The 144,179-nt window shown below is 40.8% G+C and overlaps 1 protein-coding gene and 2 long non-coding RNA genes across 3 annotated transcripts; all 3 read right to left on the reverse strand.

Annotated features, from left to right (window-relative positions):
• Positions 1-12,147: 12,147 nt before the first annotated feature.
• proza (protein Z, vitamin K-dependent plasma glycoprotein a) lies at positions 12,148-72,693 on the reverse strand. Its single transcript, XM_051717449.1, has 10 exons — positions 72,565-72,693; positions 72,091-72,190; positions 33,397-33,566; positions 33,220-33,244; positions 33,022-33,135; positions 30,977-31,105; positions 30,220-30,335; positions 26,454-26,568; positions 26,036-26,361; positions 12,148-14,585 (listed from the first exon to the last, which is right to left on the reverse strand). Exons 2-10 carry the CDS (start codon positions 72,164-72,166, stop codon positions 14,379-14,381), a joined length of 1,278 nt encoding a protein of 425 aa, XP_051573409.1. The 5' UTR covers positions 72,167-72,190; positions 72,565-72,693; the 3' UTR covers positions 12,148-14,378.
• A 1,867-nt stretch (positions 72,694-74,560) lies between these two features.
• LOC127452193 (uncharacterized) lies at positions 74,561-78,008 on the reverse strand. The gene is made up of 3 exons (XR_007899213.1): positions 77,143-78,008; positions 76,909-77,030; positions 74,561-75,136 (listed from the first exon to the last, which is right to left on the reverse strand). It is a non-coding gene; the product is annotated as an uncharacterized LOC127452193 (long non-coding RNA).
• A 57,446-nt stretch (positions 78,009-135,454) lies between these two features.
• LOC127452189 (uncharacterized) lies at positions 135,455-141,676 on the reverse strand. The gene is made up of 3 exons (XR_007899209.1): positions 141,188-141,676; positions 137,786-138,780; positions 135,455-137,007 (listed from the first exon to the last, which is right to left on the reverse strand). It is a non-coding gene; the product is annotated as an uncharacterized LOC127452189 (long non-coding RNA).
• Positions 141,677-144,179: the final 2,503 nt, after the last annotated feature.

Below are 144,179 nucleotides of genomic sequence, written 5' to 3' on the forward strand. Positions count from 1 at the left end.
GAGTCGATTGTAGATGTTTTGGTTGAGCGTGGATTGTCTGTAAGGGCTGTTTTCTTGCCAGATTTACCATTGTCTAACGTAGCCAAAACAAGTGATGCTATCTAATGTACCCCCATTTATTTTTAACGATTCTTTAGAGTGCTTACTCGGTCGCTACGGCAAATTGGTGGGACCGATAAAAATGATTCCTCTTGGACTAAAAAACCCGGATCTGAAACATATTATGTCTTTCAGGCGCCAAACACACATGGTTTTGAACACAGGTTGTCAGTTCTTAAATGTTTCTGCGAAGATGACTTTACAAGGCAAGGATTACACAATATTCATTAGAACAGACTCAATGAAATGTTTCAATTGTGGCAGATATGGACATATAAAACAGGGATGTCCATTGATTATTGAGGCTGAGAGTGTAGTTGAGAATGAGGTTGAACCTGCTAATGTACAGCAAGTAACCCCAGCTCCAGAAAACCATAGTCTGGGAGAGAACAGCAATGGAAAAAATAATGAACAAATTGAAATGTTGACTCTGTCTGATGATAGAGAACATCAGATTGAAGTTGAATCAGCAAGCAATGTGAGTGCAAATGAAAATTCTGTGGACACAGATGCACTTTTGAATGATGGAGTAGAAGTTTGCAGTGACTCTGCAATAGTTGCTGCTGACAAAAGTGAATTGAATGATTCTGGCGAACAGATTAAGTCTGTGGGGGAGACACAAATGTTGGTTGAGAATTTGTCACAGGATATTATAGACCCACTGTTAGAACAAGAACAAGGTGAATCTCAGTTGATTGATTATGATTCTAATAGTGTTACATCAGATGAAACAGATGTGACTGAATTTAATTCTCAAGGAAATTCTGAAGAGAAAACCTCCAGTTTTAAACTGAAGTCTCATTATTCTGTTCAGCAGATTAATAATTTTCTTGATGCTACATTTAATCACCGAAGACCTAAATTAGAGACCTTTTTTCCTGATTTACAACTTTTTGTTGAATCTGTTTCTATGGCTATGAGAAAAGCTACACTTGAGGAACTTGACCAGCCCAAACGTTACAGACTTAATATCTTTACATTTTTTTTTTATATAATAATTTAAGAGCGGGCGAGAGACGTTTCACCTCCATGGAAGTGCCTGATATTAATACTGGTTAATGCTACAAGGTTTGACCTTTGAACTTTTACATCACTTGAGTGCTTAAGAAAAGACTGAAAATCTGTCCCCTTGTATGGTGTTCGGGTCTGTGGGACAGATTTTCAGTCAAGAAAATTTATCAAAAGAAAAATGATACGATTAATAATTTTTTCAAACTCAGACTCATTGGCCTTGGCTCATTTTCTGTGAAGAACATATATCAGAACACATTTTCAATGACCACACACTGTACACCCCCCCACACATTTATATTACATACAGGATGGGCTAATAAAAGTATGTAAGTTGTAGGTCCTGAGTACATTCACTCTGTACTCCTCCTGTCTGGACCTGCTGTTAGTGTGTGTGTGTGTGTGTGTGTGTGTGTGTGTGTGATAGAGTGTGAGTGTAAGTGTGAGTTTTGTGTTTCTGCCCCTGCCGTTCCCACACAAGGTTGCAACATTGTTGCAAAATTCAAGCACCAACACCGTCTGCTCTCACATTCCCGCACATTTTACCCTCTGTTTTGCGGGAACCAATCTAAATTTTCTCATACTCAATCCCAGCTGCAAATTGGGGGCGGGACACAATAAATATAGCTTTGCCAGTGTGGTTCCTTATCACAACTGATCAAGATGGCCAAAAGATTTGCTGCTCAGAGGGCCTTGCAATTGATTTTGTAAGAGAGAGAATCTTTTGATGATGTAGAGGAAGAGGTTTCAGAATGTGAGGATCACATTTCTGAAAATTCAGAGTCTGACAGTGACTTTGAAGAAGAAGATGAGATTGAGCATCAGCTAGTTCCAAAACGAAGACAAGCCACAGAACCAGCCTGTCAGCAGCCAGCCCCAAGATCAGCCCATCAGCAGCCAGCTCCAGGACCAGCCCATCAGCAGCCAGCCCCGGGACAAGCCCGTCAGCAGCCAGCTCCAGGACCAGAACAAGCCCGTCAGCAGCTCGCAAGTGAAGAAATATGGATGTCAAAAAATGGTGAAATTGAATGGTCTTCTTGCCCAAGAAATGAGCCACCCCGCATGGCTGCCAATGTGATAAGGATGCAACCAGGGCCAACACGGATGGCAGTTACTCATGTGCAGGACATCAAGTCTTCTTTTGAGCTTTTCATCCCAGATTCCATCCAGAAAAGTATCCTGGATTGCACTCATTTAGAAGGAATGCGTGTTTTTGGAGAGAGGTGGAAGGAGATGGACCAAACCCATTTACATGCCTACTTTGGGGTTCTTATCCTTGCTGGAGTTTTCAGGTCCAAAGGGGAATCCAGAGAATCCCTGTGGGATGCAGAAACTGGCAGAGAACATTTCCATGCAATAATGTCTCTGGAAAACTTCCACATAATTTCCAGGATTATCTGCTTTGATTACTGAGACGACAAACCAGCTCGTTGGCAGAGAGGCAAGCTAGCTGCCATCAGGACAGTGTGGGACAAGTGGGTGCACCGCCTACCCCTATTTTAGAACCCTGGGCCTAATGTCACCACTGATGAGCAGCTGATGCCATTTAGGGGCCACTGCCCCTTTAGGCAGTATATACCATCTAAACCTGCAAAATATGGTATAAAGATATGGGCTGCCTGTGATGCCACTTCCTCATATGCTTGGAACTTACAAGTCTACACAGGGAAACCTGATGGAGGAGCCCCTGAGAAAAATCAAGGAATGAGAGTTGTCCTGGACATGACTCAGGGACTCAGTGGACACAACATCACATGCGACAATTTTTTTACCTCACACAAGCGGAGACAGGAGCTCCTAAAGAGGAAGCTGACCATGGTGGGAACGATACGGAAAAACAAGTCTGAGCTCCCACCCCAACTGCTGACTACAAAGAACAAACCTGTCAAGTCTTCCAAGTTTGTGTACACGGCTGACACGTCCTTGGTATCCTATGTGCCAAAGAAAGACAAGAATGTGGTACTCATGAGTACACTGCACAGGGATGGGAGAATCTGTGGCCAGGAGCATCAAAAACCAGAGATCATCATGGATTATAATGCCACAAAAGGAGGGGTGGACAACATGGACAAGCTGGTGACTGCCTACAGCTGCAAAAGGAGGACCCTACGCTGGCCACTGGTGATATTCTTTGACATATTGGACATCTCAATGTACAACGCCTTTGTCATCTGGATGGCACTGAACCCAGAGTAGAACAGAGGGAAGCTCCAGAGGAGACACCTCTTTCTCGAGGAACTGGGAAAGGCACTGTTGAGACCTCAAATCCAGATAATACAACATGTTCCAAGAACCCCAGCCTCTGCAGCCATCATGAGGAGGATTCAGGAGGAGAATGCTGGTGCCCCATCCACCCTACGTACAGAACCACCATCTGCAGAGCCTGAAGTAAGTGTGTGATGCTGTTGCAGTATATGCCTGACACTCATGCCTTGCGAGAGAGAGAGGTGTTAGTAAAATTCCTGATCTTTTCATTATTCTAGGTTGCAGCCAGCAGCAACAAAAAGAAGCGCTGCGAAGTGTGTGGACCCAAGATGGACAGAAAAACACAATATACAGGTGCATATCAATAAATTAGAATGTCGTGGAAAAGTTCATTTATTTCAGTAATTCAACTCAAATTGTGAAACTCGTGTATTAAATAAATTCAATGCACACAGACTGAAGTAGTTTAAGTCTTTGGTTCTTTTAATTGTGATGATTTTGGCTCACATTTAACAAAAACCCACCAATTCACTATCTCAAAAAATTAGAATATGGTGACATGCCAATCAGCTAATCAACTCCAAACACCTGCAAAGGTTTCCTGAGCCTTCAAAATGGTCTCTCAGTTTGGTTCACTAGGCTACACAATCATGGGGAAGACTGCTGATCTGACAGTTGTCCAGAAGACAATAATTGACACCCTTCACAAGGAGGGTAAGCCACAAACATTCATTGCCAAAGAAGCTGGCTGTTCACAGAGTGCTGTATCCAAGCATGTTAACAGAAAGTTGAGTGGAAGGAAAAAGTGTGGAAGAAAAAGATGCACAACCAACCGAGAGAACCGCAGCCTTATGAGGATTGTCAAGCAAAATCGATTCAAGAATTTGAGTGAACTTCACAAGGAATGGACTGAGGCTGGGGTCAAGGCATCAAAAGCCACCACACACAGACGTGTCAAGGAATTTGGCTACAGTTGTCGTATTCCTCTTGTTAAGCCACTCCTGAACCACAGACAACGTCAGAGGCGTCTTACCTGGGCTAAGGAGAAGAAGAACTGGACTGTTGCCCAGTGGTCCAAAGTCCTTTTTTCAGATGAGAGCAAGTTTTGTATTTCATTTGGAAACCAAGGTCCTAGAGTCTGGAGGAAGGGTGGAGAAGCTCATAGCCCAAGTTGCTTGAAGTCCAGTGTTAAGTTTCCACAGTCTGTGATGATTTGGGGTGCAATGTCATCTGCTGGTGTTGGTCCATTGTGTTTTTTGAAAACCAAAGTCACTGCACCCGTTTACCAAGAAATTTTGGAGCACTTCATGCTTCCTTCTGCTGACCAGCTTTTTAAAGATGCTGATTTCATTTTCCAGCAGGATTTGGCACCTGCCCACACTGCCAAAAGCACCAAAAGTTGGTTAAATGACCATGGTGTTGGTGTGCTTGACTGGCCAGCAAACTCACCAGACCAGAACCAAGGTGATTGTCAAGAGGAAAATGAGAAACAAGAGACCAAAAAATGCAGATGAGCTGAAGGCCACTGTCAAAGAAACCTGGGCTTCCATACCACCTCAGCAGTGCCACAAACTGATCACCTCCATGCCATGCCAAATTGAGGCAGTAATTAAAGCAAAAGGAGCCCCTACCAAGTATTGAGTACATATACAGTAAATGAACATACTTTCCAGAAGGCCAACAATTCACTAAAAATGTTTTTTTTTATTGGTCTTATGATGTATTCTAATTTTTTGAGATAGTGAATTGGTGGGTTTTTGTTAAATGTGAGCCAAAATCATCACAATTAAAAGAACCAAAGACTTAAACTACTTCAGTCTGTGTGCATTGAATTTATTTAATACACAAGTTTCACAATTTGAGTTGAATTACTGAAATAAATGAACTTTTCCACGACATTCTAATTTATTGAGATGCACCTGTACATGCATCAAGTGCAAGAAGTACATATGCAACACACCCACAGTAAAACTCTGCCCCTCATGTGTTGTATAGGCTGGTATGAAAAGGCAATGTGTTCAATGGGGCTGATGTGTCGTCTAGACTGACATGTTTACTGTATGTGTTCAGCTTGTGTTGTGTAAACTGACCTGAATGGGTTAAATTTCTAATGAAGTTCAAATAAATAAAAATCAATAGTTATGAAAAACCTTGCTTCATTTGTAAATTTGTTGCATTTTTTCCACTCATATCTTGATTATAATTGATTTTCTCTTTTTTATTACATTTGATTAAAAAACAAACAAAAAACAAGTAGCACTTAATTCATGAATGTGATCTAACAAAGGTAAAGGGCAAATATTAACCATATATGCTGTTTATATTGCTTGTAATTGGGATGAAGTAAACATCTGTTCGGTATTTTAACATAAAATTGTTTGATTGTGTTGAATTAAAAACTCAAAAATGCAGTGGGTCCACCAGACCCACGAACACTGGCTGAATAACAAAAATATGAACACCACACAAGGGATAAGAAACATTAATTTAGTTATGATTCTCCATGCATTTATTTATTTTATTTTTTTGCCCCCTTTATTTACTATATAGCATTTTTAAACATCGGAACCTTTAATATGAATGGTTGCCGGGGCACAGCAAAGAGAGCTGCTTTATTTGATTATTTAGTCTTAAAAAAGCAGATATAATCTTGTTTCAAGAAACCCATACAGATTTACAAAATCAAGCACACTGGGTTGGAGATTGGAAGGGCAATGACTTTTGAGTCATGGAACAAATTTAAGTGCAGGTGTTGCCATGCTCTTTTCATCACGTATTGGTAACCAACCAGTAATGCTAGAAATTATGCCTGGTAGAATTTTACGTGTCGATATTACTCTTGGTGAAATTGATTTCACTTTATTTAATGTTTATGCACCAAGTGTTGGTCAGGAGCGTGTACTTTTCTTTGGAAAACTTTCTGATGCTCTGTTACAGTGTCCTCAAGATAATGTTGCTGTAATGGGGGGTGATTTTAATTGTACAATAAATCCAGCATTAGACAGAAATCACGATGAACCCCATCCATTATCTGCTGGAACTTTTAAAAACATGATTAATCGCCATGACTTCATTGATTTATGGAGGCAGGCATTTCCTGGGGTCAGACAATATACTTGGTTAAAAAAGAAATTCAAATAACTTGTCTGGAGCCAGACTGGATCGCTTCTATGTTAGAAAAAGACATAGAGAGAGATTTTTTAATAGCTGCGTTTCCCCTTCCTTTTTGTCTGATCACCATTATTTTTCAATGTCTGTCTCTGTTGTATCTCCTAAAATCTATAAATCACATGGGCATTTTAATAATAGATTTTACAACATCATAACTTTCTTCAATCTTTCAATCTTTTCTGGAAATCTTGGAGAGAAGACAGAAATAGATTTCAATCACTAAGTCAGTGGTGGGACATTGGCAAAGTCCATATAAAGATCTTTTGCCAACAATATACTGCGCAAAGTATCAGAAGCCTAAAAGAAAAAATGAAGTCTCTTGAACGAAGCATCCTTGAACAAAGCGTCAGTAATATTCATGATGACTCAACTGCTATTGATCACATCACAGAGAATAAGCTTCTTTTGAAAAACCTGTTGGAGGAACGAGGAAAATTTGCCTTTTTAAGAACTAAATTTTCCCAACTAAATGAAATGGACCTTCCCACCACATACTTTTTTGGTCTTGAAAAAAAGCCAAGGGAACAGAAACAATTTCATAAATTGAAACTTCCAAATGGGCGAGTGACAACTGATCAACAAGAGATTCAATCTTGTGCCATTTCTTTCTATAAGGATTTGTTTTGTTCTGACCAGTGTGATGATTCAACAACAGACCGATTTCTACAGGATTTGCCGAACATTTCAGAGGACGAACAGATAAAGCTTTACAATCCTTTAACTTTCTCTGAGGTTTCACAGGCTGTTCAGGAGTTGACTCGGGAAGTCACCTGGGTTGGATGGACTCTCAGTGGAATTTTACAGATCCTTTTGGAATCTAATTGGCCAAGATTTGTATGATGTCCTTTTAGGATGCATTAATGATGGAACTCTGCCTCTGAGTTGCCGGAGAGCATTGTTAACATTGATCCCCAAAAAAGGAGACCTTGGATGCCTAAAAAACTGGCGACCAGTTTCACTTTTATGTGTCGATTTTAAAATCTTGTCGAAATCATTGACTAACAGACTTAAACTACATATGGCAACCACAATTCATGTGGATCAAACATTCTGCATCCCTAAACGGACAATATTTGATAATTTATTCTTGGTGAGAGACATCGTTACAATTGCAAAAAGAAATAATTTGGACATGGTTTGCTTTCCTTGGACCAGGAAAAAGCTTTTGACAGAGTAGACCACCACTACATGTTTAAGACTCTGGAAGCTTTTGGATTCAGTCCATATTTTGTGTTATATATTAAGCTGCTGTACAGTGATATTTATAGTATGCTTAAGATTAATTGGTCATTGACTAGATCATTTTCGGTGACTAGAGGCATAAGGCAAGGTTGTCCTCTATCTGGTCTTCTCTATGCAAGGTCGATAGAACCTTTTTTTAATCATATTGAGGAAACAGTTATGTGGTGTTTCTCTTCCTGGTTCTCCTAAAATAGCCCCCATTAAACTTACTGCATATAAAGATGATGTAACAATAGTTATAAATAATTCTGAGGATGTTAACAGATTAATTTCTTGTTTAAATAACTTCCAAAAAGCATCATCTGCATGCATTAATTGGGAAAAATGTACATCTTTATTGCTGGGTGACTGGCAAATTTTTTAACCTCCTAAATTGTCTAAACAGTGAACGTGGGGTAGGGATGGATTCAAAATGCTTGGAGTTTATTTTGGGAATGATCAATATGAAAAGAAGAACTGGGAAGGATTAGTTGATTGTGTAAATGGTAGACTTCAGAGGTGGAGATGGCTACTTTCACAACTTTCTTTTAGAGGAAGATATTTAGTCATTAATAACTTAACCGCCTCAATGTTGTGGCACAAGTTTACTGTTTTAGACCCTCCTAAAGATTTGCTTAAAAGTGTTCAAAAAGCATTGGTTAATTTTTTTTCTGGAATGGCTGTCATTGTCTTCCTCCAGGGGTCCTTTACCTTCCTGTGGCAGAGGGAGGTCAAGGGCTCATAAATCTGGAGTCAAAGATCTTGGCAATGAGGTTGCAAACATTGCAGAAACTATTGTATAGCTCAAATGATGTATCCTAGGTGGTGTTTGGGAGATCTATACTTAAAGATATTGGGGGAATAGGTATTGATAATCAATTGTTTTTAATGCAGAGATCTTTTGTTAAAAAGTTTTCTGATTTGTCTTTTAGTTTTTACGTGTCAGTGCTTAAATCATGGGATTTGTTTGAAGTATCAAGAACAGTTGATGAACATTATGGTGTGGAAGAACCTCTTTTTTTTAATCCTCTTATTGAGCTTCCATCAAATATATCACATTCTTTAATTAATAGATTTTTAAATGCTGGTATTACTAAAATTATTGATTTGATTGATATAAATAGAGGTCAGTGGAGAACTACACAGTCACTTGCTGATCAGATTTGCTTGAATTCTGTCAGAATTATAGAAGGACAGGATTTTTAATCATGTTTTGAAGAATGGTGTTGTACTGCTGAATTTTCCTCAGTTAAAGGTTGTGGAATTGATGAAGACATTGGTTGTACTTCCTTATTAAAGGGTTATGGAAAATTGGTTTTTGATGATATAGGGAAAAAAATATTGTATCACATGTGTTAAAATTTTTACATATGGATCAATTGAAAGGAAAAAAATATACTAAATGGAGATCTCAACTTTCTATATCTGAAGATATTTTTCCATCTTGGAGACTTCTGTACAAACCTCCCATTTCTAAAAGATGTGGAGATATTCAGTGGAGATTGATCCATTGTATTTTAGCCACAAACCAGTTTGTTGCAAAGGTGAATGAAAATGTTACATCAAATTGTCCATTTTGTGATGCATTTGATACTGTTTTCCACATGTTTTGTGATTGCCCTAGACTTGATCCTATTTTTGTACTGTTAAGAAAAATAACAAAATTAGGTTTTCTGTATACTAATAGCTTATTTATATTGGACTGTTGTTATAGGAAATCTTTACAAGAACAATGTGTACTTGCTAATTTTGTATAGGTCAAGCTAAATTAGCAATCCTGAAATCTCATCAGGCAAAAAATACAGGAAAAGATATTTGTATGTGTAGAGCTGAGGAGGGCGGGGCCGGGCTGGAATGAGACACACCCGGTCCCTAATCAGCCTGATGGGGCGCGCGAGGGATAAAGGCGGCCGGGGAAGACAGTTCGAGAGAGAGAGAGAGAATTACAGACAGCTGTACTGTGTGTTTAGTTGTGTGTCTTTGGTTGGGTGTTTGGTTGGGTCTTTGGTTAATAAATTATTATTTAAGTTGTCAAGCCGGTTCTCGCCTCCTCCTTTCCACTAAACCCCCTTACACTGGTGCCGAAACCCGGGAGGAGGAGGGATTCCTGCTGCAGGGGCCTCGACACTGCCGTCCACCCAGGGGAGCGCCGCTGCCGTCCGACGGGGGACGGAGTAGCCCGACTACCCAGACGCGGGGAACGGCCGCCGTCCGCGAGGCGAGTGGGGACGGGACTCCCCGACCGCCTGGAGCGAGGGAGCCGCTGCCGGGGGCGGAGGAGTGCCCTGCCGTCCCCCGGGAACGCGGAGGGGTCGAGAGAAGACCGCCGTCCGCGGGGGGAGGAGGGAAGCGACTCCCCGACCGCCTGGAGTGGTAGGGCCGCTGCCAGGGGCGGAGGAGAGTCCCCACGGGACGCCGGGAACGCGGAGGGGCGTTCTGTCCGCTGGGGGTCGGAGGTCTGACTCCGGTCCGCCCGGGGAGGAGCGGCTGCAGTCCGCCTGAGAGGGTGGAGTAGTGATCGAGGACCACGCGACGGCGCATCAGAGAACCGGTGAGTTTCTTTTTCTCTCTCTCTCCTCTCTCTCTCTCTCTGCCGCTCCGTGTTGGCCTTTCCCTCGCCATTTTGTGTTGTTTTTTCCCCTCCTGTCTCCTCCCAGGTCGAGGAAGGCGGGGAGGACCCGCCGGCAGTCGGGGCATAAGGCACGCCCCCCCACCCGGAGAGGAAGGGTGGGGGGGGATGTACGTCATGCCGGGGGCTCCCCGGCCTGAGGCAACGCCGGGAGGAGTGTAGAGCTGAGGAGGGCGGGGCCGGGCTGGAATGCGACACACCCGGTCCCTAATCAGCCTGATGGGGCGCGCGAGGGATAAAGGCGGCCGGGGACGACAGTTCGAGAGAGAGAGAGAGAATTACAGCACAGCTGTCTGTAATTCTCTCTCTCTCTCTCAAACTGTCGTCCCCGGCCGCCTTTATCCCTCGCGCGCCCCATCAGGCTGATTAGGGACCGGGTGTGTCTCATTCCAGCCCGGCCCCGCCCTCCTCAGCTCTACAGTATGGTAGCTTTATTTAAATCTTTAGTGGAATCACAAGTGGTTATAGAATACACATATTACAAGCACATTGATAATGTTCTTTTCTTTAAATGGAGATGGTGTGTTAAGGAAGCGCTGGTTACCGTGAACGAGTATGGAGGGTTGGTTTTTAATTGGTAATGTAACTTATTTGAGTGTTTGAATTGTGTAGAATAAAGATTTTGTAAAAGTCAAAAAGTCTCTCTCTCTCTTCCAGCTCCTCTTTATCCCTCTCCCAGCTGATTAGTGTAATTCAGCTCCAGGCATCCATCCTCACAGCCCGGCCACTCCCTCCTCCTCATCACATACACTATATATATATATATATAATTGAATCTCTTATTACACTGTTGTACTTACTACACCAACGCTGACCCTAACCTATGTGCAAATGTCAATCTTGTGAGTTTTGCAGAACAACATGTATACAGTGTAAGCAACAAATTCTTTGTATCAAACTCTTTCATTTTAATGTATGACCTATTACAACTAACGAAGCAAAAATTTACACTACACACCTTTTCAATAACAAAATAATCTTTTTAAAAACTGTATTAGATGAGATGGATTAATCAAAATATATTCTGAAAAGGATATGCAACAGTTATGGCCAATTGTCTGATAAAATTATGTCAAACTCACCTTTGAGACATTATGTCATTCATCTAAGCTGCTTCACCCGTTTTAAAATGGCAGAGAATCATTGCCATTTAAACCTCTTTGGATTTTTAGTTACCTCTCAGATATGAATGAGAATGATGGAAGTGTAAAGTGGGTTATACGAAACCCTGACCGTCTCTTTATGACCTTACAAAAGGAGTAGGGTGATTTTTTTAGGGACCAGCAAAGTTTCCTTGGAGCACATCAGGACAACATAGCAAGAACTCACTGGAGCGCTTCTTTAGACAACACCATAGTAACTGTAATTTGATTAATTATTTGGAATTCAATATAAAATAAATATTATATTCTCATCCTTTTTGCGAACACTCCAAAAAGTCTTCAGTTTAAACAAACATGGTTTAAAAAACATAGGCCTTGTCCAGCTTCACTTTTTTTTTTTCCTCTCAAACCTCGTTTTTCCGGAGAAAAATCCATGCTAACTTTAAAATATCAGAATCAGCTTTATTGCCAGGAATGCTTACACATACAAGGAATTTGTCGTCTTTAGTGATGTTACAAAATAAAAATTTTACGTGTAGGATTAATTTACTGCCGAGTAGCACTGTACTATAAGCACATGAAAAGTGATAGTAGCCTACACTGCTCACAATCATTTCATACACAGTCATTTATCTCAGTTGCCTACAACAGTGTACACAGCATAGAATTTCACATCATGACAGGAGACAACACAGACATGGGACCAAGTTTCAGTAGACCCATCATATTTAATAGAGCAAACAGGATTTTATCAAGTGTTAGAAACGGAAACAGTGTACTGATTGTAAACCTATATTAGTATTCAGCCAAATATTAGTATTCAGTTTACATACACATAAATTTGAAGAAAATTACAATACTGTGTTTTATGTTTATGTATGAGTGTTAGCTCTTCGGCTGGCCATAATGTAGCATTATTATGTGCGGATGCAATTTGTAATACCAACAAACATCACCTTGAGGCATTACACCAATCCTACAATACAGAAACTGCTGTTAGAACAGGAAGATTGTTATGGAATTGTTTTCATTTTTTGTACTAATTACACTGTACTATTACTGTTGTTACTTCTGCAGGTAGCCTAATTTCAGATTTGGTTAAAGGCAACATGAAAACAAAATGGACCCTATTTAATTTCTTAATACACATTCCTGGTCTTATGCATTTCATTAGTACATTACTATTAATCTGGCTCCATCCAATCAATTTCCCATGGAGAAAATCAACATAACATATGTAAAATGGCATGCAAATTCCTTTTCATATTGACTTTAAGGGGGATTTCACACTGGCGCACTGTAAATACTGCTCGCACCCATCTTTCTCCTCAAAAAAGACAATTTGCAAGCATTATATATTGTCGCCTTCTCTTGGACAAGCATATCTGCTGAATTATGGCATGCGACACACAGGGGCTCAAGTGTCATTCAATCTGGTGTGTATAATGACACCAACTTAATAAAAAAACCAGGGCTGTCAAATGATTAAAATATTTAATCGTGATTAATCGCATTTCTTTTTTCTTCTTCTTTTTTTTTTTTTTGTAGTTAATCGTGATTAATCAAAATATCTTTATAAAAATGAGTGGACAAAATATGCTTCATCCAGATGTATTTTTCAGTCATCCACACAAAACATGGCACAAAACAAAATATGGTAGTTGTAAGTGTATTATGACAGGATTTATTTGCTTTTTTTATGGAGATTTGACAGATGTAAATGACAGTCTGCACTGTCATTTACAATTGACAACTCTGTGCAAAATACATCAAAAACTCCTTTTAGACCCCAGTCACAATTGTAACCAGTGGGATTAAATGGATTAATGACAGTGTAGATTACCTGCAGGGTTCCAGCAATGTCTCCAACTTCTACACTGACTAGTGCACTATCAAACAGAGACACTGTGACAGAACCTTGGAGACAGCAGCAGGGTTTCCATTAGCCGGTAATCAGCCGCTCCCTATACGCATATTACACAGTCTGCGTAGGGCACCAACTCCCTAGGGGGGCACCAAAAGCTCCACCGGCTCCCTAACTTGCACGTTATATGTTATTCAAGTACCCCGTAGCAGTCGCGGAACACAGACATCGCCTCGTGCTGCACTTTCACTTTGCGCTCGCACCGCGCCTCGCAGTGCAAGGCAAGTGTTCAAATGGCAGCTGTCTTGCCACTGCAATGATGTTACAATGTTAGGAGCTCTATTTGCGCTTTGCAGGCATGTTCTACTGCTGTGCTACATTGATAAAAATGCTTGCCACAGGTCTCAACATAATGTCTCCCACCATCTGTTTTCCCGATGGCAATGCATGTGAGCGCTGTTTGCGTGAATTGACTCGCTTCTCATGAATTACGGTTTATTCAAAGGGTCATATTACGCGTTAACAGCGTTAAAAAATGTGTGCCGTTAAATTAATTTTGCATTAACGTGTTATTAAAGCATTAACTTCGACAGCACAAAAAAACAAAACAAAAAAAAAACACAAATATAGCGACCTGGGTTGTATTCCTCATCATGTACATGTTTCTTATGATGCAAGTTGAGACGGAAAAGCACAGAATAAAGACAGAATAAAAAGGGTCTGAAATCAGACCAATGCAGCAGGGGGCATCGGAAACAATCGCACTCAGATTCACAGCAAATGTGTTCAGTATGAAAACCACCTAAGTCAGGCTGTTAATATGCCGAAGGAGAAGCTCAATCAAGACCTTCACCAAAACTCTGATCAGATCTTTTTCTAATATTGAAAATCTTGTTTCTATATTTTAGTATCAAATTTTTTTTTCTAATAATGTTTCTAATCTACACACAAAGCCATAAGACCTAAAATAACAACAACAAGAGCAATAACAACTAAAATAGAAGTGTTGAAGTATATGGTGTTACACTGGTAAAGAGTGAGCAGATACAATGAAAATTCAGTGTTTCCTCTTTCATCAGGGGTGCATAAAAGAGTTTAACCATGGCAAAAAGCGAGACACTTTCTGTAAGACGTAACCATTCTTGCAGTCCATTCCTGAAGGCTGGCTCACTATCCCAGTGAGGAAGAACACGTCTCTGTACAGGGTGAGCAAAGGGCTGCCAGCTCCAAACACACAGTCTGCTTTAGCTCGTGGCATAGTACAGGCCATTTTGTTGGTGACCTAGAGATAAAAGAAAAATACGTCAGCTATATACAATATATATACTTTAAATAATTGTGATCAGTTAATCATTATTACAGGGTTCCCACACTTTTTGACCAATCTGCAATCCCTCCAGGATTTTGCAATCTTGCAATCGCAAGAATTAATGTAAATTCATCCACTCTCAGGATTATTTGTGGTAGTTTGGCATTTTGAGTAGTTTCCACAATTGTTCTGCATAAACCGTGACCTGAGGTAATCTGATCACTTTCTCCTAGACGAGCGTTCGCGTAGAGTAAGGTGAACCGGCATCGTCCCTCAGAAAAAGAGCAACCTGAGAGCGAAGTGTCTTCTAGTCTCATGCGTTCACAGTAAACGCAATCTGACCCACCGAGTGTCACTTCTGCAATGGCTTGACCCAGGAAGAAAACATAGCACTCGTGCCTGTCAGACAGGGGAAATAAACCACTCACACGGGGGGAAACATTTGCGAAACGCCATCTTGAAAAAGATGTTGTTAAGCAAACAGCCCTTTTATGCTTGTGTACAGTAGACACACACACAAACACAATTAATACAACAGCATTTATGAATACAAAATAATTGAAAGGATGGTGTAGCAGTAAAAACAGGGAAACAGGGCTTGTCCGTCCACTGACACAGGAGGAAAGATTTATTCACATCGCTGTCGATGTGCAGACACAATGGTGAGCGTCGATGACTGTGTTTGTCGGAGCATCACAGGGAACAGACAAAAACGATCCACACGTTGTGGCGGTGCAGACTGACGATGAATCTTAATACAGTCAAAATCCAAACAGATGTGTACAAAGAACGCAGAGAGATCCGCCATTTATGCATGCGTGAAGGCGGGGCATAATGCGCTAACTGCCAATAAAATTGCCGTGATTTTAAAGAATTTCAAAGATCGGTTATCCTGTGGAGTTCCCCATAGCGTCATTACTGATGCAGCGGTGAGAGACTAACTTGAAAGGGAACCCACTATCGGTGATCTCTACTTAAGACCTCTGAGACTTCAATCAAGCAGTGCTGTTACTGACTGCTTGTTTACATGACAATGTGTAGTTAAAGATACACATGCGTTTTGATGTAATCAGTGAAATTTTATAAAATAATGTAGGGCTTTACTGGTTGTTTAGATAGTGTTACTATCAGAAATAATTAATAATTATTTCTGTAGTTATTAATTAATATTTAAATTAATCAATTGAATCTAACTCATTAAAACCTCATATGGGGCTCCAGTAAATGTAGTGTGCTACATTTAGGAGCAAGTTTGGTTATTAGCAATAATTAATAATTATCAAAGATAATTATTAATTATTAAAATCAATAGAACATTGATGAGAATCAATGTTAGCTTTTTAAAATCCTTTAAATCAACAATTATCAAAGATAATCGTTAATTGTTAACATCGATGAAACATTAATTAACATTAACACTAGCTTATTGATCATTCAATTTCAACAACCATCAAAGATAATTATAAATTATCAAAAATCAATAGAATATTAATAAGGATTAACATTGACGGGGCACCACCCTGAAAGCAGGGACTAATAACCAAATAGTAAAACATCCGAAGAATATCGATTTTCCGGAAAAAACAATGAATGAAGGTTTGAATCCGAGCACTGACATCCCGTCAGCATGACACAGACGTATGCAAAACAAACCAAAACACTTCTCTTTGTAATATAAACAAAGTTTATTTATGCAGTAATATCAATTAATAATTAATACAATGCAGTCAATAAACTTCCGACTTACAACTACAAACTAAACAGTGATATCATTAGACATGGAAATAAAATAATCCTATAACACATAGGGTGTGTGTGTGACAGTGTGTGTGTGTGTGTCAGTTTGGTTAGTACGAGAGAGAGAGAGAGAGAGAGAGAGAGAGAGAGAAGTGACAGCCCTAAAGCCGATTTCACGATAGTGGGAGAGAAAGCAGCTCTCAGTTTATCACTCAGAGACGTGGTTTTACGAGCGGGGCTCGTAAAAGTCCCACGTTCTTTGACTCTTTAATGGATGAACTCAGTTGCTGTCTCACCCGCGATAGTGAAATTGCACAACAATCCAATTTGGTTGGACCACAATACAGCAAAACAAATTCGTGATAATTAATACCCTGAGTATTAATAATGAGCGGACATGGCGGTCCGTAAACAGTACAAGCAAAAACCTTGAAACACAAGAATAACACACTATAATATTCTCTCTGCCCAGACGTAAACCTCTTACTTGAATCGCATGAGGACACAGGTAGAATGTGTTTTCCTCCGTCCTTTAACTCTGACCCGGTTCCTTGAGGCTCGGGTGATGACGGGAGGCCGTTTCCTCGCTCTGTCGGCGGGCGGTACGGCTGTTGATTCTCGGCGGGCTGGCGGAGAACTCAGAAATGTCGACTTGATTGAAGATGGAAGAGAAATCTTTATCTCTTCACTTCTGTAGGCAAACGGATGAAGATGCGAATTGCTCGGCGGTCTCCTTCGGAGTGTTGAACACAGAGTAATCTCAACTCGTCCAGCGAGATGGAGATTGCATGGCCACAGTTTCAAGTCGGACATTACTTCCTTGTGCCATGAGGTTGCACAGGAGAGCAGCGAAGAGCTGCGTCCACACGCTGCAAACAAAGTCGCTGGAAGCGAATCTCTGGAAGCATTTCAGAGGTATTTCAACTCCTGATGATGTCATGTTTGAGGGACGTTCTGTTGTGTGCCTCTCCAAAAGGAGATCCTTTAGTGAGCAAGGCTTCATGGATTTGTAGTCTGTTTTGGACTCCCTTTGTTTGATTTTGCCGCGATTTTTATCAGTAAGATTTACGACTTGGAAGGTGGGGGCTTGAGTTAGGTTTTTACGACTGTATTAGGCCTGCCTTTGTCTTCTATCTGAATACATGAGGCCCAACATTCCCCCCTTTGTTCTGAAGAGTTGGTTGTTGTCCAGCATCTTTAGAGCAACTGAAGGGCCGAACAGTTCTTGTCAGTTCACAGTAACCTGTGGGTTACGCCATCCATGTATTCCTGAAAGGAAAGAGAAATGGTTGCACAGTCCATACAGTTCATTATAATTCACAGAGGCTTTATCGTCTGGACAGAGATTGAGGCACATCTGGGCATAGAACTTCTAGCTAATTCTAAAACTACATTCATCACACATAAACATTTCAAGTTATTGGAAGGCACAGCATTAACCATAACACAATCCTTTGTTGTTCTTTGGTCATAACACAAAATCAAAGTAGAACCTGACATTGGTTACTAGGAACAAAATGTTAGAGGAAAGGAGGGTTAAAGGTTAAAAGGCTTATCCTTGGAAATGATGGGGTTAACCTGTGGGATGGGCTCAGACTGGTGTGTAAAACGCGGCTGTATGAGAAGCGAGTACAATCTGGCCTGTAGGTGTTGAATGTACCTGTACATGGCGTGTGCAATAATTGCGATGATGATCCAACCACTAAGGAGGAGCCAGAGGGCAACCAAACTGATAGGGTGTTCTCGGTAAGATGACGATCTGCTTATGTGACTAGGAAATATAGTGGTCAAACCAGTCGGTGTCATCAACAGTGAAGCTGTGACCTCTAAATGCGTCCATGATCTCAATTTCTGCGTAATTTTTGTCGACGTTGAGATGGAGGACAATATCGTCAATGTGCATGGTGGCTCTTTGGGGAACCATTAAGAACACCATTTGGTTTGGTAGCCTTAGTTTAGTGGCTGTATCATGGCAGTCGTATGACTTCGGTGGCTGGTGTTAACGAGCCAGCGATTGCCTGCTCGTTCTACCTTTGTCTCTGTTCCTTCATCTTTGATGGACATGCTACCATGACACTTGTTCAGGGAGGTAGTTAGTCAACTCTCTAACAAAGGGGTTGCGTTTTGACAAACACAATGAATGTACTTTGTCTTGGTACACGTTTAGGTTAGGGATAAGGTAGAGCGAGGGGTCCTCATCATGGTAGGCGAGTGTTGGTGGTGTTTTGAGGTGAATGTGTGCATTACCTCTCTGAAAACCAACATTAAATACAGACTTTAGTCTATATATATTCTGCCTATGATGGAAGATTGAGGATAAATCCTATTTTGAGGTTCTGAGGATTTACATGGATTGGAATTGCAATGCCAAAACTATATGCCATGTGTATCTGTGAAGGTTGCACAATGGAGATAGTAGCAGATCTAAGGATTTGTTCGACAAGGTCTAGGGAGACCAGGTAAGCTGGAATCCTTCCATCACTCAGACTGTTGACTGAGGAGCTAATTTCCCTGAGGTCCTGCATTAGATCTCTAACGATACACGCATAAGTTGTTTTCTCTGACAAAATCCCTAAAGTGTGCAAAGTGTTATTGATAAGAACAGATTGAAAATTTACAGTGACTATAGTACCCTGAAGGGTCTTACCCAAGCCCTGTAATTGTACTTATTGGAGTCGTCGTCTCTGCTGGATTTTTGGACGATGGCGACGTGTGCATCTGAAGCTGGCGAACTGTTTTCTGGACCAAGTGGTCTCGGTATGTCAACCTGAGCCCACATGTGTCCACGACAGCAGTCAATGAGCAGAGCCAATCAGTTCAGTAGGTCCTGGCCAACTAACAGTTGTTCCGTATTAATGGGACATATGTAAACAGGGTCTGTTAGCATCATCCCTTGAAAGGTGTCAATTCAGGCCCGTTTTGTGATAGATGACCTTTCTTGCGTGTAGCTTTTGATGCTTACGTTGTAGGTCTCTGTCTATAACGGTTTGCCAAGGGAGAGCTTTGCTCTTGCCACCTCTGCGAAGGTGTTGGAACCCATTAGACTATTTCGGAACCGGTGTCGAGTAGTGCGTGGGAGCGGAATGACCCATGTGTCAGGCGTTGCCTTATGGTACAGATCGCCCAAGAAGGTCAGAAAAGGAGGGTGTGGCATGTTAGGAGTGACTGTTTTGGGGAGCAACTTGGACACTGTTCCCCTTTTACCGACCTACAAAGTAAACTTTGGCGTTAACGGGAGGGGGTACATCGTCTAGTCATACTGACGGGGTTTCAGTGTCGTGTTCCTTTGAGGAGGTCGACGGACCTGGTGAACAACGGAGCACGTCAAGCTTAGTTACTAACTCAGTCAAGCATCTCCTTATATCCTCCATTACCTCTCTCAAATCTTGTTCTCTGAGGGGATTTGAAACCTTTTCTACCCACTCACTTTCTTGTTTGGGTTTTCGTTCGAACCGTGCATTTCTTTTCGGCCGGCGAACGTTTTGTAGTTTAAGCCTGCCGTGACCCTGGGGGTGTGCGGGGTGATTGGCGCCTTTGGGATCCTGTTCTAGCAATCACCTTAACGCGAGGCATTTTGCTGCCTTCAAGCGCTAGGTCTGCATATTCTGAGGCTTGGATCCCCAGGGCTCTGGCGTCGCCTTCGTGCCCTCAGGCAGGGCGCACGTGTGTCTCCCATGCCAGTTGCGCATACTTTCTGATTTCCTGCATGGTGGGGTTGCCCATTCTGCAGTGCATCATGACGTCATATCGCACGCACTCGTGGAGGTTGTGAAGGAAAAGAGACTTGAAAGCTCGTTCCTCCTCCAGGCCTGGTGCGTTACTTCCTTGGAAGTACGTGGTTCTCAGGCATCTATAATACTCACGCGGAGGCTCGTGCCTCTTCTGGGTGATGGCGAAAGCAGCTATGGTAGCGGAGGCTTCGTCGGTATACAGTGAATACTCCTCGCGTAGGGCTTTACACAGAGCTGAGTAGCGGTTTCGTGTACCAGTCGGTAGCGTTTTCATGAACGCATGGACACTCCTTACCATGGTCTTCCATATAAGCTTGAGTTTTTCATGCGACGAAGCGTAAGGCAAATCAATCAGGCAGTGCTCAATTTCCCTAAGATAATTGTCGATGTTTGAATCTCGATTACTTGGGTCAAAGTGTTCTATGTCCCCTGCGAGGGACTCGAGTTGTCGGATACGCAAGCGTTGGTGTCGGTATGACCACGGGTCGTCCGAGTCATCCGAAACATCATAGTCACCGGATCGCTATAGCGATGAGGACGACTTCCTCCCCTTCGTGGTGGGGAAGGAGTCCAGTCGACGTGTGGGGGTGGACCCCAGGTTGCGTACAGCTCCCTGGCTAATGGGATATTTGAGCTGCTTACACCACTCTGGGCTTGAAAATAATTGTCCCCCCTCCGTGGTGTGGAATCAGTCAGTTTGAAACGCACAGTGGCGTGACTGAAAACTGACTGAGGAGGGCAACTATAAGGAGGGGCACCTGCATCCAACCAGCAGGCCGCTGGAGGATTTTGAAAGGTGTCTTGGAGGACGAAGTCAGAGACTGTACCACTAGGGGCAGCTCAGCTCCTAGTGTGTGTCCCTGGGTTTCTCAGGGGCACATTTCTACACGTATCGCTAAAAAGGGGGCCCTCTTCTATGTCAGATGTCGTGCGGTGCGTTTCAGCTGCACTTACCTGATCTGACTCTACTTTTAGCTGAACAGCTTGAAGCTGCCTGCGCAGGGTTTCGTTTTCCTCCTGCATCCGGGCATTATCTTCCTGTGCCTGGACTTTCTCAGCTTGGGTGCACCTAACTTCTTGGTGCAGGCTGAGATTTTCCCTCTGCACCGCTTTGTAGCTGCTCCGCAGCTGGGCGAGCTGGGCCTGGTGCTCGGCGGTTTGCAGTTGGGTTTTGAGGTGATGAAGAAGGAACATTTGGCCCACAAGGTGCAGGATTTTGCGCATTGGCTTCCCGACCGGGTTGTTGACATAATCAACTAGTTCCTGCAATGCTTCATCACAACGACTAATATTGTAGCTGTTAAGGTTACCTCTCTCCTCTATGGAGAGACGAAGGACAGCAGCAACTACATCTTGCAGTGCTGGGTCGACTAACCTCTGTGGAGCTTCAGCTCCAGTCACGCTGGGCAATTGGCGACTCATTTTACTGGGGCCGTAAAAATTCTTGTGACAGTGGCTCTGATAGCTTGTTGTTTTACAGTTGATATAACACTGACACAAATGTACAGGTGAGAGGCTTCGACCTGTGGCTTACGGTCTACTGTTATGTAATGTGCAAATTTCACTGCGTTCTCTCTTTGGTGGATGTCAATGTAGTGACTTGGCACCTCTCTGTAACATTTAGATGAAAGTGTCAGGAGTTAAATAACAACAACAGCAGGTTTTAAGCAGACTATAGTAAATTTATCAACCCCTAATTCACTCTTAAGAGCACTTTCACACCACACTGGCTTATGTTTGGCAAGTTTTGAGAAGTAAATTGTCAAACAGAACCAAACTTTGAAGTAATGATTCAAATTATTACTTTGGATCCCTATGCATACACACTGTGACAGAACTGGCACGTAGGATGCCTCACACGGGGCACCAATTATTATGTAGAGATTTACTGGTTGTTTAGATCAGTGTTACTATCAGAAATAATTAATAATTATAATATTAATTAAATAATAATTAAAAAATAATAATTAATAATTATTTCTGTAGTTATTAATTAATATTTAAATTAATCAGTTGAATCTAACTCATTAAAACCTCATATGGGGCTCCAGTAAATGTAGTGTGCTACGTTTAGGAGCAAGTTTGGTTATTAGCAATAATTAATAATTATCAAAGTTAATTATTAATTATTAAAATCAATAGAACATGATGAGAATCAATGTTATCTTTTTTTAATCCTTTAAATCAACAAATATCAAAGATAATCACTAATCATTAACATCGATGAAACATTAATTAAAATTAACACTAGCTTATTGATCATTCAAATTCAACAACCATCAAAGATAATTATCAATTATCAAAAATCAATAGAATATTAATAAGGATTAACACTGACGGGGCACCACCCTGAAATCAGGGACTAATAACCAAATAGTAAAACAGTCTCAATATTAGATTGTTTTCTTAGGAAAATCGACATCCGAAGAATATCGATTTTCCGGAAAAAACAAAGAATGAAGGTTTGAATCCGAGCACTGACATCCCGTCAGTATGACACAGGCGTATGCAAAACAAACCAAAACACTTCTCTTTGTAATATAAACAAAGTTTATTTTACAAAGAGATTGATATTATTAATATCAATTAATAATTAATACAATGCAGTCAATAAACTTCCAACTTCCAACTACAAACTAAACAATGATAAAAAAAGCTAACATTGATTCTCATCAATGTTCTATTGATTTTAATATTTATAATTATAATTATAATTTTCTTTATCACACATTATACATTTGCACATATACAGTGAAATTCTTCTTTTTCACATATCCCAGCTAGGCTGGGGTCAGAGTGCAGGGTCAGCCATGATACGGCGCCCCTGGAGCAGATAGGGTCAAGGGCCTTGCTCAAGGGCCCAACAGTGGCATCTTGGCAGTGCTGGGGCTTGAACCCCTGACCTTCTGATCAGTAACCCAGAGCCTTAACCGCCGAGCTACCACTTAATAATTATCTTTGATAATTATTAATTATTGCTAATAACCAAACCCGCTCCTAAACGTACACTACATTTACTGGAGACCCATATGAGGTTTTAATGAGTTAGATTCAATTAATTAATTTAAATATTAATTAATAACTAAAGAAATAATTACCAATTATTTCTGATAGTAACACTGATCTAAACAACCAGTAAAGCCCTACATTATCAATGTAATGACCCCCCTGCTCTTACTTGAGCCTGCACTAAAGAAAACATGTCCACCCCATATCTTCCCAAATTTTTCAGCTTTCTGCTGGGAAAGGTGCATTTCTTGAAGAAACACTATATCACATTTCTTACGCTTAAGAAAAGAAATAACCTTCCTTCTTTTTATAGGGTGCCCCAACCCATTTACATTCCATGTGGAGAGAGATAATCCCCTCATATTAACATTTGACATTTGATATAATAGAAAAAATAAATTGTGTGTCAAAAACAAGATTATACAGACCACATTCCAACATTATTGCAACAATCAAACCCTGAACTCCCCGCCCGACCCAAACAAACATAAAAAAGAAAAATGTGCGCATTAACTCCGCGCACCAGAGCGCCAACTGGCGTCGATCCCTCTAAACTCAAAAGGTCCATGTACACCTACGAGAGTCCCCACGACAACTTGGCCATCGGATTGCTCAAGTCCGGTGCTTCTGCACAAATTTTGTATGGCAAAATTACATAACAGAAAATACTTTGTAAAACAGACCCCAGCCAATAGGCAGAATAAACACAAAGAATATATAGATTCATTCACAGAACTGACTCGAAGGTGTGTTCCTCCACAAAACAAATTCCAGCTGATATAAAGCCGCTCAGTTTCCTCAGACAGACAGACAAGTGCTCAGTGAGCCAGTTGTTATGAGTTCAGCAGATGACGTAATCATTCTAATGTCCCTTAAAAATATTCCACAAAAACAAACTCCAGTCAACAGGAGGCATAAGCACAAAGAACAAACAGATTCAACCACAACTGTCCCGAAGGAGTGTTATTCAACAAAACAAGCTCCAGCCGCTAGGCGGAACCAGCACAAAAATACAGAACAGGCGCCCCGGTTTCTCGAATGGTCAAGTGAATTGATCTGGGCCTGTCTCCCTCAACAGATCTGCGAGCCGGGACTCTGTGAGCTCGCTTGATTTCCAGTTTATGGCCTGTTATGTCGAGCAGACTTGGAAGCAGCTCATCCAGGAATTTCACCATATCTCTGCCCACTTCATGCTCAGGAATTCCAACAATTCGTATATTGTTCCTTTGATTCCTATTTTCGAGATCTTCCAATTTTTCCAAAATGGATTCCAAATCTGTTTTTGACGCGGGTGGATTAGTGGATAATTCCCTTTCCGATGACTCAAGATAATCGATCCATCTTTCAACTTCTGCCACTCTTGTGACCAACTCAGAGAATTTTTTTCCATCGCCGTAATCGATCAACGTATTACAGCGAGATCCTCCAAGTCAGCAACAACCTTCGTCAGCATCACCGAGATGTTGGACAGTTGACGCTGAATTTCTTCTCCCGACGTGCCATCCAAATTGAGTCCCCGGTCCGCAGGCCCGCCAGAGGTTTCAGCTAGAACGCATAAGTGTCTTTTTATGTCTCCAGAGTCTGAGGATTTTGACTTCTTTGCCATGTTTACCTCAAAAAGCAAATATGTAACAGGGTGTATCAAAGCTCACCGAATTAAACATGAAAATAATAAAAAACTAGCAAAGGGCGTAGAGCCAGTCGCTCACACGTCTGCTTCTCGCATGGCATCACGTGATCTCAACATGTGGGAATTATTAAATGCAATACCTGAAATCCTGCGCCAAATTTCAGACCCTGTTTACCTAATGTTAACTGGATTTAACCATTTTAGAGCTCCTTGGTTTTAACCAGCCTGAGAACTCATTATTTTCGAGTCATGTTGTTTGGTATTTGATTACTTCACCTCATAATCCACTTCAGCGCATCCTGTACAGCTCTAACAGCTCTGGTAACTGATTTTGTATGATAATATAGTTATTAACAGCCACTTAAAACACGTTTGCCATTTTAACTGTCTCTATTTACACCCCAACATTTAAGACCTCCGCAAATGTAATTGAAGACATCTTGTGTTTTATTTAGAATATTTAAGAATTTTTGTGGCCTTAAATATTAAAAAGTTAATTATTCTTCGGTTATATATATATATATATATATATATATATATATATATATATATATATATATATATATATATATATATAGAAGTATAATTTGGTTGTCGGCGTTGCTGATAATAATTATATTAAGAAAACACAATTGCAGGCTAATATGTCTTTTCACTTGATCTTAACACAGGATATTTTGCACTGCCTAGAATCTGTGACACTTCCTGTGTATTTATGTGGCCTAAAATGGGCAATATGAGTTCTATTAAATTTACTAATTACAGTTTCATGTTATGATTACTATACAACTCAAGAATATAAGAACAGTGTGTTCAAGTGAGTTGTGTTTGACTGTGTTAATATTCAAGTTTTTAATCCTAGAGGCTTTGCTTTACCTGTTGCACACTTTAAAAACAGGGTTTGATTTTAACTATAGTAAGGTAGCACAAAACACTTTAAAAGCAGACAGAAGAAAGGGCCAATAAAAGTAATTAGCTTTTTGGGTAACAGAATTATTTATTTTGCTTTTCTCTAAGGACCTTATTGTGTTTTGAATAGTGCAAAATGATTGACTGAGGTTTTGAAGAAGACAACTTTACAAAGTTTATAAACAACTTTTGTACTTAATTATACTCAGGAAAAATTCAGTTCAAAATTAACAAGTATTGGGATCCTTATCGTATCTTGGCCTCTGGATCGTGATGCATATCGGATCTTGACGTTGTTGGTGATACCCAGCCCTAATTCATACTGGTTTGGAATGACAAGGGGTTGAGTAAATGATTAATTTTCTTTTTCGGGTGAACTATTCCTTAACACTGACACATCCACTAACCTGACCAGAGTGACGTTGTGAGCAAACTGGCAGTTTCTCATAGGACAGATGGTTTAACATGAGGTTTCCTTGAAACTCTGTTGCACCTGCAACTTCCTTCCAGCCGGTGACCACACCCATGTAGTCGCCCGCCATGAGCACGCTGTCAGCAAAGTCCCTCTCAGGCAGGCACACAGGCACCACGCTCTTCTTGAGGACAATCCTGTCCTGCAGTTCCAGCACAGCCAGATCATTCTCAGGGTTTCCATCAGTGTAGAGCGGATGTATGTGTACCTGCTTAACATTAAGTATTTGCTCTCCTGCTTCAAAAGACGTCATCTTTTTACCTGCAGAGTTTCAAGAGTTTCAGTCATTATCATAACAGAAAATGGGTTTAATATGTGTAACACATTCGATTTCTAATCATAATAAGACTCACCCACAGCCACCTGAAAGTCACTTTGCTTCCTGACACACTGGGCTGTAGTAAGAACCATATTCTCTTTTAAGATGACAGCACTGCAGAAGCCATTTGATCCATGACGCAGCAATGCCTTTTGGAAACATTTGTTATTGAGGTTACACAAGGCCCAAAACATATGGTGTAACTCAATCAGCTCCCTAGTCCACTAGTCAGTGCACTTGCCATGGAATTTGCCATTTCTAGGTCTGTCCCACTGTCAAAATAGTTCCGGAGTACTGAAACATTTGCTCCCTAGAAATATACACTACCGGTCAAACGTTTTGAAACACTTTACTGAAATGTTTCTCATGATTTTAAAATCCTTTTGATCTGAAGGCGTATGCTTAAATGTTTGAAATTAGTTTTGCAGACAAAAATATAATTGTGCCACTCTATTAATTTATTTCATTACAAAACTAAAATGTAATAAAAAAATATATATTTGTTGAAATTGATGACTTGGACCAAATAGTAAAGAAAAGCAGCCAATAAGTGCCCAACATAGATGGAAACTCCTCCAATACTGTTTAAAAAGCATCCCAGGGTGATACCTCAAGAAGCTGGTTGAGAAAATGTCAAGAGTACATGTCAGCAAATTCTAGGCAAAGGGTGACTACTTTGAAGATGCTCAAATTTATTTTGGATTTTGTTTAGTCACAACATAATGCCCATAGTTCCATTTATGTTATTCCATAGTTTTGATGGCTTCACTATTATTCTAAAATGTGAAAAAAAAAACAAGAAAAAAAAAAACATATATATATATATATAACATAAAGAATGAGCAAGTGTTTCAAAATTTTTGACCAGTAGTGTATATACTGTATATTCACTTACCAGAAATGTCAGCATGCAATGCAGGTTCTGCCCCATTTGGCACCCTAGGCAACCAGCTGCAGTTTAAAGCACAAACTTGTTATCGAGCGTAACAGTGCCCAGCCACTTTTTTAGCTGTCTTGGTTCCGGAAGTATTTTCCCCATTCACTTCTACCATAGGGATTTCATAAAATCCCTCATAAAAGAGTTGTAAGCCATGAATCAAACCAACCAGCTAGCAAGATGAATCACATTACTAACTTTGATTTGAGCAGAGAAATATTTGAAAATCAGACAAAAAGACAAAGGTAAAAGACATGAAAATTAGTTGATTGTAAGTATAGAAACCATATTTTAATTTTATAGCAAAATATTCAGATATATACAAATAGTAGCTTGAGAGTGTAGGAAGACTGACTTGATTGCATCATATACAGCTCATTTGGCGCTGTATATGATTTTGTTTTTTATTTATGATTTTTGTTTTTTTATTTTATTTTTACTACCAGAACCCTATTGCAGCACTCTGTTGTGTTGCAGGTAATTAAGTCATCAGTGTCCTAATGTTTAACGGATCAACATCCTTACTAGTGGCCGAATTGTGTTGTTCTGAAATGTGCTAGACCACATTTGCTAACACAATAGGCCCTATTTCAAGAGTGCTACATCATAAATGCAGTGCTATGTGATACATCATACAGCATGTGCAAAGTCAGTGGGCATGGCCATGAAGTTTTGATTTTTTCGTGCAAGTGTGCGCTAAGTCTAGGCACAAGTGGGATGGTGAAATCACGCGCACAAAGTACTTATGAGCTAGGTTAAGTGCAATTAAATTGTGAAGTCTTCTCCGGTTATTGCACCATCTGCATCCTATTATATACTCCATTCCCTGTCAAGCAACGTCAATATAAATGAAGACAGCCTATACATAAAATTTGGTAGTGTAAATGGACTGTATACAATGCATTAGAAGAATTTGTGTCTTACACTCTTTTGTGCAATAACATCCTTGGTTTGAACTTTCTCCTGTATTGTCTGCCATCATTCCACTGCTATGGTGTTTAGCGGTGAAATACTACAGAGGACGTTTGTGCCTCGAGGAATCCCCTGCTCTGTGACTGTATTGTTTCACCTGCAGTCTTGGCGGTATTACAGGATGCTTGAAACATACTTTGCTGCTCTCCCATTGTTCATTATTTTGTAATGTATACTGTACATGTTATATGTTGCTGCAGATACTGAGTTTAGACTTTGCGCCAAGAATAGACGTGGTTCTTAGACATCTTAGGGCCATTGGTCTGAGAACCGCGTATATTCTTGGCACAAAGAAATAGAGGGCTATAACCTATTTCTCAGGAAAATAGCTAATTGTTGTGCTTTGTGCCACTTTATTAGCATACAATATACCCACAGTTTACATGCATACACCCTTGAAAATTGTGCTTAGAATCAGTGCTCTCAAGAAAACTGTATAAGACGCAGTGCACACTTGTTGAAAATAGAGCCCATGGATTTGAAGCATAGCCGCAAAGGGAGCAGTAGAGGGCACTGTCTTTTTCCACAGTTAGTTTTCTCTTTCAGCTCTACTGTAATGGAGGATTAACAGTTTAAAGAGAATCTTGCTGAGCAAGTTAGTTTAAATTAGTTAAGCTGTTCACATGTTTATAGCAACCTCAAGAATAACACATGCAGTTTAATGGCCTAGCCCTAGACATTTGAAGATAACTTAATCGCCCCCTTTAGTACTGAAGTTTATTAAAGGAATAGTTCACCCAAAAATGAAAATGCTCTCATTATTTACTCACCCTCATGCCATCCCAGATGTGTATGACTTTCTTTCTTTCTTCTGCAGAAAACAAATTTAAATTTTTATAGAGTATTTCAGCAAATTAATGGATGCCAACATTTTGATACTCCAAAAAGCACATAAAGGCACCATAAAAGTAATCCATAAGACTGCAGTGGTTAAACATGTCTCCAGAAGAGATATTCTAGGTGTGGGTGAGAAACAGATCAATTTTTCAGTCCATTTTTGCTAGAAATTCTTCTCCCTGCCCAGTAGGGGGCGTATGCATGAATAATGTGAATCACTAAAAACACAAGAGGAGGAATGTGAAAGTTAAAGTGGAGATTGACTGCAAAGGTAGGAGAATTTATAGTACAAATTAACTTAAATATTGATCTGTTTCTTACCCACACCTATCACATCGCTTCTGAAGACACTGATTTAACTACTGGAGTCATATGGATTACTTCTATGCTGACTTATGTGATATTTGGAGCTTAAAAATTATAAGCCCCATTCACTTGCACCGTATGGACCAAAAGTGCTGAGATATTCTTCTAGAGAAGAAAGTCATACACATCCAGGATGGCATGAGGGTGAGTAAATGATGAGAGAATTTACACCAAAATCTCATATTGAAAAAGGAATACTTCACCCAAAAATTCTGTCATCATTTACTCTTAGAAATAAGAGCATGAGAGAATCTAATTTATAATGGCTCGCACAGAAAGCAAGTTTTGGTGTCAACAACACATGTTCTAATGTGAACAAGCTTCTCTTATGCATTCATGAACACGCAAAGAAAAGCCATGGTGGAAGTCAAGACTTACACTGTAAAAACACTAACGATTCTCACCATAACCTGTCGTATCCTTTCAGAAGACTTGGAATGCGACACACAAGTCGCATGGACAACTTTTATGTCACTCATGGGTTCTTTTATATGCTTTAAAGTAAGTTACTGTAAACTGCCATTGTATTGACATCACCTGACAAGACATCATTTAAATTCCTCCTTTTATGTTCCACTGAAGAAAGAAAGCCATGTGGGTTTGGAAAAACATACAAGTAAATGATGTCAGAATTTAATTTTTTGGTAAACTCTTCCTTAAAAGCAAGCATGAGCTGTGGTGTAGTCACCTGCCAAGGACAGTCCTCTGAGCCACAGGTGAGCCCTTCATAGTCAGACTGTATGTTAGTTGTCTGCCGTCGGTCCCATTGGCTCAAACTGCTCACTTTCCCACATGGGAACACCACTAGAGCCAAGAGAGCAACAGACATTTATTCACAGATTATCTGACAAAGACTGTACCCAGGCTCCAAAATAAACAAACGAGAAGCTCCAAATGCAAGTAAAAATTGCCTTTGTCAAATAAATAAAATGCCAGTTAGCCAATAACTTTATACAGAACTGAAACATAATACATGGATTACATCGCAATGTAAGAACCATAATCTCACCCTCACTGATGTGACATGATCATTTAATTAAAAGAAATGCAAACCATATAATAAAGAAAACATTTGTTGCAACTCACTCATCTTCTAAAAACTTTTACCACAGTGGGAATTTTACCATCAGATGTTTCTATAGGATGCCCAAAGTTTTTTTTCTCCAGAAATCTATATAGCATATACTGTATGTGGTGTGTTCCTCACATTAAACTACCAAAACAAAAAAAAAGAGTGAATATTCAAAAAAGTATACAAATTAAAAACAGCTAAATAATGTATTATTTTTAATAAATGTTATGAACAAAAGATTTAAATGGCTGGGAAAATTTTTTTTTTTGGGTGGTACATTTTTTCAATTTGCATGACATTGTCAGGTGTGGCAAATAAGTGAACGTTGGACCCTGTACAGATACTTTGATTGTGGTACAGAAGGGACACTCACCGGCTGGCACACATTTCTCTCTCTGCTGTAGTTTCCAGCCGTGTGCACATGAGCACTCGTACGACTGATAGCCCGGCTTACAGAACTGACTGCAGCCTTTACTCTTATCAATGAAACACACCGTCTGATCTAGTGACAAAAACAAGAGTTATATGACTGTCAAATCAGTCAAAAAGAAACTTTAAATGAAAAGAAAAAAAAATGTGAGAGTGAAACATGCAGAAAGTAGATTCAGATTAAACAGCAGTGAAATTATTTGCCAGTTGTGCAGATCCATCAAAGCAGTTTATACACAACCAATCAAACTATAAATGTACAAGTACTAAAATTGTCATCTACAGTTTGTTATAATTAATTTTTTGTTGTTTGTGTAGGAAGAACTGAATGTTTAACTCTACATTCTATGATCACATGAATGAATAAAAGTAATCAAATACATTATGGTTGTTACGGATTAACGCAACTGAGAATGCTACACAATGCTACACAAAATTTAAAAAAGTATATAATATTGAAGACATTGTATTAGCTTACTGCAAATGCAGCTGAAGTAAATGCAGTAAATAGTAATCAAATGTACACAGGTAACAAAATATAAAACAGAACTTGGTAGGACACTAATTATCTCTGAAACAACAATGTTGCTCAGACACATATCTGAAATGTAGAGCCGAAACTTGTCACTTCATTGTACCACCACTGTAAATGAGATTTTATGAATGTGGCTCTTTCTATAAATAAGCTACAATTAGAAATTCTTAAATCAATAAAATCACAAATCACAATGTCTTTAGAGATAGGAACTTATGTTTGATAAACTATTATCTAAATGTGATCAAATTAAATTATCAAATAATATTTTCTTTAATTTATGGGAAATGTAAATTTATCAATAACTACAAACCATATTTGGTCCCAAACTATCTAGCCCCTACTGAGTGATAGCTTAATGTAGGCTTAATCTGCAACCCATTTTTAATGTTATAAAATGTTTCAAATTTGTTTAATTTTAATATTTTTATTGCTAGAAAACAACAAAATCACACAAATCAGAATTTTAAACATTATTCAGACATGTCCCATATTTTGGTAACATAGTTGCTTGCAAATAAAAAAAACAAAAAAAACAGCACATGTAATATTTTTTTTTTAGGTACGTCTTGCCATTGCTGTCGCTAGGCACGATCATGATTTCGGGCTTGATTACACTTCTTACTGCTTGATGCATGCCAAGAGTGTAAGATGGCGCTGTAGGAAATGTAATCGAGCTTGAAATCATGATCGCCAAGGACACTGCTGTCAAGATCTAAAGTAAAAATGAAGTTACATTTTGGTCAGTTCTCACACAAAACCAATTGGATTGCTTCAGAAGACATGGATTAAACCACTGGAGTCTGATGGATTGTGTATATGCTGACTTTATCTCCTTTTTGGAGCTTCAAAGGACCGATCACCATTCACTTGCATTGTATGGACCTACAGAGCTTAGATATTCTTTTAAAAACCTTAATTTGTTCTCTGCAGAAGAAAGTAAGTCACACACATCTTAGATGGCATGAGGGTGAGTAAATGATGAGAGAATTTTCATTTTTGGATATCCCTTTCAGAAGCGATATAATACTGAAAGTGTGGGTGACAAAAAGTCACAATATTTAAACAATATTTAAGTCCTTTTTACCATAAATCTCAACTTTCACTTTCAAAATGTGAAAGTGGAGATTTACAGTACGGTTAAAAAAAAGGACTTAAATATTGACCTGTTTCTCACCCACACTTATCATATCACTTCTGAAAATATGGATTTAAGCACTGGAGTCGTATGGATTATTTTATACTGCCTTTATGTGATTTTTTGGAGCTTAAAAAGGTCTGGTCACTATTCACTTGCAATGAAAGGACCTACAGAACTAAGATATTCTTCCTGAAAATCTTTGTTTGTGTTCAGCAGAAGAAAGAAAGTCATACATATCTGGGATGGCATGAAAGTGAGTAAATGATGAGAGAATTTTCATTTTCGGGTGAACTATCTCTTTAAGTTACATTACCTGTCTCACAGTGGGTTCCTGTGAAGCCGGATTTACAAATGCAGTCATATCCCCCCACACTATCTGAACACATGGCTCCATTTTTGCATGGCTGTTCAGCACACTGGTCACCATCTACATCATAAGAGATAATATATGGCATATGAATACATTTCCTCTCAATGTATGCTAGTTTTTTTCTGCAACTTCCCTACTTACCGATGTAGACAGACCAGAAGATATCCTTTAAAGAAACAAACACAATCCATGTTAAACAAATTTAAATCAATTTAAGAGCATAATTACAACTGCTATTGTGAAAGCACATTTTTACATTGCAAACTTTACATACATATTAGTTACAAAATGTTTAGATAGTGGATGGCTCAAACTCACGGTACGATAATTATCCTGGAAGACTTCTCTTGCTTCTTCATAGTCGCAAACCTCCTCTAAACACTCTCTCTCTAGGTTGGGAGGGAGTTTAGTCTCTTCATCGCCTAGGTTTCCTCTCTTCTGACGGGAAATGATGTTACTTGCTTCCCACTTTTCCAAGAAAACAGGTGCTGAAGTACATACATTTCGAATCATATAAAAAATTAGGACAGTTTTTATAACCTATAATATTTGTACTACAGTATATCTGCAGCCATATGCTGGTGTTTGAGATACTAGTGTGCCTTGCTGCATGGATAAATTGTGGGTGCATTAATTCTGTCGTTTTGGTTTTGCTGTCACTTTAAGAAACTCAGAGACCATGGGCCTCATTCATGGAACTTTCGTAAATATACGTGTAAATTCAGAGTAATTTGTGCATAAAATTGACCTTCTTGAAAACTTGCCACCGGATTCACAAACGCTTCGTACTCCCCAGATTTTTTAGTAAAACGTGTGTATGTTAGTGAATTCCAAACATTTGTAAATAGGGGATGTGTGCACATTCATTCACAATTATTATAATCCATGCCCATGAAAATACCATATAAGGAAGGCAACAGACTTGCTAGTAAATGCTGTTAAAATCTATGCAGAACAGTAATAAAATCATTTTTTATAAACTAAGTGCATTCACATCGTAAAATGTAGATTTAGCAAGCATAATAGCATCTCAAAGAAAGTGAGTTATCGCATGTTTTCGCTGTCATATGACACTCTTGTGAATCAAACAGTTCAAGAAGTCAATAAATTTTGACATGAGTGTAAAATATTTTCAGTTCATGCGGGATGTCCACCACCATTAACCTTCTCTCTCTTTTTTTTCTCCCCTTTTCTCCCCAATTTGGAATGCACAATTCCCAAGGTGCTCTAAGTCCTCTTGGTGGCATAGTGACTTGCCTCAATCCGGGTGGCGGAGGACAAATCTCAGTTGCCTCCACGTCTGAGACCATCAATCCACGCATCTTATCACGTGGCTTGTTGAGCGTGTTACCGTGGAGACATAGTGCGTGTGGAGGCTTCACACTATTCTCCACGGCATCCACGCACAACTCACCACGCACTCCACCGAGAGCAAGAACCACACATTATAGCGACCACGAGGTGGTTACCCCATGTGACTCTACCTTCCCTAGCAACTGGGCCAATTTGGTTGCTTAGGAGACCTGGCTGGAGTCACTCAGCAAGCCCTGGATTCAAACTTGCGACTCCAGGGGTGGTAGTCAGCGTCTTTACTCGCTGAGCTACCCAGGCCCCCGTCTTGTATTACTTTATGATTTAATCACTTTCGTCTTTGTTTCTTTAATACAAAGATATATATTACTGAACCTGCAGAGTGGCTTTCACAATGCATGTTACCCATGTGGAAATAAAGTTTACTAAACTCACAGCTCCTCTCATCCAGTGATGATCGGAGATTATTTGCAGCATTCTCACAGATGACATTATTCTTGCAAACAGTTTTCAGATTACTAAAACAGAGAAAAAAAAAAGAGTGAAAACTCTTTACATGCATGTGTTCCACATGACAATCTTGTGCTGCACGTATCTGAACAAACAGTGAATCAGACATGAGCACTGACGGCTTTTCTTTTGTCTGTTCTTAAAAATATAATAAAGTGTGTTTCTTCAAGCGTGTGTGTAGGGATGGGGGCATGGTCGTGTGTCTGTGTGAGAGGGAGAGCGGTAAGGCTTGTCACCTGGGCTGTCATTATCATTTAAACTTGTCTCTTGTTATAGTGATGGCAGAGGGAGACCTGAAAAGGCAGACAAAGAGCATCAGTGGGCAGAAAGAGAGGGACCAGAGAGAAACTCTTCCTGTGTGTGTACAACCCGATTGATTGACTCGTTTGTGTGTGATTATTTGGCCACTTATTGCCCTTTTTGTTTGAGTTTTGTGAACGCAGCTGAAGAGTAATAAAATACTCACGCTGACTGTTTACACTCCCTCCTGACTCCTCCATTCGCCCCGAGAATACTATCTCTGTGACACTGGTGCTGAAACCCGGTATTTGGAGGATAACATCGTCATGGACCCTTCACCATGCCTTTATGCCTGGAGCAGGAACAGTGTTTCTATCTCCTGCTCCAGGCCCAGGCAGAGGATCGGCAGGCGTTCTGGAGCCTGATCGCCAGAGAAGCTGCGACCCCGGAGCCCACAACCCCTGTTATCCTCATCAAGATGGGGACAAGCGATGATCCCGAGGCCTACCTCGCCTTATTTGAAAAGACGTCCGAGGTGTGGAAATGGCCACCCGACCAATGGGCAGCCCACCGGTTACCTTTGCTCTCCGGGGAAGCACAGCTAGCGGCCCAGCAACTTCTTGCCACTAGCCTCCTCAATTACGGAGACCAGAAGGCGGCGATCACGCAACAGGTTGGCCGTAGTAATGAGCAGAACCATCAGCACTTATGGACCCTGAAGTTTGAGAAGCCCGGCCACCCGTATCCTTTCGTGCAACAGCTCCGGGATGCCTGTCGAAGATGGCTGCTGGCTGAGGGAGTTTAGAAGGGGATACATATCAAGCTTTGGTGGATTCAGGTTGTACTCAAACCTCTATCCACCAATGCTTAGTGCAAGGCGGGGCATTGGGTACGAATAAACAGGTGAGTGTGCAGTGTGTGCACGGGGATATTCACAGGTATCCGGTGGTTACCATTGAGATACTATTTAGGGGGAAAAGCATAGAGTAGAGGCCATGGTTAATTCCCTAAATTATTAAGGGAAATATGTGTGGATGGGTCCTGTAAAATGTTGTCTCGCTGTGTTTGTGCGATTCTATGGCTGGGGAGGCAGTGCCAGGGTCGTCTACATCTGCTCCACATCAAGATGACACAAGAGGGGGAATTCCTGTCCTCAGAGGGTTCCTTGAGGGGGATTACCCTTTAGAGCAGTCAAGTGACAAGTCCCTCAAACACGCGTTTGACCAAGTGAGAGTCATCGATGGTCAACGGCTCCAGCCCGATGTCGCACTCACATATATCCCATATATTTCAATTATTAAAGATCAGCTGTATCGAGTGACATAGGACACTCAAACAAAAGAAAATACAACCCAATTATTAGTACCGAAGAGCCATCGGGAAACCCTCTTCCAGGCAGCTCACCATAATCCAATGGCTGGCCATCTAGGTCAATAAAAAACGCTTAACCAAATAATGGCCCTTTTTTTTTTTGGCCAGGCATTCACAGGGACGTTCGCAAGTGGTGTGCAGCGTGCTGTGAATGTCAGTGGGTGAATCCACCGGCCACCCCAAAAGCACCATTGCGCTCTCTACCGCTAATCGAGGTCCCCTTTGAAAGAACTGGTCATGTACCTCATCAGGCCATTAGAACGGACAGCAGGTTGGCATCACTTTGTATTAGTTCTGGTGGACTAAGCAACGCAATATCTGGAAGCAGTGCCCCTGCGCAATATATCAGCACGTAGTGTTGCAGAGGCACTCTTCAGAATAATCCCCCTCCACAGGGATTTCCACATTCGAGCTGCTGTATGGGCGTCAGCTGCACGGCATGCTCGATGTGATGCGGGAAGCTTGGGAGGAGGGACCTTAAAACAGTAAAAATAAAATTCAGTACGTTCTTGATCTTAGAGCAAAACTCCACACTTTGGTCAAATAACACAGGAGAATTTGCATCAAGCTCAGGAACATCAAAGTCCGGTGGTTCTGGTACCAAAGAGCAATGGGACAGTCCGGTTCAATGTAGATTATCACAAAGTGAATGCTGTGTCCTAATTTGTAGGACAGGGGCACTCGACTGTAGGACAGGGGCACTCGACTACGGGAATTCGCACCAGGAGATAAAGTGCTTGTATTGCTGCCCACCTCAAGCTCTAAATTACTCGCCAAGTAGCAAGGGCCCTTTGAGGTCACACGGCGAGTTGGAGATCTCAATTATGAGGTTAAGCGAACAGATGGGGGAGCACGTCAAATTTGCTACTTCAGCCTCCTAAAATCATGGAGGGAGGCGGTCCCTGTGGCCTTGGCGACGGTAGTTCCGGAAAGGGCGGAGCTCGGGCCGGAGGTGACTCGCAAACCAAATTCATTCACCCCGGTCCCGTGTGGAGACTCACAGACGTGGCCAAGTTGCAAGCAGAATTTGCGGACGTGTTCTCACCTCTCCCCGGTCGCACAAAACTCACAGAGCACCATACTGAGACCACCCCAGGGGTAGTGGTTTGTAGCCACCCCATCGCCTTCCTGAACACAAGAAAAGGGTTGTTCAGGAAGAATTAGAGGAAATGCTCGATATGGGCGTAATAGAAGAGTCACAGAGCGACTGAACCAGTCCGGTGGTTCTGGTACCAAAGAGCAATGGGACAGTCCGGTTCTATGTAGACTATCACAAAGTGAATGCTGTGTCCTAATTTGACGCATACCCAATGCCTCTGATTGACGAATTGCTCGATCATTTGGGCACGGCTCAATTTTATTCGACACTGGATTTAACAAAGGGTTATTGGCAGATCCATTTAACTCCAATCTCCCGATAAAAAACGTCTTTTTCCACACCGTTCGGCTTACACCAATTTGTGACTCTTCCGTTCGGTTTGTTCGGGGCCCCGGCCACGTTTCAGCGTCTCATGGACAAAATTCTCAGACCGTATACAGCATATGCCGCTGCGTATTTAGATGATATTATTATTTATATTAATGACTGGCGGCGGCACATGCAACATCTGAGAGCTGTCCTGAGGTCGCTGCGACGGGCGAGAGTCATGGCCAACCCAAAGAAGTGAGCAATTGGGCAGATGGAAGTTTGATATCGGGGGTTACACTTGGGTCATGGGCGGTGCATCCCCAGGTTAGCAAAACTGCAGCGATCATGGCCTGCCTGAGGCCCAAGACCAAAAAGGAGGTAAGACAGTTTCTGAGGATGGCTGGCTACTACGGGAGGTTTGTGCCTAGTTACTCTGACGTCACCAGCCTGTTGACTGATCTTACTAGAAAGGGGGCCCCCAGTCCGATCCAGTGGACGAAGTCGTACCAACAGGCTTTCCTAAAAGTCAAGTCCACACTTTGTGGGGGGCCACTTTTACATGCTCCTTACTTCTCTCTCCCCTTTATTTTGCAGACAGATGCATCCAACAGGGGGTTGGAGGCGGTGCTCTCGCAGTAGGTGGGAGGGGAGGAACTGTTCAGAAGTTGCAAGCGCTCCTTGAGGGAGACAAAGTACAGTACCATCGAGAAGGAGTTTCATGCGATCAAGTGGGCTGTCCTCACCCTCCGCTACTACCTGCTGGGGCAGGCCTTCACTCTCTGCTCAGATCACGTCCCACTCCAATGGCTCCACCACATGAAAGATACCGATGCGCGGTATGGGGGCGGGGGGTTGGCAGGCTGGATGTTGCCCCAGCCTTAGTCGGGCAGTGGGGGTATGTGGGGATGGGGATGGGGCTGGTCGTGTGTCTCTCTGCGGGAGAGGGAGAGTGGTAAGGCTCGTCACCTGGGCTGTCATAATCATTAACACCTGTCTCTTGTTATTGTGATGGCAGAGGGAGACCTGAAAAAGCAGACAAAGAGAATCAGTCGGCAGAAAGAGAGGGACCAGAGAGATACTCTTCCCGTGTGTGTACAACCCGATAGATTGACTCGTTTGTGTGTGATTATTTGGCCACTGAGTGTCCTTTTTGTTTGAGTTTTGTGAATGAAGCTGAAGAGTAATAAAATACTCACGCTGACTGTTTTCGCTGCCTCCTGACTCCTCCATTCACCCTGAGAATACTATCTCTGTGACAGTAAGTCTTTGTGACTAACAGCTTTTCACTCAGACGTATTACACGTTGCCCGCCTGTTACGGGAAGATGAGCGAAATTACCCACGCATGAAATACATTTGGATGAGGAGCTTGCAAACTGGATTCAGCCTCGTCGTATTTGGCGGGTGGTGGCTGCTAGTTTCACACCCTGGCCACTATTTAATACATTTTCTGACTTCCCAGATCCATAACTTTGCCATTTCCCGATATTGTTGATCATCGTTAATCAATTGAATTTCGTAATTGGCATCGGGTTCTTTGTAAGAGTCCTAACGCCCAGCCCTAGTGCATTTCCACAACCAACTGAAAACTACTAAACATTTATTCAATATATAAAAATGACCAAAGGTTCTCTTTCTGTCATCTTGGCAGAGGGAGTGATTTGAGGCTTTTAGGGAGGAGCAAAAGCACACCACAGTAAAGGAAAGGGGTGTGGTGTTTTTTTATAACACAAGACAAAACAAGAGCATCACTGCGAAACTGAATGTGGCACAATAATCGTTTTATCTCGATTATTTTGTTTTCATAATCGTTGGAAGCCAAAATCATAATTGAAATTAAAATTGTATTAATCGCACAGCCCTATTAGTAAATTCAAATTCTTATTCTGCTTTTGAAAGTAATCCAGAGCACGTAATTTTATAATTAGCTAGAAATCTAGTAACAGCTGCGCCGTTTGACTGACAGGTGCCGTATGTGTGTGTGCTGAACATGCGTGTGTGTTCCAAAAATTCGGAACACCTGAACGGTCAAATACATTTCAAAATTCCACCAAAATGCCCGTCTTGGTGAGGTATTCATGTAAACACAGAGAGTGATGTCAAAGTGAACGTAAACAGCGGAGAAAAAAAGTGGATTTGTATTAAAATGTCAGATTTGTAAGTATAAATGTAAGCTAACAGAACTGCTGCTGTAACTACAACCATACAAGAAAATGAGAAAACACTCACTGCTCTTGACTGGGTAACTTTAGTAGCTTTAAAAAGTATTAATGTGTTATAATCATATAGTACAGACCAGTAGTAGATTTATGTTGTTTTTTATTCTGAATGTTTACTTGATACTACTGTGAAAAACATTTAGAGCTGTTAAAAAAAAAACACAGAATTTTCTTAATTTGTTTTTATTTTGTTCTTTTTTTTTTATCTATTTCTATTCATTGCTGTTTTTTATTGTTAATTTATTACTGACTGTTTACTAGTCTTGAATAACATAACCTGAAACCATTCTTCCATAATTAACATATTAATTAGTGTTATCCTTTGTTGTGGTTTTGAAGCTGGTACTGAGAATCGTCAAATTTCTCTACTGACTACTGAAAGTTTGGTACTGTGATAATGTATAGCCTTTATTGTACATGGTAGATCATACTGCAATAACCGAGAAAAAGTAGATCTCATTCCATAGAAGTGTGAGCACCCCTCTGTAAATGATGGCGATGGAGGCTTTTCTTTATTACTACCATATGTAACATAAAATAATTACCATATGACAATACCCTCCTCTCCTACAAAGTGCAGTTTACATTTCTGTCGCAGAGAACCGAGTTGATTGCATAGGTATTAGGTTGGCCATCGGTTATAATTTTAGAAAAATATACAACATAAACTTTGACATGTTACTTAAGCATGTAATTTAAATGTCCTTTTTTCTCTCCGGACAAGTTACTTTTTTACTCAGACAAGTGAATGACCAATTTACTTGTCCGGCGGACAAGCACATGACAATGCTTAATGTCGAGCCCTGGCTCAAATGTATGCTCTAGTCGATTTTGTGTTTTGACCATTTGTGAACTGCGTTAAAATCCGTCTCGTTTAACATGCTTTGTTACCATGCATCCGTCTCGTTTACCATGACTTTTTTGCCATGTCATCACCATTTATGATTAAATTACTACTAGAGCACAAAATAGTTTATAAGTGCACAAAGTTCTTCATAGATCTAGCCTCTTAATTTTGCTCGCAAAATGCAACAGATTGATGCATTTAACTTTCAAATGTAAAAGTTTTCTTACGAGGGAGCATGCCCTGGAGCCCCCAGAGGGTACGAAGTCCACCCAACACAGTCTCACAAAATGCCAGGACCCCAGCAGAACATTGCCCAGGGCATCACACTGCCTCCGCTGACCTGCCTTCTTCCCATAATGCATCCAGCTGCCACCTCTTACCAGGTAAACGATGCATACGCACCAGGCCATCCACTTGATCTAAAAAAAACACGATTCATCAGACCAGGCCACCTTCTTTCATAGCTCCTCGGTCCAGTTCTGACACTCAAGTGCCCATTGTAGGCGCTTTCAGTGGTGGACAGGGGTCAGCATGGGCACTGCGATGCACTGTGTGTTCTGACACCTTTCTATCATGGCCAGCATTAAGTTTTTCAGCAATTTGTGCTACAGTAGGTCTTCTGTGAGATCGGACAAGACGGGCTAGCCTTCGCTCCCCACGCGCATCAATAAGCCTTGGGCACCCATGACCCTGTCGCCGCTTCACCTGTTGTCCTTCCTTGGACCACTATTGGTAGGTACTAACCACTGCATATCGCAACACCCCACAAGACTTGCCGTTTTGGGGATGCTCTGACCCAGTCATCTAGCCATCACAATTTGGCACTTGTAAAAGTCACTCAGATCCTTACGCTTGCCCATTTTTCCTGCTTCCAACACATGAAATTCAATAACTGACTTTTCACTTGCTGCCTAATATATCCCACCCCTTGACAGGTACCATTGTAACGAGATAATAAATGTTATTCACTTCACCTGTCAGTGGTTTTAATGTTGTGGCTGATCAGTGTATACATACATACATATACGTATATGCCGATCAGCCACAACATTAAAACCACTTGCCTAATATTGTGAAGGTTCCCCTCTTGCCACCAAAACAGCGCCAACCCATTCTTTTCACCACAACTGTACAGAGTGAGTATCTGAATTACCGTAGACTTTGTCAGTTCGAACAAGTCTGGCCATTCTCTATTGACCTCTCTCATCAACAAGGTGTTTCAACAATGTATATATAGTATATATAGAATGTACAGTAGGTTGTATTGTACTGTATTGACATTCAGGCTGTCGGTTGATAGTAAGTTGTTAAGAGAGAATATAATATAATAATAATATAATTTATGACAGTCCGGTGTGAGGTATAAGAGTAAGAGTAATAAAGTGCAGTGCTGATGTATTTGATCGTGGGAGATCAAGAGTTCAAAAGTCTGATTGCTTGGGGGAAGAAGCTGTCATGAAGTTGGCTGCTGCGGGTCCTGATGCTGCGATACCGCCTACCTGATGGTAGCAGTGAGAACAGCCCAAGGCTCGGGTGGCTGGAGTCTCTGATGATCCTCCGAGCTTCTTTCCCACACCGCCTGGTATATATGTCCTGGAGGGAGGGAAGCTCACCTCCGATGATATGTCTGGCAGTTTGCACCACCCTTTGCAGTGCTTTGCGGTTGTGGGCGGTGCTATTGCCATACCAGGTGGAGATGCAGCCAGTCAGGATGCTCTCTACAGTGCAGGTGTAGAACCGTGTGAGGATGTGGCGGTTCATTCCAAACTTCCTCAGCCATCTCAGGAAGAAGAGGCGCTGATGAGCCTTCTTCACAACGGCTTCAGTGTGGATGGACCATGTTAGTTCCTCAGTGATGTGGACACCCAGGAACTTGAAGCTGCTGACTCTCTCCACTGGTGCTCCATTGATGGTGATGGGACTGTGTTCTCTATCTCTTCTCCTGAAGTCCACCACAAGCTCCTTTGTCTTACTGACGTTGAGGGAGAGGTTGTGCTCCTGACACCAGTGTGTCAGAGTGTGCACCTCCTCTCTGTAGGCTGTTTCATCATTGTCGGTGATCAGACCTACCACCGTCATATCATCAGCAAACTTAATGATGGCATTGGAGCTGTGTGTTGCCACACAGTCATGTGTGTACAGGGAATATAGGAGTGGGGCTGAGAACACAGCCCTGTGGGGCTCCAGTGTTGAGGAGATGTTGCTGCCTATTCTAACCACCTGGCGTCTGCTTGACAGGAAGTCCAGGATCCAGCTGCACAGCGAGCTGTTTAAGCCCAGAGCCCGGAGTTTCTCATCAAGCTTGGAGGGCACTATGGTGTTGAATGCTGAGCTGTAGTCTACAAACAGCATTCTCACATAAGTGTTCTTTTTTCCAGGTGGGAGAGAGCAGTGTGTATTGTAGATGCAATGGCATTATCAGTGGAGCAGTTGTTGTGGTAAGCAAACTGCAATGGGTCAAGTGAGGGAGGCAGCACAGAACAGATGTAATCTCTGATTAGTCTCTCAAAGCATTTGCTGATGATGGGGATCAGAGCAACGGGATGCCAGTCATTTAAGTAAGTGATTTTGGATTGCTTTGGAACAGGCACAATGGTGGATGTTTTAAAGCATGTAGAGACTACAGACCAAGAGAGGGAAAGGTTGAAAATGTCCGTAAAAACACCAGCCAGTTGGTTTGCGCACGCTCTGATGACATGGCCCGGAATGTCATCTGGACCCACGGCGATGCGGATATTCACCCGTCGGAAGGATCGGGTTACATCCGCTACAGAGACGGAGAGTGAACTAACCTCTGTAAAGTCGGCCACGAAAGCTCTCTCCGCGAGGGCGGTGTTATTTCCCTCAAAACGAGCATAAAACGTATTTAGCTCATCCGGGAGAGAGGCAGCTGTGTTCACGGAGTTTTTATTCCCTTTAAAGTCCGTGGTGATGTTAATTCCCTGCCACATGCTTCTAGAGTTGGTGGTGTTAAACTGTCCTTCAATCTTGTTCCTGTACTGATGTTTTGCTGATCTGATTTGTTTTTCGGAGGGCGTAACTGGCTTGTTTATGCTCCTCCGCGTTCCCGGAATTAAAAGCGGAGGTCCGTGCATCAAGTGCCGCGCGAACATCGCTATTAATCCAAGGTTTCTGGTTCAGATAGATCCGTATTGTTCTGGTCGGAATGACATCCTCTACGCACTTTCTGATGAAACACGTTACACTATCAGCGTAAAGCTCGATGTCGTCATCAGAGGCGGACCGGAACATCTCCCAGTCCGCGTGATCAAAACAGTCTTGTAGCGTAGAGTCTGATTGGTCCGACCAGCACTGGACTGTTCTGAGGGTGGGTGCTTCCTGTTTAAGTTTCTGCCTGTAAGCGGAAAAAAGCAGAATGGAAGAGTGGTCCGATTTGCCAAATGGTGGGCGGGGGAGGGATTTGTAGCCGTCCTGGAAGGGAGAGTAGCAATGGTCCAAAACCCGGTCCCCTCGTGTGTTAAAACTAATATGTTGGTGGTATTTTGGTGCGACTGATTTGAAACTGGCTTTATTAAAGTCCCCGGTCACAATGAACGCGGCCTCAGGGTGCGCGGTTTCCTGCTTGCTTATAATCCCGTACAGTTCCTTGGGTGCCCGGTCTGTGTCGGCTTGTGGGGGGATGTACACAGCAGTGATAATGACCACTGTGAATTCCCTCGGTAGCCAGAATGGTCAACACAGAAGCATGAGAAATTCCAGATCAGGAGAGCAGAAAGACTTGATGGAATGTACGTTCCTCTGATCACACCAGGATTTGTTGATCATAAAACATACACCACCACCTCTGCTTTTACCTGAGAGGTCTTTCGTTCCGTCCGCACGCCGCACGGAGAACCCCGCGGGTTCAATGGCTGAATCTGGAATCTCAGCAGACATCCAAGTTTCTGTTAGGCAGATAATGCAGCAGTCCCTCGTCTCTCATTGGAAAGAGATCCGCGCTTTCAGCTCACAGAGCTTGTTATCCAGAGACTGAACATTTGCCAGTAGAATATGGGTAGCGGGGGTTGATTTGCGTGATGTCTTACTCTGATGAGAACGCAGGCTCTGTTTCCCCTATTCTTCCTGCGTTTCCACGGCCGGGCAGCCCGGACAAAGGGCTCCGCTGGCGTGTTTGTAAACAGTGGGTCGGCAATGAGGAATCTGAAGCCCAGTTTGTGGTGTGTAATTGCTGAACCAATGTCCAAAAGTGTTTGTCTGTCGTAGACAATAAGGCAGACAACATCCAGTACAAAAAACATAAGAATTGTAAACAAAACACTACAATGTAGTGTCGGAGCTCGCAACGCAGCAGCCATACTCGGCGCCATCTTGATTCCAAGAATGTGGTCTTTATAATTTTGTTTTTGACACACAATCTATATTTTCTAGTATGTCAAAATGTCAAATGTTAATATGAGCAGATTATCTCTCTCCACGTGGAATGTGAATGGGTTGGGACACCCCATAAAAAGAAGTAAGGTTATTTATTTTCTTGAACGTAAGAAATATGATATAGTGTTTCTTCAATGAATGCATCTTTCCCCGCAGGAACCTGAAAAATTTGGGAAGATATGGGGTGGACATGTTTTATTTAGTGCTGGCTCAAGTAAGAGCAGGGGACTCATTACACAGTTAAGTAAACATCTACAATTCAAATGTCTCAAACAAAATAAAGGTGCAGTATGTAAGATTCAGAAACTCTTGTTATTAATGACACCTGTGGCCGTTAAGTGAACTGCAGCCAGCTACATGTTGCTCGCACTCGTGTACACACTCCATAGGGACGCGAGTGTTGGGCCTCACGTATTCAGATAGAAGACAAAGGCAGGCCTAACACAGTCGTAAAAACCTAACTCAAGCCCCCACATTCCAAGTCGTAAATTATACTGATAAAAATCGCGTCAAAATCAAACAAAGGGAGTCCAAAACAGACTACAAATCCAATGAAGCTTTGCTCACTAAAGGATCGAACTCTCAACTCCTATTGGATGAGGCACACAAGAGAACGTCCCTCAAACATGACATCATCAGGAGTTGAAATACCTCTGAAATGCTTCTGGGATTTGCTTCCAGCAACTTTGTTTGCAGTGTGGAGACGCAGCTCATCACAGCTCTCAGGTGCACCCTCGTGGCACAAGGAAGTAACGTCCGACTTGAAACTGTGGCCATACAACCTCCATCTCGCTGGACGAGTTGAGATTACTCTGTGTTCAACTGAACACTCTAACGGATCCGAAGGAGACCGCCGAGCAATCCGCAACTTTATCCATTTGCCTGCAGAAGTGAAGAGATTAAAGATTTCTCTTCCATCTTCAATCAAGTCGACATTTCTGAGTTCTCCGCCAGCCCACCGAGAATCAATAGCCTACCAGCCCGCCGACAGAGCGAGGAGATGTTGATTTTCCTAAGAAAACAATCTAATATTGAGACTGTTTTACTATCTGGTTATTAGTCCCTGATTCCAGGGTGGTGACCCATCAATGTTAATCCTTATTAATATTCTGTTGATTTTTGATAATTGATAATTATCTTTGATGATTGTTGAATTTGAATGATCAATAAGCTAGTGTTCATTTTAATTAATGTTTCATCAATGTTAACAATTAACGATTATCTTTGATAACTGTTGATTTAAAGGATTAAAAAAAAGCTAACATTGATTCTCATCAATGTTCTATTGATTTTAATAATTAACTTTGATAATTATTAATTATTGCTAATAACCAAACCCGCTCCTAAATGTAGCGCACTACATTTACTGGAGCCCAATATGAGGTTTTAATGAGTTAGATTCAATTAATTAATTTAAATATTAATTAATAACTAAAGAAATAATTATTAATTATTTCTGATAGTAACACTGATCTAAACAACCAGTAAAGCTCTACATAATAATTGGTGCCCCGTGTGAGGACATCCTACGTGCCAGTTCTGTCACAGCGTGTATGCATAAGAATCCAAAGTAATAACTTGAATCCTTACTTCAAAGTTTGGTTCTGTTTGACAATTTACTTCTCACAACTTGCCAAACATAAGCCAGTGCGGTGTGAAAGTGCTCTTAAGAGTGAATTAGGGGTTGGTAAATTTACGATAGTCTGCTTAAAACCTGCTGTTGTTGTTATTTAACTCCTAACGCTTTCATCTAAATGTTACAGAGAGGTGCCAAGTCACTTCATTGACGTTCACCAAAGAGAGAACACAGTGAAATTCGCATATTACTGTAGGGCTTTACTGGTTGTTTAGATCAGTGTTACTATCAGAAATAATTAATAATTATTTCTGTAGTTATTAATCAATATTTCAATTAATTAATTGGATCTAACTCATTAAAACCTCATATGGGACTCCAGTAAAATGTAGTGTGCTACGTTTAGGAGCAAGTTTGGTTATTAGCAATAATTAATAATTATCAAAGATAATTATTAATTATTAAAATCAATAGAACATTGATGAGAATCAATGTTAGCTTTTTTTAATCCTTCAAATCAACAGTTATCAAAGATAATCGTTAATTGTTAACGTCGATGAAACATTAATTAAAATTAACACTAGCTTACTGATCATTCAAATTCAATCAAAGATAATTATCAATTATCAAAAATCAATAGAATATTAATAAGGATTAACATTGACGGGGCACCACCCTGGAATCAGGGACTAATAACCGAATATTAAAACAGTCTCAATATTAGATTGTTTTCTTAGGAAAATCGACATCCGAAGAATATCGATTTTCGGAAAAAAAAACAACGAATGAAGGTTTGAATCCGAGCACTGACATCCCGTCAGCACGACACAGGCGTATGCAAAACAAACCAAAACACTTCTCTTTGTAATATAAACAAAAGTTTATTTATGCAGTAATATCAATTAATAATTAATACAATGCAGTCAATAAACTTCCGACTTACAACTACAAACTAAACAGTGATATGATTAGATATGGAAATAAAAATAATCCTATAACACATAAGGTGTGTGTGTGACAGTGTGTGTGTGTGTGTGTGTCAGTGTGGTTAGTGAGAGAGAGACAGAGAGAGAGAGATGATTAAGTGACAGCCCGAAAGCTGATTTCGCGATAGCTGGAGATAAAGCAGCCGTGTTCATCACTCAGAGACGCGGTTTTACGAGCGGGGCTCGTAAAAGTCCCTTGTTATTTGACTCTTTAATGGATGAACTCAGTTGCTGTCTCACCCGCGATGGCGAAAATGCACAACAGTCCAATTTGGTTGGACCACAATACAGCAAAACAAATTAGTGATAATTAATACCCTGAGTATTAATAATGAGCGGACATGGCGGTCCGTAAACTGTACAAGCAAAAACCTTGAAACACAAGAATAACACGCTATAATATTCTATCTCTGCCCAGACATAAACCTCTTACTTGAATCGCATGAGGACACAGGTAGAATGTGTTTTCTTCCGTCCTTTAACTTTGACCCGGTTCCTTGTGTGATGACGAGAGGTCGTTTCCTCGCGCTGTCGGCGGCCGGTACGGCTGTTGATTCTCAGAGGGCGGTACGGCTGTTGATTCTCGGCAGGCTGGCGGAGAACTCAGAAATGTTGACTTGATTGAAGATGGAAGAGAAATCTTTAATCTCTTCACTTCTGTAGGCCAACGGATGAAGATGCAAATTGCTCGGCGGTCTCCTTCGGATCCGTTAGAGTGTTCGGTTGAACACAGAGTAATCTCAATTCATCCAGCGAGATGGAGATTGTATGGCTACAGTTTCAAGTCGGACATTACGTCCTTATGCCACGAGGCTGCACCGGAGAGCAGCAAAAAGCTACATCCGTATTCGATGAACTAAGTCGCTAGAAGCAACTTTGGAAGCATTTCAGAATTATTTGAAGTCCTGATGATGTCATGTTTGAGGGATGTTCTGTGGTGTGCCTCATCCAATAGGAGTTGAGAGCTCAATCCTTTAGAGGGCAAGGCTTCATGGATCTGTAGTCTGTTTTGGACTCCCTTTGTTTGATTTTGGTGCGATTTTTGTCAGTAAAATTTACGACTTAGAAGGAGGGGGCTTGAGGAATGTTTTTTATGACTGTTAGGCCTGCCTTTGTCTTCTATCTGAATACATGAGGCCCAACATTACATAACAGTAGCCCGTAAGCCACAGGTCAAAGCCTCTCAACTGTGCGTTCGTGTCAGCATTATAGCAACTGTAAAACAACAAGCTATCAGAGCCACTGTCACAAGAATTTTTACTGCCCCTGTAAAATGAGTCACCAATTGCCCTGCGTGAATGGAGCTGAAGCTCCACAGAGGTTAGTCGACCCAGCACTGCAAGATGTAGTTGCTGCTGTCCTTCGTCTCTCCATAGAGGAGAGAGATAACCTTAACGGCTACAATATTAGTCGTTATGTTGAAGCATTGCAGGAACTAGTTGATTATGTCAACAACCCGGTCGGAAAGCCAATGCGCACAATCCTGGACCAAGTGGACCAAATGTTCCTCCTTCATCACCGCAGAACCCAACTGCAAACCGCCAAGCACCAGGCCCAGCTCGCCCAGCTGCAGAGCAGCTATCAAGCGGTGCAGAAGGAAAATCTCAGCCTGCACCAAGACGTTAGGTGCACCCAAGCTGAGAAAGTCCAGGTACAGGAAGATAATGCCCGGATGCAGGAGGAAAACGAAGCCCTGCGCAGGCAGCTTCAAGCTGCCCAGCTAAGAGTAGAGTCAGATCAGGTAAGTGCAGCTGAAACGCACAGCACAACATCTGACATAGAAGAGGGCCCCCTTTTTAGCGATACGTGTAGGAATGTGCCCCTGAGAAACCCAGGGACAAACGCTAGGAGCCGAGCTGCCCCTAGTGGTACAGTCTCTGACTTCGTCCTCCAAGACACCTTTCAAAATCCTCCAGTGGCCCGCTGGTTGGATGCAGGTGCCCCTCCTTACAGTTGCCCTCCCCAGTCAGTTTTCAGTCATGCCACCTTGCGTTTCAAACCAACTGATTCCACACCACGGAGGGGGGACGATTATTTTCAAGCCCAGAGTGGTGTAAGCGGCTCGAATATCCCATTAGCCAGGGAGCTGTACGCACGCGTCGACTGGACTCCTTCCCCACCACGAAGGGGAGGAAGTCGTCCTCATCGCTATAGTGATCCGAGTGACTATGGTGTTTCGGATGACTCGGATGACCCGTGGTCATACCGACACCAATGCTTGCGAATCCGACAACTCGAGTCCCTCGCAGGGGACATAGAATGCTTTGACCCAAGTAATCGAGATTCAAACATCGACAATTATCTTAGGGAAATTGAGCACTGCCTGATTGACTTGCCTTACGCTTCGTCGCGTGAAAAACACATATGGAAGACCACGGTAAGGAGTGTCCATGCGTTCATGGAAACGCTACCGACTGGTACTCGAAACCGCTACTCAGCTCTGTGTAAAGCCCTACGCAAGGAGTATTCGCTGTATATCGACGAAGCCTCCGCTACCATAGATGCTTTCACCATCACCCAGAAGAGGCACGAGCCTCTGCGTGAGTATTATAGACGCCTGAGAACCACGTACTTCCAAGGAAGCAACGAACCAGGCCTGGAGGAGGAACAAGCTTTCAAGTCTCTTTTCCTTCACAACCTCAATGAGTGCGTGCGATATGACGTCACGATGCACTGCAGAATGGGCAACCCCACCATGCAGGAAATCAGAAGATACACGCAACTGGCATGGGAGACATGCATGCGCCCTGCCCGAGGGCACGAAGGCGACGCCAGAGCCCTGGGGATCCAAGCCTCAGAATATGCAGACTTAGCGCTTGAAGGCAACAAAATGCCTCGCGTTAAGGTGAATGCTAGAACAGGGCCCAAGAGGCGCCGATCACCCCGCCACCAGGGTAGGCAACAGAACCAGGGGGGTGTTAACCAGACACACCCCCAGGGTCACGGCAGGCCTAAACAACAAAACGTTCGCCGGCCGAAAGGAAATGCATGGTTTGAACGAAAACCCAAACAAGAAGGTGAGTGGGTAGGCAAGGTTTCAAATCCCCTCAGAGAACAAGATTTGAGAGAGGAAATGGAGGATATAAGGAGATGCTTGACTGAGTTAGTAACTAAGCTTGACGTGCTCTGTTGTTCACCAGGTCCGCCGACCTCCTCAAAGGAACACGGCACTGAAACCCCGTCAGTATGACTAGACGATGTACTCCCTCCCGTTAATGCCAAGGTTTACTTTGTAGTTCGGGAAAAGGGGAACAGGGTCCAAGATGCTCCCCAAAACAGTCACTACTAACATGCCACACCCTCCTTTTCTGACCTTCTTGGGCGATCTGTACCGTAAGGGCAATGCCTGACACATGGGTCATTCAGCTCCCACGCACTACTCGACACCGGTTCCGAAATAGTCTAATGGGTTCCAACACCTTCGCAGAGGTGACTAGAGCAAAGCTCTCCCTCGGCAAACTGTTATAGACAGAGACCTACAACATAAGCATCACAAGCTACACGCAAAATAGGTCATCTATCACAAAACTGGATTGACACCCGACTGCCATGATACAGCCACTAAACTAAGGCTACCAAACCAAACGGTGTTCTTAATGGTTCCCCAAGGAGCCACCGTGCACGTTGACGATGTTGTCCTCCATTATCTCAACATCAACAAACATGACACAGAAATTGAGATCATGAATGCATTTAGAGGTCACAGCCTCACCGCTGATGACACCCTTCAACAGCAGCTTCAGGCTGAAGGGATGGAATTAGTGAAGCTCAGTCTCAAACCGACTGGCTTGACCACTATATTTCCTAGTCACATAAGCAGATCGTCGTCTTACCAAGAACAACCTATCAGTTTGGTTGCCCTCTGGCTCCTGCTTAGTGGTTGGATCATCGCAATTATTGCACACGCCATGTACAGGTACATTCAACACCTACAGGCCAGACTGGACTCACTTCTCATACAGCCGCGTTTTACACACCAGTCTGAGCCCATCCCACAGGTTAACCCCATCATTTCCAAGGATAAGCCTTTTAACCTTTAACCCTCCTTTCCTCTAACATTTTGTTCCTAGTAACCAATGTCAGGTTCTACTTTGATTTTGTGTTATGACCAAAGAACAACAAAGGATTGTGTTACGGTTAATGCTGTGCCTTCCAATAACTTGAAATGTTTATGTGTGATGAATGTAGTTGTAGTTTTAGCTAGAAGCTCTACGCCCAGATGTGCCTCAATCTCTGTCCAGACGATAAAGCCTCTGTGAACTCTAATGAACTGTATGGACTGTGCAACCATTTTCTTTCCTATCAGGAATACATGGATGGCGTAATCCACAGGTTACTGTGAACCGACAAGAACTTCAGTTGCTCTAAAGATGCTGGACAACAACCAACTCTTCAGACCAAAAGGGGGGAATGTTGGGCCTCATGTATTCAGATAGAAGACAAAGGCAGGCCTAACAAAGTCGTAAATCCTAACTCAAGCCCCCACATTCCAAGTCATAAATTATACTGATAACAATCACGCCAAAATCAAACAAAGGGAGTCCAAAACAGACTACAAATCCCATGAAGCTTTGCTCACTATAGGCACACAAGAGAACGTCCCTCAAACATGACATCATCAGGAGTTGAAATACCTCTGAAATGCTTCCGGGATTTGCTTCCAGCAACTTTGTTTGCAGTGTGGAGACGCAGCTCATCGCTGCTCTCAGGTGCAACCTCGTGGCACAAGGAAGTAATGTCTGACTTGAAACTGTGGCCATACAATCTCCATCTCGCTGGACGAGTCGAGATTACTCTGTGTTCAACCGAACACTCTAACGGATCCGAAGGAGACCGCCGAGCAATCCACAACTTTATCCGTTTGCCTACAGAAGTGAAGAGAATAAAGATTTCTCTTCCATCTTCAATCAAGTCGACATTTCTGAGTTCTCTGCCAGCCCGCCGAGAATCAACAGCCCGCCAGCCCGCCGACAGAGCGAGGAAACGGCCTCCCGTCATCACCCGAGCCTCAAGGAACCGGGTCGGTGTTAAAGGATGGAGGAAAACACATTCTACCTGTGTCCTCATAGGATTCAAGTAAGAGGTTTATGTCTGGGCAGAGATAGAATGTTATAGTGTGTTATTCTTGTGTTTCAAGGTTTTTGCTTGTACAGTTTACGGACCGCCATGTCCGCTCATTATTAATACTCAGGGTATTAATTATCACAAATTTGTTTTGCTGTATTGTGGTCCAACCAAATTGGACTGTTGTGTAAAATTTAGCCATCGCGGGTGAGACAGGTAAACTGAGTTCATCCATTAAAGAGTCAAATAACGCGGGACTGTTTACGAGCCGTCCACCGCGTCTCTGAGCGATGAACTAACAGCTGCTTTCTCTCCCACTATCGCGAAATCGGCTTTAGGGCCGTCACTTCTCTCTCTCTCTCGTACTAACCACACACACACACACACACACACACACACACGCACACGCACGTGACCCCTCACAAACATTCTAGCACACATTTTTGGGTCCTAGATAGCTTAATGCTAAAGCCCAGCTTTGTCCCTAAGCTATCGTACAAGCGGATACACGCGGTAACTGGTAGACGCCATTGACTGGTTTCTCGCCGCCCCCATTCACGGTCATATTCCCTGGCCGGAAGTCTCGCATGACATACTCTCCACGAGAGTCACGTCTGCCATTTTGTGCGCGTCCCTCCTTACACACACACACACACACACACACACTGTCACACAAACACCTTATGTGTTATAGGATTATTTTTATTTCCATATCTAATCATGTCACTGATTAGTTTGTAGTTGTAAGTCGGAAGTTTATTGACTGCATTGTATTAATTATTAATTGATATTACTGCATAAATAAACTTTGTTTATATTACAAAGAGAAGTGTTTTGGTTTGTTTTGCATACGCCTGTGTCATGCTGACGGGATGTCAGTGCTCGGATTCAAACCTTCATTCATTGTTTTTTCCCGAAAATCGATATTCTTCGGATGTCGATTTTCCTAAGAAAACAATCTAATATTGAGACTGTTTTACTACCTGGTTATTAGTCCCTGATTCCAGGGTGGTGCCCCGTCAATGTTAATCCTTATTAATATTCTGTTGATTTTTGATAATTGATAATTATCTTTGATGATTGTTGAATTTTAATGATCAATAAGCTAGTGTTAATTTTAATTAATGTTTCATCGATGTTAACAATTAACGATTATCTTTGATAATTGTTGATTTAAAGGATTAAAAAAAGCTAACATTGATTCTCATCAATGTTCTATGATTTTAATAATTAATAATTATCTTTGATAATTATTAATTATTGCTAATAACCAAACCCGCTCCTAAATGTAGCGCACTACATTTACTGGAGCCCCATATGAGGTTTTAATGAGTTAGATTCATTTAATTAATTTAAATATTAATTAATAACTAAAGAAATAATTAATTATTTCTGATAGTAACACTGATCTAAACAACCAGTAAAGCCCTACACGAGCGAGCGATCATCAACAAAAACAATGACGTAATGTACACAGAGACTGTACATGATTCACCGGCATCATGCTGACAGATGAGGTAGCATAATTACAATTATAATTATTATTTTACTACAAACTTTGAGACTGTATATTATATTAGACTCTCCAGTGCTGGAACAGGGCTAATTGATGTGATTCCATCACAACTGACATTTTGATATATTGATGCGCTATTGTTTTATAATAATAGAATGTATATATTTTCTGTATAACCAAGTTACGTTACACTAATAAATGGGTATTTTTGCATAATCTTGAACATTGTCTAAGATTCTTTTAATGTGTTATTGTAGTTTACCTTGCTGAATAATTACAGATTAGCATTGTTTATGTCAGTTACTGTGAATCAGCATACCTGACTTTTAGTATAAAGAGAAGATTGTTGAAATTATTTGAAAGTTACGAAGCAAGGTATCTTGCAATTCATCAGCGTTAGTAGGCAAGATCAAGTTAACTAAAATTACACAGATCAATCCTTATGGCACTATATTTCACATGCTTTGCAGTTATGTAAGCTTACCTGTCCAATAAGAACGCAAATTCAGGGTCGATTTTGATCCCCAAAACCAAACGAAGTTCCCTCCAGGAATCAAATGCCCTGCCGATGTTCATTCTAGTTTTCGTTCGACCACGATCATGTTCCCACTTAGCCAGACTGGATTCAGTAGATACAGTTGTTTTTTTTGTTTTTTTTTGGCTTACTCTGAGTTTGTGTAGGAGTCGGTGTTGTGCTGGGAGTTGGCTGTTTGCTGGATTCCATCTCTAAGATAATGTTACCTAGTGTTTCAGTTTGTTGTCGCTGTTGAATAGCGGAAGCACTGAGGCAAGGCTCTCGGGAGCACGCATAAATGTCACATCCTTTGGATTTTCCCGGCAAAAGCGATCTGCTCCCTATGCATGAAAATCAGTCTACATGCTTTAATAGGCAACCTAGGAAGTCCGGGAAGGGCTCATTTTTTAAGTTGCGTTACAAACCGTTCACACATTGGCAAAAAAAGGCAAATATTTGTTACGTATTGTGTGTAGTAGAGATGATGATGAAGAGGCGAGAGGTGATGGATCAATTTGCAGGCTTTAATGAAGAAGATGATGAGGATATCAAACAACGTGGAGAAAATAAAGAATCAAATAGACTACACACTATCATCAGCGTTACGTGGACGAGAACTGGCAAAGGAATGAACAAAACTGGAGGGTATATATACACAAAAGAGACTAATGAGGGAACAGAAGACAGGTGAGGATGATGAGAAACTGATGGAAGAGATGAAGGCAGTGCACTATGGGAGATGTAGTCTGGGAGAAAACTTCAAAATAGAGTCCTTAGAAAACATGGGGACAGGCTGTGACATTACCTACATACCACCCCCCCCCCCCCAGGGAGTCAGGAGGTCTGGGGGGGTGGCCTCAGGGCTGTGATTGGATCGGGAGGCCTGGGAGATGGCTTCAGGGCTGAGATGGGATCCGGAGGCCTGGGGGGGCGGCCTCAGGGCTGGGATGGGATCCGGAGGCATGGGACGCGGCCTCAGAGCTGGGATGGGATCCGGAGGCCTGGGAGGCGACCTCAGAGCAAGGAAAGGATCTGGGGGCATGGAAGGCAGCCACAGAGCAGGGACAGGGTCAAGAGGACTGGGAGGCTGCCACAGAGTAGGGACCGGAGGCCTGGGAGGCTGATTCATGGGAGGCAGAGCCGTGGAAGGAACTAGGGGTGGAGCCAAGGGAGGTGGAGCCGTGAGAGGCTCAAGGGGTGGAGCCATGGAAGGTGGAGCCATGAGAGGCTCGAGGGGTGGAGTCATGGAAGGTGGAGCCATGAGTGGCTCGAAGGGTGGAGACATGGAAGGTGGAACTGTGAGAGGCTCGAAGGGTGGAGCTGTGGAAGGCGGAGCCATGAGAGGCTTGAGGGGCGGAGCCAGGGAACTTGGTGCCAGGAGAGTAGCCGACAGCTTGAAGGGTGGAGCCGAAGGTTCGGAGGCCCAAAGTAGTGCCAAAGGCTTGGAGGACCGAGGCGGAGCTAGGGGATTGGAGGACTGAGGACCAAGGCAGATCCGGAAGGAAGGAGGTCCCTGGTAGAGCCGAAGGCGGAGCCAGGTGACCGACGGACCAAGGCGGAGCTGGAGGGATGAGGGACCCTGGTGACACCGATAGGCTGACGGACCATGGTGGAGACGAGGGGACATAGGACCGAGGTGATGATGAGGGATCGGAGGGCCAAGGCGGAGTCCAGAGCTCGGAGGGTCTAGGTGGAGTCAGAGGGTTTGAAGTTCCTCTAGACCGTGGTTTCGTAGGGGGCGAAGGTAGAGCTGGTGACGTGAGGGGAACCGGCTGATCAGAGGGAGGAGGAGGAGGAGATGTCCTGGGCGGAGCCAGCGGACGAGAAAGGGCTAGGGTGCTGGATGGAACCAGCGGAGGAGGAAGGGCTAGGATGCTGGATGGAACCAGCGAGTCGAAGATGCTGGACAGAACCAGCGGAGTAAAGGGGCTGGATGGAACCAGCGGAGGATGAAGGGTAGTCAGGGTGGGAGTCCAGGCGGGAATAAAATCAATGGCTATAAGCTCCGCGAGAGCTGGCTCTGGGATGGTCGATGCAATAGGCTCTGGGATGGTCGAGGCTACAGGAATAGGCACTGGCTCGTTAACCGTGGCAGGCTTGGAGGGAGGAGCCATGGAAGGCTTTGAGAAAGGAGCCGTGGAATGCATCCAGGAAGGTGTCCAGGAAGGAGCCGTGGAAGGCCTCGAGGAAGACTTAGAGGAAGGAGCCGTGGAAGGCTTGGGGGCGTGAAAGGTGAGCCGCTAAGTTGTAGTGCCACCTCCACGAATTCAAGTACTGTCTAGTGAGGATCCACCAGAGGCATTAGCTCCTTTAGTGCACTATTGAGACCAGCCCTGAAGAAAACCACAAGAGAGTGTCTCCATAGTGCACCAAATTCACCAGCTGGAGAAACTCACGTACGTGATCCTCAACTGGACGATCCCTTTGTTCGAGGAGGAGGATTCGCACTGCAGGTATATCCATCTTGCTGGGTCAGTTCTTCTGTCACGTATTATGTGTAGTAGAGATGATGATGAAGAGGTGAGAGGTGATGGATCAATTTGCAGGCTTTAATGAAGAAGATGATGAGGATATCAAACAACGTGGAGAAAAAAAGAATCAAATAGACTACACACTAACAACAGGGTTACACGGACAAGAACTGACAAAGGAATGAAAAAAAAACAGGGAATAGAAGACAGGTGAGGATGATGAGAAACATATGGAAGTGACGATAGTCAGTACACTATGGGAGATGTAGTCCCAGAGAAACATGGAGACAGACTGTGACAAATATTACATGAAAATTGTTACATATTGCACCTTTAAAGATAAATTAGGAAGAGTCATTATTGTTTTAGCAGAAATTCAGTGGCAAAGGTTGATTTTGGCTAATATTTACACACCTAACGCTGATGATCAGGGCTTTTTTTGTCCCTCATTTCATCTGTTGTTGATTGCTCAATTGGAAACATCTTAGTCTCAGATCACGCCCTGGTGAGTTTAGAGGTGTTGCCACATACAGAGAAAAATAAATCATATAGTTGGCGCTTTAATGTATCCCTTTTGCAAAATCCTGAATTTCAACGAATGTTAAAGGCTGAAATCAAGGTTTATGGGCGTGGCTTTGGAGGCACTTAAGGCGGTTCTTAGGGGCCAGATCATACAGTATGCCTCATTCATCAAAAAATCAAAAGCACGAGAACTCGTGGAGTTGGAAGGGAATATTAAAAGTGCAGAGGCAGAGCTGAAGCGCCATATGTCATCTGATGGCCTCAGAGAATTGACCCGATTGAAATATAGATATAATACTATTTTGTCGCGGAAAGCGGAGCTTTGGTTATTCAGGGCAAGACAGTCATACTTTGAGTCGGGGGGCAAAGCAGGGAAGCTTTTGGCTAGATATATAAAGCAGAGAGAGTCTTTTTCTACCATTCCCTCAGTGAAATCTGCTAGTGGTGAAATATTTAACTCAGCCACTGATATTAATAATGCCTTTAAAGAGTTCTATATTGATCTTTATAGTTCCACGTCTTCGTCTACTGATGAAGATATTAGAAACTTTGTGGAACCATTAGATCTTCCTAAACTGACGATTGAGCAAAAAAACTCTCTTGATTCTGAGATAACTCTGGAGGAGCTTGACGAGGTAATTAAGTCCCTACCTACTAGCAAAGCTCCGGGGCCAGATAGTTTTGCCACAGAATATTTTAGATCCTATGCTACAGAACTGGCTCCACTTTTGTTAGAAGTTTATACTGAATCATTAAAGAAGGGAAAACTTCCTCCAACCATGACACAAGCCCAGATCAGTCTGATTCTTAAAAAGGACAAAGATCCAAGCGAGTGTAAAAGTTACCGTCCAATTTCCCTGATCCAACTAGATGTAAAAATATTGTCAAAAATTCTGGCTAATCGATTAAGTACAGTTATGACATCACTTATACATATAGATCAGGTGGGGTTTATTCGGGGCCACAGCTCTTCTGATAACATCAGGCATCTCATCAATATCATGTGGTCAGTAGCAAATGATCAATCTCCAATCGCTGCCATCTCACTTGATGACGAAAAGGCGTTTGATATGGTAGAATGGGATTATCTTTTTAAGATTTTGGAAATGTACGGGTTCGGGAGTACATTTATTGGTTGGATTAAGTTACTTTATAGACACCCTGTAGCAGCGGTACAAACAAATGGATTAATCTCAGATTATTTTACTTTGAATAGGGGCACTCGGAAGGGTTGCCCTCTTTCACCATTATTGTTCTGTCTTGCCCTGGAACCATTAGCAGCTGCGATAAGAAAGGAGGTGTGCCACATAAGCTTCTACTTTACGCAGATGATATTTTATTATTTGTCTCTGAACCTACTAGATCTTTGCCTTGCCTCCACAGAATTATTAATTCCTTTTCCAAGTTCTCAGGATACAAAGTCAATTAGGCTAAATCCGAAGCTTTGGCTCTGACAGCATACCGCCCAGTAACGGCTTTTCAGCTGGGCGCCTTCCAGTGGCCCAAACAGGGCATTAAGTATTTGGGGATTTTATTCCCAGCAAATTTGTCTGATTTAGTTAGTGTTAATTTTGACCCTTTAATATGTAAGACTGTCACAAAAATTATCTGCATCACTTCCGGGAAAGTCAAAGAACTCTGCGAGAACCAACGTCATAAAACTCTCACACAGAGGAGCATCTCCACCTGAGAAAACACACCCCACTGATTGGGGACCATAAAACGCAAATCACACTCACATCTGCTCTCTCTCTCTCACCTTAGGTAACTTTAAGGACACTAAAAACTTAAAAAGTTATGACTTATCCTGTTCTGTAATGTAAAAGGTTTTCTGATCATATATGTTTGGTATCATTCAAGAGGTCTCAGTGCAACTGGTAAAACGGTCTCATTCCCTTTCAGCAAAGTCAAATCACAAGTAAGATTTAAGAACTTAATAAAATACAGTATTCTATCCGGGGCATGCCCCTCCCAAGTCTCACACAGAGACCAGATGCTGTATGCAGATTAGGTGTATTCTTTGTAAACATCAAACAGCCTACTCAATCAAAGGTTGACTACAACTCCCTAAATTGTTAACCAAATCCTAAATAACATCAAACATACATCATCTGAAACATCTGAAATAACAATGGAATCGTTTGGTACTTAAGGAAGGATGGCAGAGAAGCTTGGGGAATCTGTAAATCAGATCTCCCATGCTTCGTCGTTTGCATGTAGTTTTTTCTCTACCAGGTATTTCTTATTATTGATAAATGTTTGAAGGAATCTGTAATTCAGATCTCCCATGCTTCGTCGTTTGCATGTAGTTTTTTCACTACCAGGTAATTGCAATTTGTATTTCTTATGTTTGGTAAATGTTTGAATGGAATACAACGTTAATTATATTATTATGCTTGGTTCACTGATAGCTTTGAGTTTGATTTATTATTTTAATTGGATTGTTTGAATGTATTACTATTACCTGGTGAATAAATTGTTATTATGATTCATTCTGAAGGACTGTTTTCTAGTATATTTCTTGTTAACTACAAATCTATGGTCAGAGTTGGCTTAATTAAGCTAATTCAGAAGTAACCCATTAGTTAAGTATGTAAGAGGCTAAACGGTAAACCGAGAATCTATAATAGACCTTAGCCAAGTAGAATTAAATGGTAATACTAAATGTAGGACCAAGAACCTGTAAAACAGGACTTAATTGACTGGGGTTAAACGGTAAACCGAGAATCAAATCAAAAATAACTTGTTTAAATGACTGGCATCCTGTTGCTCTGACCCCCATCATCAGCAAATGTTTTGAGAGACTAATCAGAGATTACATCTGCTCTGTCTTGCCACTCAATCTTGACCCGCTGCAGTTTGCTTACCGCAACAACCGCTCCACTGATGATGCCATTGCATCTACAATACACACTGCTCTCTCCCACCTGGAAAAAAGAACACTTATGTGAGAATGCTGTTTGTAGACTACAGCTCAGCATTCAACACCATAGTGCCCTCCAAGCTAGATGAGAAACTCCGGGCTCTGGGCTTAAACAGCTTGCTGTGCAGCTGGATCCTGGACTTCCTGTCAAGCAGACGCCAGGTGGTTAGAATAGGCAGCAACATCTCCTCATCACTGATCCGCAACACTGGAGCCCCACAGGGCTGTGTTCTCAGCCCACTACTGTATTCCTTGTACACACATGACTGTGTGGCAACACATAGCTCCAATGCCATCATTAAGTTTGCTGATGACACGACGGTGGTAGGTCTGATCACTGACAATGATGAAACAGCCTACAGAGAGGAGGTGCACACTCTGACACACTGGTGTCAGGAGCACAACCTCTCCCTCAACGTCAGTAAGACAAAGGAGCTTGTGGTGGACTTCAGAAGAAAAGACAAGAGAACACAGTCCCATCACCATCAATGGAGCACCAGTGGAGAGAGTCAGCAGCTTCAAGTTCCTGGGTGTCCACATCACTGAGGAACTCACATGGTCCGTCCACACTGAAGTCGTTGTGAAGAAGGCTCATCAGCGCCTTTTCTTCCTGAGACGGCTGAGGAAGTTTGGAATGAACCGCCACATCCTCACACGGTTCTACACCTGCACTGTGGAGAGCATCCTGACTGGCTGTATCTCCGCCTGGTACGGCAATAGCACCGCCCACAACTGCAAAGCACTGCAAAGGTTGGTGCAAACTGCCAAACACATCATCGGAGGTGAGCTTCCCTCCCTCCAGGAAATATATACAAGGCGGTGTGTGAAAAAAGCTAGGAGGATCATCAGAGACTCCAGTCACCCGAGCCACGGGCTGTTCTCACTGCTACCATCAGGTAGGCGGTATCGCAGCATCAGGACCCGCACCAGCCGACTCCATGATAGCTTCTTCCCCCAAGCAATCAGACTTCTGAACTCTTGATCTCTCATGATCAATATACATCAGCACTGCACTTTATTACCCTTACTCTTATATCTCACACCGGACTGTCATAAATTATATTATTATTATTATATTATGTCTCTCTTAACAACTATCAACCGACAGCCTGAATGTCAATACAGTACAATACTGTACATTCTATATATATATATATATATATATATATATATATATATATATATATATATATATACTTTTTTATATATATATTTTAATTTTTATTGAATAATGTGTATCTATATAGTAAAAAACAAAAAAAAACAAAAAACAAAAACAGCGTATTGTATACTGTACAGTGTATGTTATTATTTGTATATTGTTGAGTGTAATTATGTGTATAACAGACGTTTAAATTGTGTTGTGTTAATTTGATGTTATTGTAAATTGGTATATGTCTCATCACTGACACAACTGCTATGTTGATTGGAACTGCACCCAAGAATTTCACACACCATTGCACTTGTGTATATGGCTGTGTGACAATAAAGTGATTTGATTTGATTTGAATCTATAATAGAACTTAGCCAAGTAGAATTAAATGGTAATACTAAATGTAGGACTGAGAACCTGTAAAACAGGACTTAATTGACTGGGGTTAAACGGTAAACCGAGAATCTATAATAGAACTTAGCCAAGTAGAATTAAATGGGAATACTAAATGTAGGACCGAGAACCTGTAAAACAGGACTTAATTGACTGGGGCTAAACGGTAAACCGAGAATCTATAATAGAACTTAGCCAAGTAGAATTAAATGGGAATACTAAATGTAGGACCGAGAACCTGTAAAATAGGACTTAATTGACTGGGGCTAAACGGTAAACCGAGAATCTATTATAGAACTTAGCCAAATAAGACTAAACGGATAAAGCCGAAAACCTATAAGGACTTAGTCTAAAACTTACTAATATCTGAAACTGATGAATTTGTAGTTCAAGGACCTGTGTCTGACCAGCACAGGACCCAAATAAAATTGAAGTAACAAATGCAGTCTAGAAGAGAGAATTACTAAAATTCAGAGCATAGATACATCAACGAGGTTTTTCATAATTGGAGTCAGATGAAATAAAGAAAAGAATTAATGATAAGATTAATAAAAAACATGGAACTCAAATCAAATAATCAAAGTATTATTTAATGTCGCGCACGATAAGACAGAACACGCAAGAGACCTTCAGCCACGCCATTGGATACCGTCCTTGGGCCAGTTGGTGACTTCCCCCTTACAAAGTGGTGACCCCGACGTGATGATCCACTCCGAACCGATAGGTTGTCCCCCTTACAATAAAAAGGTTTTCGAGCGATGTCAGCAGGTGGGCTTCATTACATTTATCGATGATTGGGAAGGTTAATGTTATTAAAATGAATTGTATTCCAAAATTTAACTACCTGCTATATCAATATACATACATACATATACAATCATAAATACATATACATATATATCTCTCCCTGTAGATGCATAGCGAAGTCCTTCATTTGGAATGGTAAACGTCCCAGATTGCATTTTAATAAGTTACATAGACCGATAGACAAAGGAGGGCTGGGCCTACCCAAGATTTTGTTTTATTACTATGCGTTCAGTCTCAGACATTTGGCTCATTGGTCACTTCCACCTGAGAGAACCCCTCCCTGGTTTGTTATTGAACAGGCAGTTCTTGCCCCTATTTCGCCATTACAAAGCACCTCTATCAAACTAATCGGAAAAGTTAAGTTACACCCCGTTATTTCGCATTTACACTCGGTATGGGCTAAAGTGTCCAGATTGTTTAAATTGGTTAAAACTTATTTAAATGCTGCCTCGAGCATATGGCAGAACCCAAGACTGTGTATTGGCAAGTCTCCTTTCTGCTGGCGGGAGTGGATTGTGAGGGGGGTTGCTACACTCGGTGACCTATATGAAAGTGATGTGTTGAGATCGTTTGAAAACTTGGTCCAACATTTTGGGATCCCCAGACCTCAGTTTTATAGGTATTTACAACTGCGCCACCTGCATTGCACTATTTTTGGGAGTAGCACACATCCCCCTAAGGAGGCAGATGCTTTGGGAGAGGTGATTGCGGCTTTTGGAAAAGGTCATGAGGCATCAGTGTACTACTCCCTGTTAATTCAGAGTATGGGGGATGGAGCCTTAACTTCTCCCAAGAGAGTATGGGAGAAAGATTTAAACTTGGCATTGGAGGAAGGAGTGTGGGCTAAGATTCTTAAAAACGTTAAGTCTGCATCTAGTGATGCAAGGGTGCATCTTATACAATTCAAAATTTTGCATAGATTTTATTGGACCCCCTCCAGACTGTATAGGCTTGGTCTTAAAGACACACCCACCTGCTGGAGATGCCAATCGGAGGATGGAGACATGGCCCATGTTTTTTGGTGGTGTGTCGAGATCAAGAAATTATTGTCGAACGTTCAGAATTTTGTGTGCGACATGGTGGGCGCTCAGGTTTCATTTTGCCCCAAGCTTTGTGTTCTGGGCGATGGGGCAGTCATCGATGTGGAGGATGGCCATATAGGGAACTGGGTTCTGACATGTGTGATGATTGCCAGGCAGGTTATTTTGAGGGGTTGGAGGTCAGCTGGTGCGCCCCCATATCCGGAGTGGTGCACGGAGGTGGGGAGGGTGGCAGCTTATAAGGAGGTGTCATCTGGAAGACGGGGTGGCTTGGATAAGTTTGTTCGGAAATGGGGCAGGTATTTGGAGTTTTTGGAGGGCTCTCGGGTGGGGTGTGGAAAGAGTAGTGTATTATAGTTTGTATGATTATTATGTGTGTGTATGTATGTATGTATTTATGTGTATACATATGTATATGTATTTATGTTTGTATATGTATGTATGTATATTGACCACAGGGTTGTTTTTTGGGGGTGGGGGGGGGGCTGTGGGGTTTAAATGTTGATTATATATATATATATATATATATATATATATATATATATATATATATATATATATATGTTTACATTTCATTGTAAAAATTTGTTTAAAAAAAAAATAATGCATTCAGAATTCTATCTTGATCTCTATAGTTCCACGTCTTCGTCTACTGATGAAGATATTAGAAACTTTGTGGAACCATTAGAACTCCCTAAACTGACGACTGAGCAAAAAAATTATCTTGATTCTGAGATAACCTTGGAGGAGCTTTACCGATTAAGTAAATTTATGACACCTCTTCTACGTACGGATCAGGTGGGGTTTATTCGGGGCCATAGCTCTTATGATAACATTAGGCATATCATCGATATCATGTGGTCAGTGGCGAATGATCAGACTCTGGCCGCTGCCATCTCACTTGATGCCAAAAATCCGTTTGATATGGTAGAATGTGATTATCTTTTTAAGATTTTGGAAATTAATGGGTTCAGGAATACTTTTATTGGATGGATTAAGTTACTTTATAGACACCCTGTAGCAGCGGTACAAACAAATGGATTAATTTCAGATTATTTTACTCTGGATAGGGGCACTCGGCAGGGTTACCTTCTTTCCCCATTATTGTTCTGTCTTGCCCTGGAACCATTAGCAGCCATGATAAGCAAGGAGGATGATTTTCCAGGGGTGGTGGCGGGAGGTATGGCGCATAAGCTTTTGCTTTACGCAGATGATATTTTATTATTCGTCTCTGACCCTACTAGATCTATGCTTTGCCTCCACAGAATTATTCATTCCTTTTCCAAGCTGTCAGGATACAAAGTCAATTGGTCTAAATCCGAAGCTTTAGCTCTGACAGCGTACTGCCAAATAATGGCCTTCCAGCTGGGCGCCTTCCAGTGGCCCAAACAGGGCATTGATTATTTGGGTATTTTATTCCCAGCAAATTTGTTTGATTTAGTTAGAGTTAATTTTGACCCCTTAATAAAACGGTTTTCGAGCAATGTGAGCAGGTGGGCTTCATTACATTTATCTATGATTGGGAAGGTTAATGTAATTAAAATGAATTGTATTCCAAAATTCAACTACCTGCTACAGTCTCTCCCTGTAGATGTCCCCTCTCTTATTTCAAACAATCTGATAGCATAGCGAAGTCCTTCATTTGGAATGGTAAACGTCCTAGATTACATTTTAATAAGTTGCATAGGCCGATCGACAAAGGTGGGCTAAGCCTTCCCAAAATTGTTTTATTATTATGCATTCGGTCTTAGACATTTGGCTCATTGGTCACTTCTACCTGAGAGAGCCCCTCCCTGGTTTTGTATTGAACGGGAAGTTAAGTTACACCCCGTTATCTCACATTTGCACTCAGTATGGACAAAAGTGTCTAGAATTGTTTAATTCGGACATTTATTTAAATGTTGCCTCAAGCATATGGCTGAACCCTAAATTATGTATTGACAAGTCCCCTTTCTGCTGGTCAGAGTGGATTGTGAGGGGGGTTACTACACTCGATGACCTATATAAGAACGGAGTGTTGAGATCTTTTGAAGATTTGGTTCAACATTTTGGGATTCCTAGATCTGTTTTTTAGGTATTTACAGCTGCTCTATACTATTTTTGGGAGTAGCATCCCCCCCCCCCAGTAGTGGCAGATACTCTGGGAGTGGTGATTATACTGATTTTAAAAAAGGTAATGAGGCATCAGTGTATTACTTCCTGCTAATTCAGAGTCTGGGGGATGGAGCTTTAACTTCTATCAAGAGATTATGGAAGAAAGATTTAAACTTGGCATTGGAGGAAGGAGTGTGGGCTAGGATTTTAAAAAACATCAAGTCTGCATCTAGAGATGCAATGATGCACTTTATGCAATTCAGGATTATACATCGATTATACTGGACCCCCTCTAGACTGTATAGGCTCGGTCTAAAAGACACACCCACCTGCTGGCGATGCCAATCGGAGGATGGAGATTCGGCCCATGTTTTTTTGTGGTGTGTTGAGATCCAGGGGTTTTGGATGAAGGATTTCGTTTTGCCCAGACTCTGTGTTTTGGGCAATGGGGAGGTCATCGATGTGGGGAATAAAAACATTGTCGAAAGGTTCTAAGTTCGTGGGCAATGGAGGAGTCAGGAGACAACAAAGCAGGTTCAAGGTCAGTCTTTTTAATCGTCAGCTTCACACACAATTGACGGTAACCATCAAAACAAACAGTTCATAAATAAATGGAAAAGCACTCTCTCTCTGTTCGGCTGATGTGCTTTCTGGACACTCTCTCTCTCTGTTCGGCTGATGTTTTGGTGTGCCTTTTAAGTCTCCCTCTGCCATCACTATAATGAGAGACAGGTGTTAGAGATAATTATGAGCCAGGTGACGAGCCTTACCGCTCTCCCTCTCCCGCAGACTGATACATGACCACACCCCCCCATGCCACAAACATAAAGAACTGGGTCCTGACCAGTGTGAGGGTTGCCAGACAGATTGTTTTGAGGGGATGTGCACCCCTGAGTCTTCTCTTTACTGTTGTACGTTAAACTGGTGTTGAGCGGGTAGAATTCAATTAAGCAGTCAGCTGAGGACATGTAAGGAGTTTATTTCTCAAACTAGAGACTCTGATGTACTTATCCTCTTGTTTAGTTGTACATCTGGCCTTCTGTCCTTGTTAGAGCCAGTTGTCCATTGTCTTTGAAGACTGTAGTGTACACCTTTGTATGAAATCTTCAGTTTTTTGGCAAATTTCAAGCATTGTATAGCCTTCATTCTTCAAAACAATGATTGACTGATGAGTTTCTAGAGAAAGTTGTTTCCTTTTTTTTTTTTGCCATTTTTTTACCAAATATTGACCTTAAGACATGCCAGTCTATTGCATACTATTTTGCTGTTTCGGAAGGAAATTGGTACTTTAATTCACCAAAGTGGCATTCAACTGATCACAAAATATAGTCTGGACATTACTTAACATTACAATGTTAAGTTTCATTTAACGAACCAAATAGCTTTCAGCTGTGTTTGATATAATGGCAAGTGATTTTCTAGTACTAAATTAGCAATATAGCATGATTACTCAAGGATAAGGTGCTGGAGTGATGGCTGCTGGAAATGAGGCCTGTCTAGATTTGATCAAAAATGACTTTTTTCAAATTGTGTTGGTGCTGTTTTTTACATCAGTAATGTCCTGACTATACTTTGTGATCAGTTGAATGCCACTTTGGTGAATTAAAGTACCAATTTCCTTCTGAAACAGCAAAATCTGTACATTATTCCAAACTTTTGGCCACCAGTGTACCTGCAAGAGTGTGGCTGTGTGTATAAATATAATGAATTTTTTTTTTTTGCAATGCTCCAGGTGTCTGAATTGTGTTTATTTGTTCATTAAATGTTTAAAAAGATTGGGTTTTGTTGTTATATTTGTTTTTCAGAGGTTCTTGAATAAATTATTTAATGCTTTATTGTCAGTGTGGTCCCAAATGCACACATTTATCACTCATGCACCCTCGTGGACTTGCTAACCAGCGCCCCATCGGTCTGCACTCGCTTACATTCACCAAAGACTATTCACAGAGGAGGACCTCAAGGGCCCATGGCCCTGTCCCAATACCCCCACTTGTGGTTTTGGTCTTGCCTACTTACCCACTTGTCTTGTGTATTTCCGGTGTTTGGCCACTAGTGTGCAAGTAGACGTGAAGACTGCGAGTGTGTGGATGACTTTTGATTGCATGTTGGGACACTCATAGACTTAAAGATGTTGGTGCTGGTTGTGACAGCTGTTTTTGTCTTTTCACTCAGCTGAAGACTGATTGTTTTTGGTAACAGTGACTGTTATAGCCTACTTGAAATAATAAATAACTGAAAATTGTACCCATCTTTTCATTTATTAATACACTACTGGTTGTTGGAAGTGTATTGTGCTGTAGAAAATATGTAAGTACATTTTTTTTATAATGTTTTTATTGTGTGAAAATAATTGTAAAAGTTAATTATTTTTTACTCATTTTGATTTTCAATACTTTGCAGATTAAAAAATGTTTAACTGTAAAATTGCGTCATCCATAACTGCTGCAAAATATGAAATATAAGCAATTTCTTTCTACTTTGTTTCTCAATACACTGCATAAAACTTAATTTCAAAAAATTAAAACTTTATTCTATAACCTTGTGTGATCCATTAAAGTGCACCTATTATGGTTTTTAAACATGCCTAATTTTGTTTTAAAGGTCTCATACAATAGATTTATATGCATCCAAGTCAAAAAACACTTTAATTTGCTCATAATTTAAATTGCAGCATTACCTTTTTTTCCCAGTGTCAAAAACGACTCGTTCAATGATCCGTTCTAAAGGATTCATTCTAAACTCCCCCTTTCAGTGAGCCTACTCTGCTCTGATTGGTCAGATGTCCCAGTCTGTTGTGATTGGTCTTACAGCACGTGTCGCAAAGGAAACGCCCACTACCATATCAGAGTTTCAGCTCCGTCTGAAAAAATGTCTGTTTTACCTTACCAATTTGAGCATGAGTCCGATAGTGATACATCGGAAGATCAACCCGAACCACCATCGCAAGCACGACAAGAACAGGACGTTTCTCTGTGGTAAGTTTATATGTAGTTTGACAATAACGTGAGTTAGCCGGTTAGCAGAGGCTAACAGGCTAACAGCGTGTACTGGCTGTACATGTAAACAGGCCAGAGGTGGGTTTTTTGTTACCAAATTATGTAGGTTAGTACAGGAAGTAAGTCTGGAATTACTAACGACTCGTTTCAGGCGTTCAGAATCGGTTCTTTCTTTTGGGTGTCAATAACTCCATATTTTGGCACATTGATTTTTGAAACTTTGCAGACTTTTTTACATAAACAAACAGCTATATAACACACTACATGAAAGGTAATATTTGAAAAACCATAATAGGTGCTCTTTAATAGCTACTAATACAAACCATTTAAATTATATGGTTTGACATGTCATTTATATAAGACGACCACAGACTGCTTTACACAACTTATTAGTATGTGGTTTCATACAACACATAAAAAGTAGTGCCCGACCGATATATCGATTTGAGTCTTTCACCGATATATCGGTATCGGCGTATATTTTACCGATATGCACCAATATGAAAACTTTTTTCAGAACATATAATGAAGAAAACAATGCTTTAGAATTGGTGTCATAGCGTAGTTTGTCCAGCAGAGCACGCTCCGACTCCATTGTTTACAGAGCTGGCTTTGCAGACAGGGCGGAGTTAAACGGTGTCATCACAGTAAGTTGTTAACTAGTTTGTTAAATACATACTGGAAACTTAATAAACAATGACCCATCATTTTCCCTTTTTAATATAACATTAACCCTGTCCCTCATGTCTGTTTGCTGTTAGCCAGCTATAGTTTGTCAGTGCAGTCAGTAATGTAGCAGACTGAAAGGTAAACATCAGAGCATCTTTTTGCAGCTCATCAGACAATGGTGCGGTGGTTGATTGTGTCTGGTGAGTGTTGATTTCATGCTATGTTGTTACTTAGTTGGTGAGACACAATGCTGGAAAGTAAAATAAACAATGTCCGTCTTTTACTCTCCATGACAACGAGCTTATAGCTAACTAGCTAATCACGTAGCTACTTTCATTGTTGTCAGCTGAATGGAAGCTAATGAGTAAACATGTATTCACCAAACTGTTTTGTTCAGGATTCACAGTTTTGTACCCCCTTCAACCGAACAATTCCAGTCATTGCATTTACAAAATATAATATTTAAAAGTCTGGTTTTCCACCGTTGAAAGTTCCCCTGAACTTGTATAGCAGAATACGGTGTAACAACGCTGCCGCTGTTTATCTTGACTCGGCAGTATTAATATAGTCAGCAATTGACTGATACTAAACAGTAATACTGATGTTTATTTAGCTATTTATTTTATTTTTATTTATTCTTTATTTTAATGGTCAGCATTTGACTGATACTAAACAGTAATACTGATGTTTATTTAGCTATTTATTTTATTTTTATTTATTCTTTATTTTAATGGTCAGCATTTGACTGATACTAAACAGTACTGATGTTTATTTAACTATTTGTTTTATTTTTATTTATTCTTAATTTTAATGGTCAGCATTTGACTGATACTAAACATACAGTACTGATGTTTATTTAGCTATTTATTGTATTTTTATTTATTCTTTATTTAAATGGTCAGCAACTGACTGATACTGAACATACAGTACTGATGTTTTTTAAGCTATTTATTGTATTTTTATTTTCTCTTTATTTTCTCAGTGTTCATTTCTAGAATTTTTTGACAATGTATATAATAATAATGTCAAATATTCTTTGATAAAAATATTTGTTTAAAAAAGCAGCCTTCTGAGTACCTTTGCATAGTCATATCGGTGCAAAATCGGTGAACAATCCACATAGAAAAGGTTTGTTTTCATTTCAGCTCAAAAATTTAATATATCGGCCACCATTTCGGTAATCGGTGAATTTTCCCTCTCTAAAATCGGTATCGGTCTCAAAAATCCCATATCGGTCGGGCTCTAATAAAAAGCATTAAAATGTATATTTTAAATAAAGATGAGAAAGAACCTGTGGTAGTAGTTGATACATTTTTAATTTTAAAACGACATTTACTAGACCGTATATTGTATGCCACACTGGCTGATAAAGGACCAAAAATGACCAGCAGTACTAGGCAAGAACAAACAAAATAGGTGATTACTGGGCGAGAAGGATAACAAGGAGGTATATAAATATACACATAAATAATATTTTTTAATTATGATGCTGATATTAAGTCATCCTAAACACGTTATATAATGTTGAATACTTTCATTTATACTAAAATAAATAACTTATGTTGAAAAGCTTCCCTTGATGTCATCATGGCGAAAACACACCAATCGCTCGGGTAGGCGGGGTGTGGCTCCTGATCGTGATGAACTCAGGATACACTTAGCCTGAAAAGACCGCTCCGAAGCGGTATTCGCGCTAATGTGGATTTAGTGTGGGTTAAGTGCACTGAGCTTTGGCATGTTTTAGACATGGGACAGTCTTGAACACTTACTTCCTGTCGCTGTACAGAGCCTAGGCCGCTGTCACATGTCAAATAAACGAAGCACGAGTTATAAATTTGTCGCATGACTAGCTTCAAGTAAGCCGCCGATCGGTCTGTGCAGCGCTGCATTAAGTCGAACACACCTATTGCTTAACAGCATTAGCAATTTGTATCAGATCGTTGACACTGCACACAACCACAAAAGTTTTAAATGCTGTAAAATACACATACCTGGTCTTCTGTTCAGGCCGGCGGTCACAAAGCCAAATAAAACTACAAGTGATAAAAACCCTTCCAGACAAGCCATAATGATGGTCGAAGCCTCTTCAGTCTGGAAAACAAAACAAGTACATCAGGACGCTGAGTTACTACTGCATTTTCTAACACTTTACCGCAGTTATGTGGTCAGATTAAAGAAACACGTATCAACACGGATGGATATTGGTTTTAAAAGGCATCCGACATGTCTCACCTAAAGGTTTGTATTCGTCTGCTTTCAAAACACTACATTAATAAACCACTATGAACAATATAAAGTGGCGTATGCAAGTGAATCGAAAAAAGCACCTCCTCTACATTTGATTTTAACCTAAAAAATGTAGTGCATATTTGACATGATTTAGCTTTCATGTACTTAATCTGATATTTCTGGTTTTATGTAACGATTGAATCTTTACAGTGATGTAGAAATAATGGGCCACTCACCCGTTCAGTTGATGGCGCAGATCCGAACAAACACCCTGATCTTCAGTGCTGCTTCTGTTATGTCCTCCTGATCTATCCGACAGTGGCTACAATGACGTCATCATAACATATCGTAGTTCAGTATCTATCCTGCATTTAAGTAAAGAATCACACGAGGTCGCAAATGTGCGAATAATTACAGTTTTCCATCAGCTTTGTCTAAATAAGGCTTGTGTTATTTTTTGGATGTAAAAAAAAAAAATAAAAAATTGTACGTTCTTCTATCACAGCCTAATATGCTTGAGATGACTGCTGGAAAAAATAAATGATTTTAGAACTAGAATATCTGTATATCAATATCAATGCAGTGAGTATAGGTTCAATAAGAACCTATAGGTTTTTTTAAAAGCTTAACAATAATTATATCAATTTAAAATGTAAAATATTTTTTTGTAATTTGAATTTAAAGCTTATATATTACAATTTAATTAACTGCTAGCCATGCCATTGCCCTACTGGGAAAAAAAGGTACATAATAAATAATTACATTTTATTTGTCTGATCAAATCTTGATTTCAGTCCTAAATATGAAGAAGACCAGATTAAACAAGTGGCACAAAAACGTTTTATCACATAACATCAAAATCATTTGATCACATTTTAGGTCACATTTATTAAGAAATTCTGAGTTGTTAGATAAATGATAGAATCCACGTATTGTGGAAGGGCACATTTTTACCTCATTTCAGCTAAATGATTACATTCATAAAACCATGTATAACCATAATGTCAGAGAGTAAGAAAGATAATTTTCCTCATGGGGTATTTTTTGTTACTTTCCAGACACCAACAACAGAGGCCGAGTGGAGAGAGGTGGCTAAGGGTTTCCAGGACAGGTGGTAATTTCCACACTGCTTTGGGGCAATATATGGTAACATATTACCATCCTCACCCCAGGTAAAACTGGGAGAAATTTTAGGAACTATAAATCCCGTTTTTCCATCTTGCTGATGGCAGTTGCTGATTCCAAGTACAGATTACTGTATGCCCATGTCAGCACTCAGGGAAGAGTGTCCGATGGCGGCCTTCTTTGCCCACTCAGACCTTCGAAAGGCAACGGACAAGAAGTTATTAAATGTTCCACTGCCTGAAACCCTGCCAGGCACAGATGTTGAGATTTCTTTCATGTTTGTTGCAGATGAGTCTTTCCCTCTCCGCACCGACTTAATGAAGCCATTTCTGTTCAGACACCTTGAACATGACCAGCAGATCTACAACTACAGGTTGTCAAGAGTTAGGAGTGTGATTGAGAATGCCTTTGGAATACTTGCCAAATGCTGGCGAGGATTCCTCTCCACCATCCACCTGGATCCAGTGGGAGTGTCTACCCTTGCTGCTCTAGTCCTTCACAATTACCTGTGAGAACATGCCCCTGATACATACATACCACGTGGCAGGAACATATGCTGTGAATCCTTCATACTCACTATATAGTTATAGGACGAAATGCCAATATAGCATTGTGAGTTTGATGTTCTAAAATCTGGTAATGTTTACTTAATATAGGATGAATATGCCTGCAGTTCTAGTTTGGTTTGAAGTGCAGCTTCACCTTTTGGATGGTTTCTTCTAAACATAGGGTAAAGCACAACCTGTAAAAGCCACTGATTTCAATAATTTAACATGTTGGCTGCTACTGTGTATGTGTAAATGCAGTCAATTACTTTACTTAAAGATCCAATAAAAGGCAGACATTTTTGGAGAGAGATTTTTTAAATGCACATATTTCTTGAAAATTACAATCAAACAGAAGTATGCTTAAAGTTAAACATTTTGTGCAATGTGAAGATGTCATTAATATACTGGCAAAGTGCAAAAACTATCACAGGTACCAAAAACCTCCTGCTATAAGAACCACTGAGCTATCACAGTGCAAACATGTAGCATAATTTACTTACATTCCTGAAAACAAAACAGAGAACAGATTAAAAAAAAAATAAAAAATAAATATCCTGACTTTTGATTTATTGCTCTCGATTGCAATCATTTTTTATCCTGATCTTGAGTTCCACTGAATATTTGTGTAAAGCTTGATGATGGAGGAGGATGAAATTAAGTGAAAGTAGGTGGCTGATGATAAGGTAAAGGCTGAAAGAAAGTGTGGAGCTCCACGTTCTCCAAAGGGGGCATACATTGGCTGGGTAGCAGGACCTGGTGGATATGCTACTTGCCCTCTAGAGTATGCAGATATGTACCCATCTTGTTCCTCATAAAAATACTTGTAATGGCTCTCCTAGCTTGCATTTTCTCTCTAGGATCTTTAAATAGTTGCATTTCACTGGCTTCTTGCTTGCCAAATATGTTATCAGAATCTTCATGACAGGTAAAGTCACTACTAGCTACCTGCTTAAGAATCTCAAAGTTCTTCCTCAGTTTGTCCTCCTTTATCTGCTTGAGCTTTTTTGTTTCCTCTGGCAGCTTGTGGAGCACACTGGGGGTGATTGTTCATGTGATGAGTATTCCTCTGAATACTCATTCTCTTGTAGTTGGTAGTCACCACTGCTGTGGTGTGGGAAGATGACATCTCATCTAGCTAGATGCAGAACAAAGAGAAAGATTTATAACATAACTGTTGTAATCATAGAACACCGTGTGTGAGGTTGGACTGCACTCTGCACCATAGTGTTTTTCAGTATCTTGAAAATACTTTTGTCGAGAAGTAAGCTCCTTCGTCCCACTTCCACTGGGTTTTAGATGCAACAACTCTGAGAATTGGATGCTTAGTGATGCTATATGAGTCTGCACTTCTGATGCTGTAAAGCATAAAATAGTTTATTAATAATCATAAATCGGATAGTGCCAGTCCTGAATGCTGATTTGTCAATAGAAAGTATGACCGATTGATCCTGACAAATATAAAGTGATTCAGCAATTTATTTACATAAAAATATATTTGTGAAAAAATACAAGACATAGTCCTTGTTATGTCATAGAAACACAGAGTCAAAGACACAAGTCTGACAATTTTCTTTTTTAAATAACCTCAAAAGATTTAAGAAACATTTTCATGTGCATTCACCTGGAAAATATCTCAATTGGTCACCTGTTTGCTAACTATGAACATTATTTACCCATTCAGTCTGTTGTCTTTATGTCGTATATGCTGCAAACTGGCCCATTCACATTTGTTTGTCTCCTCTTGGCGGTATGAATACCTTTACAAGTAGATTGAACGATGAGCCCCTAATGCGATTATTATTGTTTCTATTGTATAGCTAAACTGACACCTCTCACCTACCTTTATGTATGACAACTAGGGCTGTCAATGGATTACAATTTTTAATTTTTAATTTTTACATGGTATGCTGATTAATTAATCGAATTAATCGCATATATAAATATTTGCTGAGAAAGCCCCTCATGTAACAGTAATTAAATTTATAATGATTAAAAATTTAGATAGTTACATTTAAATAATTATAAATAAAATATAATGCAATATATAATAATACAGATAATTAAAATGCATGACATTATTGTGGCACATGAGTAAAGCATTAAAAAAAGACGGTAACACTTTACAATAAGGTTCCATTTGTTAACAGTTAACAACATTTGTTAACACGAACTATCAGTGAACATGTTAATGTTAATTTCAACATACACATTTTTGAAATCAAAAGTTGTGTTTGTTAACATTAGTTAATGCACTAGGAACTAACATGAACTAAAAATGGACAATTGTATTTTTATTAACTAACATTAAAAAAGATGAGTAAATGCTGTAAAATATATATATTGTTTGTTCATGATCCTAATGCGATAACTAATGTTAACGAATATGTATAATACAAACAGTGGCAGCTGGACTTTCGCTTACTGCCCCCTGGAGAAAAAGGAGGTATTCCAAGCTTGAATTACGGTCCAAGGGACATGATTAATTGCGTACATTTTTAAAGCATTTATTTATTTTTTTAATTTTTTTAAATATATAATTAATTGCACTGAATTAAAGTGTTAAATCAACAGCACTAATAACAACTTTACCCAAACATGCTAGGCATGTATCTGAATAAACTAGCTCACCTGGAATTAATTTTAATCATGTGTGCAGATACTGAATGCTGATTGAACAAAACAAATCAGGAATATGCTTGCTCTAGCCTTCATTTACATAATGATCAATATGAGTACTGGCGCCTGTGTAATAACAATAAACTATAATAAATCATTATTTATTAAATTAAAAAGTTATATTAGAGGTGAAAGCTTAACCAAAACACCAGCCAGTCTTTCTGTCTTTCAGAAAATAATCCATTTGCTGGTGGAGTTCAGTATCAACAGCCAAGCGAAAGCTCGTCCAACCTTGCTGCTGACTTGCAGGAAGCAGAAAATATTCCCAACGCAGAGATGTGTAGACCCAACAGAAAAGCGCAATGTAGCTTGTTCATCGGAGAACCACAAGGAAGCAGAAAACAATCCCCTCCCTGTCAAGGTGTACAGAATCATATTACAAATGAAGATTTGGGTGTCCAAATACGAGAGATAATATCGCAACCCTGAAGAAGAAAAATTCGAATGAATTAACGCAGTCCTCACCTTATATGCCCGTGATGATATGCGCATCGTGGATGTAGCATCAAGTGCTATCTGCCAATAAACTGGTGTGATTTTAAAGGGCTTCAGAGATCGTCACTCTTGGGCGGAGCTTACAGTAGCATCAGCAAATGACGTATCCTCGGACTTGTAAGGAAACTTCTCATTATATGTAAAAGAGCAGCATGAACATCTTCTAAATTCTATTTTTGTGTCCCACTGAAAAAATGACAGCATATGCAGTTGGAATGACATGATGGTGAGTAAATGACAGAATTTACATTTTTGGGTGATCTCTTCATTAAGGAATTATTCTGTCATAATTGGTAACTTGATCTAAAATTACTACTAATTGTTTGTGTAATTGTTTATTTTTTTAATCTCTCTCTTTTCTGTCTCACAGGTGGTGGCACCTTTGGCCAAGGACCTGGATGTACTGCAGTCCAATGTAATGGCCTATTCTGCTATTTTAAATCCAACCATCTCAGAGTCACGTGATGCCATGTGAGGATCGGATGTGTGAACGGTGAGCTCTACGCACTTTGCTAGTTTTAATACCTTTTAATGACATAAACCTTTGAGATTCGATACACTCTATTCCATAACTGTTCTTAGAGGACAATATGTCAAAGAATTCAAAATCCTCGGGCTCTGGAGACATTAAAAGACACTTACGTTCTCAGGCTGACACACCTGAGAAGGCAGCGGACCAGGGAGTCGATTTGGTCTGTGAGTTGCGGGAAATACGGCGAGAGATGTTGAACATGTCGGTAATGCTGACAAAGGTCGTTGCTGACTTGGAGGATCTTGCTGTGATACGTCGATCGATCACTGCCATGGAAGTGCAATTCACTGATGTGGTCACAAGAGTGGGAGATGTCGAGAAACGGATCAACTATATGGAGTCATCGGAGAGAGAATTATCCGCTAGCAACCAAGGTGGATTTGGAACATGTCTGGGAGAAGTTGGAGGACATGGAAAACCATAGCCGGCGGAATAATGTCCGTATCGTGGGAGTCCTGGAGGAAGTGGAGGGACAGAATATGGTGAAATTCCTGGACGGGCTCTTTCCGAGTCTGCTCGACATAGCAGGCCATAAGCTGGAAATCGAGCGAGCTCACAGGGTTCCAGCTCGGCGATCTGCTGAGGGAGACAGGCCCCGATCAATTCTGGACAAAGGAAGGCTTTCTTGGAAGAACCACAGCATTTTCTTGTTCCCAGACTTTGCGAACTCGACAAGAGAGAAACATGTTAGATTCAAGGAATGCAAGAAACTTTTACATCAACGGAAGGTCACTTTTGTACTGATATTCCCGGCTAAATTGAGAATAGATGCTAAGGATGGCCGTAAAACATTCCCACAGCAAGCGATGTCCTTCATAAAGTCAATGGAGTGAGTGGGTTGTTTTGTGGTACTCACGTTGCGGCCGGGTAGACCGGCTCACTGAACATTCATTTGACTGTTGAAGATTCTGTGCGCTCTTTTTGTGCTGGTTCCGCCAAGCGGCTGGAGTTTATTTTGTAGAATAATACACCTTTAGAACAGTTTTATGGATGAAGCTACATGCGCTTTGTGTTTATTCTGCCTATTGGCTGGAGTTTGTTTTAAAGATAACATTTTGCTGTATAATTCTGTCTCACAAAATTTATATGGACTTACCGGACTTGAGCAATCCAACGGCAAAGTTGTCGCGGGAGCTCTCGTAGGCGTGCATGGACTGTTTAAGTTTGGAGGGATGGACACCAGTTGGCGCTGTCGTGTGTGGGAATAATGTGCATGTTTTTCTTTTTTCTGTTTGTTTGGTTGTGGGGAATGTTCGGGGTTTGACTGTTGCACTAATGTTGGAATGTGGTCTTTATAATCCTGTTTTTGACACACAATCTATTTTTTCGTACATGTCAAAATGTCAAATGTTAAAATGAGTGGATTGTCTCTCTTCACGTGGAATGTGAATGGGTTAGGGCACCCCAAAAGAAGGAAGGCTATTTAAAACACATATTTAAAATTAGAGATCCCTCTCCACTACCCCTCCCCGAAAGCCTTCCAAAAAGGCCAAATATCTGCCCCATTTCCTATCAAATAACCCCAGATTTCCTAGCCTTCTATACATCCCTTCCTCATAGGCCGCCACCCTCCCCATCTCTGAGCACCACTCATGAAATGAGGGCGCTCCAACTGACCTACAACCCCTTAAAATAACCTGTCTGGTGATCATGATGCCCATTAGGACCCAACTCTTTATGTGTCGATTCTCAACGTTGATGACCACCCCATTGCCCAAAATACAGAGTCTGGGGCAAAGTGAAAGCCGAGTGCCCAATACATCACATATAAGACTGAACTTTCAACCAGAACTCCTGGATCTCAACACACCCCCAAAAGACATGAGTTATGTCTCCAACCTCTGATTGATATCGCCAGCAGGTGGGCGTGTCTTTAAGACCAAGCCTATACAATCTGGAGGGGGTCCAATAAAATCGATGTAAATTCTTAAATTGTATAAGGTGAACCCTTGCATCTCTAGATGCAGACTTGACATTTTTTAGGATCCTAGCCCACACCCCCTCCTCCAATGTCAAGTTTAGATCTTTCTCCCATAATTTTTTGAAAGAATTCGAAGTTCCGTCCCCCAGACACTCAATTAGCAGGGAGTAATACACGGATGCCTCATGACCCTTCCCAAAAGCAGCAATCACCACTCCCAGAGTATCTGCCGCAATGGGGGGGGGGGGGGGTGCATGCCACTCCCAAAAACAGTGCAGAGTAGGTGGCGCAGCTGTAAATACTTATAAAACTGAGATCTGGGAATGCCAAAATGTTGAATCAAATTTTCAAAAGGTCTCAATACTCCACTCTCATATAGGTCACCAAGTGTATTAACCCCCCTCACAATCCAATCTGACTAACAGAAAGGGGACTTATTAATACATAGTTTAGGGTTCAGCCATATGCTCAAGGCTACATTTAAATAAATATCTGAATTAAACACTCTGGACACTTATGTCCATATCGAGTGCGAATGCAAAATAACGGGGTGCGACTTAACCTCTCTGGCTAGTTTAATCGAAAGGCTTTGCAGTAGCAAGATAGGGGCAAGAGCTTCCTTTTCAATAAAAAACCAGGGAGGGGCTCTCTCAGGTGGAAGCGACCAATGAGCCAAATGTCTAAGACCGAATGCATAATAATAAAACAAAATCTTGGGTAGGCCTAACCCACCTTTGTCAATCGGCCTATGTAACTTATTGAAATTTAACCTGGGACACTTACCATTCCAAATGAAGGACATCGCTATGTTATCAAATTGTTTGAAATAAGAGAGGGGGACATCTACAGGGAGAGACTGTAGCAGGTAGTTGAATTTTGGAATACAATTCATTTTAATATCATTAACCTTCCCAATCATAGATAAATGTAATGAAGCCCACCTGTCCACATCATTCGAAAACCTTTTTATTAAGGGATCAAAATTAACTCTGACTAAATCAGACAAATTTGCTGGGAATAAAATTCCCAAATACTTAATTTCCTGTTTGGGCCACTGGAAGGCACCCGGCTGGAAGGCCGTTACTAGACAGTACGCTGTCAAAGCCAAAGCTTCGGGTTTAGACCAATTGACTTTGTATCCTGAGAACTTGGAAAAGGAGTTAATAAATTTGTGGAGGCAAGGCATAGATCTAGTAGGGTCAGAGACGAATAATAAAATATCATCTGCGTGAAGCAGAAGCTTATAAGCCACACCTCCCGCAATCACCCTGGAAAATCATCCTCCTTTCTTATCGCGGCTGCTAATGGTTCCAGGGCAAGACAGAACAATAATGGGGAGAGAGGGCAACCCTGCCGGGTGCCCTATCCAGAGTAAAATAATCTGAAATTAATCCGTTTGTTTGTACCGCTGCTACAGGGTGTCTATGTACTCCCGAACCCATACATTTCCAAAATCTTAAAAAGATAATCTCATTCTACCATATCAAACGCCTTTTCGGTGTCAAGTGAGATGGCAGCGACTGGAGATTGATCATTCGCTACTGACCACATGATATTGATGAGACGCCTAACATTATCAGAAGAGCTACGGCCTTGAATAAACCCCACCTGATCTATATGTATAAGTGATGTCATAACTTTACTTAATCGATTAGCCAGAATTTTTGACAAAATTTTTACATCTAACTGGATCAGGGAAATAACAGGGTGGTAACTTTTACACTCACTTGGATCTTTGTCCTTTTTAAGAATCAGACTGATCCAGGCTTGTGTCATGGTTGGCAGAAGCTTTCCATTCTTTAATGATTCTGTATAAACTTCTAACAAAAGTGGAGCCAGTTCTGTAGCATAAGATTTGAAAAACTCAGAGGAAAAGCCATCAGGCCCCGGAGCCTGATGAGGCCTTAATTACCTTATCAAGCTCCTCCAAGTTTATCTCAGAATCAAGATAATTATTTTGCTCAGTCGTCAGTTTAGGAAGATCTAATGGTTCCACAAAGTTCCTAATATCTTCATCAGTAGACAAAGACGTAGAACTATAATGATCAAAGTAGAATTGTTTAAAAGCATTATTAATATCAATGGCAAATATTTCAGAGGTAAATATATCACCACCCGCAGATTTCACCGAGAGAATGGTCGAAAAAGACTCTCTCTGCTTTAAATATCTAGCCAAAGGTTTTCCTGCTTTGTCCCCCAACTCAAAGTATGACTGTCTTGCCCTGAATAACCAAAACTCCACTTTCTGCAACAAAACAGTATTATATCTATATTTCAATCGGGTCAATTCTCTGAGGCCATCAGATGACATATGGCGCTTCAGCTCTGCCTCTGCACTTTTAATATTTCCTTCCAACTCCACAAGTTCTTGTGCTTTGGATTTTTTGGTGAATGAGGCATACTGTATGATCCGACCCCTAAGAACCACCTTAAGTGCCTCCCAAGCAATGCCCACAGAGGATACTGAGTACCAGTTGGTCTCCATGTAAACATTGATTTCAGTCTTTGACATTTGTTGGAAATCAGGATTTTGCAAAAGGGACACATTAAGGAGCCAACTATATGATTTCTTTTTCTCTGTATATGGCAACACCACTAAACTCACCAGGGCATGATCTGAGACTAAGATATTTCCAATTGAGCAATCAACAACAGATGAAATGAGGGATTTGGATATATATAAAAAAAAATCTATTCTAGAATAAATCTTATGGACTGATGAAAATAAATTATAGTCCCTATCAGATGGGTTCAAAAGTCTCCAAATATCTGTAAGACCAAGATTTTTACACATCCTGTGAAGCGTCAGTGTTGCTCTAGGGGGTTTACACACATTTGCTTCACTATGATCGAGGACTGAGTCCATCAAAAGATTAAAGTCTCCTCCCAATATTATATCATGAGGGGTGCCAGCGGTTTGCAGCATCCCTTCAAGATCTATAAAAAAGCCCTGATCATCAGCGTTAGGTGCGTAAATATTAGACAAAATCAACCTTTGCCCTTGAATTTCAGCTAAAACAATAATGAATCTTCCTAATTTATCTTTAGTCTGTTTTAGACATTTGAATTGTAGATGTTTATTAATCAATATAATGACTCCCTTGCTCTTACTTGAGCCAGCACTAAAGAAAACATGTCCACCCCATATCTTCCCAAATTTTTCAGCTTCCTGCGGGGAAAGATGTGTTTCTTGAAGAAACACTATATCATATTTCTTATGTTTAAGAAAAGAAATAACCTTCCTTTTTTATGGGGTGCCCCAGCCCATTCACATTCCATGTGGAGAGAGATAGTACACTCACATTAACATTTGATATTTTGATATAGTATAAAAAAATCAATTGTGTGTCAAAAACTAAATTATACAGACCATATTCCCCATTAGTGAAACAATCAAACCCCGAACTTCCCCCCGAACAAAACAAACAGAAAAAAGAAAAACATGCGCATTAACCTCGCGCACGACAGCGCCAACCGACGACAATCCCTCCAAACTCAAAAGGTCCATGAACGCCCACGAGCCCTCACGACAACTTTGCCATTGGATTGCTCAATTTTGCCTCACAAATTGGTGAGGCAAAATTACATAACAGAAAATACTTTGTAAAATAAACCCCAGCCAATAGGATGAACGAACACAAATAACATATAGATTCATTCACAGAACTGTCTCAAAGGTGTGATCTTCCACAAAACAAATTCCAGCTGATGTAAAACCGTTCAGATTCCTCGGACGGACAAACGAATCAGTGAGCCAGCTGTTATGAGTTCAGCGGATGACGTGATCATTCCAATGTCCCATAAAAATACTCATCAAAACAAACTCCAGCCAGCAGGAGGAATAAGCATGAAGAACAAACAGATTAATCCACAGCTGTTCCAAAGGAGTGTTATTCAATAGAACAAGCTCCAGCCGCTAGGCGGAACCAATACAAAAAGAAACAAAACCAGCATCCCGGTTCCTCGGATGGTTGAGTCAATTCACTTGGAGGCCGCATAAAAGTATATACCATGACTTACACAATCCATCAGCTTTATAAAAGACTTCCTTTGTGTGAGCATGTAGATATTTTGCGGTCATCCGTAGTGTCCACTCTCAAACTGGCTGGGAACTTCAATGCAAATGTAATCTTTCGTCAAAGCAAAAGTTTCTTTAAGGAAAAATGTTATTCACAAAACAAACTCCAGCCGCTCGGCGGAGCCAATGCAAAAAGAAAAAAGAAACCAAAATGACGCCCAGCTTCCTCAAAAGCCAGAGTAAATTCAGCGAGTCGACCCACTCACATGAGAAACACCCAATGGTTTACTCACCCATTGATTCTATAAAAGACATTGCCTGATTGGGACACATAAATACTTTGTGACCGTCCTTCATTTCTATTCTCAGTTTGGACAGAAACATCAGAGCAAAAGTGATCTTTCGCTGATGTAAGAGTTTCTTACATTCCTTGAACCGATCGCGTTTCTCTCTTGTCGAACTCGCAAAGTCCAGGAACAAGAAAATATTATGGTTCTTCCAAGAAAGCTTCCCTTTGCTCCTCGCCTGGCGCAACACAGAAGAAAATCTATAAAACAAACTCCAGCCAGTAGGCAGAATAAACACAAAGAATGTGTATATTCATCCACATAACTGTCCCGAAGGTGTGTTCCTCCACAAAACAAGCTTCAGCCGCTAGCGGAACCAGCACACACACACACAAAAGTTCAGTTTCCTCAGGCAGTCGAACATATGTTCAGTGAGCCGGCTGTTACATGAGTGCGGCATATGACCTAATCACTCCAATGTCCTGCAAAAATACTCCACAAAACAAACTCCAGCCAATAGGAGGCATAAGCACAAAGAACATGCAGATTCATCCACAACACTGTCCAGAAGGAGTGTTACTACACAAAACAAACTCCAGCCACTAGGTAGAACCAGCAGAAAAAGAAACAAAAAAGGCACCCAGTTTCCACGGACGGTCAAGTGAACGTTCAGTGGGTCAGGCCCACTTGAGCAACTTGAGAATCATACAATGACTTACTCATTCCATTGACTTTATTTAGGACAATGCTTGTTGGGGACAAGTAAATACTTTGCGGCCATCCTTAGTATCTATTCTCAATTTGGCCAGGAACATCAGTGCAAAAGCGACCTTCCGTTGATGTAAGAGTGTTGGGCCTCATGTATTCAGATAGAAGACAAAGGCAGGCCTAACACAGTTGTAAAAACCTAACTCAGGCCCCCACATACCAGGTCATAAATTATACTGATAAAAATCGCGGCAAAAACAAACAAAGGGAGTCCAAAACAGACTACAAATCCTATGAAGCCTTGCTCACTAAAGGATCGAACTCTCAACTCCTATTGGATGAGGCACACAACAGAATGTCCCTCAAACCATGACATCATCAGGAGTAGAAATACCTCTGAAACGCTTCCGGGATTTGCTTCCGGCAACTTTGTTCGCCGAGTATAGACGTAGCTCATCGCTGCTCTCAGGTGCAACCTCGTGGCACAAGGAAGTAATGTCCAACTTGAAACTGTGGCGATACAATCTCTATCTCGCTGGATGAGTTGAGATTACTCTGTGTTCCACCGAACACTCTAACGGATCCGAAGGAGACCGCTGAGCAATCCGCATCTTCACCTTCATTGTTTGCCTGCAGAAGTGAAGAGATTAAAGATTTCTCTTCCATCTTCAGTCAAGTCAACATTTCTGAGTTCTCTGCCAGCCCGCCGAGAATCAACAGCTGTGCCCGCCAACAGAGCGAGGAAACGGCCTCCCATCATCACTAGAGCCTCAAGGAACCGGGTCGGAATTAAAGGACGGATGAACACACATTCTGCATCCTCATGCGATTCAAGTAAGAGGTTTACGTCTGGGCAGAGATAGAATATTATAGTGTGTTATTCTTGTGTTTCAAGGTTTTTTTGCTTGTACAGTTTACGGACCGCCATGTCCGCTCATTATTAATACTCAGGGTATTAATTATCACGAATGAGATTTGCTGTATTGTGGTCCAACCAAATTGGACTGTTGTGCATTTTCGTCATCGCGGGTGAGACCGGCAACTGATTTTATCCATTAAAGAGTCAAAGAACGCGGGACTGTTTACGAGCCGTCCACCACGTCTCTGAGCGATAAACTAACAGCTGCTTTCTCTCCCACGATCGCGAAATTGGCTTTAGGGCCGTCACTTTATTCTCTCTCTCTCTCTCGTACTAATCACACACACACACACACACACACACGCGACCCCTCACAAACACACACACCCTCATGTGTTATAGGATTATTTTGATTTCCATATCTAATCATATCACTGTTTAGTTTGTAGTTGTAAGTCGGAAGTTTATTGACTGCATTGTATTAATTATTAATTGATATTACTTCATAAATAAACTTTGTTTATATTACAAAGAGAAGTGTTTTGGTTTGTTTTGCATACGCCTGTGTCATGCTGACGGGATGTCAGTGCTCGGATTCAAGCCTTCATTCATTGTTTTTTTTTTCCAAAAAATCGATATTCTTCGGATGTCGATTTTCCTAAGAAAACAATCTAATACTGAGACTGTTATACTATCTGGTTATTAGTCCCTGATTCCAGGGTGGTGCCCCGTCAATGTTAATCCTTATTAATATTCTATTGATTTTTGATAATTGATAATTATCTTTGATGATTGTTGAATTTGAATGATCAATAAGCTAGTGTTAATTTTAATTAATGTTTCATCGATGTTAACAATTAACGATTATCTTTGATAATTGTTGATTTAAAGGATTAGAAAAAGCTAACATTGATTCTCATCAATGTTCTATTGATTTTAATAATTAATAATTGTCTTTGATAATTATTAATTATTGCTAATAACCAAACCCGCTTCTAAATGTAGCGCACTACATTTACTGGAGCCCCATATGAGGTTTTAATGAGTTAGATACAATTAATTAATTTAAATATTAATTAATAACTAAAGAAATAATTATTAATTATTTCTGATAGTAACACTGATCTAAACAACCAGTAAAGTCCAACAAGAGTTTCTTGCATTCCTTGAATCGATCTTGTTTCTTGTTGAATTCGCAAAGTCTGGGAACAAGAAAATATTGTGGTTCTTCCAAGAAAGACTTCCTTTACTCCTCGCCTCATGTAACACAAGATCTTTATCGGATGATCTCAGAAATTTGGCCAGAATTGATTGGGGCCTGTCTCCCTCAGTGAATCGCCAAGCCGGAATCCTGTGAGCTCGCTCGATTTCCAGTTTATGGCCTGTTATGTCGAGCAGACTCAGAAAGAACCCATCCAGAAATTCCACCATATTCTGACCCTCTGCTTGCTCAGGAATTCCAACAATTCGAACGTTGTTTTGCCAGTTACGATTCTTGAGGTCTTCCAACTTTTCCCAGATGCATTCCAAGTCCACCTTGGTTGCTAGCAGATTAGCAGCTAATTCCCTCTCTGATGACTCCAGATAATCGATCCGTTTCTCGACATCCACCACTCTTGTAACCAACTCAGTGAATTAAGATATTCTGATCCTGAGATACCCATCTAAGCAATTTTAAATGGAAGTCAATGGGGTTTGGTTGCTAGGGTGCTCTAAATGGTTGCGAGGGCATGGCTAAATAGTTTCCATGATGATACTTGAAGACTGATATCTCACCCAATTCAAACAAGCCAACTCTCATGTCTGTAGGACATTTTGATCAGGAGATATCCATCTAAACCATTTTGAATGGCAGTCAGTGGGTTTTGGTTGCTAGGGTGCACTATATGGAGTGAAAGAAAGAATGAAAAGAGTGATGTAAAGATAGAAAAAGAAAGTGATGGAGTGATAGACAGAAAGTATGAGTGGTGGAGTGATAGTAAGTAGATTGAATCCTCTACAGGGAAAAGTTTTCACACCTTGATTGGGAGTCAATTTAAAGTCAGTCCTGTTTGGAAGTCTGATACAGGAATACCGGAAGTTCGATCAGTTAGAAAAGATATAGCAAACCAAGTCAGACCAGTCTGAAGGTCTGAGGTGAGTTTGGTGTTTGTAGCTTGAAAGCTCTAGGAGATACTCTTGGAAACTTTTGGGTCCCAGAATAATAAAAACTAGATAGTAAAGTTTGAAGACAAACTTTATGTTGGCTTGACAAAGCCTTGAATGAAAGTTTAAAATAGTTAAAATAGTCAAATGAAAGAAAGCCAAAGTCTCTACGATGTTCTGGTTCAAAGATATGTGATTTGTTACTTGGTTGCTAGGGTAACCCCATCTGGTTGCTAGGCAATCAATAAGATGATACTCAAAAGGCTCCTTGCCATCCTAAGTGAAATAAGACAACCCAGAAGTCTCTATGGTTGCTAGGCAGTGTGATACCAAGAAGGCTGCTTGCTGTTCTGAGTCATACAAGCCAACAATGAAGTCTCTACGACATTATATTCCTGAGATACCCATCTAAGTGATTTTAAATGGAAGTCAATGGGGTTTGGTTGCTAGGGTGCTCTAAATGGTTGCGAGTGCATGGCTAAGTAGTTTCCATGATGATACTTGAAGACTGATTACTCTCATGTCTGTATGACATTCTGATCAGGAGATATCCATCTAAACCATTTTGAATGGCAGTCAGTGGGTTTTGGTTGCTAGGGTGCATTAAATGGTTGCTAGATTGTATGCAGTTGCTAGGGTGTTAAAGTGATAGAGTGAAAGAAAGAATAAAAAGAGTGATGTAAAGGTAGAAAAAGAAAGTGATGGAGTGATAGATAGAAAGTATGAGTGGTGGAGTGATAGTAAGTAGATAGAATCCTCTAAAGGAGTTATTACAGGGAAAAGTTTCACACCTTGAATGGGAGTCAATTTAAAATAAGTCCTTTTCGGAAGTCCGATACGGGAATACCGGAAGTCCAATCAGTTAGAAAAGATATAGCAATCCGAGTCAGACCAGTCTGAAGGTCTGAGGCAAGTTTGGTGTTTGTAGCTTGAAAGCTCTAGGAGGAGATACTCTTGGAAATTTTTGGGTCCCAGAATAATAATAACTAGATAGTAAAGTTTGAAGACAAACTTTGTGTTGGCTTGACAGAGCCTTGAATGAAAGTTTAAAATAGTTTGAAGAGTTGGAAGTTTGAAGGTCTTATAGTTAGACAGAAGGAACATCATACAGATAGACAGCCAGTTGCAAGAGGTCCTATGCAACCCTACCCCTTGCTTGTTTTTCTGAATGGAATATTGGTTGCTAGGGTAACCCCATCTGGTTGCTTGGCAGTTACCAAGGTGATACTGAAAAGTCTCCTTGCTACCCTGAGTCAAATGAATGAAACCAGAAGTCTCTACGATGTTCTGGTGCAGAGATATGTGATTTGTTACATGGTTTCTAGGGTAACCTCATCTGGTTGCTAGGCAGTTACCTAGGTGATAATCAAAAGGCTCCTTGCTACCCTGAGTCAAATGAAAGAAACCCAAAGTTTCTACGATGTTCTGGTTCAAAGATATGTGATTTGTTACTTGGTTGCTAGGGTAACCCCATCTGGTTGCTAGTGTTGTGGGGCATGGAAAACGTTTCTTCCCCTCTCTGTAATATGGAGAGGACCATTTTTGTGTCATGCCAGGGGTTTTACAAGAATTCATCCAGCTCATCCAGTCCAGGACCTATGGTGTGCCCTATATCAACTCCAGATGGCTTCACTGACACATTGAGCATCTGCTTGGCTGCAACATTGGCCATCATTGATCTGAGGAGAGGCACAACACAACACAACAACACAAAAATAACAATAGCTACAGCCATTATTATTCCTACTTTAGTGAGCCATTCTCCCCAGGATCCAAATAGATTGTCAAACCATTTGCCAACATGTTGATCTCTCCCAGCACTGGCAGTCACTTCCTCTCGTACGTTTTTTAGCTTTTGCATGGCTATAGTAAAGGATCCATCAGGAGCTGTATTGTTTGGGATATAAGTACAACAGTCAGCTCCAAACATTACACAAACCCCTCCTTTTTCTGCCAATAGCCAGTCTAGGGCCTGTCTATTTTGCAATGTAATTTTGCTGGTTGCAGCTAACTGTTCACCTAAGGCCTTCAATGCTTCATCGGTGTAATTAATAAATCTCTGCTGATTATAATAAATGTAATTGACCCATTCTGCATTTTTATTGGGTGTTATCCATACAAATATAAACTCAAAGCCTGATTTTATTTCATCTCTATCTTTAAATTATTGTGGTATTCCTCTTGGTTGACCATTGCATCTAAATAAACATTAGGGTCTGGTTTGTATGCTCTCTTTACTCTGCGTTTGTTTGGGACAATTTTTCTTGGTTCAGTCTGTTTCAGATTCTTGGGAGTCCCATGTTAACATGGTTACTTCTTGCACTAGCCTTACTCTAGTACATATTCTTTTCCAATTTTTAGGTAATATAGCTTCCTCCACAAATCCAAAAGTAATCTGTTATGGCTGCTGTTTGTTCCTCATATATTTTTATTACAGGGGAGATTAGAGTTTTGTTCTCACAATTTACAAGGCAATTTCCTGTGAGTTTGCCCACACACCTTGTAGCTTCTATTTGAGATGGTATGCCAAATCTCGGAATGACCTCTCTGGTCAAAAATGTTATCACAGTTTGAGCTCCCTGGTCTGCTGATGGTACTGCCTCTACCCATCAGCTGAATCTGTCTATAATCACCAACATGTATCTTTTTCCTCTTATTGATTTTGCCATGTCCACATAGTCCATTACCAGATGTTTAAATGGTCCTACTGGGACTGGTATGTGACCTATTGGTGCCGATGTACCCTTTCTGACATTGTTTTGAGCACAAATTTCACATTCAGCCAAAAATTCATCTACCATGGCCTGTAGATATGGGGACCAATATCCCTGTCTTATTATTTTCCTAATTACCTCCCCCCTCGCGCAATGGTCAAAGCCATGCGCATCAGAGATTAAAATAGTAAGGAGTGCCGTTGGCGCAATCATATGACCCTCATGAGATCGCCATATGCCATTGACATCTCTGCCAGCACCTCTGTGTTGCCATATGGTTTATTCATAAAGGCCAGCTTGCTGCTATTCATGCAATGTCCTCTAATTGTGGTTGAGGCTGAAGCAAAACTGATACAGGTGCCATCACTGCTACTTGGCATCCTGAAGCTTTTTTGGCATGTAAGTCTGCAGCATTATTGCCTTGAATAACAAAATCATTTCCTTTTTTATGTGCTTGACGTTTGATTATAGCCAATTTCTTTGGATGCATCATGGCTGAAATGAGCTTGATTATTTGGTCACCATGCTGAATTGGAGTCCCATCAGTCTTTTTGAATCCTCTATGTTTCCAAACTGCTCCAAATAAGTGGCATACTCCATGTGCATATGCAGAATCTGTATAAATATTAACAGTTTGATTTTTAGCTTAGAGGCAAGCCTCAGTCAATGCTTTCAATTCAGCCAATTGTGCTGAGCATGGCTGCTCACAATGCTGTATAACAATTGGAACAAAACTTTTGTCATTTTTTTGACAACAGTATACCCGGCATTATTTCCTAGATGATCTCTGAAACATGACCCATCCACAGAATAATCTGCCTCTGCTTCTATGATTGGTGTTGATTCCAGATCTGGTCTTAAACGAGTAAAAGCTAGAGAGTCTATTACACATTCATGAGGTGTTCCCTCCCCTTCTAGAGGAATGAAATTGGCTGGATTTATTGTTGTACATCATTTTATGGTAATATCTGGGTAAGTTAACAATACTGAATATGTCAAACACCTGGCTTGCGTTAAAACAAATCTACCTTGCTCTAATAACTCGGTTATTAGACCCATTGTCACAGTGGAAGCTTTGTCATATGCAAAATACACTGCTGCAAGTCCTTGATAGCATGGCAGGTAGCCTTGTGCTACATTGTCCAACTTGGTGCTATAATAAGCTAGTGGTTGCTTTTTTCTTCCACTACAGGTCTCCTGCATTAAGACTGCTGATGCATATCCATCTCTTCTATCTGCTACATATAAATGGAATGGTTTGGTATAGTCTGGGGTTGCTAATGCTGGAGCTGTCTGAAGTTCTTTCTTCAATGATTCGAAGGCTATCAATGCATCCGTATCCCATGTTATTCGAGCTCAGAGATTTTGATGCCCTGTCTGTTTCATCAGTGCTCTTAAGGGAGCTGTTTAATGGCATAATTTTCTATCCAATCTGCACTAAAACCTGTCATGCCAAAAAAGGTCATAATTTGTCCCACTGTCTGTGGTTGGGGTGCTTTGCTTATGCCTTTCAATTGGCTTGGTGATATAGCTTTAGTTTTATGCGCAATGATCCATCCTAAATATTCAACCTGTGTTAAGCAGTATTGAAGTTTCTCCTTTGAGACCTTGTGGCCTCCTTCAGCTAATTTAGTGAGCACTTTAATTGAGTCTTTGTGGCATTGCTCTAATGTTGCTGAACAAATCAGCAGGTCATCTACATATTGTATCAATGTGCTATCCAATCTACAATCTTCCCAATCAGCTTTCAAATCTTGATTGAAGACATGTGGTGAATGTTTAAATCCCTGAGGCATTCTGGTGTATGTATATTGTTTACCTTGATTGGTGAATGCAAAAAGGTGTCTGCTTTCCTCTGCTAAAGGGATGCTGAAAAAAGCAGAGCACAGGTCAATAACATAAAAATAATTGGCAGCAGGAGGAACATTAGTCAACAGCGTATGTGGATTTGCAACTTCTGCAGGCCAGTCTTCCGTTTCCTCATTAACTGCTCTCAAATCATGCACTAAGCACCATTTTGATTTATCTGTCTTAGCAACTGGCAATATGGGCGTGTTGCATTAACTTGCTGTTTCAAATAACACCCCTGCCTTATTCAATCCCTCAATTGTTTTTTAAATTCCTTCTACAGCTTCCTGTTTTAATGGATATTGTTGTTTCTTGGTAGTTTTACTCCTGGTTTAAATTTAATTCTAATTGGATTAGCAGATTTCACTAAGCCTACGTCTGTATCATGTTGAGACCACAGTTCAGCAGCCACATGTTTTTCCATTTCTAACATTTAATTTAAAAATCGAATTTTTCTCTTTCTTTAGTTGTCACTACAACCATTGGAATGCCTTCTATAGCTGTGTAACAGAATTTGTAGGCATGTTTTATCTGCAGATTCAAAGATTAAAGGATTCTCTGTGGTTTCCCACTTTTTCTTTTCTGCTTTTTTCATCAATGGTCCTAGATCTTTTGCCTGACTTCCTTTACTTACATATAAAGTAACATGTGGAGCTGAGTTTGGTACTTGAAACCATTGTTCAATATAGTTGCACTTCTCAATTTGTAATGCTGCACCTTCTGGCCCTATAATTATATATTGTGAACTCAAAGGCACTTCTTGTCCTTTGGTGTCATTTAACCATTTCTTTTCAAGCTCTGGGTCCCTTTCTGAATCATATATTATGGTACAATGGAACTCAGTTTTTGGCATGTTTGGCTCACAGAGCTGTTCTTTAATGTATTTTTCCCATTTGTTTACTGTTTTTTCTACATCCTTTCCTACATCTCCTAACCAATATATGTTTGCTTGTGGCTCTCGAAGTTCTTGAAACTTTGTGACAGTCATTTGTTTGACGCCCCTGTTGTCTATATAAATGCCTTATGGAGTGCACCAAATCTGTAAATTCATTTTACATATAGCATCACTCCCTAACAAGTTGACAGGTGTTTGTTCTGATATTAGAACAGAGTGGTGGCTCAGTGGTTAAGGCTCTGGATTACTGATCAGAAGGTTGGGGGTTCAAGCCCCAGCACTGCCAAGATGCCACTGTTGGGCCCTTGAGCAAGGCCCTTGACCCTACCTGCTCCAGGGGTGCTGTATCATGACTGACCCTGCACTCTGACCCCAGCTTAGCTGGGATATGTGAAAAAATGAATTTCACTGTGTATGTGCAAATGTGTGATAAATAAATAAAATTAAGAATGGGAATTTTTATGGGAATTAGCTGCGTGAGTCCTGAGAATCCTACTGTTTTTACATATTTTCCAGACTTGGGGAGGTGAGAGGCATTATTTGGATTTATACACATAAACGTAGCTCCAGTATCTAGCATAACTGGTATTGTTTTGCCCTCTATTTTAACCTGCAGCATAGGTTCTTGATCATCATTAGATGATATCATTGGAAGCTGACCCCTCCCCGTAGGATTCTCTGGGCAGCCCTAGTAGCCCTGTTGTGGTCCATGCCATGGATTGAGTGGACCTAGTGCTTGAGCTTGGTTTTCTTGCTGCCATGGGGCACTGTTTGGAGTTGGGAGTTGGCTAGTCTGCCATGGGTTAATAGGGCAATTTCCTCTGTTGTGTCCAGGCTGATTGCATCCCCAACATACTCCTGGTGACACATTTCCAGCTGGTGACATTGTACTCTGGACAACAGGTAGAGGCGGCATCATGGCAGGCTGGGCAACAGATATAAGCACATTTACAGGCACCATTACTACTGATTGTTCTTCTTTCTCTTTGACTGGCTTGGATCTTCTTTTTCCCAGTTAGTTCTTCGAGTTATAGTTGTGTCAGCCTTCTCTGTAGTTCTCTTTCTTGGTATTTCAATCTTAACTCATTTCTCCTGTGTTGTTCTACAGCATGAGTCACATGTTCAGAACTCCCTGTGTGATTTGGAGTTCAGTCCAACTACATCTTCCAGTTTTTCCTTCACTGGGGTTGGCATAGCATCCACTATGGCTGTTCTGAATAAAGTAGTCATCACTGGGTCTGCTTCCGGGTTTCTCTCCAACTCTTGTTTCCATCTTCTCAGTTGTCTTTGAATATAAGTAGTTGGATTTTCTGCTTCATTTATTGGTTCTCCTCTCAAGGATTTTGGGTCCAAGCGTGTTGGGTATTCTCTTCTTAATTCTTCCCACATGTTAGTGCGATATCTGTCGAATGCAACTCCATCCATCTTTGTATCATCAGTTGCTCCTTTTAGGATCTCGTTCATCTTGGATCCCACTAGACATTTGGCCAATAATGCTTTGATATCTCCAATCGCTAGGAGTTTTCCCGTTGTTTCTGCTTCAGTTACCCTGATCCATTTTCCAGCCCCCTCATGGATGTCTGGAAGGCAGGCTATCAGTCCATCAAGGTCCTGATTGGCCCATGGCACATACTGTCCTTGCGTGCCTTTAATTAAAATAGGACAATGTCTTTTTAAATATTTACTGGGGATCTCTGGATCACTGAAATATTGTTGTTGTTCTTCACTTTGTAATTGCATGTTGCTTGGATATCTTCTGGGTGGATGTTCATATCCTTGCTCTTCATCAAGCATGCACCTGTCTCTTGGTTGGTCATCTTGTAGTCTCATAGTATCTAACCATTCATTGGTTAGATGCACATTGCTTGGGTATGAATTTGGGAGATGCGTGCTTGTTGTTCTTACCAATCTTCTTTGTTGGTCTCTTGTCCAACATTGCTTCTCTTTTGGAGCATCTTCAAGGACCAGGTTGCCTGTGACATATTTATATTCTCTTTTAGGGCTGTTTGAGCATGCTCTGCATTTTTCTTCTCTTCTCTTTTGCTTTTCCCTGACTATTTGTTCCCCAGTCTCCACTATCTCTTGCTCCAGTGCTTTTAACCTTTTTGTTAAGTCTCTCTTAGGTGTAACTCTTGCCTGTGGCCTATCTTCCTCTTCTATCTCTTGTTCATCTCTCAGGCCTGCTTTTCTTTGTTATATGTTTTGTTCTTCTTCTTGTCTTCCTTTCAACTCAGCTAATGCTGATGTCACATGTTGATAGGCATTCATGATCTCCACACCTTCTGAGGTTATGTTTCTCATTTCTTCTCTAATGCTTACCCCTTCACTGTTCCCATCAGCATTATCATCTTTTATGTCTATGTTTCCTTTTATTTCTACTGTTCCTGATATAGCAGGCATTTGTTTTACAGGTTGGTCAAGAGGTGGTCCATAAGGAGGTGGTCTCTCTCTGTTTTTTCACTTGTATCATCTACTGGTCTTTTTACCTGTCTCTCAGCTTTTATTAAGTTTATCCCATGATTTTTAAACAACTGCAATACTTCTTGTTCTTTTTCTCTTTTATCTTCCAATTTTGTATTCTTGTTTTTGGCTTTGTGCTTTTTGATCAATGCTTCCATTTCTCTACACATAGCCACATTAAATGTTCCCTCTGCTAGCCATTTTGTGTTTAAGCTCTTTGTTCTTTTTCCCCATTTTTTAGACAGCTCTCTTATTGTGTCTTTACATATTGGATACATTGAGCACATCTGTTCTACTGGTGTTGATGTAAATGTTGCTTAACTTTTATTATCACAGTGTACATTATATTTCAATGTACCTCTCTAACCCCAGCTCGTATCTATCCTTAACTAGTCTTCACCAGGCTGGTCAGACGACGTTCACTAAAAGTATCCGACCCCTGACTTCCCCTGGGTTTTTGTTGGGTTGAGGACTTGTCACAGTTCCTAAAGTATTTTATTGGTCTTTCTCAGATATTTCAGAGTAGCATTTATTTGTTTTCTGTTTAATGGATTTACAGGCACTTCATCAGCTCCTAACCAATGTGAATTGTTCTGCATCCAAATAATGTCTCCTCCTGTTTCCCAAGGTCTCTCACTGTCTGTATCACATCAACTAATTTTCCATTGACACAGAAAGGCCTTACACAGAGAGAAACCGCAAGCTAAGCTGTTTTCCATAGTTTCAGACTGCATCAGAGTAAATCAGAGTATTAAATCAATAAAAGAATGATTAAATATTTAACACATCATTCATCTCCTCATACATATCTTCATTGGAGGAATCAATTTCCTCCCAATTTGGTCTTTCTGTCCATCCAGTGTAATTGTCATTGTATTGCATTAGACCATTCACATTGATCAGTGTCATCTGTTTTGTTATAGCTCGGATCAAGAATGATTTGATCAATGGTAACACACAACAGAATAGTAGTATTCCTCTCACAAGAATTGTTGTTTCAATCATTATACCAATTTTAGCCAACCATGCACCCCTATTTCTTAAACAATTCCATTTAGATTGTTATAAACAAGCAAGACAAGCAATCTTAATCTTTAGTCACCACCATGTTTTTTTTCCATTCTTCATTACTATTAAAATGTACATGAGTTCAATAAAAGCATAAGTAAAAGTAATAAATCATCTTCCAATCTACATTAATTATCGTACAAACATTCCCAGGTTTTTTTTCATACTTCTTTAATAAGTCAGGCACTCCCTTGTCTGCAACAGCTCTCAAAACTTTACCCCAAAAACCCAATCTATAAATAATCTTCTACACAGGGTATGATCCCCTGATGGCACAGTGACAGAATGCTTGGTATTTAACACTGTGATAAGTTATTTTAATAAAGCGGTTATTAAAATGCAGTCGGGCTGAGTGGAACTCACAATGTCTCTTCTAGTCCTCCCTTTTGATGCTTCTGATCTAAGAGCATTCATCCACTTCCTTAAACCCATATCAAACCTTTTTGGGCAGGTTTCCAGGGTGGTGATGTCCTGCCTTAGGTTGCCTCCCTTTTTACCATTGGAGAGTCTTACCCGTCATTGGGTCATCACCTCTCGCCACTGGTCTCGATACCGCTCAGTCCTATTGGCCAGTCCTTAATAATTTGGTATCAGTAAGCAGATATTTTCTTTTCAGGGAGTATCACCTGAGAACTGTCACAGCCAATGGAACCATCTACAACTGCTTAAATATGGAGACAGTTCAAAACATGGTTAAATTCACAAAGCATTCAAAATTCAACAATCTATTAAAATTGTCCAAATTAAAAGTGAAATAACAATGCTAAAATTGAACTAATTTACAGATCACTAATTTCCATTCTAGTTGTATTTCTGCTACTTTAGCAAACGTCACAAAAGACCCTGTATCATGGTGGGGACTAACATCAGAACAAAACAAAATAAAGGTAGTCTCTGTCAAGCTTCTAGAAAGCTTAAATTAAAAATATTACCTTAATTCAATAATAGTCTCTAGATTGTTTTAAACCTACATTAAGTGTGTCAGATCAATTGTCTTTAGTATAAACCCTTAAAACCCTCTGAATATATAAAATCTTTAATCATGATGAGGAAAGCTGTTTGAACCTCTCCTCCATATCACTGTATCTAACATTATTGTCAAATAATATCATTTTCCATATAAAAATCAAATCAAATCAAAAGAAAACAAATAAAACAACTTAGAAATGTGCCTTCAAACTCTGCTCTTGTGTTTCTGTTTCAAGCAGACACTTATCAAACCTAGACCGAGAGTGAGAGATGGGCAGGGGAGAGATTAGGAGGGGGGAAACATTCCACTCCCTCATGCTGTTTCTAATCTCATTACAGCTATTCCTTCTTTTTTATTTTAGAATCTCACAATAATATATTTGTTAATTTTCAACAGTGAAAATAGTAATAATAACTCTCTTATGTTTACTTTCTCCCTTTCCTTACTCTCTCAGGAGAAGGAACTTCCATTCTATCTAATGAAATAACATTAATCAAATTTTTAAACTAACAGAAAAGTAAGTAAAAGTTTAAACAGAATAAAGTAGTAAAGAGGCACAATGGAGATTCAAACAAATCTCTTTTCTTGTGCTTTGAAATAATTACTCATTATGTCCTTTTAATTTCTCATGTCTCTTATTTTTTTATGTCTTAATGTTTCAGCAACATTTAACAATACGATTTTTCAGTTATTATTCTCTTATACATATCAGCATTTCTCAACAAATTATTCAGTTAAATAGCAGAACCAAAATTCACAGTGCAGAAACTGTATGCCTCTAAAATAATAATTTCATGGATTAACTATGGCAAATAAAAAATAGTAGTAATAGAAAAAGACACTCAATCCTTCTTTGTAGCACCCACTAACCTTTTTTTTTTTTAAAATGAGGGTACTCTCTGGGAAATTTGGGAGAGTAACCAATCCAATAGGTGACTCTAACTTTGCCATCAAATTTGTAATATTTACTCTTCATCTCAGTGAATCAGTGGTTAGATGCTTTATTTAAATTTAGACCCTCAGAACAATTTAGACATGGGTTTTGAACCCATTGATGGCAGTCTGGTTAGTCATATAAGACTGAAATGAACTTATCCAGATAAATTTTAATCCACATTAGAAATGGCAAATCAGCAATGATTACCAGCAGTAATGAGAGCAGGAGGACCAATCAGATAATAGCCCACATCATTTTCAGTCTTCTTTTTCTCTGGATTTTCACCTGCAGTATTAGTAACTTTAATAAATCATCTGGCCCAGCCATCTGCAATGGTGAGAGACTAGTTCAAGAATGAGTCAGTGAAACAACATACACATAATGATGACAAAAGAAAGGGTAAAACAGTTAGTATCAAAAACACACACAGAATAGACTCATTAATATGAAGTTATTAAAATTCATAATTGAGGAAGTTACGATGTTCAATTTAATCTTAATGTTTCTCCATGGGTTGCACATGCCACCAATGATAATTTTTTCCTTAGCATTATCAGTAATTTTTTACAATTGAATACATACAAGATATTTCTTAGTTATTAAGATCAGAACTTCTAGCATGAATAACATTTTCCATTATATGCACTTTCAAAAGAAGAAAACATCAGTTTTATTAGATATCAGAGCTTCTGAGCAAAACTGTTTACAATGTTTGCTTAAGTCTTCCTCCTTATTGGAGGTTGGAACTTTATTTTCCACTTTATCTGGCATGATTGGTCACAGATCAAACCCAAGGAAAAAGCATCACAATGTTGGCAAGGCTGCCACACATAAAAATCAGAAAACCAGGTATTAAGAGCACAACTTCAGCGGGTTGGAACTGCAGAGAACATGAAATGATCCAAATCATTTTTAAATGTATTTTCCTTTAATTTTAGTCTCAAAGGCAGCTTCTCAGTATACCCATGACCAACCACTGCCTACACTGTGCTTATAAAACAAGAAAATAAAATAAAAAATATCTAATCTTAACTAAAAGAATCTGCTATCTATTTTTTATAAATTTGGGGCGCCCCTGTCCGAGTGGAGACATCAAGAGAGACAAGCTTTCCCATTCAAACAATCATTTGCAGTATGAAGTATAACCCCTCCCGCTCAGTCCGCCTACAGAGCAGCGTCTCACTCTGTCTCTCCATCAGACAGTCCCTAACAAAATAATAAATTCTATCTATCTTATTTTTGTTGGTTGATCAAGTTTACACCAACAAAACTGCAACTCACATGTAAATTTGCTCTCCAGTCACACTCAAACACATACTCAAAGAAATAATCATGGGTTCTTACATTAAATATCAAGACTTTCTCTCATAAACTGGACCAGACAGAATGTAAAACAGACACATGAATATGAAGTTTTCTCAATTAAGGTTTACTTTTCATACTCAAGTAAATAAAAAAAAAATATTAGCCAGTTTCACCTTTTTTCCTCTTTCCCATTTCTTTAAGATTTTATTAATCAATGTTTTACACAGTGGATTTCTAGATGTTAGTATTTCCACTGGAGTGTTTGTCATAATCATACCTTATTGTAATGTGACTACACTTATCTTCAATACAACTTTTGTTTAAAATCCAATTATTTAGTTGACTTTAGTTTAAAGTAATACACTGGACTCAAAACTTTATTGTTTGTCCAGATAATGTGATATGATCTTTAACTCTAAGCACAGGTATACGACTTGCTCTTTCTCGGTTTATTTAATCTCATATTTCGCTTCCTTCATGGCATGAAAAGAACAGCCCAAGGCTGAATCTTATCCAGCCAGCTAAGAGTTAACTTTTTGATTTCACTCACACTTTTACAAACAGTCACACTTCACAGTCACTTCATACACACTTACAGACACACATACAAATAATTTCACACTTTTTACAAACATAAGGCCTTTGTAAACACAGATCTCTCAAAAATACAATAAAATCCTAAAACAAAACTATGACTTTGTTCAGCCCCTCCTTTCGCTCTCCTTCTCTCAGTCACATACTCTCAATCCTGTACTCATTTACTCCCACTGTGAAAGAGAGAAAGAGGTGCTTTTTCTTAACTTTATTTTAGTTTCTTTATTAATAATTGTGTTTCTTTATCTGGATCACACCAACTACAATTTGGATGATGTCCAAATAGCTGCAAAAAGTCCTATGCAACCCTACCCCTTGCTTGTTTATCTGAATGGCAAATTGGTTGCTAGGGTAACCCCATATGGTTGCTAGGCAGTTACCAAGGTGATCTCGAAAAGGCTCCTTGCTACCCTGAGTCAAATGAATGAAACCAGAAGTCTCTATGATGTTCTGGTGCAGAGATATGTGATTTGTTACTTGGTTGCTAGGGTAACCCCATCTGGTTGCTTGGCAGTTACTTAGGTGATACACAAAAGGCTCCTTGCTAGCCAGAGTCAAATGAACAAAACCATGAGTCTCTATGATGTTCTGGTGCAGAGATATGTGATTTGTTACTTGGTTGCTAGGGTAACCTAATCTGTTGCTGGGTAGTTACCAATGTGATACTCAAAAGTCTCCTTGCTACCCTGAGTCAAATGAAAGAAACCCAAAGTCTCTACGATGTTCTGGTTCAAAGATATGTGATTTGTTACTTGGTTGCTATAGTAAACCCATCTGGTTTCTTGGCGGTTACCAATGTGATACTCAAAAGGCTTCTTGCCATCCTGAGTGAAATAAGACAACCCAGAAGTCTCTACATTGTTCTGATGCAGAGATATGTGATTTGTTACTTGGTTGCTAGTGTAACCCCATCTGGTTGCTAGGCAGTTTCTAGTGTGATACCAAGAAGGCTGCTTGCTGTTCTGAGTCATATAAGCCAACAATGAAGTCTCTACGACATTCTCATCCTGAGATAACCATCTAAGCGATTTTAAATGGAAGTCAATGGGGTTTGATTGCTAGGGTGTTCTAAATGGTTGCGAGGGCATGGCTAAGTAGTTTCCATGATGATACTTGAAGACTGATTGCTCACCCAATTCAAACAAGCCAACTCTCATGTCTGTAGGACATTCTGATCAGGAGATATCCATCCAAACCATTTTGAATAGCAGTAAATGGGTTTTGGTTGCTAGGGTGCACTAAATGGTCACTAGGTTGTATGCAGTTGCTAGGGTGTTAAAGTGATAGAGTGAAAGAAAGAATAAAAAGAGTGATGTAAAGATAGAAAAAGAAAGTGATGGAGTGATAGATAGAAAGTATGAGTGGTGGAGTGATAGTAAGTAGATAGAATCCTCTAAAGGATTTATTACAGGGAAAAGTTTTCATACCTTGAATGGGAGTCAATTTAAAATCAGTCCTGTTCGGAAGTCCGATACGGGAATACCAGAAGTCCGATAAGTTAGAAAAGATATAGTAATCCGAATCAGACCAGTCTGAAGGTCTGAGGCGAGTTTGGTGTTTGTAGCATGAAAGCTCCAGGAGGAGATACTCTTGGAAATTTTTGGGTCCCAGAATAATAATAACCAGATAGTAAAGTTTGAAGACAAATTTTATGTTGGCTTGACAAAGCCTTGAATGAAAGTTTAAAATAGTTTGAAGAGTTGGAAATTTGAAGGTCTTACAGTCAGACAGACAGAAGGAACATCATACAGATAGACAGACAGCTGCAAGAAGTCCTATGCAACCCTACCCCTTGCTTGTTTTTCTGAATGGCAAATTGGTTGCTAGGGTAACCCCATCAGGTTGCTAGGCAGTTACCAAGGTGATACTCAAAAGGCTCCTTGCTACCCTGAGCAAAAAAAAAAAAAAAAAAAAACAAAAAAAACAGAAGTCTCTATGATGTTCTGGTGCAGAAATATGTGATTTGTTACTTGGTTGCTAGGGTAACCCCATCTGGTTGCTAGGCAGTTACCAAGGTGATACTCAAAAGGCTCCTTGCTAGCCTCAGTCAAATGAACAAAACCAGAAATCTACACAATGTTCTGGTGCAGAGATATGTGATTTGTTACTTGGTTGCTAGGGTAACCCCATCTGGTTGCTAGGCAGTTACCAAGGTGATAAACAAATGGCTCCTTGCTAGCCTGACTCAAATGAAAAAAAAATCAGAAGTCTCTACGATGTTCTGGTGCAGAGATATGTGATTTGTTATTTGGTTGCTAGGGTAAGCTCATCTGGTTGCTAGGCAGTTACAAATGTGATACTTAGAAGTCTCCTTGCCATCCTGAGTGAAATAAGACAACCCAGAATTCTCTACGATATTCTAGTGCAGAGATATTTGATTTGCTAATTGGTTGCTAAGGTAACCCCATATTGTTGCTAGGCAGGTACCAAGGTGATACTCTAAAGGCTCCATGCTACCCTCAGTCAAATGAAAAAAACAGAAGTCTCTATGATGTTCTGGTGCAGATATATGTGATTTTATACCTTGGTTGCTAGGGTAACCCCATCTTGTTGCTAAGCAGTTACTAAGGTGATAATCACAAAGCTCCTTTCTAGCATGAGTCAAATGAATGAAACCAGAAGTCTCTACGATGTTCTGGTGCAGAGATATGTGATTTGTTACTTGGTTTCTAGGTTAACCCTATCTGGTTGCTAGGCAGTTACCAAGGTGGTACTTAACATAGCTCCTTGCCATCCTGAGTGAAATAAGTCAAACTGGAAGTCTCTATGATGTTCTGGTGCAGAGAAATGTGATTTTGTACTTGTTTGCTAGGGTAACCCCATCTGGTTGCTAGGCAGTTACCAAGGTAATACTTAACATAGCTCCTTGCCATCCTGAATGAAATAAGTCAAACCGGAAGTCGCTACGATGTTCTGGTGCAGAGATATGTGATTTTTTACTTGGTTGCTAGGGTAACCCCATCTTGTTGCTAAGCAGTTACCAGGGTGATATTTATCAAGCCTCCTTTCCTTCCTGAGTGAAATAATTCAACCCGGAAGTCTCTACGATGTTCTGGTTTTAGATATATGTGATTTGTTACTTGATTGCTAGGGTAACCCCATCTGGTTGCTAGGCAGTTACCAGTGTGATACTTATCAAGCCTCCTTTCCATCCTGAGTGAAAGAAGTCAACCCGGAAGTCTCTACGATGTTCTGGTGCAAAGATACAGGTGCATCTCAATAAATTAGAATGTCATGGAAAAGTTCATTTATTTCAGTAATTCAACTCAAATTGTGAAACCCGTGTATTAAATAAATTCAATGCACACAGACTGAAGTAGTTTAAGTCTTTGGTTCTTTTAATTGTGATGATTTTGGCTCACATTTAACAAAAACCCACCAATTCACTATCTCAAAAAATTAGAATACATCATAAGACCAATAAAAAAAAACATTTTTAGTGAATTGTTGGCCTTCTGGAAAGTATGTTCATTTACTGTATATGTACTCAATACTTGGTAGGGGCTCCTTTTGCTTTAATTACTGCCTCAATTCGGCGTGGCATGGAGGTGATCAGTTTGTGGTACTGCTGAGGTGGTATGGAAGCCCAGGTTTCTTTGACAGTGGCCTTCAGCTCATCTGCGTTTTTTGGTCTCTTGTTTCTCATTTTCCTCTTGACAATACCCCATAGATTTTCTATGGGGTTCAGGTCTGGTGAGTTTGCTGGCCAGTCAAGCACACCAACACCATAGTCATTTAACCAACTTTTGGTGCTTTTGGCAGTGTGGGCAGGTGCCAAATCCTGCTGGAAAATGAAATCAGCATCTTTAAAAAGCTGGTCAGCAGAAGGAAGCATGAAGTGCTCCAAAATTACTTGGTAAACGGGTGCAGTGACTTTGGTTTTCAAAAAACACAATGGACCAACACCAGCAGATGACATTGCACCCCAAATCATCACAGACTGTGGAAACTTAACACTGGACTTCAAGCAACTTGGGCTATGAGCTTCTCCACCCTTCCTCCAGACTCTAGGACCTTGGTTTCCAAATGAAATACAAAACTTGCTCTCATCTGAAAAGAGGACTTTGGAACACTGGACAACAGTCCAGTTCTTCTTCTCCTTAGCCCAGGTAAGACGCCTCTGATGTTGTCTGTGGTTCAGGAGTGGCTTAACAAGAGGAATACGACAACTGTAGCCAAATTCCTTGACACGTCTGTGTGTGGTGGCTCTTGATGCCTTGACCCCAGCCTCAGTCCATTCCTTGTGAAGTTCACCCAAATTCTTGAATCGATTTTGCTTGACAATCCTCATAAGGCTGCGGTTCTCTCGGTTGGTTGTGCATCTTTTTCTTCCACACTTTTTCCTTCCACTCAACTTTCTGTTAACGTGCTTGGATACAGCACTCTGTGAACAGCCAGCTTCTTTGGCAATGAATGTTTGTGGCTTACCCTCCTTGTGAAGGCTGTCAATGATTGTCTTCTGGACAACTGTCAGATCAGCAGTCTTCCCCATGATTGTGTAGCCTAGTGAACCAAACTGAGAGACCATTTTGAAGGCTCAGGAAACCTTTGCAGGTGTTTGGAGTTGATTAGCTGATTGGCATGTCACCATATTCTAATTTTTTGAGATAGTGAATTGGTGGGTTTTTGTTAAATGTGAGCCAAAATCATCACAATTAAAAGAACCAAAGACTTAAACTACTTCAGTCTGTGTGCATTGAATTTATTTAATACACGAGTTTCACAATTTGAGTTGAATTACTGTAATAAATGAACTTTTCCATGACATTCTAATTTATTGAGATGCACCTGTATGTGATTTTTTACTTGGTTGCTAGGGTAAACCCATCTTGTTGCTAAGCAGTTACCAAGGTGATAATCACAATGCTCCTTTCTAGCATGAGTCAAATGAATGAAACCAGAAGTCTCTACGATGTTCTGGTGCAGAGATATGTGATTTGTTACTTGGTTTCTAGGCTAACCCTATCTGTTTGCTATGCAGTTACCAGAGTTATACTTAACAAGGCTCCTTGCCATCCTGAGTCAAATAAATCAACCCTGAAATCTCTACAATGTTCTGGTGCATTGTCGTGGAAAATTGTTGAAGATTCTTTCCTCTTTGCAAGAAAACTCTCAGAGTCAGGGGTTCCAGATGTCAAAGGTAATAGTTTATTGAGCAACCAATAAACCTGAGCAGGCCAGCTGTCCGTTCTGCCTTCACTGTTCCCTGCTTCCAGTTTTACAGACATTTGCTATCTTTTCTGAGTCCATAAATTATTTGCCCTGGTTATCTCTAACCAATGGACTTGCATTTTACATAATTTCAACTCGCTACCATTATTTCTTAGACCTTCTGGTTTCTTTCTAATGATGGAAACTTAGCAACCTATCTATTTTTTTATAAGAGTATTTATTTTAGAAAGTATACATTCTAACCAAACAACATAATGTTAAACTAACACAATCATTCTTTAGTTGTTAACCATATTGAGCTTTTTGCTTAATGATTATGTGTGTCTGTCTTTGCTCTGTAGGTTGACTCTATTCCACACACGTTTTTCTTATTACAATTGTTACATGTACATATCTCTGATTCATATAATGCTTGTTAATACTTCTATTTCTTAAAAATATACCATATATATCCCCCCTTTGAGACTTTTCATAGTCTCACCCTATTTCCCTTTCCCAGAGTGCAACCTCACAAGTCAGTCTCTTTCATTCCTGTCAAGTGACCAAAACAAATCACAAATTCCTCTACCAATGACTGCTCTAATGAAATTGCACTCTGGCAGAAAAATGAGACCAAACATCTCCCTCCACTTTTACTAGGATGGAGTAAAAGATCTCACTTCCCTAGCTAAACTCTTTCTTGGGGGTTACATCAATTACAAACAAATCAATTTCTGGTAGAAGCATGTGCATGTAATCTTAGCCTTGCATGATGTAGAGTATATCAGTGATTACACTTATTTTTAGTAAATTAACATACAATATTAGTAAATTGTTCTACATTAAAATATGTCCTACGATGCCAGAGGAACTCACAGACATTTCTGGTAGCCTGGAGTGCTATCTGGTGATGTTGACGCAGACAGTAGGTTTTTAAACCTCCATTAGAGTCTCGTTCTTGTTGCTAAGCATTGAGGTGCTCGTCGATCCTTTCTTCATTTCTTCTTGGCATTTGTTGATTCAGTGTTTCACAAAACTTTATATATATATTTCAGTGTAAAATAATTTGTTTAATCATAATACATTCTATTATAATTCAGACTTTTTACTTGATTAAAAATGTAAACAATTAAGAATTGATAACTAAACTCAATGAGTAACATAGTACATTACTAATAACTTCAGGAAGGGGTATATGCCAAAATAACAAAAATAACACCCTCTATCTTCCTGCCTACACTATCCATCTTAGAGTTCTACCTAATTTTATGATAAAAGAAAATACAATGAATATACTAACTCCCTCACTGTCAGAAACAATATGAAGTAAAAATAAAAAGTCAAAAAATGAAAAAGGCTCCCCTTCCCTACTATCTTAAAATTCATCCAGCTCGGCCAGGACCTATGGTTATGGGACGCATTGTGGTCGCAATATCAAACCCGGACTGTCTCACGGATACATTAACCATCTGTCTGACTGCCACATTAGCCATCATTGATCTAAGGAAAGGCACAACACAACAGAATAATAACATAAAAATAGCAAATGCTGTGACTATCATTATTCCCACTTTAATTAGCCATTGTCTCCATGACCCAAATAAGTTATCAAACCAGTTTCCAAATTGTTGGTCACTGCCTGCATTTGCAGTTACTTCCTCTCTTAAATTCTGCAACTTCTTCATTGCTGCTGTAAAGGAGCCATCAGGTGCTGTATTATTTGGGATATAGGTAAAAAAGTCAGCTCCAAACTTTACACATACACCTCCTTTTTCTGCCAACAGCCAATTCAATGCCTGTCTATTTTGCCATGTCATTTTGCTTGTAGCTGCTAACTGTTCTCCTAAAGCTTTCAGTCCCTCATCAGTGTAATTAATGAATCTTTGTTGATTGTAATAAATGTAATTAATCCATTCTGCATTCTTATTGGGTGTTATCCATAAAAATATAGATTCAAAGCCTGATTTTATCTCATCTCTTGCTTTAAATTCCATTGGTATCCCTCTGGGTTGTCCAATTGCATATAAGTAGACATTACGATCTGGCTTATATGCTCTTTTTACTCTATGTTAATTTTGGGCAATGTTTCTGGGTGTAGTCTGGGATTCAGGTTCTTGGGGGTCCCATATTAACATGGTTACTTCTTGCACTAGCCTTACTCTGGTGCATATTCCTCCTCAATTTCTTGGTAGTATAGCTCTCAATTGTCTTCCTCCACATAACCAAAAGTAATCAGCTATAGCTGCTGTTTGCTTCTCATATATTTTTATTACAGGGGAAGCTAGAGTCTGATTCTCACAATTTCTAAGGCAATCTCCCTGTGAGTCTTCCCACACATCTCATACCTTTTATTATTGTGAAATTTGTGTCTATTGTTGCTGTTGCATATACGTCCCCTTCAAACTTAATCACATTTTCCTACTTGAACATTTGTTTGTTTAGATGCCGCATTACTGTACAATTTCCTTAAAATTTTCCCATATCCTCTTCTCCTTGGGATGTATTAAAGCACTCATATTCCAAATCTCGATTTATTATATATGTTAGAGGGCTTTCTCTTTTTCTCTTATCTATTCTAATATCTATTCTTCTGCATTAATTCCCCCAGCCTTCTGAGTCATAGTATCTGTTGAATTCTGGATTTCCCAGAAATGCTAGGCATCCAGCAGGACAAAAAGATGTCCTTTCTCCTTTAGCACAATTTTCCGAATAATATTGTGCACAATGCCTATAGTCATATCTATTCAGGACTATAGTCAGTTTTTTCATGGGTGATGGTGAACATAACACGCAACTAGACATTCCTGACTGTTTTACTGTGTATACAGCCCATTTGAACCAGTCATTTTGGTATGCATTTCTTAACAGTCTTTCCTTACTGGTCTGCATCATATTCTGTATCTTCATAAGTCATTGGTACTGGTGGTTGTTTCGTCTGATATAACAATGGGGGTGGTCGTAGTTTTATACTCTGTACATTCTGATAGTCTTCATAATCACCTCTTGGGTTTTCATAATCATCATATGCTGGGTGAGAGGCATACCTCTTTTTAATAGATTTGTTTACTCGAGTACCTTGTGGTGCTTCAATGCCTTCATGGAGTCCACTGTAATTGTGAAGGAGACCACTCGAGTTCGGCGAGATTGAGTGTGGGAAACTCAGCGCTCCATGGGTTTTCTGGAGTTGATTCTCTGGAAAGCCTTGGGTCTGGGGTAGCTGCTGCATCAGGTGTATCAACATTACTATCAGTGTCAGGACTTCTCTCACCTTCCTGTCCTGTCTCCACTGCCTGCGGTACATTCTCCTGAATCTGCCCTTCATCTCCTGTCTCAGCATCTTCAGTTGCCCTAGAATGAGGTGTAACATCATTACTACTTTCTCCTTCCTCCCCTTCACTTCCTTCCCCTTGTTCTTCTCTTTCTTGGTCATGAATTTCAGTTTCTCTTTCAACCTCAGGGGAAGTTACACTTGAGTTGTCCCGTTCCTCTTCTACTCTCTGTACCTGATCTGGTGGAAGTCTTGGCATAGGAGCTCTAGTGCAGTGGTTTAAATGATACCACATTGTGCTACCTTTCACCTGCACTGCTGTTGGGGTTGCCCTTACTACTTCAAAAGGTCCTTCCCTTCTGGGTTCATTCTATCTCCTTCTAAAAACTCTCAGGTACACTCGGTCACCGGGCACTATTGGACAGGGCACTTCTTCTTCTTGTCTGGGTTCCTTGCTCTGTTCCTGTGAATAGATGGCTTTATGTACAGTGCATCCAGAAAGTATTCACAACACTTCACTTTTTCTTTTTGTTATGTTACAGCCTTATTCCAAAATGGATTAAATTAATTATTTTCCTCAAAATTCTACAAGCAATACCCCATAATGACAATGTGAAAGAAGTTTGTTTGAAATCTTTGCAAATTTATTAAAAATAAAAAACAAAAAAAAATCACATGCACATAGGTATTCACAGCCTTTGCCATGACACTCACAATTGAGCTCAGGTGCATCCTGTTTCCACTGATCATCCTTGAGATGATTTTACAACTTGATTGGAGTCCACCTGTGGTAAATTCAGTTGATTGGACATGATTTGGAAAGGCACACACCTGTCTATATAAGGTCCCACAGTTAACAGTGCATGTCAGAGCACAAACCAAGCCATGAAGTCCAAGGAAGTGTCTGTAGACCTCTAAGACAGGATTGTATCGAGGCACAGATCTGGGGAAGGGTACAGAAAAATTTCTACAGCATTGAAGGTCCCAATGAGCACAGTGGCCTCCATCATCCGTAAATGGAAGAAGTTTGGAACCACCAGGACTCTTCCTAGAGCTGGCCGCCCGGCCAAACTGAGCGATCAGGGGAGAAGGGCCTTAGTCAGGGAGGTGACCAAGAACCCAATGGTCACTCTGACAGAGCTCCAGCATTTCTCTGTGGAGAGAGGAGAACCTTCCAGAAGAACAACCATCTCTGCAGCACTACACCAATCAGGCCTGTATGGTAGAGTGGCCAGACGGAAGCCACTCCTCAGTAAAAGGCACATGACAGCCCACCTAGAGTTTGCCAAAAGGCACCTGAAGGACTCTCAGACCATGAGAAACAAAGATTGAACTCTTTGGCCTGAATGGTAAGTGTCATGCCTGGAGGAAACCAGGCACCGCTCATCACCTGGCCAATACCATCCCTACAGTGAAGCATGGTGGTGGCAGCATCATGCTGTGGGGATGTTTTTCAGCGGCAGGAACTGGGAGACTAGTTAGGATCGAGGGAAAGATGAATGCAGCAATGTACAGTGACATCCTTGATGAAAACCTGCTCCAGAGCACTCTGGACCTCAGACTGGGGTGACAGTTCATCTTCCAACAGGACAATGACCCTAAGCACACAGCCAAGATAACAAAGGAGTGGCTCCGTGACAACTCTGTGAATGTCCTTGAGTGGCCCAGCCAGAGCCCAGATTTGAACCCGATTGAACATCTCTGGAGAGATCTGAAAATGGCTGTGCACCGATGCTCCCTATCCAACCTGATTGAGATTGAGAGGTCCTGCAAAGAAGAATGGGAGAAACTGCCCAAAAATAGGTGTGCCATGCTTGTAGCATCATACTCAAAAAGACTTGAGGCTGTAATTGGTGCCAAAGGTGCTTCAAAAAAGTATTGAGCAAAGGCTGTGAATACTTATGTACACGTGATTTTTTTATTTATTTATTTATTTTTTTTTATAAATTTGCAAAGATTTCAAACAAACTTCTTTCATGTCATTATGGGGTATTGTTTGTAGAATTGAGGAAAATAATGAATTTAATCCATTTTGGAATAAGGGTGTAACATAATGTTGGGCCTCATGTATTCAGATAGAAGACAAAGGCAGGCCTAACACAGTCGTAAAAACATAACTTAAGCCCCCACCTTCTAAGTCGTAAATCTTACTGATAAAAATTGCGGCAAAATCAAACAAAGGGAGTCCAAAACAGACTACAGAGCCATGAAGCCTTGCCCTCTAAAGGATTGAGCTCTCAACTCCTATTGGATGAGGCACACAACAGAACGTCCCTCAAACATGACATCATCAGGACTTCAAATAATTCTGAAATGCTTCCAAAGGGGCTTCCGGCGACTTCGTTCACCGAATACGGACGTAGCTTTTTGCTGCTCTCCGGTGCAACCTCGTGGCATAAGGAAGTAATGTCCGACTTGAAACTGTAGCCATACAATCTCCATCTCGCTGGACGAGTTGAGATTACTCTGTGTTCGACCAAACACACTAACGGATCCGAAGGAGACCGCCGAGCAATTCGCATCTTCATCCGTTGGCCTACAGAAGTGAAGAGATTAAAGATTTCTTCCATCTTCAATCAAGTCGACATTTCTGAGTTCTCCGCCAGCCCGCCGAGAATCAACAGCCGTACCGCCCGCCGACAGCGCGAGGAAACGGCCCGTCATCACCCGAGCCTCAAGGAACAAGGTCAAAGTTAAAGGACGGAGGAAAACACATTCTACCTGTGTCCTCATGCGATTCAAGTAAGAGGTTTACGTCTGGGCAGAGATAGAATATTATAGCGTGTTATTCTTGTGTTTCAAGGTTTTTGCTTGTACAGTTTACGGATCGCCATGTCCGCTCATTATTAATACTCAGGGTATTAATTATCACGAATTTGTTTTGCTGTATTGTGGTCAAACCAGATTGGACTGTTGTGCATTTTCGCCATCGCGGGTGAGACAGCAACTGAGTTCATCCATTAAAGAGTCAAATAACAAGGGACTTTTACGAGCCTCGCTCGTAAAACCGCATCTCTGAGTGATGAACGCGGCTGCTTTATCTCCAGCTATCGCGAAATCAGCTTTCGGGCTGTCACTGAATAATCTCTCTCTCTCTCTCTCTCTCTCTCACTAACCACACTGACACACACACACCTTATGTGTTATAGGATTATTTTATTTCCATATCTAATCATATCACTGTTTAGTTTGTAGTTGTAAGTCGGAAGTTTATTGACTGCATTGTATTAATTATTAATTGATATTACTGCATAAATAAACTTTGTTTATATTACAAAGAGAAGTGTTTTGGTATGTTTTGCATACGCCTGTGTCATGCTGAAGGGATGTCAGTGCTCGGATTCAAACCTTCATTCATTGTTTTTTTCCCCGAAAATCGATATTCTTCGGATGTCGATTTTCCTAAGAAAACAATCTAATATTGAGACTGTTTTAATATTCGGTTATTAGTCCCTGATTTCAGGGTGGTGCCCCGTCAATGTTAATCCTTATTAATATTCTATAGATTTTTGATAATTGATAATTATCTTTGATTGAATTAGAATGATCAATAAGCTAGTGTTAATTTTAATGTTTCATTGATGTTAACAATTGATAAGTGTTGATTTTAAAGGATTAAAAAAAAAAAAAGCTAACATTGATTCTCATCAATGTTCTATTGATTTTAATAATTAATAATTATCTTTGATAATTATTAATTATTGCTAATAACCAAACTTGCTCCTAAACGTAGCACACTACATTTACTGGAGTCCTATATGAGGTTTTAATGAGTTAGATCCAATTAATTTAAATATTGATTAATAACTACAGAAATAATTATTAATTATTTCTGATAGTAACCCTGATCTAAACAACCAGTAAAGCCCTACATAATAATTGGTGCCCCGTGTGAGGCATCCTACGTGCCAGTTCTGTCACAGTGTGTATGCATAAGAATCCAAAGTAATAACTTGAAATCCTTACTTCAAAGTTTGGTTCTGTTTGACAATTTACTTCTCACAACTTGCCAAACATAAGCCAGTGTGGTGTGAAAGTGCTCTTAAGAGTGAATTAGGGGTTGGTAAATTTACTATAGTCTGCTTAAAACTTGCTGTTGTTGTTATTTAACTCCTAACGCTTTCATCTAAATGTTACAGAGAGGTGCCAAGTCACTTCATTGACGTCCACCAAAGAGAGAACACAGTGAAATTTGCACATTACATAACAGTAGACCGTAAGCCACAGGTCGAAGCCTCTCAACTGTGCTTTCGTGTTAGCATTATATCAACTGTAAAACAACAAGCTGTCAGAGCCACTATCACAAGAATTTTTACGGCCCCAGTAAAATGAGTCACCAATCGCCCTGCGTGACTGGAGCTGAAGCTCCACAGAGGTTAGTCGACCCAGCACTGCAAGATGTAGTTGCTGCTGTCCTTCGTCTCTCCATAGAGGAGAGAGATAACCTTAACGGCTACAATATTAGTCGTTGTGATGAAGCATTGCAGGAACTAGTTGATTATGTCAACAACCCGGTCGGGAAGCCAATGCGCACAATCCTGGACCTTGTGGGCCAAATGTTCCTTCTTCATCACCGCAAAACCCAACTGCAAACCGCAGAGCACCAGGCCCAGCTCGCACAGCTGCAGAGCAGCTATCATGCGGTGCAGAGGGAAAATCTCAGCCTGCACCAAGAAATTAGGTGCACTCAAGCTGAGAAAGTCCAGGCACAGAAAGATAATGCCTGGATGCAGGAGGAAAACGAAGCCCTGCGCAGGCAACTTCGAGCTGCCCAGCTAAAAGTAGAGTCAGATCAGGTAAGTGCAGCTGAAACGCACCGCACGACATCTGACATAGAAGAGGGCTCCCTTTTTAGCGATACGCGTAGAAATGTGCTCCTGAGAAACCCAGGAACACACGCTAGGAGCCGAGCTACCCCTAGTGGTACAGTCTCTGACTTCGTCCTCCAAGACACCTTTCAAAATCCTCCAGCGGCCCGCTGGTTGGATGCAGGTGTCCCTCCTTATAGTTGCCCTCCTCAGTCATTTTTCAGTCACGACACCGTGCGTTTCAAACCGACTGATTCCACACCACGAAGGGGGGACAATTATTTTCAAGCCCAGAGTGGTGTGAGCGGCTCATCGCTATAGCGATCCGAGTGACTATGATGTTTCGGATGACTCGGACGACCCGTGGTCATACCGACACCAGCGCTTGCACATCCGACAACTCGAGTCCCTCGCAGGGGACATAGAACGCTTTGACCCAAATAATCGAGATTCAAACATCGACAATTATCTTAGGGAAATTGAGCACTGCCTGATTGATTTGCCTTACGCTTCGTCGCGCGAAAAACTCAAGCTCATATGGAAGACCACGGTAAGGAGTGTCCATGCGTTCATGGAAACACTACCGACTGGTACGCGAAAACGCTACTCAGCTCTGTGTAAAGCCCTACGCGAGGAGTATTCGCTGTATATTGACGAAGCCTCCGCTACCATAGCTGCTTTCGCCATCACCCAGAAGAGGCACGAGCCTCCGCGTGAGTATTATAGACGCCTGAGAACCACGTACTTCCAAGGAAGTAATGCACCAGGTCTGGAGGAGGAACGACCTTTCAAGTCTCTTTTCCTTCACAACCTCCACGAGTGCGTGCGATATGACGTCACAATGCACTGCAGAATGGGCAACCCCACCATGCAGGAAATCAGAAAGTACGCGCAGCTGGCATGGGAGACACGTGTGCGCCCTGCCCGAGGGCATGAAGGCGACGCCAGAGCCCTGGGGATCCAAGCCTCATATGCAGACCTAGCGCTTGAAGGCAACGAAATGCCTCGCGTTAAGGTGAATGCTAGAACCGGACCCCAGAGGCGCCGATCACCCCGCCAGCAGGGTAAGCAACAGAACCAGGGGGGTGGTAACCAGACACACCCCCAGGGTCACGGCAGGCCTAAACAACAAAACGTTCGCCGGCCGAAAGAAAATGCGTGTTTCAAACGAAAACCCAAACAAGAAGGTGAGTGGGTAGGCAAGGTTTCAAATCCCCTCAGAGAACAAGATTTGAGAGAGGAAATGGAGGATATTAGGAGACGCTTGACTGAGTTAGTAACTAAGCTTGACGTGCTCCGTTGTTCACCAGGTCCGTCGACCTCCTCAAAGGAACACGGCACTGAAACCCCGTCAGTATGACTAGACGATGTACCCCCTTCCGTTAACGCCAAAGGTTACTTTGTAGGTTGGGAAAAGGGGAACAGTGTCCAAATTGCTCCCCAAAACAGTCACTCCTAACATGCCACACCATCCTTTTCTGACCTTCTTGGGCGATCTGTACCGTAAGGGCAACGCCTGACACATGGGTCATTCCGCTCCCACGCACTACTCGACACCGGTTCCGAAATAGTCTAATGGGTTCCAACACCTTCGCAGAGGTGGCTAGAGCAAAGCTCTCCCTTGGCAAACCATTATAGACAGAGACCTGCAACGTAAGCGTCTCAAGCTACACGCAAGATAGGTCGTCTATCACAAAACGGGACTGGATTGACACCTTTCAAGGGATGATGCTAACAGACCCTGTTTACATATGTCCCATTAATACGGAACCACTGTTAGTTGGCCAGGACCTATTGAACCGATTGGCTCCGCTCATTGACTGCCGTCGTGGACACGTGGGCTCAGGTTGACATACCGAGACCACTTGGTCCAGAAAACAGTTCGACAGCTTCAGATACACACGTTGCCATCGTCCAAAAATCCAGCAGAGACGACGACTCCAATAAGAACAATTACAGGGCCTGGGTAAAACCCTTCAGGGTACTATAGTCACTGTAAATTTGCAATCCGTTCTTATTGATAACACTTTGCACTCTTTAGGGATTTTGTCAGAGAAAACAACTTATGCGTGTATCGTTAGAGATCTAATGCAGGACCTCAGGGAAATTAGCTCCTCAGTCAACAGTCTGAGTGGTGGAAGGATTCCAGATTACCTGGTCTCCCTAGACCTTTTCGAACAAATCCTTAGATCTGCTACTATCTCCATTGTGCAACCTTCACAGATACACATGGCATATAGATTTGGCATTGAAATTCCAATCCATGTAAATCCTCAGAACCTCAAAATAGTATTTATCCTCAATCTACCATCATAGGCAGAATATATATAGACTAAAATCTGTATTTAATGTTGGTTTTCAGAGAGGTAATGCACACATTCACCTCAAAACACCACCAACACTCGCCTACCATGATGAGGACCCCTCGCTCTACCTTATCTCTAACCTAAACATGTGTACCAAGACAAAGTACATTCATTGGGTTTGTCAAAACGCAACCCCTTTGTTAGAGAGGTGACTAACTACATCTGCGGCCAAAGAGCCGAATTCCATGAACAAGTGTCATGATAGCATGTCCATCAAAGATGAAGGAACGGAGACAAAGGTAGAGCGAGCAGGCAGTCGCTGGCTCGTTAACACACCAGCCACCGAAGTCATACGACTGCCATGATACAGCCACTAAGCTAAGGCCACTAAACTAAGGCTACCAAACCAAACGGTGTTCTTAATGGTTCCCCAAAGAGCCATCGTGCACACTGACGATATTGTCCTCCATCATCTCAACGTCAACAAACATGATGCAGAAATTGAGATCATGGACGCATTTAGAGATCACAGCCTCACCGTTGATGACACCCTTCAACAGCAGCTTCAGGCTGAAGGGATGGAATTAGTGAAGTTCAGTCTCAAACCGACTGGCTTGACCACTATGTTTCATAGTCACATAAGCAGATCGTCATCTTACCAAGAACACCCTATCAGTTTGGTTGCCCTCTGGCTCCTCCTTAGTGGTTGGATCATCGCAATTATTGCACACGCCATGTACAGGTACATTCAACACCTACAGGCCAGACTGGACTCACTTCTCATACAGCCGCGTTTTACACACCAGTCTGAGCCCATCACACAGGTTAACTCCATCATTTCCAAGGATAAGCCTTTTAACCTTTAACCCTCCTTTCCTCTAACATTTTGTTCCTAGTAACCAATGTCAGGTTCTACTTTGATTTTGTGTTATGACCAAAGAACAACAAAGGATTGTGTTATGGTTAATGCTGTGCCTTCCAATAACTTGAAATGTTTATGTGTGATGAATGTAGTTTTAGAATTAGCTAGAAGCTCTATGCCCAGATGTGCCTCAATCTCTGTCCAGACGATAAAACCTCTGTGAACTCTAATGAACTGTATGGACTGTGCAACCATTTCTCTTTCCTATCAGGAATACATGGATGGTGTAACCCACAGGTTACTGTGAACCGACAAGAACTGTTCGGCCCTTCAGTTGCTCTAAAGATGCTGGACAACAACCAACTCTTCAGAACAAAGGGGGGAATGTTGGGCCTCATGTATTCAGATAGAAGACAAAGGCAGGCCTAACACAGTCGTAAAAACATAACTTAAGCCCCCACCTTCTAAGTCGTAAATCTTACTGATAAAAATTGCGGCAAAATCAAACAAAGGGAGTCCAAAACAGACTACAGAGCCATGAAGCCTTGCCCTCTAAAGGATTGAGCTCTCAACTCCTATTGGATGAGGCACACAACAGAACGTCCCTCAAACATGACATCATCAGGACTTCAAATAATTCTGAAATGCTTCCAAAGGGGCTTCCGGCGACTTCGTTCACCGAATACGGACGTAGCTTTTTGCTGCTCTCCGGTGCAACCTCGTGGCATAAGGAAGTAATGTCCGACTTGAAACTGTAGCCATACAATCTCCATCTCGCTGGACGAGTTGAGATTACTCTGTGTTCGACCGAACACACTAACGGATCCGAAGGAGACCGCCGAGCAATTCGCATCTTCATCCGTTGGCCTACAGAAGTGAAGAGATTAAAGATTTCTTCCATCTTCAATCAAGTCGACATTTCTGAGTTCTCCGCCAGCCCGCCGAGAATCAACAGCCGTACCGCCCGCCGACAGCGCGAGGAAACGGCCCGTCATCACCCGAGCCTCAAGGAACAAGGTCAAAGTTAAAGGACGGAGGAAAACACATTCTACCTGTGTCCTCATGCGATTCAAGTAAGAGGTTTACGTCTGGGCAGAGATAGAATATTATAGCGTGTTATTCTTGTGTTTCAAGGTTTTTGCTTGTACAGTTTACGGATCGCCATGTCCGCTCATTATTAATACTCAGGGTATTAATTATCACGAATTTGTTTTGCTGTATTGTGGTCCAACCAGATTGGACTGTTGTGCATTTTCGCCATCGCGGGTGAGACAGCAACTGAGTTCATCTATTAAAGAGTCAAATAACAAGGGACTTTTACGAGCCTCGCTCGTAAAACCGCGTCTCTGAGTGATGAACGCAGCTGCTTTATCTCCAGCTATCGCGAAATCAGCTTTCGGGCTGTCACTGAATAATCTCTCTCTCTCTCTCTCTCTCTCTCACTAACCACACTGACACACACACACCTTATGTGTTATAGGATTATTTTATTTCCATATCTAATCATATCACTGTTTAGTTTGTAGTTGTAAGTCGGAAGTTTATTGACTGCATTGTATTAATTATTAATTGATATTACTGCATAAATAAACTTTGTTTATATTACAAAGAGAAGTGTTTTGGTATGTTTTGCATACGCCTGTGTCATGCTGACGGGATGTCAGTGCTCGGATTCAAACCTTCATTCATTGTTTTTTTCCCCGAAAATCGATATTCTTCGGATGTCGATTTTCCTAAGAAAACAATCTAATATTGAGACTGTTTTAATATTCGGTTATTAGTCCCTGATTTCAGGGTGGTGCCCCGTCAATGTTAATCCTTATTAATATTCTATAGATTTTTGATAATTGATAATTATCTTTGATTGAATTAGAATGATCAATAAGCTAGTGTTAATTTTAATGTTTCATTGATGTTAACAATTGATAAGTGTTGATTTTAAAGGATTAAAAAAAAAAAAAGCTAACATTGATTCTCATCAATGTTCTATTGATTTTAATAATTAATAATTATCTTTGATAATTATTAATTATTGCTAATAACCAAACTTGCTCCTAAACGTAGCACACTACATTTACTGGAGTCCTATATGAGGTTTTAATGAGTTAGATCCAATTAATTTAAATATTGATTAATAACTACAGAAATAATTATTAATTATTTCTGATAGTAACCCTGATCTAAACAACCAGTAAAGCCCTACATTAACAAAATGTGGAAAAAGTGAAGCGCTGTGAATACTTTCTGGATGCACTGTATAGCAGTTAGTTGTCTCATGTAAGCCCTTAATTCCATTTGCAACTGTTTTAGGGGTGGACCTTCATAGGGACCTCTCAGGTATGGTACTGGCATGGGTCTTCCTGTTAACATTTCATGCGGTGTCAGATTAGTGTTTCTATTAGTCTGCATGCGGTACTGCATTAATGCAAGATGTAAAGCATCCATCCAGTTTAATTGAGTGTCAGCACAGATCTTGAGAATTTTAGTTTTAAGGTTTCCATTTACCCTTTCCACCATTCCCTGTGACTGTGGGTGATAAACACATCCCACTCTTTGCTTTATCCTTAGCTGTTGTATCACTGTTTTCACTGTTTTTTGAATGAATGCTGAGCCATTGTCAGAACTAATTTGAGATGGTATGCCAAATCTTGGAATGACTTCTCTGGTCAGAAATTTGATCACAGTTTGTGCTCCCTGATCTGCTGATGGTACTGCTTCTACCCATCTGCTAAATGTCTATTATTACCAACATGTATCTTTTGCCTCTTACTGCTTTTATCATATCTACATAGTCCATTACCAGATGTTTAAACGGTCCTTCTGGAATTGGTATGTGACCTATTGGTGCAGATGTGCCCTTCCTGACATTATGTTTAGCGCAGATTTCGCATTCAGCTAAGAATTCATCTACCATTGCCTGTAGATATGGAGACCAATACCCCTGTCATTTTATTTTTCTAATCACCTCCCCCCTTGCGCAATGGTCAAACCCATGCGCATCTGAGATTAGAATATTAAGAAATGCTGTAGAAGCAATCATGTGTCCTTCATGGGACCGCCATATACCATTCACTTCTCTACTTGCCCCTCTGTGTTGCCAGAGTGTGTGTCCATAAGCACCTGCTTGGTGTTGCATTCGTGCAATATCATCCAATTGAGGTTGGGGCTGAAGCAAAATTTCTACTGTTGCCATTACTGCTACTTGACATCCTGAAGCTCTTTTGGCATAAGAGTCAGCTTCATTGTTACCTTGGATGACAAAGTCATTACCTTTCTTATGAGCTTGACATTTAACTATAGCCAATTTCTTTGGATGCATCATTGCTGAAATTAGCTTAATGATCTGCTCATTGTGCTGAATTGGAGTGCCATCACTTTTTTTTAAACCCCCTTTGTTTCCAAACTGCTCCAAATAGATGGCATACTCCATGTGCATAGGCTGAATCTGTATAAATGTTTACAATTTAGATTTTAGCCAGCAGACATGCTTCAGTGAGTGCTTTTAGTTCAGCCAGTTGTGCTGAGCATGGTTGTTCACAATGCTGGACCACAACTGGGATGAAATTCTTGTTTCCTCTCTTGACAATGGCATACCCAGCATGATTCCCCAAATGGTCTCTAAAGCATGACCCATCGACAAAATAGTCTGCTTCTGCATTATTGATTGGTGTTGATTCTAGGTCTGGTCTTAAATGAGTAAAAGCTAAGGACTCCATTACACATTCATGAGGGGTCCCCTCTCCTTCTAGAGGAATGTAATTGGCTGGATTGACCATTGTTCATCACCATATGGTAACATCTGGGTAGGTTAGCAACGTTGAGTATGTTAAACATCTAGCTTGGGTTAACAAAATCTCCCTTGTTCCAGTAATTCTGTAACTTTATGGTGAGTGTAGATTACTACCGGGTACCCCATTGTCACAGAAGAGGCCTTGTCATAAGCACAGTGTACTGCAGCAAGCCCCTGATAACATGGTGGGTAACCTTGCGCTACATTGTCGAGTTTGGCATTATAGTAAGCTATTGGTTGTTTTTTCCTTCCACTACAGATTTCTTGCATTAGAACTGCTGATGCATATCCATCCCTTCTGTCTGCTACATATAAGTGAAATGGTTTGGTATAATCTGGGGTTGCTAAAGCAGGCACTGTCTGAAGCTCTTTTTTTCAATGACTCAAATGCTATCAATGCATCAGTATCCCATGTCAATTGAGCTCGCATATTTTGATGTCCTGTTTGTTTCATCAATGCCCTCAGTGGGGCCGTTTTGATAGCATAATCTTCTATCCAGTCAGCACTAAACCCTGTAATTCCTAAAAAGGTCATCATCTGCCCCACTGTCTGTGGTTGAGGTGCTTTACTAATTCCTTCCAACTGACTGGGTGATATAGCCTTGGTTTTATGTGCAATAATTCATCATAGGTATTCTACCTGTGGTAAGCAGTATTGCAGTTTCTCTTTAGAGACCTTGTGGCCCCCTTCAGCCAGTTTAGTAAGCACTTTGATAGTATCTTGGTGGCATTGTTCTATTGTTGATGAACAGCAGGTCATCTACATATTGTATTAATGTGCTGTCAAGTCAGATCTTCTAAATCGGTTTTCAGTACTTGGTTGAACACATGTGGTGAATGTTTAAATCCTTGGGGCATTCTGGTGTAAGTATACTGTTTACCTTGATATGTGAATGAAAAAAGGTGTCTGCTCTCTTCTGCTAGAGGAATGCTGAAAAAGGCAGAACACAGATCAATCACAGTAAAGTAATTGGCAGCAGGAGGAATATTAGTCAACAGCGTATGCGGGTTTGGAACTTCTGCAGGCCAATCTTCCACTATCTCATTTACTGCCCTTAAATCGTGCACTAACTGCCATTTTGATTTATTTGCTTTAGCAACTGGTAGTATGGGTGTATTACAACAGCTCGATGTTTCAGTCAGTATTCCTGCCTTAAGTAATCCCTCAATAGTCTTTTTAATACCTTCTACAGCTTCCTGTTTCAATGGATACTGCTGTTTTCTTGGTGGTTGTGCTCCTGGTTTGATTTTAGTTCTGATCGGATTAGCAGATTTCACTAAACCTACATCTGTGTCATGTTGAGACCATACTTTAACTGGTACTTGTTTCTCCATTTCCATCATTAATTCAGCTGTTTTTGATTCTGGCTTTTCTTTTTCTTTAGTAGTAACCACAACCCTTGGAGTACTTATCATGTCAGTGGTACACAAGATTTTTAAGTATGTTCTGTTTGGTGATTCAAAGATCAGTGGATTATCTGTTCCTGTCCATTTTACCTGCTCTGCTCTCTTCATCATTGGTCCTAGTTCTTTTTGCTGACTTCCCTTACTTACATATAAGGTAACATGTGGAGTTGAGTCTGATACTTGAAACCATTTTTCAATAAAGTTACCTCTTTCAATATGTATTTCAATATGTAATCCGGCACTTCCAGATATTGGTGTTGCATTCTGATTGACAGGCGCAGGGGGAATTAATACAGGATGAGCAGCAGGTGTAGGCACATTTACAGGGGCCATCACTGCTGATTGTTCTTCTCCCTTCTCTTTCACTGCAGCCTGAATCTTCTTCTTTTTCCCAGTCAACTCCTCCAGTTGTAGTTGTGCCAATGTTCTCTGCAGTTCCCTTTCTTGTTGTTTTAACTTTGCTTCACACATTCTGTATTGTTCCACTGCATGGGCCACATGTTCACAGAATTCCTTTTGTGTTTTGGAGTTTACTCCAACCACATCTTCCAATTTGTCCTTTTACTGGTGGTGGGATAGCATCTACCATGACAGTTCTGAACAGTGTTGTCATCGCTGCATCGTTCTCTGGGTCTCTTTCCAGTTCTTGCTTCCATTTTCTTAGTTGTTTTTGGATGTAGGCCGTGGGGTTTTCTGTCTCACCTATTGGTTCTCCTTGCAGTGATTTTGGATCCATTTGTGCTGGGTAGCCTTTTCTTAGAGCTGTCCACATTTTAGAGCGGCATTTGTCAAAAGGAACTCCAACTCCTGTGTTATCAATTGCCTGTCCCAGGCCTGCTTCATGGAGAATCTCATTCATCTTGGCTCCTCCCAAACACTTAGCTAGCAGGGCTTTGATATCTCCAATAGCCAAAATTTCCCCATGGTTTCTTCCTCCACCATTCTAATCCATTTCCCTGCCCCTTCATGTATGTCTGGAAGTCGAGCTATCAGTCCATCTAGATCCTGGTTGGTCCATGGCACATATTGCTCTTGTTTCCCTTTTATTAAAATAGGACACTGCTTTGTCTGTTCACTTGCTGGATCTCCATCGCTGAAATCTTCATCACTGGATTGGCTCAGAGAGCTCTGCTCATCACTGTCTTTTTTACCCAGGTATCTGTTGCTTAAACACTCACCAGCTAGGTCCATGTTGCTTGTGTTCCTTTATCAATCTGCCCTTTTCACATCTCTGCCACTCCAATTTCTCTTCGGGCAGATCTTCAATTAACAGTCTGCCTGACACTCGTTTATATTCTTTCTTAAAGCTGCTTGAGGGGACTCTTGATTTTGAGCATCTTTGTCTTTGTCTTTCTTTCATTGATTTTTCTTCTAGCTTCCTTTTCTTCTGACAACTTTTTTCCTGTTCTTATAAACTCATGTTGTAGACCCTCTACTGTTTCATCTAGTTCTCCCTCAAGTATGAACTCTTCCCTTAACATGCTTTCACCTCCTTCATTCTGTTTTGCCACTACTCTGTTATTAGTTACAGTAGTTCCTGTTGAGTATAAAACCTCCCTGCACTTTCTTCCATTTTTACTACCCCCATGCTTTCTCTTGAACACCTTTTTTCTTCATAAATTGATGCCTCCCTTTCTCTTTCTTCATTAATCCCTTCTTGCCTATCATCCTTTATCTCTACCTCACCTCTTATTTCCATTGATCCTTTTATAACAGGCATTTGGCACTTTTCCACTTGCTCAAGGGGTGGAGCATAGGGTGGAGGCCTTTCCATTTTTTCTTCATGTTTATCATCCAATGTTTTTTTTTATTTATTTTTTTATGCGGTTTTTCATTTCTTTGTATTTGCATTCCATGATCTTTAAACAGCTGCAGTATCACTCTCTGTCTCTTTTTTTCTCTTCTCTCTTTTTTCCTTTGTCTTTCGCCTTGTGATTTTTTTACTAATGCCTCCATTTCTCTACACATAGCTACATCAAATGTTCCCTCTGCTGGCCATTTTGTGTTCAACCCTTCTGTTCTATTTTCCCATTTCCTAGACACCTTCCTTATGATTTCTCTGCACACTAGAAATTCTGTGCATATTTGTTCCACAGGTGTCAATGCCATTATTGTCTGTTATTAAAATATGCTTTATGTTTATTTAACCCCTTTAACCCCAGCTTATTTTCACTACTGGCCTATTCTTCACCAGGTTGGCTAGATGAGAACCACTAAAAGTATCTGACCCCTGACTTCCCCTGGGCTTTTGTTGGATTGAGTACTTGTTACTATTCTTTTTAAGGAATTTTGTTAGTTTTTCTCAAATATTTTAAAACAGCATTTATTTGCTTTTCATTCAGTGGTCTTGTAGGTGTCTTCTCTGCTCATAACCTGCATGAGTTATTCTGCATCCAGATAATGTCCCTTCTTAAGGTAATTATATCAAACCTCCATTGCTCTTCTACAGCAAACCAGCAACCTGTGGCAGTTATTCCTCCTGCCCAGTATATAAAAGTGAGAAATGGGGTTAATTCCACTTGATATCCTCCCCATAAAGTCACAAACATTTAATTCACTTCTATCACAATATTCTAAATGAAAGGGCTCAAGGAAGTTAATTAAAATTTCCCTCTCATTTTTATTTAGTATCCCCCTCCCTCTTCTTCCTCTCCTTCTATTTTTATACATATCTCATTCATTATTTACAACAGTTGGACTTCTATTATTTTTCATAATTCATTCATTACATCAGTTGAGTTTCTTATTTTTGTCTAATTCACTTATTACATCAGTTGAGTTTCTTATTTTTGTCTATTTCACTTATTACAACAGTTGAGTTTCTTTTGATTTTTGTATAATTCACTTATTACAACAGCTGAATTTCTCTTTATTTTTACATACTTCACTTAGTACAACAATTAGATGCTAATAATCATCTGTATTTTTACAAAAGTTGCTGGTTTAGTTTATTTGTCTTCTCTTTCCTCCATATATTTCCATCCACACATGTCTTATCTGCTCTGGCTCTCTTATGCCAATCATCACTTCCACCTTTCCTATTGTTCCATTTGTGGTGTAGACTGGCATCATTTCTCCATCACTGTTCCTGCTGAACAGCACCCTACTTTCCCACTGCACTGGCCTTACGTCTGAACTGACATAAAGGGTCATATTCTTCAGGACAGATGCTCCTCCCTCTCCTGGTTTTTCTGTTGTGTGGATTCTGTAATATGGAATTTTGCTTTTGAGATAAGGAATATATACTAAATTGATTGGTATTCTTGTTGTTACCCTCATTTGTCCCCACTGGGTTGGGCTTAACGTAAAATCCCTCCAATTGTTTTACCAATGGTTCTACTGTTAAATGCTTGCATACTATTGCTGTCCAATTTACCCATGGCCATTCATATTCTATCTCCTTCAAATTTGTAATTCTGACCACGTTTTTCAGCAGTTCTTTCTTCTTTTACTCTGTTAGTTCTTTTCTGCTTCCTGTAACATCCACATACTCAGATTCCCTCCAGAAGTGATTACTAATCCCTCTAGTTTCTATTAATGTCTTTTCTAATTCTTCTTCTGCTTCATCTTGCCTTTGGGGAACCTCTTCTCTCTCATAACTTGTTAGTCCCTGCATTTTTCCTTAGTTGGGAACACTGGAAAGAAGAGAAAATAATTTTCTGTGCTTATCTATTTAATCATTATTTTCCCTGGATACACACACACTACTTAGCTTATCTGCCTTTTTTGCCTTGCAGCTTGTTCACCCCACTCCTCCCTCGTTCCCTCTCAGGGACCTCACATTGCATATTTAGTTTTGAGAGGGGAGGAGAGAGATCAAGAAACAGGTGCTTTTTTATTTCTTTAACAACAACTGTTTCTTTGTCTGGATCACACCAGTTACAATTTGGATGGTGTCCAAATAATCGACATAGCCAGTATCTTGGAACTTTCTATGTTTTTGGAATACTTTTTCTAACCTCTTTTACTACTTTTCCTTTATCCATTTTGTTCTGATCATATACACAGTTTACACCTGTTTCTTTATATTACAGCATATTTAACTGCACACTTCACATACACAACACAGTCTTGTGCAATCAGCAGAAGCACGCAACCCAGCCAACATAATCACAATATAATCCAAACCAGCAGCACATATGAGCAGACAATGCAGTCAATATCACACATGCTTCAAAACAACACATATAAATATTTTCAGTAAGACTTCTCAACTTTGCTCAGCCCAGGCTTTTAAATACTTCAAAACCTTCTTTAATGCCACTTCTGGCAACCTATATAGGATTTTTATATCCCACTTCTGGGAAGACCCACTTCTGGGTTTCATGCAACTTCTGCATGTTCAGTAAATGCCCAGTCTCTCAGCAGTGCTTCTTTGAGGTGCAGTGTTATCCTCAAATCACACCATTCCTCAGCCAGCTAAGGGCCTCTGGCTTAGTGCAGGCTCCCGTTCATTACTGGGGCTCTGCTGAGAGCGACATCCACAGAATTTTTGCACACTTTAAATCACTTACAATATCTATTCATATTAGCATGCACAATATTTGAAATCTGGACCCCACTCTTTATTTTAGTCAATTAGCAATTTAGTTAGGCTCAGACTGGCAAGACTTTGCAGAGCAACCGCTTACTAGGTCAGACTTACATTAGATCACACAAAAAAAAAACACCTTTTAAGCTAAGTGCTTACCTCAGTTTTGGCACCAGTGGTTTTGTGCAGTCCGTGCCAGCTGACCCTTTGTGGCTCCTCCACCCTTCTGGCCTTGATTCCGGTCCCTTCGTGGTTGCCAAGATATGTCGTGGAAAATTGTTGATTCTTTCCTCTTTGCAAGAAAACTCTCAGAGTCAGGGGTTCCAGATGTCAAAGGTAATAGTTTACTGAGCAACCAATAAACCTGAGTAGGCCAGCTGTCTGTTCTGCCTTCACTGTTCCCTGCTTCCAGTTTTATACACATTTGCTATCTTTTCTGAGTCCACAAATTATTTGCCCTGGTTATCTCTAAACAATGGACTTGCATTTTACATAATTTCAGCTCGCTACCATTATTTCTTAGACCTTCTGGTTTCTTTCTAATGGTGGAAACTTAGCAACCTATCTATTTTTTAAAAAGAATATTTATTTTAGAAAGTATACATTCTTACCAAACAACATAATGTTAAACTAACACAATCATTATTTAGTCATTAACCATATTGAGCTTCTTGCTTAATGATTATGTGTGTCTGTCTTTGCTCTGTATGTTGACTGAGTCTATTCCACACACGTTTTTCTTATTACAGTTGTTACATGTATATATCTCTGATTCATATAATGCTTGTTAATACTTCTGTTTCTTAAAAATATACCATAAGATATGTCATTTGTTACTTTTTGCTAGGGTAACCTCATCTGGATGCTATGCAGTTACCAGAGTTATATTAACAAGGCTCCTTGCCATCCTGAGTGAAATAAGTCAACCCTGAAATCTCTACGATGTTCTGGTTCAGAGATATGTCATTTGATACTTGGTTGCTAGGGTAACCGCATATGGTTTCTAGGTAGTTACCAAGGTGATACTCAAAAGGCTCCTTGCTAGCCTTAGTCAAATTAACTAAACCAGAAGTCTCTACGATGTTCTGGTGCAGAGATATGTGATTTGTTACTTGGTTGCTAGGGTAACACAATCTGGTTGCTATGCAGTTACCAAGGTGATACTCAAAAGTCTCCTTGCCATCCTGAGTGAAATAAGACAACCCTGAATTCTCTACGATGTTCTAGTGCAGATATGTGATTTGTTAATTGGTTGCTAGGGTAACCCCATGTTGTTGCTAGGCAGTTACCAAGTTGATAATCACAATGCTCCTTGCTACCCTGAGTCAAATGAATGAAACCAGAAGTCTCTACAATGTTCTGGTGCAGAGATATGTGATTTGTTGCTTGGTTGCTAGGGTAACCTCATCTGGTTGCTAGGCAGTTAATAAGGTGATATTCAAAAGGCTTCTTGCTACCCTGAGTCCAATGAATAAAACCGGAAGTTTCAACGATGTTCTGGTGCAGAGATATGTGATTTTTTTTTTTTTTGTACTTGGTTGCTAGGGTAAGCTCATCTGGTTGCTTGGCAGTTACCAGTGTGATACTCAAAGGTCTCCTTGCCATCCTGAGTGAAGTAAGACAACACAGAATTCTCTACGATGTTCTAGTGCAGAGATATGTGATTTGTTATTTGGTTGCTAGGGTAACCCCATATTGTTGCTAAGCAGTTACTAAGGTGATGATCACAATGCTCCTTTCTAGCATGAGTCAAATTAATGAAACCAGAAGTCTCTATGATGTTCTGGTGCAGAGATATGTGATTTTTTTTTTACTTGTTTGCTAGGGAACACCATCAGATTGCTAGGTAGTTACTAAGGTGATATTTAACATAGCTCCTTGCCATCCTGAGTGAAATAAGTCAAACCAGAAGTCTCTATGATGTTCTGGTGCAGAGATATGTGATTTTTTTTTACTTGGGTGTTAGGGTAACCCCAACTTGTTGCTAAGCAGTTACCAGTGTGATATTTATCAAGCCTCCTTTCCATCCTGACTGAAATAAGTCAACCCGGAAGTCTCTACGATGTTCTGGTGCATAGATATGTGATTATTTTTTACTTGGTTGTTAGGGTAACCCCATCTTGTTGCTAAGCAGTTACCAAGGTGATAATCACAATGCTCCTTTCTAGCATGAATCAAATGAATGAAACCAGAAGTCTCTACGATGTTCTGGTGCAGAGATATGTGATTTGTTACTTGGTTTCTAGGCTAACCCCATCTGGATGCTATGCAGTTACCAGAGTTATAGTTAACAAGGCTCCTTGCCATCCTGAGTGAAATAAGACAACACAGAATTCTCTACGCTGTTCTGGTGCAGAGATACACTATATTGCCAAAAGTATTCGCTCATCTGCCTTTAGACGCATATGAACTTAAGTGACATCCCATTCTTAATCCATAGGGTTTAATATGACGTCGGCCCACCCTTTGCAGCTATAACAGCTTCAACTCTTCTGGGAAGGCTTTCCACAAGGTTTAGGAGTGTGTTTATGGGAATTTGACCATTCTTCCAGAAGCACATTTGTGAGGTCAGACACTGATGTTGGACGAGAAGGCCTGGCTCGCAGTCTTCGCTCTAATTCATCCCAAAGGTGCTCTATCGGGTTGAGGTCAGGACTCTGTGCAGGCCAGTCAAGTTCTTCCACACCAAACTCGCTCATCCATGTTTTTATGGACCTTGCTTTGTGCGCTGGTGCGCTGTCATGTTGGAACAGGAAGGGGCCATCCCCAAACTGTTCCCACAAAGTTGGGAGCATAGAATTGTCCAAAATCTCTTGGTATGCTGAAGCATTCAGAGTTCCTTTCACTGGAACTAAGGGGCCAAGCCCAGCTCCTGAAAAACAACCCCACACCATAATCCCCCCTCCACCAAACTTCACAGTTGGCACAATGCAGTCAGACAAGTACCGTTCTCCTGGCAACCGCCAAACCCAGACTCGTCCATCAGATTGCCAGATGGAGAAGCGTGATTCGTCACTCCAGAGAATGCGTCTCCACTACTCTAGAGTCCAGTGGCGGCGTGCTTTACACCACTGCATCCGACGCTTTGCATTGCACTTGGTGATGTTTGGCTTGGATTCAGCTGCTCGGCCATGGAAACCCATTCCATGAAGCTCTCTACGCACTGTTCTTGAGCTAATCTGAAGGCCACATGAACTTTGGAGGTCTGTAGCGATTGACTCTGCAGAAAGTTGGCGACCTCTGCGCACTATGCGCCTCAGCATCCGCTGACCCCGCTCTGTCATTTTACGTGGCCTACCACTTCGTGGCTGAGTTGACTGTGGAATATTTAGTAGCGAGGAAATTTCACGACTGGACTTGTTGCACAGGTGGCATCCTATCACAGTACCATGCTGGAATTCACTGAGCTCCTGAGAGCGGCCCATTCTTTCACAAATGTTTGTAGAAGCAGTCTGCATGCCTAGGTGCTTCATTTTATACACCTGTGGCCATGGAAGTGATTGGAACACCTGAATTCAATTATTTGGATGGGTGAGAGAATACTTTTAGCAATATAGTGTATCTCTGCACCACAACATCGTAGAGACTTCCGGTTTTATTCATTGGACTCAGGGTAGCAAGGAGCCTTTTGAATATCACCTTATTAACTGCTTAGCAACTATATGGGGTTACCAATTAACAAATCACATATCTCTGTACTAGAACATTGTAGAGAATTCAGGGTTGTCTTATTTCACTCAGGATAGCAAGGAGCCTTGTTAAGTGTAACTCTGGTAACTGCCTAGCAACCAGATAGGGTTACCCTAGCAAACAAGTACAAAATCACATACACTATATTGCCAAAAGTATTCGCTCACCCATCCAAATAATTGAATTCAGGTGTTCCAATCACTTCCATGGCCACAGGTGTATAAAATGAAGCACCTAGGCATGCAGACTGCTTCTACAAACATTTGTGAAAGAATGGGCCGCTCTCAGGAGCTCAATGAATTCCAGCGTGGTACTGTGATAGGATGCCACCTGTGCAACAAGTCCAGTCGTGAAATTTCCTCTCTACTAAATATTCCACAGTCAACTGTTAGTGGTATTATAACAAAGTGGAAGCGATTGGGAATGACAGCAACTCAGCCACGAAGTGGTAGGCCACGTAAAATGACAGAGCGGGGTCAGCGGATGCTGAGGCGCATAGTGCGCAGAGGTCACCAACTTTCTGCAGAGTCAATTGCTACAGACCTCCAAAGTTCACGTGGCCTTCAGATTAGCTCAAGAAGAGTGCGTAGAGAGCTTCATGGAATGGGTTTCCATGGCCGAGCAGCTGCATCCAAGCCAAACATCACCAAGTGCAATGCAAAGCGTCGGATGCAGTGGTGTAAAGCACGCCACCACTGGACTCTAGAGCAGTGGAGACGTGTTCTCTGGAGTGACGAATCACGCTTCTCCATCTGGCAATCTGATGGATGAGTCTGGGTTTGGCGGTTGCCAGGAGAACGGTACTTGTCTGACTGCATTGTGCCAACTGTGAAGTTTGGTGGAGGGGGGATTATGGTGTGGGGTTGTTTTTCAGGAGCTGGGCTTGGCCCCTTAGTTCCAGTGAAAGGAACTCTGAATGCTAAAGCATACCAAGAGATTTTGGACAATTCCATGCTCCCAACTTTGTGGGAACAGTTTGGGGATGGCCCCTTTCTGTTCCAACATGACTGCGCACCAGTGCACAAAGCAAGGTCCATAAAGACATGGATGAGCGAGTTTGGTGTGGAAGAACTTGACTGGCCTGCACAGAGTCCTGACCTCAACCCGACAGAGCACCTTTTGGGATGAATTAGAGCGAAGACTGCGAGCCAGGCCTTCTCGTCCAACATCAGTGTCTGACTTCACAAATGCGCTTCTGGAAGAATGGTCACAAATTCCCATAAACACACTCCTAAACTTTGTGGAAAGCCTTTCCAGAAGAGTTGAAGCTGTTATAGCTGCAAAGGGTGGGTCGACGTCATATTAAACCCTATGGATTAAGAATGGGATGTCACTTAAGTTCATATGCGTCTAAAGGCAGATGAGTGAATACTTTTGGCAAAATAGTGTATCATTTGATACATGGTTGCTAGGGTAATCACATCAGGTTGCTAAGCAGTTACCAAGGTGGAACTTAACATAGCACCTTTCCATCCTTTGTGAAATAAGTCAAACCGGAAGTCTCTACGATGTTCTGGTGCAGAGATATGTGATTTTTTTTTACTTGGTGGCTAGGGTAACCCCATCTTGTTGCTAAGCAGTTATCAGGGTGATATTTATCAAGCCTCCTTTCCATCCTGAGTGAAAGAAGTCAACCCGGAAGTCTCTACGATGTTCTGGTGCAGAGATATGTGATTTATTTTTTTACTTGGATGCTAGGGTAACCCTATCTTGTTGCTAAGCAGTTGCCAAGCTGATAATCACAATGCTCCTTTCTAGCATGAGTCAAATGAATGAAACCGGAAGTCTCTACGATGTTCTGGTGCAGAGATATGTGATTTGATACTTGGTTTCTAGGCTAACCCTATCTGGTTGCTATGCAGTTACCAGAGTTATACTTAAAAAGGCTCCTTGCCATCCTGAGTGAAATAAGTCAACCCTGAAATCTCTACTATGTTCTGGTGCAGAGATATGTGATTTGTTACTTGGTTGCTAGGGTAACCCCTTCTGGTTGCTAGGCAGTTTCCAAGGTGATAATCACAATGCTCCTTTCTAGCATAAGTCATCTTCTGTAACGCAGGCGGGGGCAGCGGCATGTGGGTGTCCGGGGTCGCGGCTGGGGACGCCTCCTGTCTGAGGAGGCTCCGAATCGCATGCTGGTCCTCTGCTTGAGCCTGTAGGAGCTCCACAAACTGGCGATCTTGGTCTTGCCAGAGCTTTTGTGAATACAAAACACAATCATTTCACCCTGGTCACTTGCGGAGACCACCTCTCACCGTGTCAGCTTGCAGAGGTTGCCAAGTTGCAAAAGGAGTTTGCAGATGTGTTTTCCCCACTACCGGGTCATACGAACCTCATCCAGCACCACATTGAGACTGAGCCGGGGGTGGTGGTATGTAGCCGCCCCTATCGATTACCCGAGCACAAAAAGAAAATTGTCTGGGAAGAATTGGATGCAATGCTCGATATGGCGGTAATTAGAGGAATCTCACAGTGATTGGTCCAGCCTGGTTGTTCTAGCTCCTAAGAGCGACGGGTCTGTACGGTTCTGTGTGGATTATAGAAAAGTCAATGCTGTGTCTAAATTTGATGCATACCCAATGCCTCGCGTTGATGAGTTGCTCGATTGGTTGGGCACTGCTCGATTTTATTTGACACTGGATTTGACAAAGGGTTATTGGCAGATCCCCTTGACACCAATTTACCATGGAAAAACAGCCTTCTCCACACCGTTTGGATTACACCAATTTGTGATGCTTCCGTTCGGTTTGTTTGGAGTCCCGGCTACGTTTCAGCGTCTCATGGACTGAATCCTCAGACCACATTCGGTTTATGCCACTGCCTATTTAGATGACATCATCATTTACAATAATGATTGGCAGCAGCACATGCAGCATCAGAGGGTGGTTCTGAGATCACTGAGACTAGCAGGACTCACAGCAAAAAAAAAGAAGTGCGCGATTGGGCGGATGGAGGTACGATATCTGGGGTTCCACTTGGGCCACAGGCAGGTGCGTCCCCAAATTGACCAGACTGTGATGATTGCGACCTGCCCGAGGCTCAAGACCAAAAAGGGGGTGAGACGGTTCCTGGGGCTGACTATTATAGGAGATTCGTGCCTAATTATTCGGATTTCACCAGCCCGCTGACTGATCTCACTAAAAAGGGAGCTCCAGACCCGGTCCAGTGGATGGAGCAGTGTCAACAGGCGTTCATGCAGGTTAAAGCCGCACTTTGCGGGGGGCTGCTTTTACATTTTCCCGATTTCTTACTCCCTTTTGTCTTACAGACAGATGCTTCAGACAGGGGGCTGGGGGCTGCACTCTCGCAGGTGGTGGAGGGGGAGGAGCGCCTGGTGCAGTACATTAGCCACAGGCTCTCGCTGAGGGAGACTAAGTACAGCACAGTAGAAAAGGAGTGTCTTGCCATCAAGTGGGCGGTCCTCACTCTCTGGTACTACCTGCTGGGGTGGGCCTTCACCCTCTGCTCGGATCATGGCCCACTCCAATGGCTCCACTGCATGAAAGATACCAACGCGCGGATCACCCGTTGGAATCTGGCTCTTCAGCCATTTAAGTTCAAGGTGGTCCACAGTCCGGGATCGCAGATGGCTGTCGCCGACTTCCTTTCCAGAAATGGGGGGGGGGGGGAGTGGTAGACAGTCGGTGGGGATTTGTGTCGAGCACCCGTCCAGAGAGAGAGAAAGCGGTAGGGGCACTTACACCTGAGCTAAATTATGTCTAACACCTGTCTCTAATTCCAGTGAGCTTGGGGAGAGCAGCATATAAACAGCCACGCCACCGCAAGAAGATAGAGAGAGAGTCTGGCACGAGAGTCTCACGGTGAAGCTACTGAGTTCATGATGCTACAGAGTTGTGATACAGACTTTGTGATGATTAAGAGGCTGTGACTAAAGAGCCTGTGATGCTAAAGAGTTTGTGAAACTGAAGAAGTTACTGTGCCAGTTGTGACTGTGTTATCCCTAAGTTTGTGATTAAAAGCTCACCTGAGACCTGAACCTTCCTGTCCCAGTGACCTCACAATCAGGTTTAATATATCCTGCATAATTAGCATTTTACATTTTATTTACAGTTGAAAGTCATAAGGATAACGTCATCTGAGGTGGGAGAAGTTCCGGTGCTGGACTTGGACCTCAAGTGTGGGTCCACAACTCTCACTATCACATTCTGGCATTATGTAGCCATGGCACCAACACTCCTCGATGATGAGGTCATTCTGACCCACCTAAGGCCCAACACTGGCCTGAAGAAGCTGAATTCATCAGCGTACACTACAGTCACGGTACAAAAAACCCTCCACAACACTTTAGCTAGGGCTAATCAGTATGACAGGCTTTCTATAAATTTATGTTTACCAGATGTTTATTATAAAATGCTCTTACCAATAATGCTAAATGTAGATAAATTAAAATGTTGTTGTCTAAAGGTGCCACATAATTAAACCTGGTTTAATTTAATGGTCAGAGATTTTGCTGCATTTTCTGTAGCTCTTTTTTTTTTTTCAGACTTAATGCAGTGCTTTACATCACTAGCAAGAAGCAATGTGCACAGATTAATATTAATCATAAATTAATTATTAGTAATAATAATAGTATATAATAATAAACTTCTTTAATCCGATGGAGCCAACCAACCCCGCAATGTCACAGGTTGTAGTACTGCAAGATGGCGGCGCCCTTGCTACAAAAGCTATAACAAAACAGCTTTTTTTTTCTTTTAAAATGGTTACATTTATCGTGTTATATAATTTGTTAACTTGACTGACTGCTTCATTTCCACTTTAATACTCATGAATTTTCTGTCTTGACTTGTAACATTACTGATAGGTCTATATTGTTCGGAGATGTCATTTTCACTCTAAATTGTATTTATTATTGTCATTTAATCCAGGTTGTTGAACAAAAGCCCACTGAAGAAGAAATTCAAGTGATTGGAGTGTCAGAAAAAGAACATGGGCTCTGCCTTTTGACCGAAGACTTCAAAGAGTACATGATGTCCCCTCATGTGTGCACAGTATCAGCTGATGATATGTTGGCAAAACTGCCAGTTAAATTGCGCGTTGTGCACTTCAGGAAGAGCATCACAAAACTTGAGCACTTTTCACCAGAGATAGAACTTTAAGTAACAAACAATGGTCTTGTTCATGATTTAGAGTAGTGTCATTTACTTAAAGGGATAGTTCACCCAAAAATGAAAAATCTGTCATCATTTACTCAGCCTCAAGTTGTTCCAAACCTGTATGAGTTTCTTTCTTCTGCTGAACACAAAAGATGATGTTTGGAAGAATGTCGGTAACCAGACATTTGATGGTACACTGTAAGAAACTTGCTGTGAAATTCACAGTAATTAACTGGCAGCAATTTACAAGTAACTTACCGTAACATAAATAACCATATTTTTACTGTTTTTATTTACAGTAGCAACCATGTAACTAAAATAAACCACAGTAATTTCGAAGTACTGCTATTTTGTTCACAGTGTTTCAATTGTAAAATAAACCACAGTAATTTCGAAGTACTGCTTTCTAGTTTACAGTAGTAGTGTTTTAACTTTAAAATACAGTAATTTCCAATTTTTGACTGTAAAATAGAAACTTAAATACTGTATATTTAAGTTACAGTATCAGTAATGTAACTGTTAAATACATTTACAGATTACCAGTATTCTTCTGTTAAAATAAACATTTACTGCATTTTAAAATTTTTGACATTTTTTAAGCTTCAACAATAACTTCAGAAAGATGGCAAACAATACATTCAACTATTTATTCTTAATTGTTGAGAAGTAAAAAGCATAAACATTTTTCTTGTGCTTAATGGGTCAGCATCCCATGGCTTCCACACACATGCACAATGAAGTTTGTCTTCCACAGCATGTACAATTATCTTCCATGTCTTCTAAACTGTGCATAACTGACAAGCAGCTGCACTCTCTACACATTTAAAATATTAGCAACCCTACAACAATGGATATTAATATCCAAAAACATGAGGATTGCATATTTAAAAACAGTGGCAATAACAAATCAACATAAAAAAAATATGAAGCCATTTCTTCTGCCAAGCCATTTTACAGATATTCTGTAGTTGAAAAGGCACTCTTTGGCAAATACATTATCTCTACATAAAACACAATATTTAAAAACACTTTGAACGCAAACAATTTAATTCCCCTGAAAGAAAGTCCACTCATAAACTCTGGGATTGTGGGGGAGTTGCCATAGTAAGAAGGTGCCGATAAAGTGCTGTGATAGAGCTGGCATGTGCTCTATAGGAAATTAAAACTCTATTTGAGGTAGACAGCTTAAAAAGTAACTCTAGCTGTGTCTCATCAAGTTGAGTCTTTTGTGTTTACACAGGAAAATGACCCAATTAAATATCAGACAAAATTAAGTATTACACCTTTAGAAAAACCTCAATGCTAACTGCAAACACGGTGTATTATTAAGTGCATACTTAACAGCTGGTATACTTTATGAAATTTGGACCAAGCATTTTCAAAACTAACAGTTCTATTTAAAACTTATTTAACCTATATAACTTACTTATTTTAAAACTTCATTACATCAACATCTTCATAATAGTGTTTCCCCCTTACAGACAAATCCACATGCACAGAGAGCCCACCCTTTTCCATAGTTGAACAAAAGTGACTTGGCTGAGCAAAAAGGTTTATGGCTCTTTGCCTCTTAGGATCTTAGTGATTCCATCACTATTCAGTCCATCAGTTCCACAGTGCCGTTCCACAGCAAAATGAAGATTCCTGAAAAATAAACAATCATAGTAAATAAGAAATGAATTTATTAATTCTTCACTTTTGTCCTGTGGGGAATTGATAAGGGACCCCGTGACATCTTTGAAATGCTACTTTATTTGGAAAGCAGGGCTGCCACAAGAGTTGCCTCATTGTATTTGCTATGTCCACTTAATTGTATTTATCTTCAAAAGACTACTTTTCTTTAATTAAAGTTTTATCTAACATAATGAGACTTGGGGTGATGGGAAGGGAGAACTGGGCCTCGGCATCAGCAGGAGTTGTAGTTGCCTATGAGTATTATAATTTAGATGAACAAAGGCATAAAAAAACACTCAAACGCTAAAAAACACTCCAAGCAATTAATCTAAAACTTATTAGATATTCTTCTAAGGTTTAAGGGTAATTTCCTTTTTCTTCAGCCTGGTCTCAATATGATCATCTATCAATAATGTGCAGGCCAACAATCTACATATTAAAAACATGAATGCATATTTTAGGGCCCATGGTTAGAGTGCAGAGAAATGCAAATGTGTAAATACAAATCTATTTGATTGTAGATATTCTGTAATGCTCTCTACCCTGCACAGTAAACAGTTACATTGCAATTATTCATTTTCACAATTTGATCACCCTATGGCACCTATGTGGTGCCTATACTACAAGATGAAAAAAGGAATTGTGGACATTAAATACTGCACTCTTGCCAGGGCCAAGTGTTCACAACAAATAAGTAACCTCTACAACAGGAGTTCTAGACGACAAATAGTGACAAAAAAAAACTTACATCAGCAAGGAGAAAAAGGGTGTACTCTGCCTCTTTGAAATGTGACATCATGACCAGCATCGCTCCAAGACCATCGGTGCCCTCTCGGTCCTCCTTCAAGACCTCTTTCAGAACAGCTTTAACTTCCTTACTCCTCTTCATCCGCTGACCTCTGAAGAACTCCAGGAGCCTCTTCCCCTTTTTATCCAAGTCTTCATTCAGTCTGGAGTATAGTTCAACTCTAGTGAGGGTGGTGAAGTAGGACAGTAAGAACTTCCAAGACAGGAGAAATGGCCACTTCTTACTTATGTCAAGAATGCTGGGGGATGGGTCTGCATTTATGTCCTCTCACTGTTTTGTATATGTGATTGTCATTAGCTCCTTTACCCGCCCTCTCCCAGTTGCCCTTAGCCCCTCTTGACTGAATATATCCACCATCTCTATCCTCTTTTCTTCAAGTGATGCTGATGTTTCCCCCTCTGGGTACTCCTGTGGCTGCCAACTAATACACCCATAACTGTTAATTCTAGCACATTTGGCAGCTGACGGCTGGTCATCATCACTTGTCTGAGAGCATCTGGGCTTCCTCAGACAGGAGAGTGTGTTGCCTCTATTGACATACTCAATTCTGGTCTTGAGCTGATTTAGTAAACTGAAGTATCCCCATCCAATTATTTCTCCCTCCTCAGTTTTGTCTCAAAAGCTCCCTGGATACTTCTGAGTTATAGCTTTTGCTACTGCTGTGCAGTCTTTGCGTGTCTGGTTCAAGGAGTGTTCTCTCATGAAATTGAAAATGACTTTCACCATGTGTCGGCAATCTTCTGCCTCTGGCCTCTTACCAGCATCAATGGTTCTTTTGAGAGTGGGCCTCATTTTGTCCCATGGCACCTGGAACCTGTCCAACCAACTGCTGTTCTCACACAGAATGGTTATTTGACTGGGGTAAGACATAGTGCTGGATGAAGCAACAGCTTCCGAGTCAGATGAAGAGGTGGCCAATTGGGGACTTCTTGAATCTGCATACAAATGTATATAAGCACAGAACAAAAAGTATAGTTAATATGTTAACAGTGAGAAAATATTTTGTCCACATTTTGCAATGTTAATGGAATCATCATCATCAAGATATAACATATTCAACATTTACATACACAGCAAATGATAGCTAAAAATGCAGCTATACTGAAATTCAAACCACTTTTGGTGGTTTTTCTGAACTGAATGGGTGTGAGCAGATGTCTAACATCTTTAATAAACTGTAGATCATCTGGCCCTTCCACACCTAACTTGGAAACCAACTCACCAACAACAATTTCCAGTTTCTCTCTATCTAGCTGTGGTAGCACAGTCTGTATGGCACTCTCAATGGAGTCTATTATTTAATCTTTTACCTGTAACACACAGAATGGTGCATGGCAATCAAGTGGAGACTAAACTGATTATATGCAGGCAATGGATAGTAATATGCAAGACTGTCCATGGTCAAACACTCATAAAGAGCATCATTAGTTCTTTGTAGACAGTGCACACCAAGATCTACAACAGGCACTTAGTGATACTGCTCAACAACAAAATGCACATATTTTCCAAACTTGTAGCCCATGTCATTTTGGTGAACTACAACAGCCATGCCTCTTTTGTACAGTGTCCCTTTGAATGTGACAGATGGTGCTTCAAGAGTATCCTCCGGATGAAGACCTTTGAGACTGACAGCCCTCTGAATGCCAATCTGGTATAGTTGGTCATCAAACTTTGTTGCTTCCCCTATTTGAAGCACTGGAGGAAATAAGCTGCCAGCATGTAAATATGCTTGTAGCAACTGGTGTCTTTCAGCTAAAATACTGCAGAGGTTTTTAAAATTATGTAGTTTCCTTGCACACTGCTTAAAATAGCTGTGCTTGCTTTCAAAGCGCAAGGTCCACAATCGAATAAGGGGACCAAAATGGAGGGTGAGCTCTGGGTAGGGGACAAGGTAATGGTGTTTGGCTTGCAGCGGTTTTCCTGGGAATAAAGTGCTTCTTAGTTGGAGGTATTCCTCAATAACAATCTTAAGATATGCTACTTAGTGGGTATGGATCTTGGGTGCACATATCAGATCAACAACCTCCCTCAGCTTGAGACACAACTGCCAAATATCCTCTTCAAGTGGAGTTTTGATCCTGTCCCCAATCATTACAGGAAGGAGACACAAGAGGCACCAGTTTTGAGCAGCATGCCCTCCGAGCTTTTCCCCATCCGGTCTTACATCACATGGTTTGTTGTTAGCATCACTGCCTCTGTATGGGAAGTTTGATATTATCCTGTTTAGCTGGCAATAAGTGAATTGTTTCTTGGCCGTCACCAAGTGCTTTATGTACAAAGCAAGATCAACAGAAACAATCCCTTCAAACAGGTCATGACCCAAACAGGGAGGGAGGCCTGGCTGGCAAACATGATAATACTTCAGTTGATTGAAAACTGAGTCAAACTTTACCCCATTGGTCATTTCCTGCTGTAATGATGCTTGTGCCACACAGTTGTTATAAGTCTCTACTGATCTAACAGGACCTGGTTTGTGGGTGTTCGCTGGAAGGATTCTCTGTCTATGAGGCAATACCTGCAAAAAATATCTGTTATAATAATAAGTTTTCACATCAGGGGTTGCTGGTGTTAGATTTTGCTTGGAGATATTGCTCTTGAACTGAGGTCTAACTGAGTAATACCTTCACTGTATCTTTAATGGACACATACTGGCAAAATCTCTCTTTTCCATTAGCATCAATACCCAGGTAAATTGGGGTTGGCTCAATGTAACTGAATTTACTCTTGAGAGTTTTTCGTGTCTGATCAGTTATAAATACTCACTCGTTGCACCTTTTCAGGAGGTCATTTTTTGAGAGATTATCAATGAGATCCTTAATATCATTTTCAGGCACATTTAACTTTGTTAAGTCTTCATGCAATTAAGACAAAAGATGGGCTGTGCTGTAACTGTGCACCTCCTGGAACTCTCCAATGTACTGACACAAAGCTACAACCCTGGATTTTGCATGCTAAAGCATCTCCTTCCATGCGTGTTTGTGGCACTGGTTTAACTGTATGCCTATGGAATCGGTACATATGCTTTTGATGTTCTGTCGTAAAAACAGCAGGGCATTCTGCATGTCCACTCTGAAATCTCATGTTCTGTGAATTTTAACATGCCAAATGAATGCAGAAATCGACGCTGTACTGAACTTACAAACCTTACACGTGTAAGACATTTTGATAGCAATCCTCAGTTAATGTTAGGTTATCTAACAGCTAGCTTAACTTCGAGTTGCTTTTGCAACTTGCATTTTCACTTAGCGGTACTGTAAAGGTTTGGCTACTGTTACATACATGAACTGACCAAGTTGGATTTAGTTAGTCAAGAGAAAGCATTTTGTTTATTAAGAAACTTACAGGCAATGATGCGGTCTGTACTGCTCCACTCCTTGAACGGTCCCCACTCGTCGCAAAAATGGCCTCGTTGTGAAAAATACTCTTCCTCCAGCACTACCTCTCTTGGGATCTCGGCTGTTCCACTCCCGTAAAATTACTGCGGCGCATAGCTCTGAATCCGTTCAGTCTATGGCATCGTTAGTTTCAGTTCATAAAATGTATGGAAAGCCGAGTTAACCAACTGTCCACCAATGAACTACGCACCGCGCAACCACACACATTAACTCTATGCACACTGAAAAAGAGAATCCTATCAATGAAATGGAATGAAGGATAACGAGCTTCAGCTTTCAAGTCCCAACGCTAAAGTTAAATGTTGATGCAGTGAAGAACTTTGGCGCCTAAACATAACAGATAATTTCTAGTCTTCTTCTTCTTCTACGTTTTTTTTTTTTTTCTGAATTTCTGGAAGACAAGATGCCTTGCGGCACATTGCAGCCACTCACAGGTCTTCTTCTTCTTGTTTAATGGCGATCAACTCTTTAGGAGCATTATCGCCACATACTGTACTGGATGGCAAATTAAACGTGCATGGGTGATGAGTCTGAAGTTTAAAATCTGTATGGATGTTTCATACTCCTTCCCAATTCGTGGACTAATCAGAGCGCATGCTCATGCTGGCACTGCGTGTTCAGCTCCTCTAACATTCACAATTAGCTCTTCATGCCCCAGATTAGGTAGAGTATTTCCATCCACACATATTATATTCTAGACCCTAGACCTGAGTCATATATACATTTAATTAGTGCTCTGAATACCTGTCTGTCCATTAAACCTTTTCCTAAAATATCCTCATACTTCATTCTGTCCTCCCCATTCTTAAAATGACCAAATAATATATTATGATATATATTATATTTACTACACATAAAAAGCACATGACATACATTTTCAGATACACCACACAAATCGCATAATCCATTTTCATGCAAACCCATAAGTGCCAGAGTTGATTTCAACCCTGTGTGTCTCAGTCTTAATTTAGACAGCAACACTTCTTCTTTTCTATTTCCTCCCTGGCAATTTATCCTCCCTACTGTCTGTGTAATACTATAACACCATCTCCCTGTGTTACTACTGTCCCATCTAATTTGCCATTTATTCATTAACTTTTTCTTTAGAATAGATTTTTCCCTCACAGGTCGGGATTAGATAACAGTTTTATTCCAAAGGCGTAATCCTGTCGCAACGATGAGTTCAAGGATTGTTTACCGGTGGGATTGAGCAGGCTTTTCATTTTGACTGTTTTTGTACCAAGGCTTGATAATGCAGCATAAAGCCTTTCTCATTTCTCCATATAGCAGTTGCATTAATCATAAAATAATAAAAAGTAAATACAGCATGAAAAATTTCAAGCCAAATTGATTAAATCCAAATAGAAAGAAACAGTTTTAAATACAAAATTAATTTGCACTATAGATTTCTATCAATTAATTTTGGATTGCCACTGAAACTAAACATATATATTGAAAAACCTTTAAACCACAAGAGTCAACATGTGAAGCAAAGTTTCTTCACATATTGCTAGACTCTGTGACCTTCTGGTGATTTTTGAATTTATTTTGAGGTTTTGAGGGATGTACTGCTAAAATTTTGTTAAATTGATCAATCAAAATCAAATTTCAAGTCATGATTGGCACATGACCATGGATCATGTCATATTAATAAAAAAATTAATAAAAAAATGCTAAATCAATTATGAGATAGTCTAAGAATTTTAAGGATTAGGCGCCCCATAGCAGCAGCTAGCATCGGTGCCAAGGTCATCGGTGCCTGTGGGGGGCGGCAACCCGAGAGCCCGCTGGTGGACACCGGCATTGAAGAAGGCTGTCAAGCTGAAGAAAATTACAGTCATTTTCTTCTCTACAGTACATCATTGGTTACTGTGATTTTCTACGGTACATGATTGGTTACTGTGATTTTCCACAGTACATTATTGGTTACTGTTATTTTCCACAGTACATTGTTGGCTAATGTGTTTTTCCACAGTACATGATTGGTTACTGTGATTTTCCACAGTACATGATTGGTTACTTGATTTTCCAAAGTATATTAGTGGTTATTGTGATTTTCTACAGCACTTAACTGGTTATTGTGATTTTCTACTGTACATTATTGGTTACTGTGATTTTCCACAGTACATTGTTGACTACTGTGATTTTCCACAGTACATTATTGGTTACTGTGATTTTCCACAGTACATGATTGGTTACTGTGATTTTCCACAGTACATTATTGGTTACTGTGATTTTCCACAGTACATGATTGGTTACTGTGATTTTCCACAGTACATTGTTGGCTAATGTGATTTTCCACAGTACATTATTGGTTACTGTGATTTTCCACAGTACATTATTGGTTACTGTGATTTTCCACAGTACATTATTGGTTACTTTGCTTTTCCACAGTACATTATTGGTTACTGTTATTTTCCACAGTACATTGTTGGCTAATGTGATTTTCCACAGTACATTATTGGTTACTGTGATTTTCCACAGTACATTGTTGGTTACTGTGCTTTTCCACAGTACATTATTGGTTACTGTTATTTTCCACAGTACATTGTTGGCTAATGTGATTTTCCACAGTACATTATTGGTTACTGTGATTTTCCAAAGTATATTATTGGTTATTGTGATTTTCTACAGCACTTAACTGGTTATTGTGATTTTCTACAGTACATTATTGGTTACTTTGCTTTTCCACAGTACATTATTGGTTACTGTTATTTTCCACAGTACATTGTTGGCTAATGTGATTTTCCACAGTACATTATTGGTTACTGTGCTTTTCCACAGTACATTATTGGTTACTGTTATTTTCCACAGTACATTGTTGGCTAATGTGATTTTCCACAGTACATTATTGGTTACTGTGATTTTCCACAGTACATTATTGGTTACTGTGATTTTCCACAGTACATTATTGGTTACTTTGCTTTTCCACAGTACAT

This window comes from Myxocyprinus asiaticus, chromosome 14, assembly GCF_019703515.2.
Source record: "Myxocyprinus asiaticus isolate MX2 ecotype Aquarium Trade chromosome 14, UBuf_Myxa_2, whole genome shotgun sequence".
In the NCBI taxonomy this organism is placed as follows: domain Eukaryota; kingdom Metazoa; phylum Chordata; class Actinopteri; order Cypriniformes; family Catostomidae; genus Myxocyprinus; species Myxocyprinus asiaticus.

Bases quoted from the DNA above. Each gene is read 5' to 3' on its own strand.
- proza (XM_051717449.1), bottom strand. From the start codon at position 72,166: ATGGCTTGTCTGGAAGGGTTTTTATCACTTGTAGTTTTATTTGGCTTT. The intron at 26,569-30,219 runs GTGACTACACCA...TGTTTCCAAAAG, and splicing joins CAGAGGACTGTCCTTGGCAG to GCATTGCTGCGTCATGGATC. The intron at 14,586-26,035 runs GTTAGTGGATGT...TTTTATCTCTAG, and splicing joins CACAACGTCACTCTGGTCAG to GTCACCAACAAAATGGCCTG.